This window comes from Ambystoma mexicanum, chromosome 2q, assembly GCF_040938575.1.
Source record: "Ambystoma mexicanum isolate Mex_15411 chromosome 2q, UKY_AmexF1_1, whole genome shotgun sequence".
Lineage (NCBI taxonomy): Eukaryota > Metazoa > Chordata > Amphibia > Caudata > Ambystomatidae > Ambystoma > Ambystoma mexicanum.
Window position 1 is genome coordinate 828,333,556 of NC_090924.1, and position 144,179 is coordinate 828,477,734.

Consider the following 144,179-nt stretch of genomic DNA (forward strand, 5'->3'; position numbering starts at 1 on the left):
GCATACGCTGCATTGTGGCTGGGCACATGCAGGCTTGTAATGTATTTCGTTCAGATGCTTGGGTTTGAGTCACACACACCCCTCCTGCTTCCCGTTTCCATGGGCTTGCAAAGGGTGTGCCCAAGTGACAGTGAATTACACAGTGACGTTGGACTCCCATTAACTGTGTGGCCAGTCTGTAGTCAATACTGTGTATACATTCCTAGTGCATATTGCTGTTGTGTTGTACACTGCATGTTGCATTGATGTGTAACTCTTCTTCTGTGTCTACCTCCCAATTTGCAGGTCCCTTCCTCAAGTCCACACAAGGACCTCTAGTCTGGCGATGGGGACCATGTTGGCAGCAGTGCACCTACAACTCTACATGGCGCCAACACTGCACAGTTGGTAGTGGTGGGAGTGCAGGCATTTCCAGGTGGTGAGACTACTAATATGTTACATTTTTGATGTCATGTTAATGGTACTACGTGCTCAAGTATTTTGTTGGTCCGGCATTGCTGTGAGCATTTCAGGTGTTGCAGGTTTCTAATAGTGCCACTGTACATAGTGAGAGTGATGTCATGTTGTGTGGATTACTTTGTTTACCTGCAATTAGCATGTCATGGCACGGTGTGTCGTGTGGCAGTGCTGGGGTTGGGTTGGCTGACATGGCACTGTCCTCTTGTTGCATTTTGCAAGTGGGTATTCATTTTAGCTGCTTCAATGTGTAACTTCACAAAACTGCATTGGTGGTGTCTGTGTGGGTAGGGATGCACACATTGTGACACTTCCAGGTGAACAATCTCAGGCTGACATGGAATTCCCGGTTCATTCTCCACACATTCAGGATCAGTGTCAGGTTGAGTCATCATTGATTGTCAGATGGAATGTGCCAGGGCAGTGTGCACTCCACAGGGGTGTGATTTCTATGTGAAGTAATTAGCCACTAGCTGTGTACGGGCTGCCTCCCCCCGTGCCCTTTCCCCTCCCATGCGCAGCGGCTGTGCATGTGGTTGGGGATGTGGGGCCACCACCATGTCCACGGCCAGGCCCCGGCGTGTTGCAACGTTGTGCAGGACACATGCTGCCACTATGATCCTGCACACTACTGGGGGAGCGTATAACAGCTGCCCGCCAGAACGGTCAAGGGAGCGAAAGCGTGACTTCAGCACTCCGAATGTGCGCTCCACTATGCCCCTGGTTGTGATGTGGGCTGTGTTAAATCTTACCTGGGGTGGCGTGGTGGGGTTCCGAATTGGCGTCATCATGTGGGGGCTGAGAGGGTAGGCACTGTCCCCTGTGGAGGTGGGGATTGGTATCATTGGTGAGGTTGTGACCTTGCTCAGTATCCAACATGCATGCATGTGCAGTGGCATACATACTCACCAAGCAGCCATGTACCGCCATGCCGCCCAGCTTCTAGGTCCCGGCTTAGGGTGGACATTCGGTAAATGAAGCTGTCGTGGGTGGAGCCGGGATAGTTGGCATATACTGAGGTGATGATTCCCTTGGCATTACATGCTACCTGCACGTTGATGGAATGCCAGTGCTTGCGGTTCCTATAGATGTGCTCAGATGCCCTGGGGGGACGTAGAGCCACATGGGTGCAGTCGATGGCACCTAGCACTTTGGGGAATCGTGCCACTGCGTAAAAATCCAGGGCGGCAGCATGCCTTTCTGCAGGTGTTCTGGGCAGGTATATGTGCCTGCGGACTGATGGGCGTGCAGTCATGATGTTCAAGACCTGGTGTAGGCAGCGTGACTGGGTGGCCTGTGACACCCCACCCACTATGGCACTTGTCCGCTGAAATGATCCAGTGGCTAAGAAGTGCAGTACATTGAGGACCTTCTCCAGGGGGCTGAGTGCTTGGGAGCACAGGGTGGGTGATGTGAGGTCATCCTCCCACTCAGTCACCAGGTCCAGTATGATGTGTGGTGGAAACCTGTACCTCCCATACACCTGGTCATCAGGCATCCCGAAAAGGCTGGTTCTGGGTGTGAATATTCTGGCCCTGACTATCCTCCTCCTCCTCCTTTGGTAGCCCACTGCCACTGCTGCTAGGAACGGTATGTTCATCCTGGCGTCTGAGCTTGTTATTGTTAAAGTCCGCGATTTATGCTTAGCGCGTGTTCTAGGCGAGCGTGTGACCCGCGCAGCCCTGGAATCCTGTTGCCAGTCCAATAGCGTGTGGAAATTCACACGCACCACGGGATACAGCGTGTGACCCGCGCAGCCCTGGAATCCTGTTGCCAGTCCAATAGCGTGTGGAAATTCACACGCACCACGGGATACAGCGTGTGACCCGCGCAGCCCTGGAATCCTGTTGCCAGTCCAATAGCGTGTGGAAATTCACACGCACCACGGGATACCGGTTCGCTGACGTACTTGCGTGTGTAAGTGGCCGCGCACCCATTAAATACACGTACATAGGCCAATCGCGTGTACGCGCACTTTTGTCCAATTACACGCGATGACACTCTGACGTGCAGTATCTCCACGTGTGCCCCGTCATCACGTCCTGAGTGGGGAACACCCGTGCGGGTCACGTCACAGACGCGCTTACGCGCTGAGGGACTCTGGTCCAATAGAATCGCGTATGCGTGCTGACGCGCTTACGCGCTAAGGGCCTTTCCTCGGATTTCACGCTGACGTGCAGGATTTTCACGTGCCAAATCACTCCGTATCAAGCTGGCCACGCGAAAACACACGGAAGCCCACGCTCCTGCCCAGAAGGCCGAGTTACTGCCCCCCAGTGCCCCGAGCAGCCTCCCACGTGCCATCTGCTGCTGCCTGCCTGCCTGCCTGCCTGCTGCCACCGTGCCCTGCCATTTGGCGCCTGCACATCAGCCATCTGCAGGGGTCCAGTTGCTGTGTCCACCCCTGCTGGAACTGAAGACTCCCGACTGGTATTACATCGCTCCACAGCCCAGCCCCAGGACCCAGTTGCCCACCCACACCTGCCTCTGGGGTTGCCATGTCGGGCACTTCCACATCTGGCACCAGTGGCAACCCCAGGCCAGAGGGGCAGAGGGGCACCAGCTTCACTGTCACCGAAGTTGGTGTCCTGGTGGAGCATGTCCTGGGGCAGTATGATGCCCTCTTTGGATCGTCCCGCGCCAGCAAGGAAGGACGGCAGAGGATCTGGGCCGACTGTGTGGTTGCCATCAACGCGGAGGGGGTGGCAACCCGCGACGTCCTGAAGATCAAGAAGCGCTGGGAGGACTTGAGGTCCAGGACCCTTGTGAAGGCCCGGCGCCTCGTGGAGGGGGGCCGGGGCCGCATGAGTACCATCCAGATGAGGGTCCTGGAACGCGTACGCCCAGCGCTCCACGCCCAGATCCTTGAGAGGGAGGCCCGTCTGGAGTTGAGCGGTAAGTGTCCATGCATTACTGTGTGTGACAGGGCATGTTGCGGTGTGCTGGTTCTATGATACTTGCCTGTATGTGTGCCATAGCCCATGTATGCATGTATGTGTGCAGGGACATCATGGTAATGCATGTGCGACCAGTGATGTGTGATGCACATGGTTGTTGCATGTGTTGAAATGCCGCATGGGGAGCCCTAATCAGATTATGAACATGAGAGCATGCCAGTCTCTGTACCTGAACATGGGTGGGGGTGAGGGATGGGTGCTGATGCCAGGTACATATATGGTAGCCATGTCTGTGTGCCTGACCTGCGTGTCTGTGACTTGTGCATGCCATGGATGCATGACACATGTGTGTGACAATGCAGAGATTCAGTAAAGCAGCAAAATTACCCTTGTATCCGCTGTGTTTGGTGTGTTTGGGGCCAGATGGATGTGACTGAGGTGATGTGTGTGCATGTGATGGGCATGAGCCATGATGCATGTGAGTTACATATCATTGAATGTTTCAAGAGTCCATTGGACATGCATGGAAATGTCCATGGCATGCACCATGCCTGTTACTGTGTGTGTTTTGCCTGGACTGGCCCATGTGTTGTGGAGGGACATGATGGACGTGTACTTTGACAGTGGTGCTCATCTGCTATTGCTTCCTGTCTAGGGGACCATTGTACAGTGCCCTGATGCTTGTGTTCTTTGTCTCCCTCTACGCAGCGGCTAGTGAAGAAGAGGGCGGAGACGGCGCTGTGGAGCAAGGCGGCGGGGATGCCCCCACGGCTGCAGCGGAAGGGGTGGGTGAGCCCCCACAGGGGCCTGCTACGGTGGGAGACGGTGAGGAGCCATCCAGGTTGGTGGTTTGCACAGAGGAGGAGGAGGCCGCCACTGGGGCACACATGGGGCCTGGTGGGGGCATCCCTGCTGGTGCAAGTGGTGCAGTCCAGGGCCAGGGGCAGGAGGCAGCACAGGTCACCGTGGAGGGGCCTGTGCATGTCGCTGTCCCTGACCCTGTGAGTGCACCACCATGCACCAGCAGGGATGCCCCGTCCCAGGCCTGTCCGCAGGTAGAGGGGATGTCCATGTCACCTGACTCCCCTCCACCTGCGGACGTGGGAACCCCTGGCCGTGCGGAGAAGGTCCTGATTGGGGTCGCGTTGCGCACGGCTGCGATTCGTGATGCCGTGCGTGCTTCCCGGGAGGAGCACGCACGTCATCACGAAGTGCACCGTGCCGACGTGGCCCAATTGGGATCGGCCATGTTCGGGGGTTTCCTGCATGTGTTGGCCAATGTGGCGGCCCTCTCCTCCTCTGTGCAGGCTATCCACCAGTCGTTCTCCTTGCCGTCTTCCAGCCCAGATGCCACCAGGGCCCCCTGTGGACCTGCCCCGACCAATGCAGCCAGCTCGGTGGGGATCCCATCCCTGCCACAGTCGGGAGTCAGAGATCCAGCAGGGGTGGACACCAGAGCAACTGGACCCCAGCAGATGGAGGATGTGACGGCATCATCGGGCAGGGCACGTGCACGACGGCGTCGGTGGTTTCCATCAGCCTGGATGCCGTCGTGCTGGCACAGGCAGTTGCGTCGGAGGCAGCAGCAGGCTCAACGTGGGAGGCATCATGGCTCGGGGCCATCAACATCAGGGGTGCAGGCATCGGCCGGAGGGCAGGAGAACCCTGGAATGGGAGTGGCTTCCGTGTGGGAGAGGTTGTGCCAGCGGATAGGTGCGGAGCGGCAGCGGGCAGAGGAGGAACGGCTCACGATGGTCAGGGCGGAGGACTCCATGCGGAGGGCGCTGAGGCGGGCTGAGTGCCTCGAGGGTCTTCGCAGGGAGTTTGAGCTTGACACTGCGTTATCCCTGCGGGACCTCGGGGCCAGGGAACATGCCCGCCTCCAAGCCATTGAGCAGGAGTTCGAGGATGCCCTGGCCCATGACAACAACCAGTGAGCCGTCCGAATAGCCCGCTGCCTTTGTATATAGTTGTATAGTTAGGGTTAGGTTTCCTTTGTTTTTTTGAATTTTTTTTGGGTTGCGATTGGACAATGCACCACTTTTTTGTATATAGTTCCCTTTTTAGTTAGTAGTCAGTTAGGTTTAATTTGGTAGGGCTCATGGACCCAGGATTATCTTCTTGATTGGCTTATTTTATTTTTTCATAATTTTTTCATGGACATTCATCTTGTTTTGTTTGATTTGCTTTGTGTTTTTTCTTATTTGCTGTTCAATACATATTATTTTTTTAATCTTCAATGTGTCGTATCATCTCATTGCTTTCAGGCATGTCATGTTGGGTGTTTTGACATTCACTTGCAGCCATTGTGTGTGACAGACATGTGTTAAATTGCATTATTTACATTGGGGGTGTAACATGTAATTGCCTTTGATATGTGGGTGGGTGTGATAGTTGGTTGGGCCTTTTGGCAGGGGAGGATGGGCATTACGGACATGATTGGGGAATGTTGGGACCCAGGTGCAGGGGGGCATGGATTGGACATGGGTGGGGGCCTGCTGGCAGGTGCCCCACAGTGCTGGGGTGTGTGGGTGGTGGGAGACATGAGTTGGACATGGGTGGGGGCCTGCTGGCAGGTGCCCCACAGTGCTGGGGGGTGGGGGTGGTGGGAGACATGAGTGGGGCCCTGGTGGAGGGTGACCCTGGTGGCTGGGGTTTGGGGGTGGTGGGTGACATGAGTTGGACATGGGTGGGGGCCTGCTGGCAGGTGCCCCACAGTGCTGGGGGGTGGGGGTGGTGGGAGACATGAGTGGGGCCCTGGTGGAGGGTGACCCTGGTGGCTGGGGTTTGGGGGTGGTGGGAGACATGAGTTGGACATGGGTGGGGGCCTGCTGGCAGGTGCCCCACAGTGCTGGGGGGTGGGGGTGGTGGGAGACATGAGTTGGACATGGGTGGGGGACTGCTGGCATGTGCCCCACAGTGCTGGGGGGTGGGGGTGCAAGGGGACATGTGTTGGTGTTCATTAGTTCAAGGAGACATGTGCCTTTGCTGGGGGGCATGCCCATGTTGGGTGGGCTGCCTGCGGGACATGACCAGGGATGCAGGGTAGTCCCCTGTGGTGTGGGCTGCCTGCAGGGGCCGTGGAGGGTGTACAGGGTACACCTGGGAGGACCCACACTGTCAAATCACATGTGGGACTCCCCGGCACCCCTGAAATACACGTACCGTGCAGAAATCGCGTGTAAAACTTCCCGCGCACCCCTGAAATACACGCGCCCAGGCTATTCGCGTGTAAAACTTCCCGCGCACCCCTGAAATACACGCGCCCAGGCTATTCGCGTGTAAAACTTCCCGCGCACCCCTGAAATACACGCGCCCAGGCTATTCGCGTGTGGGACTTCCCGCGCACCCCTGAAATACACGGGCCCAGGCTATTCGCGTGTGGAACTCCCCGCGCACCCCTGAAATACACGCGCCCAGGCTATTCGCGTGTGGAACTCCCCGCGCACCCCTGAAATACACGCGCCCAGGCTATTCGCGTGTAAAACTTCCCGCGCACCCCTGAAATACACGCGCCCAGGCTATTCGCGTGTGGGACTTCCCGCGCACCCCTGAAATACACGGGCCCAGGCTATTCGCGTGTGGAACTCCCCGCGCACCCCTGAAATACACGCGCCCAGGCTATTCGCGTGTGGAACTCCCCGCGCACCCCTCAAATTCACGCGCCCAGGCTATTCGCGTGTGGTACTTCCCGCGCACCCCTCAAATTCACGCGCCCAGGCTATTCGCGTGTGGAACTTCCCGCGAACCCCTGAAATACACGCGCCCAGCCTATTCGCGTGTGGAACTTCCCGCGCACCCCTGAAATACACGCGCCCAGCCTATTCGCGTGTGGAACTTCCCGCGAACCCCTGAAATACACGCGCCCAGGCTACCCGCGAACCCCTGTAATACACGTAGCCCGCTCCCCCAGGCCCGATCGCGTGAGGAACTTCCCGCGCACCCCTCAAATTCACGCGCCCAGGCTATTCGCGTGTGAAACTTCACGCGAACCCCTGAAATACACGTAGCACGCTCCCCCAGGCCCGATCGCGTGAGGAACTTCACGCGAACCCCTGTAATACACGTAGCCCGCTCCCCCAGGCCCGATCGCGTGTGGAACTTCACGCGAACCCCTGTAATACACGTAGCCCGCTCCCCCAGGCCCGATCGCGTGTGGAACTTCACGCGAACCCCTGTAATACACGTAGCCCGCTCCCCCAGGCCCGATCGCGTGTGGAACTTCACGCGAACCCCTGAAATACACGTAGCCCGCTCCCCCAGGCCCGATCGCGTGAGGAACTTCACGCGAACCCCTGTAATACACGTAGCCAGCTCCCCCAGGCCCGATCGCGTGAGGAACTTCACGCGAACCCCTGTAATACACGTAGCCCGCTCCCCCAGGCCCGATCGCGTGTGGAAATTCCCGCGCACCCCTCAAATTCACGCGCCCAGGCTATTCGCGTGTGAAACTTCACGCGAACCCCTGAAATACACGTAGCACGCTCCCCCAGGCCCGATCGCGTGAGGAACTTCACGCGAACCCCTGTAATACACGTAGCCCGCTCCCCCAGGCCCGATCGCGTGTGGAACTTCACGCGAACCCCTGTAATACACGTAGCCCACTCCCCCAGGCCCGATCGCGTGTGGAACTTCACGCGAACCCCTGAAATACACGTAGCCCGCTCCCCCAGGCCCGATCGCGTGAGTAACTTCACGCGAACCCCTGTAATACACGTAGCCCGCTCCCCCAGGCCCGATCGCGTGAGGAACTTCACGCGAACCCCTGTAATACACGTAGCCCGCTCCCCCAGGCCCGATCGCGTGAGGAACTTCACGCGAACCCCTGTAATACACGTAGCCCGCTCCCCCAGGCCCGATCGCGTGAGGAACTTCACGCGAACCCCTGTAATACACGTAGCCCGCTCCCCCAGGCCCGATCGTGTGAATAACTTCACGCGAACCCCTGTGATGCACGTACCCTGCAAATCGCGTGTGACACTTCCCGCGCATCCCGGTATACATGCACACGTATTTTTTGTCAGCGGGTGTCCGTGTTTGTGGGTACCCCTTTGCACGTCATTTTTCCTGGAGGGCCACAGTATGGGACATTCATCATGGCAGTATATAGGTGCTATTTGTTGGCGCACCTTTTGGCGCACATTTCTTACAGCCGCAGAGACGCTACCGCCTCCTTTCTTGTGGCGGTCGTGTTTGTGCCTGTGCGCTGGTTTGAGCGTGCGCTTTTTTCCCCTATTCTATTCCATGAATACGTGTTGTAGGCGAGCGTGTGGGCGTTCCGCGCACTTGTGCCCTGTACTTCCCCCGTGACGCCCACGTTTTGGCAAGTTGTTCCCCATTCCGAGTGTTACGCCCGTGTTCCGCCTACTTTTATTGCGTGCGCCGCGCTATGTGCGAATTTCGCTGTGGCCTGTGCGATTTTCGCTGTGACCTGGCGCACGCTGTTAGATGGCCTGTGCGCCAACGTGCGCCAACGTGCGCCGCGCACTTTTTTTTCGCACATCCGCTGGTTTTCTCGCGCACGGCCTTCCATGAATCGACGTGCGCTGCTTTTCGTGCGATTTTCGCACGTTCACTGCGATTTTCGCTATTCCACTGCGAATCGCACGTTTTTGCCCACTTGCGCCGCGCTAATTATTCCATGAATCGGCCTCTAAGTATACATAGTAGTTAGGAAGTACAAGATTAGGGTTAGGTAGGATGGATAAGGTTCACAAACAGGTAAAACACTGGTTGGACACAAACAATGAGAGTACATTGCATAGAGAGTTCTACAATCATAAGAACACAACTACATAAAGTGTTAGGTTTCATAATTTCCAAAATCAAAATCACAAAGAGAAGACTATATTTACTAACCAAAATACAAAAAAGGGAGACAAATTGTGAGTGTAACCTATCAGAGACAAACACCAGAATTACAACAGTAAAATCAACCAATTAAAAACACCAAAACACACACATCATACATACCGTATTTATAGGAATTACTAGAAATTCAAACTAGGAATCATTTTCCTGGAAAGAGAGAAAGACTGCAGCTATCATGGTCAGTTTGAAAACTGTGTGGCTGATTGGAGACAGTTGGCTGTCTTGGTTACTGGCTTTTTGTCAGAAACTAAATATTAACATGGACCATGGTTTGAGAGATTTTACAATTATATGGTTTGGATTGCAGGGAATGCATTGGCTCAGTTTTGGATGTTTAATACAACAGAAGTTAAAAGACCAATACAGTAAAAGACTGCCTAAGTAGATGAAGATAAAGAAAGCAGAGTATAATACATGACAGTACACTAGTTGGGTATACATTTAATACGTACAATTACACAAGATATAATACCATGGGTGAGAATACACAGGCTAAAATACAGTGTACGGGGCATCTAAAACTAGAGTAGGGTGGCTGCTTTTTATATGTTTTTTTAAACAATGTTCTTTTTTTCTCCACAGTCTCATGTGTAAGAAAGTCTGAAAACACACAGCCAAAATAGATAAAAATCCAAAATACCTACCCTGTCACTGCCAGAGGCCATTGATGTTTCACCCCAACATCATTATACCTATAGAAATATCTTTTAAAAATAAATAAAACACAGACACCCAAAAATGTAAAGCCACGGACACAGAACTACTCTTACCTGTGGGTGGGTATCTGTAGTCCTTCATAGCCTCGGATACAGCCATGAATATCGGAAACATTGCCAGAAAAATGCTTTCCTGCCCCCTCCCAGGCCTTCACCAAGTTCCCCCTCACCTGAGTCAGCTCACCCACTCCCAAGATGTCCTCCTCACCTCCCCTGCCCTTTCCCTCACAACACACGCTGTTCATGTGATGCAGTTTACTTTGAGATGTCGGCTATTTGAGGTTTTAGCCACTTTTACAGAAAGCTTTGTATTGCAAACATCCTATTCCAAATTTCCTTCAGTGCCCGCAGGCAACCTCCCCACCTCTAGACTAAAGTAATTTACAAGTTTATTAACCTGCAAATAGCTTTTAAACTAGATTTCATTTCCATTATACCGGGCTACAGCAGTGGTTATCTCTCGCATCGAGAGAATAAACAAGATGGGGTTTGTTTCATCCCTAAAAAAAACAGTTTTGGGTAAATCCCCAAGATATAGCTATCTATTTTTGAGAAGGGGGGCACCCCTTTCTCCATCAAATATTTAAATTACTACTGCACGGAATAACCCCAAACTAGGCATGGATCACAAGTCAATGCTTCATGCCCAAGTTGTTTCGGGCTTGGTCCAAATCCATCCAGTAGTTTGGGCTGTGTGCTTTGGAAACAAATTTATCTTGTTTGCCCATGGAAAATAAATGGGAAGTCGGCCTCACTTTTGATTAAAAAAATTATAGAATTTTGAGGGGTTCCAATGGGAGTCGACTCACCTGAACTGTAGGGCGGCTATCGCAGCCCGACAATATGTATACAAATATGTAATCCACTAGTGAGTGTGGTTGAGGATTGTTTGGAGTACAATAACACTGTATATATCTGAGGGTCCCTCCTGGGACAGAAAGTGGTTCTTAATGCCAATGTTGAAACCTGTCACTGTTGGGATATCCTTTATATCTGGAGCTTTCAAATTTCAGTAATGAAGAGTGGAGGCATTAAAGAAGGAACAGCGAGAGGCACAAAGTTGAGGGTGGGATGGTAAGTGAACATGGTCTCAGGATTGTAAAGTGCAATGTGGTGAGTAGCTAAAGATAGTTTCAGTCAGGTAGGAGTGGGTATCTGGCCCATCAATAGATATAAAGCAAGAACTAGAATAGTGAGTGGTTTTGCAAGGGGAGTCAAGCCATGTGAAGGCATTGCATCGAGGTGGAAGATGATATATGGAGGTTGCATAGGGAGTCGGTATCAATGTTCAATGCCCTGTAGAGAGTAGAAAGGTAGTAGATCAGGGAGTTCCCATGAGGAAGCTAGAGTAGTAATCTGGACTGCTGATGACCAAGGAGGCAATGAATCCTTCGAAATAATGAAATGCAAGATGCAGTCAGGTTTCATGGTTGTTCCTGGGATTGAGCCTCGTAGCCATAACATTATAGGTGATTAACTGCTGACATTTCTGCTATTGTCATACTGTGCCCTCAGAGTTGAAGCTTCTGGGATATGTAAAGTAGTTAGGGGAAAGTACAAAAAAGGAAAGAAGAGGCGTTGCATTAGAATCTGGTAGAGGTTCATCTTGGTGGTTGAGGAGTTGACCATCAAACAGTGTACAGACATCAAGTGATGGATAGCATAGAAACAATTGGTGATGCAAGAGGGAGTTTTTGGGGTGAAAGATTGGAAGGAAAAGCAGATTTGAGTATTTTTTGCAAAAAAAGATCCTAAGAGAAGCTGAAGGAGAATATGAATTTGTCAGCAGAGAAGGAGGCATTATGGTGTGTAGAGGAGAGGGCCAATGAAATACCTTCAGGAACTCCTCCCAGAAGGGGGGGGCGTACCAGTGTTCCAGAGCATGAAGAAGTAGTGATCCTTCATGTGGGATCAGTCTAAATGAGGGCCTTGCCTTAAACACTGAGATGTGAATGAGTCTGAGACCTCTCTGTCACTTCCTGTTATGGTCGCCACCCAGGATTTCTGTGAAGAAGGATCACAAATTGGAAATAACTATTCCATTTGCTGTAAAAGAAATTCACTACTCAAGCTATAAAAATCAAACAATTGAAGTTTAAGATAATTTAATAAAGCATCCTATTTTGAAATAGCTTGTCATTTAATTGGAGCTGATTTTAGTTCCAGCATGTTTCAGAGGAAACCTTAATTATAAGGAAAAATAATACCTCTACCAAAAATGCAATCGGTAATGAAAGTGCACTACTTGGGGGAGTAAATAATAATTTTCTAACAAACAAGGCCAGCAACAACTAAGCAACATGAAACTTGGAAGATTTGAAACTCCTGAGTCTACCCTCCTAGTCATACTATATGTTCTTTATTTGCCTTTGAAAACATGCAAGGAAATTATTCTTCCATTGCAATTCTTTAGAAAAACTAGACCATTGATAAAAATGTATATGCACAATAAAGATGTTCCAATGCTTATATTAACATTCTCAAAATGTATGATGAGGTAGCGTCAAGTAGGACAAGAGATGAGTATCTACCTGCATAACCCTAGTCTATGAGAAGCAGCTAAGTGACCCTGAAATCAGGGGAATACATGTGTGCAAGGGCAACTCAAAGACTTTTAAGAACAAAAAAGTCTAATTTTTTTCCTGATGTGTAAGTCGTTGCTCAGAGATTTCAATGTGGTTTGCAAATAGTTTTAAAAGGTGACTCAAGCTGTGTTCAACAGTCTGCCCCCAAACGTCTTCTTCCTAGAGTGAGGCAAGACAAGTGATAAGACACCAGCGGATCTCAGAGACCTGTTTGGCCAGTATTTGCAATAATTGTGTTTGCTGCAGTTTAGGCCAGTGCCCCGGAGGTCTCCAGGAAATACAAGGAACTGAGCACCTTAAACATTCGCTTAATTCTGTGACTCAGGTCGAGTCATCTGTTTTATTATATAAATACATTCAATGATAGTTCATCATTCATTTCTCTTGGGAATAAAATGTTTCATTAATTTATCCAGAAAGGTTCCTGCTGTGAAAGACTGTTGCATATTTTCTCTCTGTGATTTTTCAACAACGTCTAAAATGTGGAAATACATTTGACGTACTTGATGTTTCCTCTTTGTAAACTGGTTGGCTATTGTTGATTTCAAATTACGAGTTCTAACATTAGATCTGCGTTTGTTTCACTGAATGTTAGGCATGTGGCAGGACTGCTCAACATGATAAGTGCCACATGGGTACCTACTGCAGTAAATAATGTTGCCCGTAACACAGGTAGAGCAATCTTCAATGCAAAATAGTCCTTCTGTTGTCAGTTGGCACACCAGATCTGTGTCATAATGGATGAAATGTAATCATGGACAGGTCCCACTTGTTTTTTGGTAGGAATAGTGTAATGGCCTTTTTTTTAAGGATTTCCTACTGCTTTCACCAGGTAATCTCTTAAATTCATGCTGCACTGCTAAGCAAATCGTGAACACATCTTTCAGTGTGGAATCGCTTTGTAAAAATACTCCTTTTTGATTGATGATTTATTTGATATGCAGACTCTAAAGTGAGTTATTTCGAAATGTGTACAAGTTTGAATGATTATTCATGGGTAGGTAATGTACATGGGTGGTTTGTGTTCAATTGACCAACATAACCTTGAGCTTCAATATTTTTTTCATTGTTATTACATTATCACTTATAATCAGCCATACTGTTAATATGTGTTTCCGACTCCAGGACGTTGGCTATATGGCAAGCATTTCAGTGTTTGTGCTTGATGGAAACAATCTATTTAACAGATTATTTAAATCTGTATTTTATATTTCCCAGTATGTACTACGATGCAATAATCCTGATGAGGTGCAGTTTACTCAGATGCATTGACTCACACATGCAACACGGACCTGGATGTTTGGTATGTCACATAATTCCATCACTTCGATTAACATCCTCTTCACCATTATCGCACCACTTTCCACCCATTTCCTACTTTCACTCCTTCCAGCTCTCGTCCTTTTAACTCCCTACCCCCCTTCCACTCGTCCACATTTCCGCCTTGAAAGAAATCCTTTCACTCCTTCCAGTCACACATGGTATTTCCTTCTATAGTGTCCACCAGAGACAGAAGTGGAACACACGATCACATAACGTGGGAAACAATGGGTAAATCACAGTTACTGTCTATCTAATTAACAATGTCATTTGCCCATCTCAGATTGTGTGGTGGGTCCTCTAGTCTGTTGCGAATGATAGAAACTGCTGGTATCCTACTTGACATCTGGAATGCAGTAGCTCTGGACCGAATTGTGGGCAATCACAGGATGTGTGTATTGCAAAAGTTATATATCTGGCTACCTCCCTTCCTTTAAAGCTTGTGGATTGCAGATGCCACATTTTTCACGACTTAGGTGACCATTTTCTTCCAATTATTATTATTATTATTATTATTATTATTATTATTATTATTATTATTATTATTATTATTATTATTCTTATTATTATTGTTGTTATTACAAGAAGCATAATATTAGCAATTGTTCAGGTGGTATCTTGGTGCTGAACTTGATGTAAGGGGAAATAAAGGGCAGTTGGTGATGGACGAGCTAGGGCTGCAATGCTCTGCATTCCTGGTTGTGATCGAGTTGGGAATGGAAGTAATTTAAGATTTGAGAAGTGGTGACAGAGAATGCACAATGTCCAAGCAGGAGTTGTAGAAGTGAGGAATGGAGAGAGGAGGTTGGATTATGACCAGTGACTCCTGTATAGGTTGTAGTGTTGGAGTTAGACATTATGAAGGGGCATAGGATCCAAGTGGTAAAAGCCAGAGCATGCCTTGCATATATACCTCGACTTTATGAAATTGACAACTGGATTTTTTTCATGTCCATGTGGCCAGTAAGAAGGAAGGACAACTGAATTGGGTACGTGCATTGTGTATGACATGAACAACATGCTGCTTGCCTGCCACATGCTGTGTAGAATGGCACTCTTGCACATTTTTGCTTGCATCTCTCACCTGCACGTGGCACACGGCAGCTTAATAGGCCACAGCAGAGGTGGTAGATAAAACACCAGCACATTCCTCTTGGATTGTCTCCTAAAATTCTATTAGCCTCTTAGGTCTCTGAGGTAAAATCATCATCATCAAGATGATGGCATTTATCCTGTCCCTTGTGTCATCATGCCATCTGGGGCACACAGTGGGATCTTGGAATAGCACTGCCAAAGTTATTGCTTATCGAAGGTAGAGGAGGGACAATACCACCTTGGATATATACAGTAGGACCTGCTGGCCCTGGAGCCTAATTGAATGTTGTTCATTTGCATGCAGATACTCATAGATACCTAGGTGGTGGCTCACACCAGCTGTCAGTGTAATATGGCCTTTAGGGTGGCCACTGAGATTGGTGCTGCAGAGGCAGTCATGGTGGTAGTTGCAATGTTTTTGATTGTGGTTCCTGTAAAAGAGATGCATGCCACTGGCCATAGAAACACATTCTTCCTCCTTGCTAGACTTCTCGACAACTTCCATGCATTTTTCAGAGCCACCATTTTGTCTTGCTTATTAAAACATATTCATGCAATGTAAGCAACATACAAACTACTGTCCATTTGAGGTCCTTTAGGCTATAGTGATTTGGCTATCCATTATACTATGATCATAAGGCACATATATTTGGTAAAAGAGGCTATTTTACTTGAAAGGGTAAGTAATGACCTGAAATATATATTCATCTCTGCATGGCGTATTATGGTCAAACATGTATGATGTTCATGCACTGTGTCAATTCTTTCACAGTGTAATCATATTATGCTTTGGTATGTCCTGTAGACATCCTATCTCAGGACTGACAATATTGAGCATAGAGAATACCTTCCCTCACATCAGCAGGGGAGGCACACTCCCCCTCAAGTGTCTGTGGTCTGGCCTTGATGTTCAGACTGGCATTTCCAGGATTTGCCACTTTTAGTCATACCACCTCTTCTTTACCTTCTCAAATCTCCTTGAGGAGGGGCAGGTCTTAGTCACACAGTTACTGATTTTAAACCATTTCTACCTAGGTGGGGAGCAGAGCATGTTTTGTCACAAAGTTGGCACTCCCACAGCCAGTACCTGGGGCTCTTGTTCAGAGGATAATGGACCTTGCACTGTCTGCCACCATTGGAGCTGCCATACACAGCTACTATAAGATACAGGTGCCTGTTGGGAGTTATGTAGTCAGAATTATTAAAATGGATGCAGCTGCATTTCCTGCATTTCCCACATTTGGTAACGATACTTGCTGCATGCAGTACTTTTCACACCATCAGTCTTTCAGAGCACTGGTGGTGCCGGAGTCTTTTATTGCTTTTGCGGTGCTGAACTCACAATGGGTCACATCTCTTCAGAATACCCCATCAAGAGGTTTACTCAAAAATAACACCAAGCTTGTAATTACAATAATGTGTGAAATCAGTGCCGTCTTCAACAGGGTTAATTAATTTCAATTTTTCTTAATTTGTCTGGTGGGAAATGGTTTATCTGACAATTGGGCTCATTATAAGTTCCCTGGCCTGGAGTAAATGTAAGAAAAAAGGCCAGTAATTCCAGCACTAGCATTTTTTCTGGACCAGGGAAACACAAGTTAGTGGGAGCAGTGATCTACCGACAGGCCTACTACCGGTGTCAGTAATTCCGGTAATCCCAGCCATGGAGTCCTCGCGGACTCTATGGAATGGGAACTTACTGGGATATTGGGCGGCAGAAATGGTTAGGCAGTGTTGCCAGTATCCTGCCAGAATTAGTGGCGTGATACCGGCAAAACTGTAACGAGGGCCAATGTCTGTGATCTCTTTACTCCCCCAATCATATGTGCATTCTCAAGTGAAGAAGGTGAGGTCTGCGGTTCCAACATGCCAAAAAAGGGCACCAGCATGTTTAGATGTCGATATGTTACAATTAATAAAATAAAGATTTACCAGAAGCCTGGATACCAATGTGCACTTTATACAGGGTTACTGTTACAATATATTTTCAGTTTTGTGTTAATGAAATGCACTGGGCCTAATATTACTCAATACACAAATCCGTGTACAGAGCGCCCAACTGCAGGATGACAAATCCACCACCTGCAATCATTTCGATGTCACCGCAGGTGGAAAATAATGCATACAGACTTCCAAACAAATCTGAATGCCCTGTCTCCCGTCTAACAATAAGTTAGAAAACGTCTTCAACGCCAGCAAACATACTTCACATTTATTATTCCAACTAAGGGTATTGGTAATGGCCTACATCTGAGGAAAACATTGTACCAATGCCACTATAAATTCATACATAGATGCGACCTGAAATTGCATTTTTCAAAACTGAAGCACCCGTCAACACAAGGCAATTATAATGACCACTCACAATTCGAGGATACCGTTCTTCCTCCACATATGCACATGGAAACTGATGGCATGCTCCTGAAAGATAGCGATGTCAGATGTATAAAGCATGCATTCTTTTGAACAAATGGATGAAAGCCCAGTACCTGAGAATCACGCCCTTGTGTACTGGGCTGGTCTCATCAGCAGGCATGGCCATGAGCTGAAGCTGATTTTTGAAGGAGCCATGGAAAAGCAGACGAGACAGCTGTTCCAGAGAAGCAGGAGGAAGTGGAGGAGGTGCATTCCTGTTCCAAGGGCAAGACCATTTGCCTACCAGGTCAGTAAGGAGCAAATACTGACTTTATACATGCCAATCAGGGAGATCATCACCTGCAGACCTCAGGAAGACACAAAAAGTAGCCTCTGCATACAGACTCCCATTACTCCTCCACAAAAAATGCAGTGAAGTACAGCATACACGTGCCATGGGGACATTTCAACATGCTACAGGACTAATGCATGGTCTGTCAGCACCCGCCTTCTCTATGTTACTCGTGCGTATCCTGCATGCCTTCTAACCCCATGCCCATAACCAAATATTCCTTCCTATAACACACCAGGACATCAATCAAAACACATTTCAGAGACCAAATTACTCTCTACCACCTAAGATAGTTCAATGAATCCATACCACTGAAGCCACCATTTACTTTCTGGATTGACTGTTACTTCACAACTACTACCTACCTTAGTTCATCATATTCAACGGTGTGACCAAAGACAACAATGCCCACAATTCAACCCTAATACTTCATCGCTCACCTATGGTGTGAACTGATGATTTCAGGTGCTACATTCACATTATCCCATCCCTGTGCATGACATTATTATAAGCATATTCCATTGTACTACCCAGGAGATGCTGGATATACATACCCTCCTGCCATGACTCATTACCCACATCCACATGCCCTGTCTCCAACACGAAGAAGGCTAGAACTAGCCTATATTACCATCTCATCTCTGCAATCCACAACACACACCTCCACATCTGCAATCCTCAAACCCATTTTCACAATCAAAAACACACACACCTCCAACCTCCCCAATCACAAACTCTATCGACCTTAGAATGAGAACCCCCACCCCGTCACATAAATGCACCAGCCCTACTTACCACAACTAGTCCTAACATGACAGACTTCAGCACTGTTGGTCAAACTCTTGGCTTGAGAGTCAGAGGGCAGAGGTGCATGAGACCCTTTCATGGGGCAGGCAGGGTAGGTACCCTTCTTGTAGCTTCACTGTGCGGAATGCAACAACGTCACATAATACAGTTCCCTTTTTAGCGTTGGCCTTTGAGGAGTTGGCATGATCACCTGTAGTGTAATGTTTACCTTGGGAAAAATGGAATATTCCCCAAGCCTCGTTCTCTTGTCCAAGTCTCTCGTGTTTTCTGTAAGCAAAAAGGGATATTGTTCAACGATTGTGATGATTCATTCAAGTTTCCCAGTTGTACATTCTCTGCTATGGCTTCCTGTTCAGAAGAGTAAGCATACAACACATGTTGCCTGCTGCATAAAACAATATATTCACATTGCCATTCATTCCTGAAAAAATGTCATCTTTATGTTCTGTCAGAAATTACAATTTTCTCTGCTAATCGCTGTATTTTTCTATGTTATGGTTGGTAGTCGAACTTTGTCCATTCAAGTTTCAAGATTGTGATCTTGTTTTCTTTTTGTTTTTTTAGGGTATGTGGTGTAGCTATTTGGTATATACATTGCGAGGGCTGCCTGACAAAAAGCAAGATTTAAATGAACACACATTTCCTAAGACTGGTTGGAGTATGTGTAGAGGAGTACTAGAGCTGCAAAAAGTACACTAAGCACCCATGTTAAATAATATTTGAAGACTGTTCTGTTAAGGTCATATTGATGTAAACATTTTTAAGGTAAGTAGCGTGGAATATGGAATGCATCCTACTTCTGGGCTGTATATGCAATGTATCCTGCTGCTGTCCTGCTTGTAATATGGAATGCATACTGCTGCTGTCCTGCTTGTAATATGCAATGTATCCTGCTGCTGTCCTGCTTGTAATATGGAATGCATACTGCTGCTGTCCTGCTTGTAATATGCAATGTATCCTGCTGCTGTCCTGCTTGTAATATGGAATGCATACTGCTGCTGTCCTGCTTGTAATATGCAATGTGTCCTGCTGCTGTCCTGCTTGTAATATGGAATGCATACTGCTGCTGTCCTGCTTGTAATATGCAATGTGTCCTGCTGCTGTCCTGCTTGTAATATGGAATGCATACTGCTGCTGTCCTGCTTGTAATATGGAATGCATACTGCTGCTGGCCTTTCCAGGCGTAAGCCTGCAGGAATGCAGTTTCATTTGCTCGGATGAATACTGAGATGTATAAACATATGGTTTTCTAGCTGAGAGTCTGCTCAAGGTCTAATGTAACAGGTGATTTCCAGTTAACCACTTCATCATCCATAAAGACATTATCGATTCAATGTAAATGCCAGGTATGTGTGTGGGTACTCAAATCAGTATCAGAATAACTCTACAAACTCTCAGCTGAATGCCTGATCACACAGTCACACAGTCTGCAAATCAAAGGCGTGGGCAGAGCTGCATGTTTTGCTACAGAAAAGTACAATTTGTTACCTCTATGAGCCGACGTTTTAGCAGAATCGTATTATCCAGGCCCTAACTTGTTCTTCAAAGGCATATCCTTGAACAGTGTCATCACTGTCAATCTCCTGCCTGAACACCCAGCCCATCTACCGAGATTGCCCTTTTGCACACGTTTGCATTATTTGCACTTATTCTACAAGTAGGGCTTATTCTAGTGGTTTGTTGTTAATTCTTTGCAGTTCATTGCTTGACTAAATGTCTATAGATTCATAGAACCTTGACTGGACATTCTCTTATTTTGGAATCATGGTAATACATCTGTATGGGTTGCTACTGTTATCAGCTCACACCTTTTCTGAAGAGTATTGCCTCCTCTCACCCAGTGCTTCCCAAATAGGCAATTAATGGAGGTATAACTATTGGTTCAGTCTGTTTCACCTTTGATTGGGATCACTGCTGGTTTAAGGGCAGAGTGGGCCCTAGTAGGCGGTTCCCTGTACTCCTGCAGAACAGTAGCAAATTCATCACTCTCCATCCCTTGCACGGGCTCTCAGAACTCCATTATGAACTTTTTGTAGGTACTAAGAATTTGATAAATATTTTGATGAGCTTCTACATTTTTGAATATCTTAGCAAAAGATTCTAAAGATGCTAACAGTTGCAGAAATTGTTTAACAAAGGTTCCATGTTTGGATCTGTTGGAATAATAGTGACACGCATGCCACAATGGAAGGTCTCTTAGGGGGAACATATCTTAAACATCTTTATTAGAGATGCCGTATTTCTTCCTCAGTGATACAAGCATTGGCTACATCCACTGTGATGAATCAATGGTATCATCACTTCTTTCCCTGTGGTGACCTGCTGCCAAGTGGCCAGGGGACGGCATCGGCTAAATGATCCTGACCCTGGGGACAGTTATATGAGGGATGATCACATGGGGCAGATAACCTATGGGAGAGGGTGGTTGTATCATCGGATGAGACATGGTATCCCCCTTTCCTTTCGGAAGATAGATCGCTGACTCCCCATGCCCTAATAGCATATTGTAATACCTCCCCTCTTCCGCCTATAATGATAATGATAATGATAATGATAATGATGTGTTATTTATATAGTGCCTTGATCCAAAACATTATGCAGATTAGTAAGAATTGTTTGCATTCTAAAAGCCAACTCGCAGAATCGAACTGGCCTTGTAAAATTATGAAAGTCACTTTTTGCAATCCCACATACTCTTCTTGCAAACCTATTTATATATGTATTTATTTTAGAGGAGAAGAGAGTCAACAAGTTATTCCAGATTAAACAAAGTGAGTTTTTATGGCGCGTTTAACACAGCATAGCTCTGGATCTGCCGTATCCGGGCTGGTAGTGTATTCCAAAGAAGAGGACCCTGAGCATCGAGAGTGGTACCTCCAAATTTGTCTGTCCTGAATTTGGGGTGTTTAAGGACAATCACAGTGGATGAACGAAGATTCCTCTCATTAGGCTTGGTGTTAATACGAGCTGACAGGCATATAAGGCTGCTTAGACTAAGGCATTTGTGGGTGGTAGTAAGCACCTTGTGTGTTATACGATGTTTGACCAGAAGCCAATAAAGTTTTTTCCTAAAAGTGGAGATGTGTGTTCTACGAGATTGGTTGAAGATATTATGCACAGCATTATTCTGAGCCACTTGTAGGGATTGGATGTTGGAGGCTGTGGTACCAGCTAGGAGACTATTACAGTAGTCTAATCTAGAATTAATCAGTGCCGTGGACAGGAGAGCACAGTTCTCTTTCGAGATGAATGGGCGAATGTATCCTATTTGCTTGTTTATGAGACCGCAGCTAGACTTAATGCTGGAAACATGGGACTTCATGGAGTGTTCTTCATCCAGAACAACTCCTAAGGTCTTGACTTTCTTTTGGACGGTGATAATATTATCTGCAATAGGGAAACTGGCATAGTTGGAATCAAGTTTAGTCCGAAAGGTTTTAGATGACACAATGAGGAGTTCAGTCTCTGCTATAAGAGCCACTCAGCTGTATGACTACCTAAGTATCGTCAACTTAGTTTGTGTATTGCACTCCTAATTTGCTTAGGAGGTCGAGAAGGGGACGGATGTATAGATTAAAAAGCAAAGGCGACAGACAGGAGTCCTGAGCAACTCTGCATGTCTGAGAGATGGGGGAAGATTGATTATTGCCAACACAAACCCTACCCATTCTGGGACCCAGAAAGGAGGCAATCCATCTGGATGCTATTACAGAGCAGTTAGCGACCTCTCCAAGCCTTGACACCAGTAAGCTGTGATCGACTAGGTGAAAGGCTGCAGAGAGGTCCAATAGCATGAGCAATGCAGCTTGGTTTTTGTCAGCTATGCCAGCTAGGGTGGATTTGAGATCTAGCATAGCTGTCTCAGTCCCGTGACGAGCTCTATAACGCGACTAACGGGTTCCCAGGATGTTATGTTTTTCAACATGGGCCTGTAACAGCAGGTAGGCAAGTTTATCAAGTATCTTAAGGATAAAAGGCACGTTTGTTATGGGCCTGTAGTTGTCATTGTTGGTTGGATCAAGGTTTTCCTTTTTCAATAAAGGTGTAATCCATGCCTATTTTAACAGGTCCGGCACCAAACCCTCGTCGAATGAAAGATTTACCAGTGTGGTGGTCTATGGAACCAAGGTTGCCGAGGACTCCTTAAGAATGATTGTGGGACAGTCATCAGCAGGACAGGAAGTGGCTTTGAGGTCTTGTATGACTTTGGAAACTTCGTCTTCGGTGTAGTGCATAAATGAGAATTGAGGAATAGTGTTTTCAATAGTGTTGGAAGGAGTGGAATCTGTAGAAGTTTGCGTCAGTACTATATTGCCAAGGGCTTTCTTGATTTTTTCTTTGTGAGAGTCGATCTTGGATAAAAAGGCGTCATGAATGCCCTGACATCACTTATCATCCTTGATGATGTTATTAGTGGGTGGAGGCTGATTTTGAAACTCTGCTAGGATTTTGAATAGCTCACCAGTGTTAGATTGTGCATTCACAATTCCTTCGTTATAGTGTGTGGCTTTGGCCTTAATGATGAGTTTTTTGTAGCTAAGGATGGATTTTTTGTAGTTTGTTAAGGTGTTATCATTAGGATCCTTCCTCCAGGCTCTTTCCGGAGCTCTTTTTTCTTGTCTGGCATCAAGAATGTTGTTAGAGAACCAAGTGTTCTTTGTGGTTTCAGTCTTTATTGCCTTCATTTTCAATGGGGCAAGATCGTTAACTGCTTCTTTAATATTAAGTGACGGATGGTTGATAAGTTCCAAGGACTCAGCAAAGTTATCTAGGGATTGAAGCTTGGTTGACAGCAGCGTGGCTAATTTAGGGGCTGTTAGGTTTTTAAGGTTGCAGAACATTTTTTGAATGCGTGGGTGGGTTTTAAGTTTAGGAGGAGAGGTGGGTAATGAAATATTGGCCTGGATAAGAAAGTGGTCAGACCAAATGGATGGCGTGGCCGAGATGTCAGAGATGTTGGTATTTTGGGACAAGAGCCAGTCCAGGGTGTGACCCTTATTTTGCGTGGGAGACTTCATCCACTGAGTAAGGCCTAAGGAGGTGATGGTGTCCATAAGATTGGTACCCACTTTGTCCTGTTGGTCATTGGCCCAATAGTTGAAATCACCCATGACAATAACGGGGCCTTTAGTAGTGCAAATCTGAGCCAGCAGATCACTAAGCTGCTCTTCAAAGAGGGTATGACTCTAGGTGGACGATAGATCATGAGTGTATTTAAAGTAGTATGTGGGGAGGTTTTTATTTTCGCCCATAAAGTCTTAAGCCTTCCGGAGAAGTATGGGGAATTTCATAACATTCAAGGCTGAATGTAAAGGCTAGTTTGCCTTTACATTCCTATGGTGTTTTAAGAAAGGTACTATGATTTCCACAATCCCCACAACACTGGGATGAAGAAGAGGAACAGAGTAATGCAGAGCACGACACAGGCAGCACTCTAGTGGCAGGAAGCGCACACTTGTGCCTAGGAAATTTAAATCACTGAAGTAAGAAACACAGGGAAACTGCTGGACGGAGAGGGTTTCTCCTCGTCATGAGAAAGGATGTCTGTGGAGCCAACCGGCTTGGGATCTTGAAAGGAGAAGACTGCTACTGGCGGCTTACACGCAGCGAGAATGCCAGAAGCCAGAGGAAGGTTCCTGGGCATTCGCTGGTGTCAGAGAACAGCGCTTTGCTTTGCTCACCGGAATCCCATGCGAAGCAGACAAGTGTAGCAGAAGACACGGGAAGCAGGTACATGGTGGAGAAATGGTCATGAAGCAGGAAGCAGCAGGAGCCCGTCACCGACAGACCGGCAGACCGCGGAGGCAACAAGAAATTCCATCAAGAACCAGTGAGTCCACGAAACTCTCCTGTTATAAAAACGACTTACTTTGAAGATCCTGTCATGCCTTCCTATCAGGAAGCAGGGAGCTCAGCCCAGGATATGGATACTCTACCTGTGAAGTACAGTCCAGTAGCACAAGTACCTCCAACAAGCACAATGGAATGCATGGTGCTAGCATGGACTGCAGATGCCCCACTTGCGGTAAGGCATGAGATGTCAATCTCTCCGAAAAACCCTGCCCACTCAGGAAGGGTTTTGACTAGTTTAGTGCAGGCTGATGCTGCTGGTTCACCCCAGTGGCATGATCTTATGGCCAATATTGCCAAGGAACTTCTTTTATGTAAGGATCCATTCGGTCTTGGTATTTTGGCCAATGCCTTGAGCGATTTGACTCTGAGTCCACAGCCATCTAAAGTGAATACTGCTTCCCAGACACATGAGTTCATTAGGTCATGTACACCTTTACAGACATCTAGAACTAATATGGCCTGTCAAGCCTTCATTCAAAAGGACTTGATAGACCAAGCCATTCAAACTCATCTGTACAATGAGGAATCCTTGATACCCTCTGGGTCAAGCTTGACTCACAAGAAAAAAGCGCCTACTTCAAAAGTAGTGGGAATACAGGAAATTCCCCCATTGCTATTGCCTTCTGAAACTAATTGGTCTCCTAAAGAGCCCAAACAGACTACAACAATGAACTCCAAACTAAAGAGGACTCTCTCACGGAATGTTCAACTAAAAAATTCACAAATGCCACCCCTAAAGGATATGCATACACATGACTTTATTATGGATCAGAGAAACCTCATCATAACCAACATTCCGAGAATTGAAGTTAAAGAATCGAAAGAATCCTTGCGCAAGAAGGTTCTTGCCTGGTTGCAGCAAAGAACAGGGCAAGGAGTGGTTAGACGGACTGACCTGATAATCATTCGCAGGATAGATCTGAGCGATTCGTGTTCGCTTCCTAAAACCGACTGTATCATAGTGGGGTGTGGGGCTAGTACATTACCTGCTTTTCTCAGAAATTGTAATTATATGCCTAAAGGTCCATCTCACTGCTACTTAATCTTTTAAAAAATGCTTAGTATCCCTTAGGAACCCCTTTTCTGTACTTCTCTACCCTAATTATAATTTTGCTTAATTGGCTGATGAATGTCATCTAGTGAGACCTGCTGCCATGTTAACATTTGATTGTGTCCCCTTGTGGAATTTTTCCCCTACTCCTGCAGTGTTTATGTTTCTTGTTGTTTTGTTTTGTTTTGCGCCATCATGCCTATTGGGCTATTGTGAGCATTATAAATATAATAAAGTAAAGTAAAGTAAAGTAACAGAGAGAACACTGAGGCGTATCAGCGGCTAAGACAAACTGAAATAATTGCAAACAAAAAAACCAAGAGAGAAAAGGAATGGTTTATGAAACTAGAGTGAGAGAGACTGAAAGAGCAGTTTTCTAAGGGAAGAGACTTTCTGAGTTTGTCAATGTTTGTTGCAGGTATATGAGAAAGACACTAAAAAAACCATATATAGAAAAGCAAGTATTTTAGCCAAGAAGGCCAAAAGGCAGAATCATCAAAGATGGGAACAGACCTGGCAAGACAGTATACCAGGCAGCTATAAGTTTGTACATTTAAGAGAAGCCCAGGCTGGAGAGTATACCAGACAGTTACAGGTGTGTGTTTTCAAGAAGCCCTGGTGAGGCGTTATACCAGGCAATTGTACAGGTGTGAACCCAGAAAGCCTGGTCGGAGAGTATACTGGGCAGTTGCAGATCGGTAAGGGAAGTCCTGGTAGAGAAATATACCAGGCACATTGGAAGTGAATTAGATACAAGAAATAGCCAACAGACGTTGTTGCATTAAGAGACTTGGGAACAGAAATCCTGGGAGGAGAGTACACCAGGTATACTAACCAAACATACAAGTTAAAAGGCCAAACAGTTCTGTAGATCACATGTGGTGGTTGGAGAATAAATGTAAAAGGAAGTTCTGAGAAGGATACATGAGGACTATTCAGAGGCCATGGTATACATGAAAAGAAGAATGAAAGTCTGGGAAGGGAGTACAACCACCCCCTCTGATCAAATCCACTAATGCTAGGAAACCTTCTGTTTTGTTGAAAATAGAAACTCTTTTTTGCATACAGTAAAGTTATCATCCCCAAGGATGGGGAAAACCTAGGGGAAAGAAAGTCAGCCAGTAAACCAAGATATTTGAGAAGTTGTGTACAGATAACGTTTGACCCAAGGGTATGTCAAGAATTACTATTTAGAACTCAAGAAAACAACGAGGAAACCAGGGGAAGGGAACAACCCTCTGGAGCAAGGATACCTGTTCTTGAGAGACTTCTTTTTGTAGAAGTTATACACATGTCCTTTCTTTTGAACATTTACAAAGCACTTTAGGCCAAAGACGTTATCCTTTTCACCATGGAGTTCATTTGTTTAGAATGTGAGTGTCAGAATAGTACTTTGGACACAGGACCATTTTGTTTTGGACATTCTGGCACCCACGGATACTTAGTTCTAAGTTTAAGTAGGGAATCTCCACTAGTACAGGGGCAGCAAGGCTTTTTCCCAACCCCTTTTATAGTCTAATTAAAGTCTTTAGCCAAAACCATGTCTGATATGTGTCCAAGCTTCATTCCTGAGTCCTCATAACACCTCTTGCTTTACTAAGTCAAGGAAACACCTCTGAGGGAGAGATGTCATATTTTCTCCAGGGAATTTGAAATATATTTAATGACTGTGTTAATTTTTTGGTTTCCAATTTGATTATTTCCCAAGGTGAGCAATCTGTGTTATAGGTTTCACTTATCACCCCTTTTCCCTTTCACCTCAATATGTTGGCTTTCATGTGGGTATATTGCTTGCAGAGTAAACAGTCCCTTGGGAACAATACAGAATTTTACATTAGAAATGTTCCCCCTCAGAACAGATCTCATGGAAGGGACCGATCATTCGTCATATTATGTGTACATTATTCATAAGGAGTGTACATTGTTCTTATGATTCTTGTTTTTAATGTTTGTGTTTCCTTTAAATCTTAGGGATGGATGTTAGTTAGCCTTCAAGATGCTCAGCACTGGCACTTTATCTGTTAAATATGTGGGTATTCCCCTTGTCTCTGGAACGGAGAGATCAGACTGCAGATGTGGCAGATTTGAGCCTTGCTAGAGTCAAATGTACTCTCAGCACATGTTCTCTTTTTTATGTAAAATAGTATGTTATTAGGTTACAGGCATGGCTGGACTGCGTCCTGACAGAATGAACTGTACTTGTAGCACTTTCTATATTTCACTTTATATCACCATGCGCACTTTAAGGAGCTGATGAGGTATCTGTCATTGCATAAAATGTAGATTATTATGAATATGATCATATGTGATGTGTATATATATATATATATATATGTATATATATATATATAATGTATTTATCCCATCTATGAGCTATCTACAACAATTGTAGATGGATTGCTGTTGATTTTGTTCATTCTTCAAAAACTTCCATTGAGATGCACTTGCACTTTATTGTATACAATAACATGATAATTTGACAATCTATCTTTGCCATTGTTGGATTTAATTTGGTTAGCAGGGTTATGCATTACATATTGTTAAAACATTTTACACATTTTGATATGGCGCTTACATGGCTTTGTTATTTTAGCAATATCATCCATAGGAAAAGCATTCTATGGACAATACGTTTTGAGATATAGCATGGATATGATGGTTCAAAAGATATAAATGGTACAAAAAAAAAGTGTGATTTTAACTTCTCCATTTATTTTCCCATGGGGTAAATGTCAAATGTCTGGTAATACGCACAGCCCAAACCGCTGGACAGATAAGGACCAAATAAGAAACAAGTCAGGCACGAAGTGTTGGAAAAAATCCTTTCTTGTTTTGGGTCTAAGGGGGTAATTCATGGAATTTCGCACAAAAGTGGCGCACGCGGCTGGCGCACAGTGTTCCCGTGCGATAGACTGCACCAGCGTTCATTGCACAGCGTATTCATGGATTTTAGCCTCCAAAACCAGCCGTGGCGCAGAGTGGTGCAGCGACCCTGCAGCAGTGCCAGTTACGCCCCCAAGAATGCCCTCGCGCAAGGAAAATCCATCAAAAGTCCCAATTCAGCGCAAAGGGCTGCACTAACCCTGGACGAGTTTACAGGGCTGCCAACCAGCAAACACCAAGCGTGGAACGTGTAGCGGGAAGTTCCACACACGATTGTTCTGGGTACGTGTATTTCAGGAGTGCGCAAGAAGTTTCACATGCGACTGTGCCAGGTACGTGTATTTCATGGGTGCGCGTGAAGTTTCACACGCGAATGTGCTGGGTACGTGTATTTCAGGGGTGCGCGGGACGTGCCACACGCGATTTCAGCAGGGTACGTGAATTTCGTGGTGCGCGGGAAGTTCCACACGCGATTGGGCTGGATACGTGTATTTCAGGGGTGCGCGGGAAGTTTCACATGTGATTGTGCTGGGTACGTGTATTTCAGGGTTGCGCGGGAAGTGCCAAACGCGATTTCAGCAGGGTACGTGCATTCCGGGGTGGACGGGAAGTTCCACATGCGATTGGGCTGGGTACGTGTATTTCAGGGGTGCGCGGGAAGTTTCACACGCGATTGTGCTGGGTATGTGTATTTCACTGGTGCGCGGGAAGTTTCACACGTGATTGTGCCGGGTACGTGTATTTCAGGGGTGCGCGGGAAGTTTCACACGCGATTGTGCTGGGTACGTGTATTTCAGGGGTGCACGGGAAGTGCCACACGTGATTTCAGCAGGGTACGTGCATTTCGGGGTGCGCAGGAAGTTCCACACGCGATTGGGCTGGGTACGTGTATTTCAGGGGTGCACGGGAAGTTTCACACGTGATTGTGCTGGTTACGTGTATTTCAGGGGTACGCGGGAATTTTCACACGTGATTGTGCTAGGTACGTGTATTTCAGGGGTGCGCGGAAAGTGTCACATGCGATTTCAGCAGGGTACGTGCATTTCGGGGTGCGTGGGAAGATCCACACGTGATTGGGCTGGGTACGTGTATTTCAGGGGTGCGCGGGAAGTTTCACACGTGAGTGTGCTGGGTACGTGTATTTCAGGGGTGCGCGGGAAGTGCCACATGCGATTTCAGCAGGGTACGTGCATTTCGGGGTGCGTGGGAAGTTCCACACGCGATTGGGCTGGGTACGTGTATTTCAGGGGTGCGCGGGAAGTTTCACACGCGATTGTGCCCGGTACGTATATTTCAGGGGTGCGCGGGAAGTTTCACACGCAATTGTTCTGGGTACGTGTATTTCAGGGATGCACGGGAAGTGCCACACGCGATTTCAGCAGGGTACGTGCATTTTGAGTGCGCGAGAAGTTCCACACGCGATTGGGCTGGGTACGTGTATTTCAGGGGTGCGCGGGAAGTTTCACACACGATTGTGAATGGTACGTGTATTTCAGGGGTGTGCAGGAAGTGCCACACGCGATTCCAGCAGGGTAAGTGTATTTCAGGGTGCGCAGGAAGTTTCACACGCGATTGGGCTGGGTACGTGTATTTCAGGCGTGCGCGGGAAGTGCCACAGGCAATTTCAGCAGGGTACGTGCATTTCGGGGGTGCGCGGGAAGTGCCACACGTGATTCCAGCATGGTAAGTGTATTTCGGGGTGCGCGGGAAGTTTCACACGCGAATGGGCTGGGTATGTGTATTTCAGGCGTGCGCGGGAAGCTTCACACGCCACTGGGCCTGGGAGAGAGGGCTACGTGTATTCCTGTGGTGGGCGGGAAGATTTACACGGTCGCCTACAACGCGCCAAAAAAGACAGTCCAATCCGGAAACACGTACGCCAGCATGAAGCCGGCGTACGTCGACTAGCAGGAAGCAGGCGTACGTCAACAGGCGCAGCATAAAAGTGTGCGCAAACAACAAACAAGCTCATACGCCAGGATGAATATACCGTTCCTAGCAGCAGTGGCCGTGGGATACCGCAGGAGGAGGAGGAGGATAGTCAGGGCCAGAATCTTCACACCCAGAACCAGTCTTTTTGGGATGCCTGATGACCAGGTGTATGGGATGTACAGGTTTCCACCTCACATAATACTCGACCTGGTCAGTGAGTGGGAGGAGGACCTCACATCACCCACCCTCTGCTCCCAAGCACTCACCCCCCTGAAGAAGGTCCTCAATGTACTGCACTTCTTAGCTACCGGATCATTTCAGCAGACAAGTGCCATAGTGTGGGGGTGTCACAGGCTACGCAGTCACGGTGCCTACACCAGGTGTTGGCCATCATCATTGCACGCCCATCAGTCCGCAGGCACATATACCTGCCCAGAACACCTGCAGAAAGGCAGGCTGCCGCCCAGGATTTCTATGGGGTGGCACAATTCCCCAAAGTGCTAGGTGCCATTGATTGCACCCATGTGGCTCTACGTCCCCCCAGGGCATCTGAGCACATCTATAGAAACCGCAAGCACTGGCATTCCATCAACGTCCAGGTAGTATGTGATGCCAAGGGAATCATCACCTCAGTATTTGCCAACTATCCAGGGTCCACCCACGACAGCTTCATTTACAGAATGTCAACCCTAAACTGGGACATGGAAGCTGGGCGGCATGGTGATGCATGGCTGCTTAGTGAGTATAAATGCCACTGCACATGCATGCATGTCAGATACAGAGTAATGTCACTACCCCACTAATGATACCCATCACCACCTCCCCAGGGGACAGTGCCTACCCTCTGAGCACCCACATGATGACGCCAATTCGGAACCCCATCACGCCTCCCGAGGTAAGATACAATACAGCCCATATTGCAACCCGGGGCATAGTGGAGCGCACATTCGGAGTGCTCAAGTCATGCTTTCGCTCCCTTGACCGTTCTGGCGGGCAGCTGTTATACGCTCCCCCAGTAGTGTGCACGATCATAGTGGCAGCATGTGTCCTGCACAATGTTGCAACACGCGCTGGCTGTGGACATGGTGGTGCCCCCACATCCCCAACCACATGCACGCCCGCTGCGCATGGGAGGGGAAAGGGCACGGGGTGAGGCAGCCCGTACACAGCTGGTGGCTAATTACCTCACATAGAAATCACACCCCTGTGGATTGCACACAGCCCTGCCACAAACCATCTGACAATCAATGATGCCTCAATCAGACAATGATGATGAATGAAGGGACAGTCAACTGTCACAACCATAGCAGCCTGCAATTGTTCACCTGGAAGTGTTACAATGTGTGCATCCCTACCTACACAAACACCACCAATGCACTGTCATCAAAAGACACACTTCTATGCAGCAAAAATGAATACCCACTTTCAAAATACAACATGAGAACAGTGCCATGTTACCCAACCCCTCCCATTCACCGCCACACAACACACCATGGCATGTCATGCAATGTGAGATCAAACAAAGTAATCCCCACAACATGACAAAAGTGTTACAAAGTTTAGTGTCCCTAATGGAAACTGGCCACACATGAAATGCTCACACTAATGCAGGACCAACAACACACATGAGCAAATATTTAGCAATAATACAAATAAGCTACACAACCTCAAGCCTACCATAAACATGACAGTACGAATTTCAAAAAATTTGTAGTCTCACTACCTGATAATGCCAGCACTTCGACCACTTCCAACTGTACAGTGTTGGGGCCACGCAAAAGTGTAGGTGCACTGCTTACAACATGGACTTTATCTCCAAAGTAGACAGCCTTGTGAAGAAATGAGGAATGGACCTGCAAATCAGGAGGATGAGATGGATGCAGAGGCACATATCAATACACCATGCAGTGTGCAATACAACAAAAATATGCACTAGGAATGTATACACAGTATTGACTACAGACTGAACACACAGCACATGGGAGTCCAACATCACTGTGTAAGTCAATGTCACTTGGGCACACCCTTTGCAACCCATGGAAATGGGAAGCAGGAGGGGTGTGTGTCTCACAAACCCAAGCATCTAACCCAAATTCAGGACAAGCCTGGATGTGCCCAGCCACAATACAGCAGATGTCCACGGGAGCCACACAAGGCAACTCACTGAAAAAAAAATCAAAATTCAAAATTCAAAATTCAAAATTCAAAATTTAAAATTCAAAAATCAAAAATCAAAAAATCAAAAAATCAAAAATCAAAAATGGCCATGTATGGGCCAGGGGGGGGAGGCCACCCAGGAGGTTCGAGGACAGGGTGCACACCAAAACCCACCTGTGTGGATTCTGCGAAAAAAAAAACACCTCCATGGGCTCATGGCCTGCACGGCTACCCTATTGTGGTAGAATCGCTGCTGTCACTCTCCCCACCCACTGCAGCTGCATCAGGAGGTGGTGGCACTATGGGAGGCAGCCCACTCAAAGCCCTAGTCTTGTCCTCCATGGAAGCAAGCATGTGGGTGTGGAAGGTCTGGTTCTGGAGGATAATCGTGCAGAGGTCCCCATGCAACAACTCACGGGATGCCCGGACCTCCTCCCGAGTTGCCTGCATCTCATCTGAGAGTGTACGTGTGAGACGCCCCAGCTGCTGTTCTGTCCTCGTGTCAGTTGAAGCCTCAAGCTCAACAAGGGTCACCCTGAGGTGACGGAGTTCCACTCTCAGGGCTTCCCTGTGGCCCTGGGACTCTATAGAAATGGCTTCCCGCAGAGTCTCCAGTGCTGCCCGTCTGTCCCTGTTGGATGCCAACATGTCCTCCCTGTGTGACTGGCAAATGGAGTCTGTTGTCTGCTGTAGTTGCTCCATCAGCCTTTCTTGGGGGACAATGGAAGTGGCCACCCTATCCATGGCCTGAGCCATCATCTCAGCTGATGCTGCCTGTTGGTTTACCATACCGTATATGGATTGCTCCCATGCGGTATTGCCAGGTGGCGTACGGCCACTGCGTCGGCGGGCACCACACCTGTCTGGGGCAAGGCAAACTGCGCCTTGCTGTGCCGGCACTGCGTGAGGCTGCAGGACTGCATTCCCCCTCTGATCTGCTGACCCAGGAACAGGATCAGATGTTGCAGAGTGTGACCCTGCATCCATAACCACCAAAGGCGTACCTACCAACACTGACATCCCCATTGAGGGTTCTACCCCTGGTGCTGGTGCAGGTGGGTCGGACAGAACAGAATCCCTCACAGAAACACTTACCTGCGACCGCACATAGGTCTCATCATCTGAATCGACACCTGAATAGAGCTCGGGGGAGGTGCATCCAGAGTCACCCCTTGAGAGAATGGTCTGCAGCAAGTGTGGGTTCTCACCCACCACCACACCACGTCCCTCACTGGTGCCCGGTCAGCCCTGAGACCCCTCCTGGGTCTGCACCATCTCCACAACCCCAGCAGTATCAAGTGCGTCATCCCCTGCAAAGACATGAAAGAAAAGAAATGGGAACAGGCATGAGCACCATGGCACACAATTAGGGCTGAGAAGCAACAGAACCAGTACTTCATTGACACATGTCCCACATGACTATAACCCTCCCATGCATGCACCGTCACTGCGTATGAAGGGGAGGCAAATGGCACACATTGATGACACCAAGATTGAAGATCAACACATTTGCTGCATGCTGGCTAGCAGTGCCATCACACATTGACCTGTGATTGGCATGTCCAATACACATACATGACACATGCCATCACACAGATGGCATGTACCATAGCCATGACAATAGGCCTGAGAAATGCCTAGTGAAAGTGGTGGAATGCAAACAATCAGCCTGAATGAACACAGAAAAATATGCAACAATGTTGTGGCAAGATGACACTTCAAGGGCAACTGGCGTGATGTTGGGCTAAATGTCTACTGTTGCCAGAAGGGATACTGCAATACCCAAATCCTGGTGTGCAGAATGTATTGGATGAAGCACATGGGTGACCCAAACCACTCAGGCACACACACCCTCACCTGGCACTCAATCAGAAGCCCTCACACACACACCATGCACATGGATGACACACACATGCATGTGAACTCACCGGACAATGCCTCGTAATCTGGCAGGTCTCCCACGCCTTGGATCTGTTCCTCCGTGACGTAGGTCCCAGCAACATACTCATGTGGAGTGAGTTCAATGTCCTCTGCTGGAGACCCACCTCCAGTCACTAGGGTAGTGGCATTACTTGAGGCCAGCTTTTTCTTTGCCCTGCGCTTCAGGTCATTCCAGCGCTTGTAGCAATCATTAGCTGTGCGCCTCACGATTCCAAGGGCACTTATGATGTCCGCGATCATCTGCCAGTTTGCCTGACGTTGAGCAGGTGTCGTCTTGCACCCTGCAGTAATCAACATTTCCCGGTCATGTGCGGACACATACTCCACAAGTGCATCACGTTCGGCCTTACAGAAGCTAGGCTTCATCGAGGTGCCGGAACTGTGTAGCCGTGTCTGGGGCATCAGCCTGTACTGGACGAGCACTCTTCCTCTACCGCTTGGAAGGTGGTGGGGATCCTGAGTGTCCTACGCCGCTCTGGACACTAGGGGCAGGAGCCCCAGTGGACTGTGTACTAGGAGTGTGGGAATGAACACTGAGCATGGGACTTGGTGCAGGCATTAGCTGAAGTGTGATGTAGTCAGGGGGAACGTCAGCAGGATGGACTGGGACCGACACTGTCCTTGCTGGGTGAGTGAGAGCTGGGGTGGATGGAGCCGCAGCTGCCCCTGCAGCCTCCACACCTTGCCTACTTGGGGCAGCAGATGACATAGCTGCCCTTGATCCACGTGGCCTGGTGACACCAACGTGCACCGCCACACATGGCCTAGACCTGCTGACCTGGAAGTCAGCCTGGGAGTCACCCTGTGCCAGGTCTGGTGCCACAATGGGCTGGTCCAACAAGGGCTGAGCAGGGATGGTGTCAGCCACGTTACCCTCAACCGGGGGGGGCATGGGTGTCCCTGACTGGTCCTCCACTTATGGGGGGCTAGGGGCACCCTGCAAGTCCCGGCCACGTCCCCTACCGTATCCACCACGCCCACCTCTTGAGGCTCGGCCACCTTTGCCACCCTTACTGCGTGCTCGCCTCCCAACCATGGCACTGATGTTGTTGTGCGTATGGGAGTTGCAGTAAACTATTGTCGTGGGCAATTGGGGGTCAAAGGAGTAGGGTACTAGATGGAATTCATACCCCAGTGCTCTAGTAAGGCTGTATGTGACCCCTGGGGAAAGATGACGAGTCACGCAATGCACAGGCACCCCAAAAAAGGGAGATAACGTGCACGCAACCCCTCCGAGACCACGTGCGTGGAAAAATAAACCTGCACTGCGCTGTGGCACCCAGAAACACAAAAATGAACATATGCGTGTCACACGCAGCCTAGAATGACCTCTGAAGGGGTATGCAACACACGGGGCAAGCACAGATTTTAAATACGTGCGTGACTCACCGTCTCCCTGGAAAAATAGCGTGAAAAAGACGCGCATGTGTGCGCTGGCAACACCCACACCAAAAGAAGAATTGTATGCTGTCTGAGGAGACAGGACAACAGAAGAAGTGTACACTGTTTGAGGAAACAGGCCCAGAAAAAAGACAAAAATAGAAAAAGCTGTCAGAGGTAACAGGGAGTATGAACTTGTAACGCTGTGAAGTAAATCGGTGTGAACCGACAAGAAGTACAGATTTCACCCACTCGCTCTCCACGAAAAGCACGTACAAGGAAATGGCGTCCTACACGTGCCTTTTAAACATGCCCACACGTCCAGCGTCACTTCCGCGTGTATGCGCTAAGGCCCTATCCTCCAATTACACGAGCTGACACTCTGACGTGCAGTCATTGGACGTGTAACATGCAACCGTGTACAGGGTAACGCCCGCGCACGTCACAGACGCGCATACGCGCTGAGGCCCTTTCCACCAATTACACGCTTTGACACTCGGACATGCTTATTTTTCCACACGCCATGGAAAACGCCCGTGCGCATAACGTCATAGACGCGCCTACACGCTGGGGGCCTTTGGACCAATCAATTCACGTACGTGTGCTGGCGCGCTTACGCGCTAAGGGCCTTTCCTCGAATTACACGCAGACAATGCTGGATTTTCACATGCCAAATCACTCCGTATCAAGCTGGCCACGCGTAAGCACACGGAAGACCACGCTCCTGCCCAGAAGGCCGAATCACTGCCCCCCAGACCCCGAGCACGCTCCCACCTGCCATCTGCTGCTGCCTGACTGCCTGCTGCCCACGTGCCCTGCCATTTGCTGTCTGCACATCAGCCAGGGGTGCTGTTGCTGTGACCACCCCTGCTGGAACCGAAGACTCCTGACTGGGATTCCATCGCTCCACAGCCCAGCCCCAGGACCTAGTTTCCCACCCACTCCTGCCTCTGGGGTTGCCATGTCGGGCACTACACCATCTGGCACCACTGGTAACCCCCAGCCAGAGAGGCAGAGGGGCACCAGCTTCACTGCCACCAAAGTTGGTGTCCTGGTGGAGCTAGTCCTGGGGCAGTATGATGCCCTCTTGGGAAGTTTGCGCGCCGACAAGGAAGGACGGACTCGGATCTGGACGGACATCGTGACTGCCATCAACACGGAGGGGGTGGCAGTCCGACAATTCCATCATGTCAAGAAGCGCTGGGAGGACTTGAGGTCCAGGACCCTGAACAAGGCCCGGCGCCTCTTGAAGGCAGCGGATGCTAAGGGGCGCCAGGGCCACTTGTCGGATGATCAGATGAGGGTCCTGGAACGCATATCCCCAGCGCTCCATGTCCAGGTCCTTGAGAGGCAGACCCGTCTGGAGTCGAGCGGTAAGTGTACATGCATACTGATTGTAAGCTGTGCGTGTGGTGGTGTGCCAGTAGTGTGCAGGTTGCATATGTGGTTTTATGGGGCCAAATATGGGGGTGTGTGTACAGGGCCGTGAGGCTAACACATGCGAGGGCTCCCATGTGTGAGACATGGATGGTGCTTGTGTGTTTAGGCTCGCATGCCAAATGCAGATGTGTGTGCACACATGTTTGAATGAATGTGTATGTAAGTAGGCATGGTTGTGATGTCACACATGGATGTTGGTTTCAGCTGCATGTATCTGCACCGTGTACATGTGCATGTGTGTGTATTTGACAAGGGTGCAACAGTGATGCAACATGGATGCATGTGACACCGGGATGTGGAAGACTGATTGGCAGATGTGACATGGATGCCGATCGCAACACTGCGACAGTTGGCGGAGATGTACACATGCATGCAAGTGTGGTGGTGTGTGTGCATGTGTAGTCCACTGCCTGTGTTGCATGTGATGTCTGGCTCACCTTTGCCTGCTCATGCTGTTGTATGTGTACGGATGGTGCTGGCTGTTGCGATATGGCTGTGATATAGAGTTGAAATTACATGTGTGTTGGTGATTGTGATGCCATGTCTGAGGTTTGCCAATGCCACTCATGTACCACTGTCATGTGTGTATGAGTCCATTGTACAGTGCCCTGATGCCTGTGTTTTATTTCTCCCTGTCTGCAGCATCAACTGATGAAGAGGGCGGAGAAGGTACTGTGGAGCACAGCGGCAGGGATTGCACCGCCAGCCGGAGACGCAAGGCCCGGCTCCCCTCCCAGATTGTCATCTCGTCGGGGAGTGAGGAGTCCAGTGCCGCGTCCCAGGCCGCAGCTGCCAAGGGGAGGTCCAAGAGGCAGAGGTCGGAGTTGGACTCCTTGGCAGCAAAAGGGGCAGCTGGGACCGACGGGGGAAGATGGCACGGAGTCATCCAGGTTGGTGGGGGGTTTGGTGGAAGAGGAGGCCGTGCAAGCGACAGAGACGGGGTCTGGAGGTGGGGATTCCACTGGTGCTAGTGGTGCAGTGCAGGACCAGGGACATGAGGCAGCACAGGCTGCTGCAGAGGTGCCTGTGTGCAATCCTGTCCCTGATCCTGTCACTGCATCAATTGCACCAGCAGGGATGCCTACGTCCAGACCCGTTTTCAGGCAGGGGATGAGCTTACAACAACTGGCCTTCCTCTGCCTGCGGACGTGGCTATCCAGGTACGGGTTGAGCCTGTCCTGACTGGTGTGGCGTTGCGTCAACGGGCCATGCGAGGTGACCTGCAGTCTTTTCGTGAGGAGACTGCACGTCATCTCAAATGGCTCGTTGACGGCGTTGGCCTACTTGGACGGGTCACCCAGGCCGGATTCCTCAGTTTGCTGGAGCTTGTTCCGACCCCCTCCTCAACTGAACACCCTATGCGCCAGTCGTCCTTCGTGCCATCTTTCCACCCATTTGTCACCTGGGTGCCCTGTGGAGCTGCCTCTGACCGTGCAGCCAGGCTGGTGGAGGACACATCCCTGCCACAGTCGGGAGTCGGACGTCCAGCAGGGGTGGCCACATCAATGACTGCACCCCAGCCGGAGGAGGATGTGAAGGCAGCAGGAGCATGGGCACGGGCACAGCAGCAGCAGCAACGAGGTGGGAGCCATGATGGCTCGGGGCCTTCGACATCGGAGGGGCAGGCATTGGCCGGAGGGCAGGAGGACCCAGGATGGGAAGTGTCTTCCGTGTGGCAGCAGTTGGGCCACGCCATAGATGCGGAGCGGCAGCGGGCGGAAGAGGCACAGCTCACGATGGTCAGGGCGGAGAACTCCATGCGGAGGGCCCTGAGGCGGGCCGAGTGCATCGAGGCAATCCGCAGGGAGTTGGAGGAGAACATGTCGTCGTCCCTGCGGACCCTCTGTGCCATGGAAGAGGACCGCCTCCGGGACATTGAGCAGGAGTTCGATGATGCCCTGACCCATAACATCCAGAAGTGAGCCATCGGACTAGCCCGCTGCCCTTGTAAATAGTTCTTTAGGGTTAAGTTTCCTTTTGTTTTTTGTTTTTTTGGGGCGGTTGGACAATGCCCAAACTTCTTGTATATAGTTCTTCATTAGGTAGGGTTTTATTTTATAGGTTTCATTTTAAGGATTGGGCACATGGACCCTGGATGTTCACTTTGTAAATAGTTTGACAATGGATTTGGATTATTATTATTTTTTTCTCCATGGATCAATGTTTTTTTAATTATTTTTGCACCTGTGATTTATTTTCTAAGACTACCACTTTGGAGACTTTCTTTTGGAATGCTTTTCATTTGGATTTCATGCATCTTTTTCATTTATTGGACATGCAGGATTTCAATTCTTATTTCCATTTTCTTCTGTTCCATTTCATTCCCTTGTTTTTCTGTTTAATACATTATCATTTGGTACTTCAATGTGTGGTATTCTCTCTTTTGTTTCATGCATGTCACAATGTGTGTTTTATCATTCACATGCTCTCATTGTGTGGGTTTGACGGATATATGTGGATGTGCAGACGAGAGGTTTGACGTATATATGTGGATGTGCAGACTAGCCATTTGGGATGCATCATGTGGTGGGGTGGACGTCATACCTGGTGGTGTGTTCGGACTGGGGTGGCGTGGGGGGTGTATTGAGGGGGCATGGGGACCATGATTGTGGATCGTCATGAGGTGTTGGGGGGGACATGTGTGGGGGCCTGCTGGCAGGTGCCCTGCAATGCTGGGGGATGGGGGTGCAGGGGGACATGTGTGGGACATGAGTGGGGGCCTGCTGGCAGGTGCCCTGCACTGCTGGGGTGTGGGGTTGCAGTGGGACATGTGTGGGACATGAATGGGGGCCTGCTGGCAGGTGCCCTGCACTGCTGGGGGGTGGGGGTGCAGGGGGACATGTGTGGGACATGAGTGGGGGCCTGCTGGCAGGTGCCCTGCACTGCTGGGGGGTGGGGGTGCTTCGGGACATGTGTGGGACATGAGTGGGGGCCTGGTGGAGGGTGCCCCTGACTGCTGGGGGGTGGGGTGCAGGAGGACATGAGTGGGGGCCTGCTGGCAGGTGTCTCTGACTGCTGGGGGGTTGGGGTGCTGGGAGACATGAGTGGGGGCCTTGTGGAGGGTACCCCTGGATGCTGGGGGGGTGGGGGTGCAGGGGGACATGTGTGGGACATGAGTGGGGCCTGCTGGCAGGTGCCCTGCACTGCTGAGGGGTGGGGGTGCAGGGGAACATGTGTGGGACATGAGTGGGAGCCTGGTGGAGGGTGCCCCTGCACTGCTGGGGGGTGGTGGTGCAGGGGTACATGTGTGGGACATGAGTGGGGGCCTGCTGGCAGGTGCCCTGCACTGCTGGGGGGTGGGGGTTCAGTACACGTACCCTGCTGTAATCGCTTGTGAAAATTCCTGCGCACCCCGAAGTACACGTACCCTGCTGTAATCGCGTGTGGAACTTCCCGCGCACCCCGGAATACACGTAGCCTGCTGTGATCACGTGTGGAACTTCCCGCGCACCCCGAAGTACATGTACCCTGCTGTGATCGCGTGTGGAACTTCCCACGCACCTTGAAATACACGTACCCTGCTGCATTCGCGTGTGACACTTCACGCGCACCCCGAAATACACGTACCCAGGCCAATCGCGTGTGGTACTTCCCGCGCACCCCGAAATGGACGCACACGCTATTTTTCACACAGCGGGTGTCCGTGTTTGTCGCGTACCCCTTTGCACGTCATTTGTCCTAGAGGGCCACAGTATGGGACATTCATCATAGCTGTATATAGGTGCTTTTTGTTAGCGCACATTTTGGCGCACATTTTTTTTCAGGCGCAGGGACGCTACCGCCTGCATTCTTGTGGTGGACGTGTTTGGGCCTGTGCGCGTCTTTGCCCGTGCGCTGGTTTGCCCTATTCGATTCCATGAATACGTGTTGTATGCGAGCGTGTGGGCGTTCAGCGCACTTGCCTCCACATTCCGTGTGTTACACCCCGTGCTCCGCCTACTTTTGTCATGTGCGCTGAGCTATGTGCAATTTCGCTGTGGCCGTGACGCACGCCGTTAGATGACCTGTGCGCCGGCGTGCGCCGCATACTTTTTCAGCGCACATCCAATATTTTTCTCGCGCACGGACTTCCATGAATCGATGTGCGCTGGTTTCCCTGCGACTTTCGCACTTGCACTGCGATTTTCGCTCTTTCACTTTGAATTGCACGTTTTCGCACGCTTGCGCAGAAATTTTCGGCGCACATTAATTCCATGAATCGGCCTGTAAATCTGTCCAGTATTTTTTTTTCTTTTTTGGTGCAGAGCTGGGTGCTCCTGTAGCCAAAAAGTTAGTCATATCTCCCATGACGCATTGCTGTTGCCAATCTCTTTCAGTTCTGAAAGGCTGGCATTATGCGATTGGAGAATTAAGTTCTGAATCGACATTGGACAGTGCCCTAACATGATATAAAGGGTATTAATTACAGAGTTTTGAAGGCAGGGAGCATGTGGGCAGGGTGAAGAAGGATGATTGCTGAAAGTTTCGGGTTTCGGGATAGCGTATTTATTTTTGTCACACATTTAGCCGAAATCGCGAAGCAGAGTGCACAGGGAAAAGAAAATACTCAAAAATTATACATTGAGATGTGTTAATAAGTATGGTTGCTTGTTAGGGGAGATGAGTATTTCAGTTACATTTAGAAATTGTTTGTAAAATATATACTTTTCAAATTAAATTGGGGTTCATATTAAGGTGATTTAACATCTCCCGTTTATGTATTGAGATTGAGAACTGTGTCATATGAATATAAAGTATGCCACTGAGACACGTACATCATGGCCAAGTAGTGTGTTTTGTTTTAATAGGTTGATCATTTCATGTGATGTGAAGGAGCGTCTCTTGATTCATTAGTCTCTTCAGAGGGGTTCTCATAGTTGGGATTTGTATAGAAGTGGTAAAAGTTGATTTTAGGTTTGTTTAACATTTTTTTTGTTTGAAGAGGGGAAGTGAGGGGTAAAAAGGAGGTATATTAGTGTTGCCAGTTTTGGGAAAGAGGCCATGGGCACAGAGATAAATCTGCACTATTTTGCATGATTTCTTGATTTGTTAAATATAACAAAAGAACAGTATACATTGTAGAAAAGGTGCTTAGCGATCCAGTGTTCTCTTTGAATCAGGGCTTGTATAGAAGTTTGAACATTTCTTTTTCGGATTGTTTAATGTTTGATTTGTTTGAATGATGGATGATAGGGGTATACAGAAGGTAGAGTAGCGCTGTTAGTTTTGGGAAAGCGGCACATTTGTGATCTTTTATGTCCTGGGTGTTAGTCTTAGAAGTGCTCAGAGGTGGTGTGAGTTATGGTTGCTTAGAGTACCGTAACTGGTGAATTTCAAGGCTTTTTCGGTTTTACTTGTAACCATAACGTCCCTTTAACAATGTTTTTCACTGAATTTCATGGGTTTTTGTTAGTACAACTTAACCATAATGTCTTTATGTCCTGGGTGTTAGTCTTAGAAGTGCATGGAGGTGGCGTGAGTTATGTTTGCCTAGAGTGCCATAACTGGATTTCACAGCTTTTTTGGTTTTACTTGTAATCATAACGTCCCTTTAACAATGTTTTTTCAGTGAATTTCGTAGGTTTTTACTTGTGTACTTTTAATGTGCTACAAACTCCTTATAGTATACTCCCACTGTGCTAGATATGGAGTCTGCGGACATTGCGGTAGTCCGTGGACATCAGACAGCATTCATAAGGCTCAGAATCATAGCAGAGACCAAAAAAAAGTTGTACCCATCAACCAACAAACAGATGTACATAAAATGATAACTTATGTTCATGACACACAAATATACCTTTTTGTACAAACACTTACTTTAACAACTGTATTTAGCACACATTACAATGGAATTCACCAATCACAAACCCCAACTGTACACTTCATATAATCTCCTCACTAAGACTCTGCATACAGACTGAGAAACACCAGGTGCTTATTGGACAACACATTCTGACTAAATAGTAAGGACCTTGTATTTATTTCTCTTTTATTATCTTTAATAATATAAACATGTGTACTTTTTTTCTCACAGAAATGCCAAGCACACTTGTGTGGTTAGAGGAGAACTTCCCAAAAGAAGACATGAGAGATGATAAACTCTCCAATGGTATACAATACATATTTTAATGTAAACAAATAATGTATTTTGTACATACCTTACTAAAATAATAATTTCTGTTTTTATTACAGCTCATAGTTTTCATGAAGAAACCATGCCCGTTTAATTATCTGCATGATACCCAGAATCCCCAGCTGTAAATCATCAAATAATGAACTTGTCTAAAAAATTAAATGAAGTAAAGATTTTAAAGAACTTTTAGAGTATGTGTAAAATCATGTCATTAAAAATGTTCCCTATCTCTGTCACTGCACTGTCCTTCTTGCGCCTGTCCCCCTTGTCCCTAGCAATCAACCCCATCAAATTCTGAACATTTTAATCAAAGACGCTTTGACGAAACCTCACTCCCTTCCTCGACTCATGATTATTGTACAAACATTCCTAATTTTCCCATTTATGTTTCCCATTTCAATACCCCATCCCTTTCTTGAATAAATACATTTTTTATACTATAAATGTTTTGTATACTGCTGTGGGATATTTACATTTTTTTTAAACTCCAATTATGAGTCCATGGACACCGCGACTGTCAGGGGAGGTTCCCCCGGACAGGCAAGATGTGGATGTCTGCGAATGGTGTTTTTGACCACTGTCAGTTTAAAAGTGCATTTACAGACAATCTAGGGTGTTTCAAGCTGAGACATTACCATTCCACACCTCCCAGACCCATTCTTGATTGATCTGGCAACTTTTTACAACTTTTCAATGCCTTTTTGCAACTCGGTAGTCCACGGACAGCACAAATGACCTTGGACAGTTCCTCTAAAGGAACCCACCCATTACTTTTCCTCATTCTCAATCTGGCTATCCAGGAGAGAGCACCTGTTTTGCTGCATTGCTGCTTTGCACATCTGTGGAGACATCATGGCATCTGCTATGGCCACTCAGCCTGGATGGCCTGTACAGCGGAACAGGCACAGAGATACAGATGAGAATCAAGAGGGAGAAGACAATGAGGTGCTGGAAATCCCTATCACCAGTTCTTGGAGTGAGTCAACAGTGTGGCAATTTTTTACTACCATTGGTAATGTCCCAAAGGCTTGTGCAAGCATGGTTCGATGCACTGAGTGTAAAGTTGTACTCAGTCGCAAGAAACCAGGCTTGTATTCCTATGGGAAAACTTCCATGAGGCGCCACACTAAACCTAACCACCCGACTGCTCTGATAAGAGTAGGTAGATTCCTCCACCCCATCATATTCATCTCCTCCTGTTACACCCAGCAGCGGCTTCACAGCGCATACAGAACACTGTTCACCCTTACCATTTGAGGGTCATAGTGCTATGTGTGTACTCTGAAGCAACAATCTGTAGGGGGGGCGCAGTTTCAGAGTGTTTTTGAGGCTGCAGTCACAGAACACAAGAAACACTGCCCCCACCTTAAAGGTAAGGCCTGCCCAACATCTTCATCTGTCCACCTGCCCCTTCATCCCTGTGGTTTGGTGCCCCTTCCCTTCCCTACCTTGCCTCTCCTAAAAAAAGCCCCAAAAAATGTCTAAATTGAAAAAATACAAAACAAGCTTTCTTTAGGAGCCACCTTTCACAGTTAAACTGTAGAAGTGGGATAATAAGTCAGAGGCCACTGTGCAGCGTGCATAGTCCATGGGCAGTGTGTTAGTCACAAGGACAATTGAAATCATTTTAATAGATTTATGTTAAAAAATTGTGTCTCTTAAAAGAACCTTTTTTGTGTTTTGGGGTCTTACATTTTTTTTTGCATTTTTCATTTTATAAACTGTACTTATTGAATTTAATTATTTCTTCTCACTTTCACAAAAATCTGATTAGCCACATCAGTTAGATGGACTTCATCTCTCCGAAATATGTTGGCAATATCAAATGAAATGTTCTCATTAAGAAACAATGTCATGAGAACAACTCGCAGAAAAGCACACACAACTTTATTGATGTTGCGCCTCACCTTTTCCATTTGCGGACCAAATAAACTTGCGCGCATCCATGTCTGTCTGTGGGCAATGCATGAAAAAATGATGTTCTAATTAGGGAACGTTTTCTTCAACTTTCCAATGTCTCCTTCATTACAAACTGCAAGGACATTTCAGTCATATCCCCCGAATTGTTCCCTCCACAATGAACAATAATAATGTTCAGGTTTCAATTCAACCATATTTGCACAAAATGGGAGCAGGTCCAACCACTTCATGCTTCACACTCCATACCAGAACACTTCCAATTCAGGGAATCCAAGATTTTCAGCTATTCCACAGTGCTCAGCATGCACCTCCAACCAATGGACCCAAGAGTCCCCCAAAATCCACACACTCTTCCTCCTGAAAGACATTGCCATGGCCATTTTCTGTTCTTAAAAGACCCAGATGTGGCACGTGCCATCCACGGACTCCCCGGGTGTCTGTGAACATCACAGTCAATCAAAGGGGTGGGGGGAAATAAATACAATTTAAGTCATTTAATCTTTAGTGGCGGCTCTGTAAAGAACCTTCTTTGGGGGGGTGTTAACAAACATTTGTTTTCCTTTTTTTTCTTTTATGTACAGTAGTACTGCACATCTTGCCTTAAAATTATCTTACAAGAACTTTTTCAATGCATTCCTAATATTGTAAATGAAAATTGCCTTTTCGTCATCTGTGAAATGAGCTCCATCTTGACAAAAGAAATTCACACCATCAGACCTTATATTGTAATTCTCAAAAGATAACATTTCTGCAGCATATAGAAAAGCAGATACAGCTTTATTGGCAAGCTGCCTTGATTCTTCCATTTGTGGACTGAAAAAGTGTGTTGGACATGTCCGTGTTTGCCTCTGATATATTTCAGAAAATATTATCTTGGCAGCAGGAAACAGTTTTTTTTAGGCTTTTAAAGAAATCCTTCAGGGCAACCTGCAAATACACTGGAGTCATAAACACCAAACTGTCCCCTCCACAATGCACAATTGCAATGTCTGGACATATAAAGTGAGCTATACTCTCACAGAATGAAAACAAGCTTGCCCAGTTTAAGCCACAAACTATATGCCGCACACATTTCATTTCTTCCAATCCAATACTTCTAAAGATGCCATGAATTTCAGCATATACCTTCAATGACTGAATTGAAGTGTCCCCCAAAATCCACACCGTCTGCCTTCTCAAACACAAAGCAATAGCCATTTTCAGTGCTTTCACAACTCCTGCAAACAGAACTTCTGCTACCTTCTCTTACTGTACACCACACCCTTTAAACCTGATTGGCTAATCCCCACAGTCCCCTTTCCATGCCAGGCATCCCCAAAAGACCCGGACAGGCTACCACTGTGTCTGCTAACCATGTAACACAGGGGCAGCCCTTCCACCCTTTCCACTTTCATGTTCTCAACACTGCCTCATTTGATGCTTTCAAAGAGTCACACATCCATCCACCAATCACATCTAAAACCTCTACACCTAACCCTGTCATCTCAGTTCAACATTTCAGATGCACACTTGAACTCTCTGAGTAGATATCTCATGTTAATGAAAGGCATCTGTATCAAAAACTACTGTGCAACTATTCAAGATTTCTATTTACAGATTCAACAATATCTGCATCTAACATAACATAGTACAGGTATGCTTATATTTAAAAAAAAACATCTTCAACGCTTACACACACACATATATATACATAGAGAGAGAGAGAGAGAGGGAGGGGGTTCCTGCTACTTACCCTGTAATGAGCTTTTCAATAAGCATATTCTTTAACCACTCGAGCAAATGCCTTGCATTGCAACATTCATCAGCTACTCACGTGAAGCAGCAAACAATTAGAATGCTCTGCATTTCAAAATGTTTCTTTTTACAAGCATTTTGATGAACGTAAAAAAAATACATATGTGCATGTACAGCAGCACTGTGTCACGTTTTCATAAAAGAAAGGAAAAGCAGATAAAGTTGATCTGTAGACTATTTTTAAGTGATAATAAGTGTCTGCCAGTTTGTTTAATATGTTGACAGCACATTCATGCATTCCAACATTACCCATTCCAATCTATAAGTGCTTATTAAGTCTTTATTTTTTCCTTTGCATTCTGTCACTTTGTATTCCACTTCTCCCATTATAAATCTCAAAATACAAGTCCCAGAATGCAAACTATAAAACATGACTGAACTTCAAGATGCCAAACTATGACAATAAACATATGAAATGCTATGCTTTTCAAAATATTTTTTGGAAGCGTTTTGAAGAAAGTAAAAAAAATGCATCTCTGCATTTATAGCAGCACTGTGTCACTTTTTCGTAAAATCAGTTAAAATAGCTTTGTGCACCATTTTTAAATGGCACCCAGTGTGGGCCAGTTTAATATATTGGCAGAACATGTATACTTCCTAACATAACCCATTCCAATCTTTAGCTGCTTATGCAGTCCTCATATTTCTCTTCAATCTGGGACTTGTACTACTAACTTTTTTAATGGGAGAAGTGGAACTACAAGTCCCAGAACACAAAAAAATCTAGAACTACATAAACACTTACAGAATAGAATGCATCATATTGGCAAGTATATACTCCTAACTTCTTAAACTTCCACACAGCAACTGCCATTTAAAAGTGTACTACAAATCTTTTCCATAAACTGTGATTCCCTTTTACAAAACATAACAGAGCTTCTATAAATGCACATACACATTTCTTAACTGTCATGAAAATGCTCCTAAAAGGAACATTTTTTAACACTACTACTTCAAAAAATGAAAGACAAAGATTAAGTTTTGCAGTCAAGTATTACAAATCTTTTGGCAAACATGCATGTTACAAAAGAATACTGGCTCTGACTTCACGCTGATGTGCATTTTATGCTAAGGAACCTAGGCCCACCCACATTGTTTGTTACTTTAAGTACGTATGGGATGACTTGCACAACTTGTTAAGCTCGGCAAAAAAAATAAAGACATAATAGATATAGAAAGAACAGGAGAATTCTGTTCTCTTGACCCTGTCAAGGTATCAAGTTACTTTCACCATCACTTCATTGCCATGGTGTGCTTTGCAGCAATTAAACTACCCCTCTGCTTGGAGAAGTGCAACACTTATTTTTGAGAAAAGAATATCAATCCAGAGGAGCACCACACATCCACATGCTTTTGTGGATAAAAGATGCTCGTAAATTTGGCCATAATATTGGCACCACTGTTTTACAGTTAATTGAAAAATACATGACCCGCGACATCACTTTAGAAACCACAGATAGTGACCTACATACACAAATCTTATGCTTCCAAAAACATAAGTGTGGAAAATACTGCCGAAGTAGATATAAAAACAAAGGCAAAAAACTACACCAAATGTCTACTATGTCGCTTTGGCTTCCCTAGACCAATTTGCACAAAAGGACAAGCAAATGGCTTGATGTCTTCTGTTAAACACAACGTAAAAGGCACATCTCCTAAAAATACATGAAACATTAAAAGGGACATAGCATACAAGTACATCAATAATTACAATGCAATCATTGTCCTCTTGTGGAATGCAAACATAGACATACAATACATTGCAGACAGAAAATTCTGCTGCTATTGCAAGATATGATATGATAATGATACGATATGGCATTTATAAAGTACCTATACACAAGTGTTTCAAGGCGTAACCCTATCTCATAGCCTATCTCATAAAAGCTTAGAAAACTGAGCTAAAAGATCTCTGGGATGACATATAATCTAACAAAATTGTACAGCTTCCGTATAAAAATGCTCTCCCATAGAGAATTCAGGTGCTACGAAGCTGCAGACCTTTTAACAGATGCAGACTTATATGACAATTCTGAACACATTATCTGGCTGAACCTTGGACTAGCTACATCTCGAAAAGAAGAGTTTTTAAATCCTACCAAGAGATAGAAAATATAGCCACAAATGATGCCAACAGCCAGGATATTTAAAAAAAAAACTATTTAATTGACACTTACTACCCAAACAGAAGTACTGCTTTGGAAAACATGTGTCTGTACAACATTGCACCAAAAGTACCCCTACAAAAACAATGTCACACCAAATGAGACAACTGGCAAATATTCAGTCTCATTTTGTGAAGGAAGCCTAGTGAAACTCACCAAACCCAGTGTAATTAATCATATAAAATTATAATTTAAATGTCCACAACATAGAGAACTGTATTACAGGGCCCTACTCAAAATCTTTAAACCTTGGAGAAAAGAAAAATAATTATAAGGTGACTATGACTCATTTGAAGCTGCATTCAAAGCAAATGAAAACAGTATAACAAAGGACAATTTCAAACAATACAAACAAATGTTGGACAATGAACATCAACAAGAGGAAGCAATTGAAGCTCAAATAGACGAAGACACTCCTGGGGTCAGTCAACCTTCCCTTACAGGAAGCCTTGAGCAACTTGGAGAATCACTCATTCTAAATGGAGCAGAAATAGCCATGACTGAGGAAGAACATACCATGTGTCTGTGTCCAGTTAAAGTACCTAATACAAAAGGATCGAATGCCAAAGGGTCGACTCAATTTGACCTAAAACCAAAGGGTCGATTTTTTTTAAAATATATATTTTTTGGGGTTTCCGTTTTTGAAAAAAAGTGGTTTTACCTCAAAAAAGGCGATTTGGGGGGGGCAAACCATTTGGTTTTAGGTCCTTTTGATTCGACCCTTTTGGCATTCGGTCCTATGATCTAGAAGTCAAAACTTTCACCTATAACCCCATGTGTCAATATAAACAATTTGAGGAAGACTTATCAGTGCTCATATCACAGCTAAATGATGAACAACTCACCAATGATCTAGAAGTCACTCAAGAAATTGAACACGGTTTTAAACATGGAGCTAAAACCTGTAGCTGTAAAAAATATAGACCACTGCTCTGTATCTAAGTGGTGAAATTGGTTCAGTAAAACATTCTTAATTAAAATAATCAGCACATTTCTACAACACATACTGAACACCAACCTGTAGTAACTGTCCCCACAGGTTTAGATGCCTACAACATAGGAGTTGTAACTTTACACCGACTACTCCTCCACGTAGAACACCAAAACAAATTAGAATCCACACTGAAGTGCGCACAATTCTGAAACAAATGAAAGTGCTCTTGATAGATGATGTAAGCATGGTTTCCAACATCATGTTGGCTTTAATTAATTCAGAATGCAAGAAGTCCTAAAAACCAACTACAAAGAACTGTTTGGAGGAAAACATGTTATTGTTTTCACTGACCGCCTACAGTTAATGCCAGTGAAATGTCAACCTATTTTCAAAACATTAGGACACAAACAATGCCACAATACCCTTGGCACCATTGGAAATGTAAATCTCCGGCAATATTTTCACTACAGAGAGCACACTCAAAACATGTGTCAGTCTGAAGACCTCACCTATGCTAACATTTTTAAAAGCATTATAACTGGTCAGCTTACTAAAGATGCAAAATCCATTTTAAATAGTAGACTAATCCATATGCAATATCTGCATGAAACATATCTGCTCCTGATGTCATCGAACAATTAACTCCACAAAATCTGAAAATGCATGTCCTTAATGCCAACCCTTGCAAGCTGTAGTCAATTCAATGAGACAATGTTGAAAGAAGAAATGCAACTCATACTGTGTATCAGCTCCACAGACAAACTAAAAGCATGACACTTCCTATGTGTCAACAAGCAACAGAATTACTAAATAGCTTAGGAAAATGCATCCGTCACACAGCTGGATTGGAGAAAATATTGACTTTGTGTCTAAACTGCAGAGTAATTCTAAAATGAAACCTTGACGTAGAACAAGGTTTAGTCAATGGAGCAATTGGTACAGTTGTTGGCTTCCAAACATATCCACATGACAGCAACATTCAGTTTGTCAACCTCAACTTTGACAAACTTGCAGAAGATAAAAGAATTGGCCAGACAATTACATGTTTTCTTCTTTTTAAACAAATGTCCGTAAACAGAGAGCAATTTTCTCTAGCTCTTGCATATGCTGTCACTATTCACAAATCACAAGGTCTAAGCCAAGATCAAGCATTGATTGACATTGGCAGCACAGTCTTTAAAGAAGGTATGCATTACGCAGCACTTCAGTGTACTCCCAATGGTCTATTCCTAGTTAACTTTGATTTAAACAAATCAACGCTGACATTCCTTGCATTCTGGAATACAACAGGCTAGGTGCACTATGCACCCCCATCTAGATATTTATCTTGTACCTCAAAAAAAGAAACTTTTAAGAAGACAACTAATACAAAAATAATCTATAACTGATCTCCCAAAAATACCACCAAAGAAACAAAAAACAACTCTTTCTGCATCAAAAAATACAACCATAAAACTGCTTAGTAGAAAGTCAACTGCACATCCATCAGAAAACAAAGACACAAATGTCTCTTCTCCAGAAAAATCTGTAGGCCCATCAAACGATCCACAAACAGAACTCTATGCTCCATTTAAATTCAGCAACACAACTGGAGTAAATTATTATGCTAACGTAACAATGAATCTTCTCTTTCAATTGCCACAAATTGTTCACAACATTTACTTAAACGGCTCAGACCAGTTGTATGTGCAACTGCTTGTCCTTCATAGAAATGCCACAGCTAGGCCTGACAACACTTACTGTTTCTGAGATATAAGGCAAGAATTGGACTACTATGCAGGAATCGTAAAATTGACCATAAACACACAGGAAGATCCACACAAATGCCTAATGTACTTACTACAAGTACTGGAATCCAAACAAATCCGTGTGCAAGAAATCTTCCAAATTGCATACACATGGAAACATGCATGCGCTCTCTGCAACCATGTTTCACAAGAGCACATCCCTAATGAACGATTTGTATATGTATCCATACCAAATTCTGAATCCATTGCATTTCACCAGCTTCTGCAGAATGCAAATCATGGCATATTATGCCCTTTTTGCAATTCAGACAATCGTTCCACCATATAAATAAACTCACATAACCAATATGTCATACTAATGCTTCTAAGGTACAATGCAGATGGTACCCAAAGTAACTGTCCAAGCATCTCTTGGAAAGAAAACCTTCACAGCAATAGGTATAATATTTCACACTGGCGCCACAACCACTTCAGGGCACTACACTGCATATGTCAAAAAAAGAAGTGGTTGGTTTGAATGTAGTTATACCTCTGTTACTCCAAAACATAGGTTACCAGTAAATGTAATAAATGTGCCTACTTAATATTCCTTCAACCCAAATGTAGTTGCTAAACTGTAGCACAATTAAAAGTTAAAATATGTCAACAGGTATCTAACTACATCCATAATACTACAAGAGTACTTTTCAAGATTAATCTAGTTAGAATACGCCAACAGGTATCTAACTACTTACAAAAAATACCCTCTATTGCAAAAATACTTGCAATATGCCATCACATTTCTTATATGACAAAACATCTTCTGAACTCGAATGTAGTTATAATACACCAGCAGGTATCTAACTATTTTAAGCATTCCCTTAATCACAACATACATCAAACAAACATATTATAACACTTACACTTACATAAGTGTAATCAGGTTTTTTTAATACTATATGGATTTGTTTTCCCAATGACCCAATGATTATTTAATGTCAATACAACAGCAGTGTGTCATACACTAATGTTGTACCCAACATAGTACTTAGAATGTACTCTTTATGAGGGTCTAAAGAATGTATATGTAAAACAGTATACAATTAAAGCTTTTAAAGTATCCTGCTTAACAAATTGTACCATTTTTTTCCACACAAAATGAACCAGAGAATCCAGCTTCTTAACGCTATAGAACTAAGCAACCATGCCAAGTGTAATCAAATACATATTCTATAAGCACTATCCTCAATTGTACTTCAATCATAAGTACCATATACAGTTCAATTATATAATTTCACCATATTATAAACACTTTATACTCCCATACATTACCTTGCCTGCCACATACATATACACATAATACTACTGTAGTGATTATTTCCATACTCCTACTACATTACCTATAATTACTATACACATATTACTACTGTGGTGGCCATGGCCAGAATACAATTAACTATGTAACAATTATGCACCATACACCGTCAACTAATAAAACTCACCCTGTCCCCCCTGCAATTGAAATGATATCTGCAGACACTGGGCAGCATATGCAAGACCCTTTTTTCCACCTATAAAAACTGTTACATATCATCTTGATTCCACTCACCTACCATTTCCAAACCCTCTTTCACCCATCAAATAACTCTAAAAGGGGTTTCCAAAGCCGTCCGTTAATGGCGCTGATTGCGAACTACCACAGTGTCCGCGGACTGCTATGACACCTGCCCAACCTTTTTCCACTCACAAAAATATCCCTATATCATCTTTTTCCACTCCCACACCCTTCTCAGCCCCTCTTTCCATCAACAAATAACCCAAAATGTGTTTTCCAGACTTTTCCACCCACTGCCTTGTCCGCGGACAGCAGCGACTGTCCGCCGATACAACATGGCAGACATTTTCAAAAATATGACACACCTCGTACTTTTCACCATCCAATCAATGGGCGCATCCTATGTCTGCGGACATCATGCCACACTCTGGACCAATCGGGGGCCTGTCTGCTTGACCGAACAGGGAATTGAGTATTCGGACCGAACCCAGATATCATTAATTTATTTAGACCAGCTTTTTTGTCATTTTTAAAAGAACTACTGGACTGATTTACACCAAATTTAAAAAAGCACGCTTTCGGGACTAGGCTGCTGCTCCTAACACAAATTTGGTGAAAATCCATCCAGCGGTTTGGGCTGTAGGCGTGACCAAAATATTAGCGTCTATGGGAAAAACCACACATTTTTGGACCCCCCCTATAACTTTGCGCCCCCTGCATTAAAACCTCTCCAAACTTGACAGAATCAATCTGACGGGGCCATATACTTTTTTTGCAAAGTTTCGTGAGGATTCATCCAGGGAGGGCAATGTTATGAGCCACCCCAAAAAGTGCTCTTCTTATGGGTTAAGCAACTTAACCATAATCACAGGCCCACTGCCGCAGGCTGTGATATATATATATATATATATATATATATATATATATATATATATATATATATATATATATATATATATATATATATATATTGATCCAAAACAAAACAAGCCAATACCATAATTAGTCTAACAATGTCATTTATGTGCTTATTTCTTTGCTTATTTCTGAGATTTCATGATATTTCACCACTTCCACAGGCAGGGATGGAATGATGCCTTTGAAAAACGTTACAACATTACACCTTAAATAGCCCCTTCTGTAAATCTTTTTTTTTCTTATCTGTGCCTGATTTGTAGTTTACTAGAGAGGCATATATTAGATGTTGACCGCCCCCCCCCCCCAAACATTTTAGTCTTCAAGGTCTAAATCATACACAATTGATGCATTGCACTGGTAGTAGGATGCTGGAGGAAAATGTTTCTTCCAAAATTGGTATATACATTTGTCTTTGAGTTTCCTGCAATTCGTTTTTGCCTTCCTGTTTTTCTTTCATCATTCGAGAGCATTCATGAATGAGGACTGTTTCTGAGAGTCACCTCTCGCTACCCCAGCAGTGTATTTGTTGTGTGTTGTCTCATAATCTGCTGTAGAGTCTCAGGCCTTTCTTTGTCTCACTGTTCTCTCCAGGGCTGAAGCCTTATCCTTTGTTGCAGGCAGAGCCCTTCAGAGGATACCTAACTTCATTTTGGGACTCTTGCCTAGGGAAAGATGGCACTGCCCTTGGAGGAGAATAAGAGGAATTCTGAAAGCCCTGATGTGGCAAGTATACATTTATACTGAGGCTCTTGCGTTTGAGACCATGAGTTAGGATTCCTGTTTATTGCAGGTTGAGTCTGGAAGCCCACAGGGAAGAGGGAGTTGTTTAAACCCTTGGCTTGGACTGTCATAAATAAGAATGTTCGTGTTTCTTCTAAAGGCACATGCAAGGCACATGAAAATACCCTTGCACTGGCATATTCCCCATCAACCCAGGTCTTACAAAGGAATCAGGATTGGGGTTGTCATTGTGATGTGCTTTTTGGTATGGTTGTAGCTCATTACTAGGTGGGGTTGCTTCCTCTCTCTTGGCTTTCATCAAATTTAGCAAATGTTTTTAGGTTTCCTGCATGTGCCCCAGGCAGTGTGTGCAGTGTCTTGGGGGAATTGTATGTGTTTTGGAGGTGATTTTGGCCCAGTTTCCATGTGTGTGTAATTCACTGTAGTTACATTGGTTATGTAGCACTCAAGTGTGTTTTTCTCATTAAAATCCCATGTGAGGTGTGTCATAATATACTGCTTAAGGCAGAAGCGAAAAGCAATGTTAAAATCTGCACTGTAAGTCCAAATAATGTTTGAGGTCAGAGTAATTTGTGTATTTAAAAATTGAGCATAGTATCAGGAATTCTCTTCTCCCCTCTTCCTATAGCCAAGAATGTAGGCTGCTATTAAGACTTTATGAGAATATCACTAGTTCTGTTTAAAAGCCTAATCCTTATTTGTTAATTTGGTGTGCAGATTTCCATCTGCTCAGGGGGTTCTCCTACAAATTGTGCACTTTTGGAGCTCTAATAAATGGATTGTGCCAGGAAAGTCAGATCTGTCAAACAGACTCAATTTAGACAGCACTCTGTGTTTTACAAACTAGTATGTGTGAGTTTGCAACTACCAATACAAGTTGGGTGTATTATTGAACTTATCAATATCCATATATACAAACGCTGCTGCATACTTGCTTCTGGACATCAGTAGCTGGAATGCCATACGCATGCTAGCATCACTAGAGTGACACTTAAAAACTGCTCTAGCAAACAGTTCACTAAAAAATGTAAACCTGTTTGTGACTATCAAATCTACTACAAAAGAGGCAGCAGTCATCCTAGCGGTGTCCCTCAAGGATCAGTACTTGGAGGGAGCATGCATGATTACTTCAAAAAGGAATTATCACAAAATTGAACACAGGTTATTTAATGTTTTGGATTGGCAATATTTGGAACACAAATTGTAATCCCTTTTAAAGTAATCACACAGTTTTCAATAACTGCACCTCCTTTAGGCCTGGTGGCCTTTTATAAAAGAAAATGTAAAGCCATGTCTAGTTTTTGATGTGGTGGCCTAGGGAAAGGTACAGTTATGCTGGCCAAAATCATTTGATGTCACCTTTTTGGCAGCCTGTTTTCTGGACTCATTTCCCTGACAGGACCTTATATCTGGGAACCTGGTTTCACTCAAATTAGCCATTAGTCCCAGCCCAGGAAATGGCCTTTTGCTCTCTCTGGAAAGGTTTGTCACTTTCTCCAGAAGACTGGAACAAATACGAGCCCTGACAGATCAATGGAGAGCTCACACTCGGGTGGTAATTGCCAGAGCTCTTTGAAGTAGGGCATACAGGAGAAGGGGCAGAGTTAGAGTAGCCAAAAGAAGAAGGTTCCCACCATCATGGATTCTACCAGGTCTCACACACATCCTGCTCTCTCTTAATGCAAACACAACACTCTAGAACGGACATCATCAGGCAGAAGGATCTGAACACAGCAGCCAGGATTGTGTCATTACAAGAAGGTTATAAGGGGTCCATTCAGTTGTGGCAGATTGGCCACTTAAATCTGTGCGATCACCCCAGGTGTTAAATGATCTTTGTATGTCAGAAGAAGAATTTCATTGGAACTTTATTGGAGTATCAGTCTTCCCAAAGTACCCTGCCATGGTATAAAGATACGGATTCCAAGGAAGGTGCAAGTCCTTCCCTCTACCCATGCTAGGGAAACATTTGGAGTGACCTGCTGGGTGGACCCAGGCCTGCCTGCTGAGACACTGGTATACAGGTCTCCGCCTATTTGAAGAGGCAGCTCTGCAAGTGCTCTATGGCACCTTTTCTGGCTGAGAAGGGCAGAATAAGGGCTCACCTTGTCGTTTGAGACCCTGGACTTGGTCTCATGAAACCTCTCGTGACAGATGCTGACCCGGATATCGGCAGCCTGTCTCAAGCTCTTTCGTGCCACGTGCCATTGCTGCTTTTTTAATCACACTGCATGTTGGACCCAATTGACCCACTCACCAACCCAACAGCGAATTGCCACTTCAGAAATCTCCAAGACTCACGGATCTGGAATGTTTATTGTATCCACAAAAAGGGGTGTCCATGCACACTACTGGCAGTGTCTCCTTTAGCATTCCCTTCTTTGGCACCTGGGCAGAGGAACCCCTTAATATGCATTAGAATTACACATTTTAGACTGGGTGGGCATATACAGCACTGATGGTTTCATGATAATTGCAACATCCACATCACCCTAAAACCCACCCTCATATTAATATGCCTGTCCCCTCACTACACCCAATTTAGGCTCCCACCCTAACACGTGTGTTCATAAATCAGTGATTGTTTGCACTATAACTCTGGAGGATAGCTCAGGGGCAACGTGCTCGCCTTGAAAGCAAGACGACATTGGAGAAACTCAGGTTCCATCCTCGGGTCCGCGCTTAGAAACCTCTGGGTATTAAGCGTGTTATAAACATCCAATTAAATAAATATCTGAATTTTTGTATATGCTTTCACCAGAGTGGCCACATTTTTTAATGTCTGTTCTGTGAGCTGGCAAAGTACATTATTTCCACCAGAAATGCTTTTCTGGGTGTTTTTAGAAAAGTTCCTTTTTTCGTTGCCAGTGAATTTGCGAGGCATTGGCACATAAGGCTAAAGTGCCTGATGAAAGTTGATGCCCTCAAGAAGGCATAAGCCAGGCTTGTAATGCATAGAACAGCACACACGGCACTTCAAAGTAAATGTGTTTAAGCACAACACATTAAAGTGTATATTTGTGTCTCTGTTTTTCACGCACTGGCCGTTGTGCAAGTGCCTCCCCGTGCACCTAAAATGGAAGCACGCCTGAGTTCCTGGCCTGCTTTGTGAGTGGGCTGGAGCTTGATTTTCAGATAGAGCGAAACTATTTTGGTCCCCAAGCTTCTCGGTATTAACGTTTGAGCCTCAGTGCAGAGTACATCACAGCACACAGAGACGGACTCATTAATTCAATGGGAAATTCAATGGGAAAGTATTGCACGTGTACCATGTGGCATTTGTGACCACACGTTGCCTCGGGGAGGTTTACATGAATGACCAATTATTGAGGCACAAAACCAAGCTGGATGCAGCAATTATGTGGGATGTCAATTACCCAGACATGAGCTGGGCAGGCCATGCGGCAAGACACAGCGCTTGATAGAAACGATTACAGTGGTAGTTTGGCCGTTTCCCAGGTGGGGGCATTTTGACTTGTATAAGGTTTCTGAAAAAGGCAACAAAATATTAACTTGAACAAGAGCGTGGAAATCTTTGTATTATATATAATATTATAGAACACAAAAAACAGTGGCACAAAAGAGAAGCATCGTTGGCATAAAACAATACATTCCTCAAAAACATCAACAGCTCAATACACGATACAATGGCGGCAGGACACAAGACTGAACAAAAGAAACACACTCTGCACATGTTGAGGCAGGAGGGACTGCAGAGGCAAACTTCCTGGGGTTAAGTTATCTACCGCTAAGGGGTGACGTGAAAAAACCAAGAGCTTGCGCAAGGCGCACTGGGAACAAAAAGGCTGCAGCCAGGACGGAAGGGACCCATGAGCAGACACGAGGTGCTCAGTTAAGCATTAAGCTGCCCGAGCTTTGACAGGCGTATCCCTGGGCACTGCGCAGACGGTCCATGTGTATCAGGAAAGGGATCATTGCTGGATTTCCGTCGGCAAGTGGTTAGTAATAATAGGTGTGGTGTTGCATGGCGAAGCACCCTGGCCCATGGGCACACATGGAAGTGAGGCATTCTGCATAGGTGGCTGAATCATATTCTATTCGGGAAATTGCACGTGAATCGATTAAATGCTTTCAACATATCGGCCTAATACCCCATTTGTATAAAATCATTAAACTAAATATAGTTCTCTTAATAGCAAGGTCAAGATCGGTTGCGGCACAGCATGCTGTTTGTGGGTCCCCATTGCCTAAAAGCTGAGAAAAACAGCCTGATGGCACTATGGGGTGCTTGCATTCTAATGAAGTCAAATGAATGCAGCCAGGTCGTGAATAGCTGACAGCAGGGAGCTGAAACATTAGGCTGAAAGTTATGTATTACTGTTTGACAGCAAGGTGCAAATGTCAGGGAAACTGGCTTAAAAAGGCAACCAGGTGATCATTGCTGGATACTCTGAGAGGGAGGTAACGGCCTGAGGGTGCCACCAAAACATTTATTATGCTATGCACCTGGCTGTCAAAACATTGCAACGAATGCTGGTAATACTGTTACCGGAACTCGGTCCAGCGGTATTACAGCTTGATTACGAGTGCCGGTAACGATTGTCAATTGGACTCCATGGTGGGATCTGCCAGTATTACTGGCACTGGTAATACCGGTGCTGGTAATACCAGCGATTTTTGCCGGGAAGAGTAAGAGCTGGAGGTAAATCAGGCACCTCACCGCCAAACTTGTAGTTGGGCAGCAGTTCCGCAGTTCGCATCATAGACTGTGAAGGCCTCATCCACGGCGCTACCCTGGTAAGCCCTCATCCAGTTCTGACAATGCTGATCATTATGCAGCCCTGAACGTCGTTTTCAACGTGTACCCTCATCTTTACCGACCACTGCCACCCCTCCTGAAATCACTCAGGCAGCTAACATTTACCAATGTCACGTATAATTACTAGTTGCAGTAACCGTACCTTCTCCATGTTACAACATAACAGCCTCTGGTCGCATGTCGATCACCTGCCCACTTTACTGCATATGCACATGATCGTACTGCATCTGACTATACCCTGTTGAACAATCACATGGGAAGTCCGGTACATTAACAACCGTTTCTCTCCACGTGTTCTGTACGCTTCACTGCCTTATTGTTCTCATTGCTAAGCCCAGCACTCATTATTAACTATATCGCACATGTAGTCAGCTACACTGAGCTTGGCCATTGATTACATTTGATTGTGATTTTGCACATGTACCGTCCTGTTGGACATATTGAGTATGCTAGTGATTACTCTGATTGTGATTTTGCACATGTACCGTCCGGTTGGACATATTGAGCATGCCAGTGACTACTTTGCCTATGAACGTACATATGCACATGTCCTGTCGGATATATCTGTGTAGCACCCAGGAGTAATTGGATTCCTATTTAGCCACCACTGCTACACACACCCCCAGATCACCACTCCCTGAGCGGCCTGTATACCAACTGTGGACTACTTTTAGGGAGTGCACCTCCACTGTGAACTATCTCACTGATAAGTACCTCCTCAGCCAGTAAGCGCTTGGCGCCTTACCTTACTTATCGCTCAATCCACCAGGCCACGACATGCGGCTGTGGCCCCCTGCCAGCCTCCACCTCACCTACCTGGTCATCTCAGGGCTCTTAACCTCTACCTAAGGCACTCTTTCCTCTAGCATTACTAAGACACACCACGTCCACGACCTCCCTTCCACTCATTCCCTTACCATGCGCCATTGCACAGACCCTCCCAACTAATCCTTACCTCAACGACCCGGCTCTGTGGCTCAAGCACTTTGCTACAAAACCTACACCCAATCAACCATGCACACTACAATCTAGGAACGCCAGATTAGATCTAGACTGCCCCGTGCACCTTGCACTCAGCGCAGCCACAATGCCCATATACAACCTACCACTCTAACGATACCCAACCTCCCTTCTTCCACCACCCCATCTCATCGCTCAAGGGAGCCCTCATCAATGCCAGATCCCTTACGGCCGACGCCCGCGACATTGCTGACCTCATCACCGTCCAAAACCTTGACTTCTTAGCAATCACTGAAACATGGTTACATGCTGCCTCTGGCCCACTTCTCGCCCTAGCCATACTGAACAGCTATGCCATCATTAGAAATGACCGCCAATCCAACTTGTCCAAAGGAGGAGGAGTCGCATTTATACACAGAGACAATATCACCATGAGAACTACTCCCAATTCCCAACTCAGCTCTGCAGAATCCCTATCAGTGAAACTATCCCTTTCACTGACTAACACAGCTACACTACACCTCATATACAGACCCCCAGGACCACTTGGCTCATTCACTGATGATATTACATCTATTCTGGCTGCTAACACTAAGCCTAATTCCCAGGTGTTGCTACTAGGTGACCTCAACCTTGGCCTTTCCGATCCTAAGGACCACATGGCTATCGAAGTAGCCACCACCCATGCCAATTTAGGATTCCAGCAACGCATTCTCGAACCCACCTACAATAAGGGTAGAATGCTCGATTGGACATCAGACCTCAATTGTAATACAGTCAGCTCTAACTCTGCTTGTGCTTAGTCTGACCATCATATCATTACCTTCCACGTGCCAGCCACCAACCCTCAGACCAAACCCACCATAGCCCCTGCTATACCCACCAGGAACTAAAAACACATTACTAGGGACAAATTGCTCCCTCTCATTCTTCCAATCTTGAACAAATGAGCCACGCAACACAAGGACCCTACTATCTTAGTAGACACTTTCAATCTTACTGTGCTCAAAGCCATTGAGACCTTAGCCCCGCTTAAAATACAGCCAAAAAAAACACCCTTCTCACTCCCCCTAACTGAAACCTTGCCACCTAAAACGACCACCCCAGTCTCTCGCATGCCATTCAGTTATACGCCTCTCACCATCCCTGAGGTTAAAAAATCATCTGTAACCTAAAACCTTCTAATTGTCAAGGTGACTCCTGTCCGGCACCGATCATTAAGGAATCGGCCCACGACCTCGCTCCTTTCATAACTACTTTCATCAATTCCTCATTTCAATCGGGAGTGGTCCCTAACAATTTGAAGGATGCTTGGGTTATCCCTCTCCTTAAAAAAACGACCATAGATCCAGAGATTCCAACTAACTACAGGCCCATCACTACGGTCCTGTTTCTTCTAAAAATATTAGACAGAGCAGCCTACTTACAGATACATTAGTATCTGGAAACAAACAATCTTCTAGGCACTAGACAATCCAGCTTCAGATCTAAGCACGGGACTGAAACAGCCCTCTTAGACTTCAAAACCCAAATTGAGGATCTAAAAGATAACGGCAAATTGGCACTACTACTGCTACTGGACTTATCTGATGCATTTGATTTGGTCAATCACCAAATCCTTTGTCAACATCTGAAATCTGCAGCCCACTTTTCCGACAATGCCACCAATTGGATTAGATCACTCCTAGACAATAGACACATGAGAGTATTTTCGCCAACCTCCTCTGCAGACCCAGCGCCAGTCCCCTGTGGGGTCCCTCAAGAGTCTTGTGTATCCTCTACTCTCTACAATGTGTTCACTAAACCCTTGTTTGATGTGCTTCATTATCTGGGTGTCACCTACACTAATTATGCCGATGACACCCAGATACTCATCCCCATCACTGGTGATTACACTGTAGACTCAAAATCCTTAAACAACATTTACCAAGTTATCCAAGCCTGGATGGGACAACCTGAGCTCTGTCTCAATGACAACAAGGCAGAGCTCCTCATCCTAGGTACACAACGAAGACTCAACAAGTTGAACCCTTTGTTCAGTTCCTTCAATATCGATGGCAATTCCATAAAAGTATCCAAAGACACAAAAACCCTTGGAATCTACTTAGATTCCACTCTCTCCCTCCACAGACAAACCAATGCAGTTGCTACTGCATCGGCCTACACATGCAAGTTGATCACAGCATGTCGCCCATTCCTCTCTACTCAGAATTGCATCACCCTTGCCAGGACACTGGTTATGTCCAAACTTGACTACTGTAACGCACTGTACCAAGGCACTAACCAATGCAACCTTAATAAACTCCAGATCACTCAAAATAACGCCATTACAGCAGCCCTCAACATCCCTAGATCAGCACACATCTCTGAAACCAGGAAGAACCTTCACTGGCTTTCAGTAGCCCAAAGGATTTCACTAAAATCTCTCGCCCTTACTTATAAATGCATGAACAATCAGGCCCCTATTTACCTAGCCTCGCGGTTCACTCAATATATCCCACCTCGGTCACTCAGGTCTGCCCATAGCCAGAGCCTTATGATCCCTAGATACAAGCTCCAAACAGCCGGAGGGGTCAGCTTCCCAGTCCTGGCAGCCAAACTTTGGAACACTGTGCCTCTCACTATTAGAAATCTATCATCTCTGAACCTATTCAAACACAAATGACCAACTGTCATCCTGAAAACCCGATTATCTTGACTTTTATGTATGCCAGACTACCCTATATGCACTGCACCTTTATTCCTATGCTTTTTACGTATTGTTTCTGTAATGACCTCCCTTGATGTAACTACTGTTTGAAGATATGCGCCCGGATGCCTCCGGGCCTCGTTTGCGCTATAAAAATAAAATAAATACAAATAAACATGCCAGTATATATTAATACCCGCACATTATTACTGCACCTGTCAACTTGTTTCTGTGTGATTAGACTGCCAATATGGGGTGGGGCTTATTTCAAATGAAGAGGTTGAAAGACCCTAACGCTGTCCAGCTGTACTTCCAATGGCCCCATTCCTTACAATAGGCACACTGGTCCTGATGCACGTGTGGCCCAACTGGGATTGGTACCAGCCTGGGGGTGGATACTGTCCTGGGACAGGCTGAGGCATGTACTGGGGCTTCTGTTATACTCACTACTGGGGTTTCAGAGGGGGCATCTGGGAGTGGTAAACGGTTCCTCCTCTTCCTCTTCCTCCCCTGCTAAATCATGCTGTCCTCTAGAGGCCCCATGCTGGCCCCCATTTGGTGCATGCACTATCTGGAGGGTAGTCTCATCCAGGTCTGGAGTTGCGGACGCAGCAGCGGCTGCATCAGCCTGCATTTGCAGAGTGGCAAATTTCATCTGCATTTATTTCTCTTTAGTGTCCTCCTGCTCCTTCCTATGCTGGCTGTAGTAGTGCCTGACCTGTGGCAAAATGCTGGAATAGGACATGCTGTCCTACCCCACACACATCCGCTTGATGTCTGCCCTTGCCTTTGGCAGCAGACCCTCCACAAACTGGGTGACGAGCAGGGGCCCAGATGTCTTATCAGGGTCATCCATCCCAGCGTATTGCTGGAAGACCTTTTTTACCCTTTGAGATACTCAGCCACATCATCGTTTTTATGCTGCTTGCATGATTTGATCCTTTCAATATAGGTGACTGCAGGGTAGAGTTCTGCTATTGCGTTTACAATTTCTTCCAGCTTCCGGGACAGGGCAGGATTAGCTGGAGTCACTCTGTCACCTTCTGTCTTCTCAGGCAGATTTTAAAGGTCCATTTCTATGATCCAGTTAGCCTTGGTCATAACGGTGGCCAACTGGTCAGAGGAAAGAAGTGTCCTCAGTAACTGGATCATGTCAGCCAGAGAAGGGGCATAGGTGGCTATCACATCCCTCAGGAACACTGAAAATTCCTTACGCCTCTTCCAAACATTGGGAAACTGGCCCTTTAGGCTGAGTATCTCTGCTGGGGATAAGGGCTTGTGGACTGTGGCTAATGTGAATGCCTGGGGGGCAGCCACAGTACTCATGGGTGCTACCACACCCTCCTCTTCCTCTTCTGAGGATGAGGAAGAGTTGGTGTAAGAATCTGTGGCCTTGTTAAACAGGTAATTAATGACATTGGCCTCCTTTACTTTGAGGCAAAGATAGGGCTTGTGCCAGGAATTCCTAGCTAACCTTAGATCCCCTGCCCTCTTGGGGTACTGCTCAATGTCAGTGTGTTCCACCCCATACCTCTGGATGGTTGCTCTGGTCCTCCTAGTCTCTACCATGTGGAGGAGGGATCTGACATATGTGACTGTAACCGCTGAAGGGCTTGCACCTGTTTACAGGTTGACACTAGGGGTAACAAAGGGACCGGGGAAGCAGGGACCTGGTCAGTAGACCTGGTAGCTATACCTGGCTGATCAGCACCGGGTGCTCAGGGGCAGATGATACTACAGGAGGCGCTGGTTCAACATGTTTAGGCAGTACGGGGCTGAGGCAGCAGGGGCATACACACATGGACCAGGGACTGGGAAGGGAGCAGATTAGCTGGGTGGGGAAGCAAGTGCAGAAACATCTAAAACATCCTCTGGGGCATAAGGAGTTATTGGGGTTAACATTGGGAACAGGCGGGGGTCACACCTAGATCTGGGATAATTTGTCATCTTCTTCTCTATATTATGCTGTTCTAGCTTTTTATCTAGGTTAACCTGTAATTTCAGCCACTTCTTCTTTGCCACAGACACACTTTGCTGGGACCACATCTTGTAGGCCTCCCACTGTCTATCTGCTGATTTTCCTTTCTCCCTTTTAAGAACCTCACCACCACAGCTAGGTGAGTCTCATTAAAGGAGACATCTTGGGGCCATACCAGTACGGTTTGACACTTGGTCTCTTCATGCCATACTGGCATCCATCTGGCAATGTCTGGACCATGTACTGTAGCCATGAGTGCCACAAGGGAGTCAGGGGAAACCCTCACTCCCTGGCTTGCAGAATTTCCCATTCTGACAGGCAAAAATATGTTGTACACAAACTAAGATGTCTTGACAAATACTAAATCACTACAGTGCGTGGTCAGCACCACTGAGTCCCTACTATCCATGTATGTCAACCAGGGTTACTCTAGCGCACTCACAATCACTAACAGGTGCTCACAGATAAACACTTACAGGTGATCAACTAGGGAAGGGATTGGATTATAAACTGTTGCAGGACGGGGCATGGTAATGCCAAGCTACTGGTCCACTTCCAAAAGGAGTTTTAAGTACAATTCCCAGGCGTCCCTGGAAAATTACTTGGATTCACGGCAGACAGGCAGGTCTGGCACTCTGCAGAAAGGAGTTCCAGGCAAAGACGATCTCTAGATGCTCACTCTCATGGTCCTAAAGAAATTCATGGCTCTCACAACCAGGAAATGGACACAATAAAAATGGGCAAGTGGGTTACATTGGGTCCTCTACTAGCCTTGTTCACTCCTAGTGAGTGTCTAGGAGATGGGTTTGGTACAGACTAGGTGGCTCTGCTACTAGTAAACTGAATTAGGCACTTTTGTGTGGTGAGGGATCCAGCCGCCCAGACAAGCAAAATGGAGGTTGCCAAGTGCACACTCCAGAGAGGTATCTATGAGTGGATTTACCATAAAGATACTACGTCACCCCTGGGGGAGGGCTCCAGCCAACCAGACCAGCAAACCGAAGGGCACACTCCACAAAGGTATCTACAGAAGTACTTACTATTAAGATGCCACCTCACCACTCTTTGTACACAGATTCAGGCACGCTAGTGAACTGAATTTAGCGACAAGTAGTGCACTCTAAAAAGAGACTCTTGGTGGACCGGTCCCTAAGGGGAAGAATGAGCCACAGCTGCACTTGTTCACCCTCCAGTATGGGCCTAGAAGGTGAGATTGTAGTGGGGTAGGTGAATCCCCTCACCCGAGGAACTCTCAGGGTGAAAACCAAACAATGGATACAACTAGGGGTTGAGAACTGAATGCTATGACTAGTTGGGTAGATCATCTGGAAAGGTACACTCTACAATTTGCCAGTACAATTGTGCGATGTTGTGTGGGTGTGCAGGTCCTCTGACAGTGTCAACGCGCCAGCGCCTTACCATTGTGGGAATGGTACCTGGGTTGACTGGATGGGTACACTGACCTACCTTCAATTGTACCACCCCTCTCAGAGCCCTGTCCTCAAGCTACAAGTCAGTGTGTGTGACTGATGTGGCACCTCTTACCTTACTAATCTGACAGACAGGCAGCTAGACAGTGGTACAGCAGGCAACATGGAGGGCAGGTTCACCTTTTCTCTGGGACTGGTAGGCCTTGTCGATAGATTGCTTGAAAAGGGAGAAGTTAGAATCCATGTGGCTATACAGGGCTGTTGCTAATGGCAGGAAATGGACAGAGGAGAGGAGTGCGGGCTGCTGGACAGGGGTGAGTTTACTCAGAGAAGGTGCAGACATTAAGCTGTTATTCGGGTGATCAGGGACCTAGACCTGGTTCTGGATCCAAGGCACAGGCACCAGAAAACGGTAGAAGTGGGAGGCAGGCCAAAATGGGGGAGGCCGTGAGGAAGACCCCAGACAGGGCCCCAGTTTTGGACAAGGGAGTCAACAAACCCAGTGAGGGAGCGCTGTATACACAGATGGACTGAGTCCCCCCGCTGGCAATAACAGGCAGGCTACACTGAACAGTGGGTACACAATGAAGGCACCAATGTTTTTATAGAATCGAATTGCCAGCAGGATAAATTAGACACACTGGACTAGTTAGGCACACCCACTGGCATGGAACCCAGGACCTGGCGTGTATCCTTGGATGCAAGGGGGGGGGCACCAAGGGAGAAAGGGAAGGGTTAGAGAGGGAGTTGGAGTCAGAGGCTGGTAGAGATGGTAAAAGGGAAAAGGAGAGAGAGGGGCAGGCGCAGAAGGGCACAGGGAGACATATACACAGGGAGACAGAGACACAGGGAGACAGAGAGACAGGGAGACAGTGACACAGGGATATAGATACGCAGGGAGACAGAGACACAGGGAGACAGAGACACAGACTGGGGGAATCAGGGCAGAGAGGAGAAATATAACAGTTTGGGGAAGAGCACACACAGCCTGCAGCCAAAAAAGAAGAGCCACCTGTTCTCTCTCCCCAGCTCTTATATAAGGCTGTCGCTCCCACCCAGGAACACAATATGTGGTTGCTAGGGATATGTTTTTGTGTGGTCTCCAGGGAGGGGGAGAACAGGCAACTGGTCTGTTTGTTGCCAGGACATGTTTTTTTTCGATTCTAGGGGAGATGGGATGCAGGGCTGGACACACATGTTCAGGTAATCACAAGGCGGAGGACTTCTAGAGTCCATCCCGACCCATTGTCACAATAAGGGACAAGTGGCTATCCAGAGCTCGCCCCCACCTATGATGGACACAAGTAGACTGACAGGGTGCAAAAGGGCAGGCCAACTATCACTGGGTAGTGAAGGAGGGTTTCAGGGAAGGGGAGTAAAGATTCAGCACTAGGCAGCAGATTACACTGTGGCTGGTTTCTGGCTCAAGGAGGCTGCTGAACAGGTTTTCTGACAGGGGAGTTGGCCAGACCTTTGGGATGAATGTGATCCGTTTGTTACTGGCTATGAATGGACTCCCCAGGTGAGCAATGTCCAGCATGCCAGAAACAAGCAACTTTAGGGATTATGAAGATACAAAATATAGTGATCATGCAATTTTGGAACGAAACACAATGAATATAGGACAAATTTACACACAGGCATGGTTCCTTGCGTTTATAATGACACCATAAATAACGACATATATTTTTAGTGACACCTAAATAACGAAATCATTTCAACTTATTATTATTTTTTAATTGGAGGGGTTTTCCCCCAAACCCACTGTTTCTCCCACTTTACTTACCCCTCAAACCCCCCTCCATTTTGTATCCCTTACCCCACCCCCCATATACTTTTTATTAAATGCACATGGGTTTCCATGATTTGGTCTTCTCGCATACCTACACAAAACATATGGTTTGCACTACTCCTCTACCCACAATGAACAATTCCTCCCACCTAGAAACCATGTGCCTTCAAAACCAATCCCATCAAACAATTTCAACCTATATCCCTAACTATACCTACCCTCTTTTATCAATTGAAGTCTACTGTAACCTACACTATCCTAACTACAACCCCCTTCTCTTATTACTGCCACTCCTACTTAAAATGGCAACTACTCACTGTCTTTATTTAGATGCATGATCAAACTGACTGTAACCTCCTATCTTGAGGCAGGGGAAAACATGTACATTTTGACCTCTCCGGACACATGGGTTTGGGTTTTGCACTTACCATCCCATACATACTTATTTAAAATTCACTTAACAACTATTACCTTAGACACCACCTATATATTGTGTGGCACAAAGTCATGATGAGTGATTTGTTAATGTGGTCCACTTTTCTTTTGTGCCAGAACTATTTTTAACCACAGTTCTATCCTGATTGATCTTCATCTCAACGAGCCTGTTTTGGACTTGTGTGTGCTTGGTGCCATTGCAAAGAGGATGAACTCCATCTTGGTCAGCTTTAGTTTTCAGGTAGATAATTCACAATTAAGTCTTGGATGATGATGAGGCAGGATGTTATCCAGTGGATTTCATTGACTTATTTAACTTTCCGGTACAGTTGAGTATCTTAAGTGTATCAATACATCTTGATGCCGAGGTCAATGTTGTGCTTACTCAGTGTCATTTTGCACAGATTGAAGATGATTACTTTTTGGATTAATCTTTCCTTGATGCACTCCGTGGCATACAGCTCTGTGCTGGGGTCCTTTGGTACACACTTGAATGGCCTGTCATCTGTCCATGGTGTAGGAGGTGAAGCATAACATAGTTCTGTTCCCTATGTGCAGAGAGGATGTTGAAGAGAGCTTTGCAGTGGATGGTGTTCAGAGTAGCAAAGCTCTCCAGTAGGCAGGGCCCACCATGGTCAGTGACATATACAGTATCGTCAATGACATGGGCCGTGGCAGTCCAGTGTTACTTAGCCGGCAAACTGGTAGTCTTGAAGGAGGTTATGCTGGGTGAAATGTTTGTGTAGTTGGAGGATCCTGCTTGTCAATTATTTACTCGATGGATGATGGTATGAGGGTGAAGTGACAATAGTTGACTACGTATTTTAGGAGAAGTATCAGTTTCATTAGTAAGTGGAGAATTTATCTAGTTTATAGCGTATTTGTGAAGAGGTTTTCTGTGACATAGGAGCAGTGTGTGTTCCTCACCAAATTATCTTTTTTTACTATGGCAGCACGCATTATGTCATCCTTTCAGCTGGTGGCTTATAGGTCTGTGAGAATTCTGTGAAGTTTCACAAACAATTATGTTCTGAAGGTGGTTTCAACTGGGATGGTGTGGATAGGAATAGCGGGGATGCCAAGGGGTTGACTTCGATTTGCCAATATAGATTGCAATCTAAACGATTTTGTCTGAAGAATGTGTTGCATTTGTTAATGGATTGTTTGGTCGATCTAATAGTTTATTAATGCAATGCTTACCAGCTTGGAAAAGGGCTTTGCTATTGTCATAAGCTTCCACAGTTGTAGACTTTGTAGTGGTTGGCATTTGCTCTTTTGACTAATAGGACACTTTATAAGAACTAAAGCTGCTTAAATCGGAGAAAAGAAAATATGAATGGTCTTCCACATGCAATGGCAATAGGCAGGGTTGGTCCTCCACTATTTGTGAGCCATGTATCTCCTTACATTATGTCACTGGGTACTCCAGGTCATAAAAGTATGAACACATTTTTCATGTGTTTCTTGATTCTCTTTGTTTAACATCATATATATGTGTGTTTATGTATCTGTGTGTGATTTGGGTGTGTGTGTATTCATTGAAAAACTTTAGTCAAGATAAACCAATTTATCGCAACAAAAAGCATGAAGTTCCTGGGTTTGGGAAGTGATAACAAAATTCACCTTTTTGCTTAGTTGTAACTTTTAAATGCATATTTTATAAGGTTTGCTTATGTTTCTTATTATAGTTATTTTATGTTAAGTTGATTTATACCACTCACCGCTACCACTCACGGGCAGTCTTCAGCCGCTCATGTGGCTCTGTAAGAGAGGGGGCTGAGGGTGTTAGTGAGGATAGGAGGACAGGATAGGTTCAGAACCAGGAGGAACTGGCGTCTGTGAGCGTTGTTTTTCATGTGGGAGTTGGTTTCCGGCGGCTCGTGTGTTGCTAACACATGGGTAAGACTCAGTGCCTCGGATGTGTGCTAGTGTTTGTATTGGTGTGCATGTTGTGTGATATTGAGGTGGATTGTGGCTGTGTGCACTGGTTATTTTTATCCATAAGGGGTCCAGAGTGCAGATGGTTCTTGGTGTATGACCATCTATTGTGTTGGTGTGTAATTGTGTAGTTGATGGTTTTTTGGACTGTGTGTCAGGGTTCCTTCTATGTGTGCTTCCAGAATCTCAGAGAGATGGCAGGGTGTGAACATTAAGTTGATTCTTAGTGTGTTTATGTGTAGCGTGGCTAGCCCTTAGTCTAGTTTAGTGGCATTGGTTATTTTGTAGGAGCAGGAAGGGGAGATGGGTTAGTAAGTCATTCGGTTTGGTGGAGCCTCTGGTGTGACTCTTTTGTTGCTGCTTAATGTTATCTACCAACTGTTCGTAGCTGTGGTTCGTTGGCCCATCTCGCCTTCTCTCTAGGTCTGGTCTGACTTTCCTTGCAGTTATGGCCGCAGGCGGCTGGATGAACCTACTATGTACCTTGTTGTTTGTCCATGTTAGTTGGGGCCCTTGGGTGCGTACCTGATGTCAGGTCACTTCCCGAAAGTTCTAAATATACTGGGAAAGGTATGCTGTCAGGTGGACCTGGTTATAGGTGGACAGGTTATGGTGGTCCTAGTTGTGGGTGGGCTGGTTGTGGGGATGCTATGGGTTTAGTGGTTTACCTGTCTGAGTTTCTATGGTGTATAATTGGGTGTGGTGCTATCCCTAACATCTGTCTGTTGCTTGGGTGGCCTTCTTTCGTAGCTCAGTCTAGTTGTTGGGCATCCTTGGTGTGCGGGCAGGAGGAAAGGATGGTGCAGTTCTCTTGTCCTCTAAGCTATTGCCGCTGTTATCTGCGACTGAGTCCCTTTGTGCATTTCATTTGTGATTTTATTGTTGCCAATGTACCTTTGTGATTGTCGTTGTCTGTTGAATAGCTAAGTTTTAGTGGTGATTCTTTGTCAAAATGTGTATGTGCGTGTACTTGTAGTGTAATTGATAAGGGTGAGGTCATTTTACCATGATGTTTGAATAATGTTTAAATTTGGCATAAATAGTAAATTGCATTGTAACCATAACTTCATTATTTCTAATGTGTGTGGACTTTAAGTTGTGATTGGTTTACCCCGAATTAAAAAACGAAACAATTTTCTCCACTGATTTCAATTGTTTTTTAAAATACAATCTTTAAATTAACTACAAAAGTATTATATTTTTTGTATCACATGTTTTCCTTGTTCTATGCGCATGATTGTTTTATGGCCAGCATTGCGTTCTACCTGGGGGAAATGCAACAAATGGGTTGTGCATGAAAAGTATGCAATGCATACAAACTTGAACACATGCACACTGGTAAATTGAAATTGTCATCCAACATTGTGCACCCTACATGGCACATCACATATGGCAGCGGAGACCACATGTCCACCGGCCAAGGGCATTCCTACAAGTGATGTCAGCAGAGAACACACTCAGCATTTACAAACTCGACCAAAAGAACATCATGGACCTGAAATATAGTATTGCTGCTGACCTAGATGCGCAGATCAACATTGTCACATCCATCCCTCAAATTCTGACAGTGATGAGTGCCTTGCTTATGTGCCAGTGGATCTTTCCAGCTGTCTGTGGGACATGAAGCTGGCATCCCACAGCAGGCATTTAGTGGCCTCATCAGTCATCCTTTCTTCTCAATAGTGTCTCTTGTAATATCGCTTGTGATTTTGATAAAAAGCTATTTAAGAGACACAAAGGATGCCATCAATAAGATCGAAGGTAGCCTTTTTGATCCGAAAACCCATTTGTTAATATATCTCCACATACAATCTCTCTACATGGTTATACCGCAAAGGGTAACTTTGGAAGTAGTAGAACAGACACTATTGAGAAGAACGGATGATCATCGAGTTAGTAACGCATTCATCTTGTGGTGCACTGAATATGCATTGACTAAACATTTCTTTCAATTTCAGGGCCCCTTCTTTCAACAAGTAGAGGGTACCGCTGTGGGGGAAGCCATGGTGCCAAATCTAGCTAACCTCTATGTGGAATTCTTTGAGAAGCAGGTAATGTATGAGAACAATAATCCCTTCAAGAGTCATCTTAAACAATGGTTAAGATATATTGACAACATATTCATAATATGAGAGGGCTCCTACACAGATGCCGTAATTAGGTACATATGAAATCTCATATCAAACTTTTGGAATGTGAGTGTATGGCATATGGCATATGATGAATGCTTGTGTGTGGCATACGAGTGTGCGACATAAGAGTGTGTGAGGTAAGAGCATGTGGTGCAAGAGTGTTTGGCATGTAGGCTTCTAGCATGTGAGTATATATGAAATGTATATGTATATTTCAAATACAGCAGTATATTTGTTGTGTGATTGTAATTGTAATTGTTTATTTATGACACGCTTAATACCCAGAGGTTTCTAAGCATGGACCCGGGGATTGAATCTGTGTTACTCCACGTCGTCTTGTTTCCAAGGCAAGCGCGTTGCCCCTGAGTTATCCGCCTGGGATATCTGCACATGCATGAGATACATGTGAATGGTAGAACTTGAATAAGTACAAATCACTCTGCTTGATTTCTGAAATGTGCATGTGCACAAAAGTTGGCTCATTGTTCATTAGGATTCTGAGATTTATCACCACTTTGGAACTTCTGGTCTAGTTCCCATTTCTGTAGGCCATGGAATGGTAGTTTGGAGAGAAGGGTTTTTGAGCGTGATCATGATTTCATTTTCATTCTGGTTGAGTTTCAGATTGTTTTTGCTCATCCATTCATTGATTTGTGAGAGGCAGCTGACAAGTGCTTGGTCTATATCCTTGCTGGTGGAAATTCCGTGAATGACTTGAGTGTTTTCTTTGTAGTTGTAGCATGTAATCCTTTGTCATTTGATGAGGTTAATGAGTGAAGCAATGTACATTTTGGTGAGAGGGCTATGCCTGGTGAAAGACTACATATGAGTGTGCGTGAGGTTGAGATTAAAGGCATAGCCAGGTGGTTTCCAGTACTGTGCAGGTGTTCCTTTTCTTTTTTGTTTATTTTATTATTAAGAATACATTGGCATATAAAGCAATACGATACATACAAGAACATGTTGTATATAAATTACAAGGTACGAAACAAACTGATTAATCTACAGAAAAAGTACTGATGTGAAAAGGCCTCATATGCTATGACTTATAACTAAATAATAATGCATAGAATGCACATTCTAAATAAGCGTATAGGTGTAAACAGAATATGTTATGAAGAATCCAAACAAAGAGGACATACTAGACAAACAGAGACAAAAGGAAGGGAAAGGGAGGGGAAAAGCAACATATAAGTGTTATACTTTAAGAACTAGGTGGTACATTTTCTAAATATTCAATGAATGACTTCCATTTCAATTCATGTTTACTTTGTAGAAAAGGGGATACAGCATTACATTTCTCCATTCTGTGGATGTTACGTATAGCGATCCACCAATTTTAAAGTGCACATGTTTAAGATCCTTCCAATTAGATGTAGTAGTTTGGATATCTACTGTAAAGAGATCAAGCAAGTTGCAATTATGCTTGTCTAATGCAAGTTGAACAGCTGAGCTGCCCAAATAATGGAAAGAGAAACACATTTCTTGTTGCATATGAAAAATTGATTTAAGGGTACGCCATACCACTTTCCAGAAAAAAGGGAAGACATATGTCCATTTAAAAAAACTGCTGTTTTGGGATTAGAATAAAGTACTTTCACCTTTGAAATAAAAGAGTCAGGGATGTCATGGCATTTAAGAGCTTTAAACATGTAATTCCACTTTACCCTATCAAAAGCCATTTCTGCATCAAGCACTATAGTGGCAAAAGGACTAGTAGATCTCTTAATGATATTGAGGATATTTGTGAAGAGTCTAATATTTGCTGCCGACGACCGCTCCTTGACATAACCTACCTGATCATTTTGAATTAAATTCAGGCGAAAGGGATTTAATCTATTGGCTTAACATTTTGCAAAAATTTTGCAATCAGTATTAATTAGGGATATGGGTCTATAATTCTGGATTGATTATGGATCTTTATTGGGTTTAGGAAACATAATAAGCATTGCTTCTGAAAAGGACCCCCTTGTTTTCCCATTGGAAATAAGGGAAGTATAAAGTTCATAAAGTTTAAAATGGGCAAAAAAGGTCAATCGGGAAGCCATCTGGGCCTGAGGCTTTTCCTTTTTGAAGGTCTTTAATAGCTTCATATATTTCATTTACATGTATAGGGGTATTTAATGTTTGAAAGTTGGTGTTAGTATATGAATTGTGATGTATATGGCTAAGGAAATCGGGTGCATAATTACTATTTGGTGTTACCTCAGAGGTATATAATTATTGGTAGAAATTAGTGAAGGCTTGTAGGATATCTTTATCTTTGATGAGTCTGTTACCATTTTGATCTTTAATAACCATAACCTTAGCTTTATCTTTTTCAATTTGAGATATGAGGCAAGTAATTTACTAGTTTTATTGTAGAATTGATACATTTTTGTGATTTGTACTTTAGAAGATTGGTACACGAATATATTGTGTAGTCAATTTGTTGTACTGAATCCTACATTAGTGATTTCTGGAAGGAGCACCTCAGAGTTGGTTCGTATATATTCAGATTCTAGTTGTTAAAGTGTTTTAAGAATGTCTTCTGATTCTTGTTTAAGTTTTTTCCTCTTAACGGCTGTGAAATAAATGAAATGGCCTCTTAACGTAGCTTTATTGCAATCCCAATTATTATCAAGAGATGTGTCTTCATTAAGGTTTTCAGAAAAGAAAAGGGCATGTTGTTGCTGTAGAAATGTAGTAAATTGTTCATCTTTTAGTAGGGCTGAGTTGAATCTCCATCTGTTTTGTTGATGCAAGTCATGTGGATAAGAGAGCTGAATGTGGACTGGAGCATGATCTGACAGGGTAATGGGTTCAATCTAAGCATCTAACAGATGATTGGTCATTGATTTGGATATAAAAACATAATCAATTCTTGAAAAGGTGTTGTGTGGAGGAGAATAAAATGTGTACTCCCTGTCTGCAGGATGGACTAAACGCCAAGTATCAATAAGGCCTAATTTGGAGACAAGATTAGTGATTGCATATGGGAGGTAGATTTTCTAAAGCATAGACTAGATTTCTTATCCAGAAGAGGATCCATAATCTTGTTACAGTCTCCACATAAAATAAGATTTTTAGTACAAGATTTAAACATATGCTTTCTTAATTGAATCCTGAAAGTAGGGTCAGCATTATTGAGGCCATATACATTTAAAACAGAATATTCAGTTCAATGAATAAGGAGCTTTACTAAAACCCATCTTCCCACCTCATCATATTCTGTTGAGATTACTTTGCACTGAAAATGTTTATTAATAAGGGTTATAACTCCATTTTTCTTTCAGCTTGCTGCACTCAAAAAGACTTGCCCTACCGATAAACGTTTCAATTTGGTAGATTCTAGTTGTGAGAGATGAGACTCTTGTAAGCATGCATTGGATGGTTTGGCCCTATTGAGATGAGATAGGATTGTCTGCCTCTTAACAGGGTTATGAAGACCTTTGACGTTCCATGAAGTTATGTTAAGAGTCATAGGGGGCATTCACAGGGATAAATGTACCTGCATAGTCAAAATTGGCAAAATGTTGCATAGATAGACCAATGGCAAGAAGACAGGATGAAAAAGCGGAGACAAACAAGGCATGCACGGAATTGTGTAACATATATAAGAATTCAAAAATAATGGTGAAAGTAGTGGATAACTGGAAACAGCCACTCCAAACCATGTCTGAGTTAGAACAATAAGTAGATGGGGTGGAGAGCCAGATCCATAAGGGCTCACCTAGAAGCCTGCTTCGGTGGGAGTATCAAAAGTTAGACATAATTCCTGTATAAGATGTTTTTTAAGTAGGTTGTCTTGATGTGTCCATTTCCTCTCTTCAATCGTTTTATATAAAGCTCGGTAGATAAGCTGGATCTTGGCCAATGAGAGTGACTTTCAAAGAGCCTGGATGGATAATTCTATATCTGGCATTTAGTTTCCTACAGGCCAATCTAAACATCAGCAGTTCTTTCCTCCTTGCTGCTGTGGCATTAGAAACTCCTTGTGATATTAAAATCTTATTGCCTTCCCACACAAGTTGTTTTTTTGACTTAGTCTTTTCGAAGATGAGAAGGACATGGGTATAGTCCAGCATGGCAAAAATCATAGTTCTAGAAGCACTGCGAGAAGGGGTTTTAGGACCCACAAGATGGGCCCTTTAGATATTTATTTACATGGAAGAAGGGAGATCCAGAAGTATCAGAAGCATATGATATAGGAATTTGCTAGGATTCTCCTTTTCAATGGTTTCCGGAAGGCCAAAATTGTGTAAATTGTTCTTCCTATTCCTATTTTCTAGGTTTTCAATTTGCTTTTGGAGAGATGAAAATGTTCTAGTGCTGCCACTCTTCCTATGACATCCTCCACATCACTGACCCTTCTTTCGACTTAATTTATTCTAGTTTCAAATGTAGACCATTTGTCGTCCAGCATTTGCAGCTTGGTTGTCATAGCTTCCATGAAGGGTTTGAGGGATTTGATTTCATCTAGAATAGCAAGCATGACAGGGTTTTGGAAGTAATCTTTGGGCGATGGAGAGTCACTTTTCTGCCTCCTGGGAGCACTGTTAGATGAAGTTGTTGCTCCATCCTTGAGCAGGCCTTTTTTTGAGGCCATGCTAATATTGTGTAAATGGTGCGCTGTAGGAGCAGTCTTCGTCTTCACACTAAATTGATTAGTCCACTGTTTACATAACTTATGCACTTCTATAGGTAATACAGCCTATATAATAAGCTTATTAGCATCCATGTGTAGTGCCCACTGGTTTGTAAAGCAGCTTTTTTTACCACTGGGGTATTTACTTTAGATGACAGAAACATAGACACTTTAATAAGCTTTTTAACATGACATTTGAGAGTGCCATTATTCAAATCGTAGGCTGTTTTGTGACTCTTTTAGCAGTATACATTCATGTATCCATATGGGTTTCTAGGTAACATGTGTAACATCTAAGCAATGTTGCGCATAGTTTATAACCAAGTATTCATATTTTAGGCTCTGTTTTTCATCATTAGATTAGTTGTAGCACAGTAACATAAAAGCAGTGTTAAATTAATGAGCTTTAAAATGCTTTATAATAATGGAAATGCAAACCGTTTATGTTTAAGTGTTCAAACAGTGCTTTTATCTTTAAAGATAGACTTACTTGCACTTTTGCATAAAGTCGTTCCCTTTTGAATGCGTGGCACCTTCATGTTGCATCTGCCGACCAGCCGACAGAATGCAACAGTTTATTTATTTACTCTGCATCGGTGCTTGAGGCCGCATCCACTGGCTATGATGAGGAAGCTCCACACAGAACACAGGAGCGCTCGAACATGTCGGGAAACACTGCTTTCCACTTCTTGGAGCCAGGAACTAACATAGGACGATAAGTTCTTACTTTATTTTCGTTTTATAAAGCACAAGGGGATTATAAAAATAACGCTGAATCTAAGCCAAGCCCCCCCCCCCGGTGTTCCTTTTCTTGATGATGTTCATGTAGATGTCTGCTAGGCTGTCATCTGCAAGGGAGATGGCTTTGTTGCTTTCCTTCACAAGTTTATTGAAGTCTTCTGTGGAGATCACTCCATTGCAGGTCAGCATTGTTTCTGCCAAGGAGTATGTTGCCTGATGTCAAATCTCTTATCTTGTTATTGATGTTGAACATATATTTTCTGTGCATTGCTTGGTTTTGAGATTTATTCGCCATAGTGACATTTCTTTGCTTTCAGAATTTCTGCTTTTTGGAGCTGTGCCTGTTTTTGGTCTGCAATGTTGTCCTGTTGTTTGTAATGTTTACTCCATGCTTTTCTAGATTCCAGTTCGTTTTCTTCAAAGCACTGAGGTAAGGGGTGTGGGATGTATTGACCCACTCCGCTGTGCTATGCAGGATCACTTTGATAGTTATGGCACAAGAAACTGCAACAACGGCAGCAAAAACCTTGTGTGTGCCAAAAACCTACAAAAACCACGTTCTGCAACACACAAAAAGATGGATGCACAACCTGCCACCCATGGTGCATGTGTGGTGGAATAGAGCACACAGTACAGAAAATGTGCCAGCGGGCTTCATTACCAGCAAAAAGTACAGAGAGAGAAGCAGCACTTTACAAATGAAACTCCAAAATGAGCCTATGAATGACATTTGCTTTGTTGCTAAAAACTCCAAAATGCCTACAGCACAAAACCTCTCAACATTTAGAATCATGCTTGGCACTAAAATTCATGTAATCTAATGAAGAATGGTGAATATATAAAGTTCTAAAGGGTAAAGAGCAAAACATTCCCGCAGACAAACTGGATTGTCTGTAAACTGACAGCCCTCTTCACAATCTGTGTGCAGTACCCTGGGCTACCTGTGAATGACAGCTGTCAGATGAGCTCCTCAGGAAACTTCAAAGTATTTAAACTAAACGTCTGCCGGATTAGAAAACATAAAAGTATTGTTGCTAAAAGGAATATAGGTCTTAGTTGTGTTTTTGATCCCAAAGATTTAAAGCTAAGAAAGTAATGTATTATAGGATATGATGCAACAAGTTTGGTTTCTGCTGGATTTTTAATTAAGAATAAATTAGCCTGGCTGAGGTGCAACCGTTTGGAAGTAAAAAAACAGGTTTCTTTCAAGCGGAGGGGACCAGACTCTTGTCTACAGAAAGGGGCCGGTCCATTTGCTGTTAAGCATGAACAATGATCAATTTTTAAAGACTTATAACTTGTGATTCAAAGTGGTTGAAAATATACAAAGGACAGATTTGTCAATCTAATTGTTGGCTGCACGTTTTAAGAGGCGGTAAACTGTGTAATATATTCTAGACAGGAATGGCAATATATGTAGTTTTATGTGCACTGTGTTAATGCTAAAATTATGAAAGTTTACACACACATCCCTATGGTAAAGACACACATTTGTGGAAAGGTGCAGAAAGTTTGGAAATTGTGTTCATGGCAAAAAGGACACGATTCTGTAGAAAGATGAAACAAGATCCCACAGCTGCGAGATTTTGAGGAACGGCTACTACATAAAATAAGGAATTTTTGTGTGTGATTTGTTTATAGGTGACCAAGGCAGAAATATGTATTTAGGATTAAATCCGATTTTGAGGCCAGTGGCTAAAGGGAGGTTTCTAAGGACTGAAGGGCAAACCATAAAATGTGACATCATCCGACCTTGATCCAATCACTCAGATGCAAGGCGTAGATGAGGTCTTGATCCAATCCCAGCTCAAAGGGGCAGGCTTAGTTAAGCCAGCCCATACACCCCTTTTGTGATGTCATTTGAAAGGATAAATAGAGACAGCTGACAACACATAGGGACTCACTGATTCACTCACTTTCCTGATTCCGGCAAAGATCTCTGATCCAGCATTCTACATCCAGCTTTAACATCCTTCCAGATCCAGATGCCAAGACTCTTGCAAGCAGTAGAGCACTATTGACTTTCTGCAAGGCCTCAAATCCGCAAACCTATTCTCGCAACCCAGTGAAGTGCTGTGTTGTGAGAAGGCCTTTTGAACTAGTATCCAGAAATTTTCTGCCTTGCTACCACAAGGCCTGCCTGAGGAACTCGCTATCCAGCTGATTGAAATACCCACAAATAAGAAGGACAGATCCTGTGCAAATCCGACAACCGGCCTAGCTGATCCAGTCCCGAGCCTGATGTGCTGTCCTTCCTTGACAGATCCAATTCATGACCAGAACTGATGGTCCAATTTAATAACTTATTATGTGTGTATTAATAGGAAGTACAGTGACCCATAAAATATCTGCATTTTATGATCCCAATCTCAAACTCATCCCATCTTTAATTCAGAACCATAGTATTGCTAGAACTATCTTTGCGCTGACTCTTATCTCATCTGTGTTATTAAACAGTAAATTCTTATTGATTTGATTAAGAAAAGTAATCCCTGGAAGAAGTAGAGTATCCACAACAGGCCGGTTACGCTGATCACGTGACTGTAAGATCCATCTGTGGCATTCACTTTTTCATAGTCATAATATAGTATAATCAAACCGATCTGTCATTTCCAAAAGTGCATTTCTGTTTTCCATTCTCGCGCCCAAAACGACTCTCACGAAAAAACCTCTATAACTCCCTCTGTTTTTATGATAGAAGCGAAATTGCAACTCCTACTTGTACCTAACATCCTCAGTTATCCATAGAACCCAAAACCGCTTTGCAAAACCGATTCACCCGTTATAGCGAAAATCACACATGGAAAAGTTTGCCGCAAATTGAAATTCTGAAAGGTTTTACACATGTGAAATAGCTGTAAACTGCTTCCCACTTGGACTTTGAGATTTCAAATGTTTTCTTTTGACTAAATCATTGTTTGTGATTGTGTGCAACTGTTCAAAGCGGCTCCCATAAGAATTTATTATAATTTAAGTATTTTTGACCACATTTGGTGTTTGCTCAGCCATTTCCAAAGACAATTTCAAAGCCATCTGACAGTTGAAAAGTCAATTCCATTTTTCTCTTGTGTTTGAAGGGGGAAGGTGGGAGTGACATTCTGTTTGATTTGTGTTATTCTTGAATACCTGCTCGCTCCTCACATCTATTTAATTTGCCTATTGGGGGGTTGAGGGGTGTTGCGGGGGAACCTCTAACCATAGTGCTATCTGTTCCAAACCAACACAACAATATTCTTTTCTCTGCTGCATTTGTTTTTTTGATCATTGTTTGACTGCTAGCGCATTAAAGACATTATTCAGTGTTCTGTCACCCCATTGGTGATTGTTGTTTACATATTAAAATATATTGTGATCTAAATTTGAAATACATAAATAAATATTTACCTTTGCAAACCATCCTGATTCCTGGTTCAGTGTGACCGGGGGGGTCTCAGGAGAAGGGTGTGATATGAGTGGTATATCGTTCAGAATATTGAACTTATGGATAAAATAAATAAGGGTTTCATTTGCGCACTACATGCTGGGCACGACTTGGGTGTGTGCCAGATTTAAATCACTTACAGCTTGGGGGCTCAGTGCCAGGAGCCTGAATTTGAAATACCACTTGTGACAGTCTAACACAGCATGCTAGCCGACGGGGTACATACATCTTGTGGGTTACCATACTGTACTACTCTGTACAAGCACCACTCAAAAGAAATACTCAAAGGAATTGGGCCTGTTTGCAAAAGTAAAAGAACCCTGAGATAAGCCAGAAGGAAATTCATATTTCCGGAATGGCGACCCCAGTGGAAATTAATAATGCAAGGGAACACTTACTGCGCAAACTGTTTTTCATGGGTGAATGGCCAGAACAGGACAAACAGGGATCGCTGCAGGAAATAAAACAGCAAATAACTGCAATGAACCTTGATATCTGGCAGGACAAGGGCCCATTACATCAAGCACTTAGCAAATTGTATATGGCCCCTAAAATAAAAGAGGAGCAGTGCAAAATTGCCAAAATAGAGACCTCCCTGTACCTCCACATAGGAGTCATACAGGAAAAGTACGCAGACAATGTAGATCTGACCAAGAAGCAAGGGGAAGCCCTGCAGAAAATCCAGAGCAATCTGGACTCTGCAGGGCAAAGGCTCCAGGATAGTCAAGAATCTGAAACAGAGGCTAAGCAGTAAGCCACCAAACTCCAAGAAGATCTGGCTGTCTTACTGCAAACGAATGCAGAGCAAGATGCCCAGGTACAGACACTGCATAAAGAGTGTCAAGAAAGGTTGGATTCTCTACATCAGAGCTGGCACAACAGTTACATTTTAACAGAGCATGCGCAAAACAGATAGTCACTTTAGAGAACCACCTAGAATCCTTGAAAGAGGAAAATAATAAATTAATTATGAAAGACCTAGAATCCCAAGCAGAGTTTGATGAGGAGCGCCAGAAAGCTGGTGCATTTAAAAGACAGAGGGACAACCTGGCTGAGCAGAGGGCCACTCTAAGTCAGGAGAGGGACGCCTTAGGCCAGGAAGTCATCCATTTAAAAGCAAAGTTGGAGGAAAGTAAGCTGGCCCTTCAGGAATTTGGTGAAATCGAAACTGATTGTGAAAAGCTGTTAGAGCACACCAGACGGGTAGAGGATGCTTTGGCAAAGAACAATCAGACCAGTAACCAAACTCAGGAGGTGAGTCTCCTGCAGCAAAAATTGGCCCAATACTCCCAATTCAGGTAGAAAACACAGAGAGACAATGAGGCTCTCTGTGAAAAGAATGACAAGCTCCACAAACAGATAGCCATGCAAGAGCAAATCATAGAGACCAGTAAGGCCTTAATAGAGGAGCAAAAGGGTCAGATTGTGGCATGTTATCAGGGAGTAGGGGCTGAAAGAGATGAGGTAAGATGGGAAAGAGAAACCCCAGAGCATAACATCCGGACCCCTGGCATCAGGGACCTTCAGTTCCATGGACTCTGTCATCCTCATGTGCACTGGCTCATATGAACCAAGGGCCATGGGGATGGTAGACTTTAACACAATGGGAGATATGGGACTGACAGATCAGTGCCTCACAGAAATGGATGGGTGGGCATCTATGTACAGGTTCCCAAATATTAGGGCCAGTCTCTCTGATCAGGGAGACTCCAGTAAGGGAAGAATCAGAGAACTGGATCCTCAGAAATATCACCTAAGAGCATCTTAAAAACCTCTTCCCAGCTAGGACAGTGGGGGGGGGGGTACTCAGCCAATCCTGGGAGCAAGGGAGAGTCAGAAGTCTCTTCTGAGTGCCACAGGTCTCAAGAGACTAGGCCCCCACATTCTGCCAGCCATTCCCAAGCTCGCAGAATCAGGGAAAGCCTAGAGGATCAGACAGCCACCTCATGTAGCAGTGCCTCTTAGTCAGAGGATGCATGGACAAGGGTGACCAAAATTAAAAGGCCAACAAAATTAATAGGGCCCTACTGAAAGATCCCCTGAGACAAATGAAGGCTATTAGGAGCGTCATAACGCCCTACCATAAAAATGCCAAATATTCAGTTTGGGAGCACCTCAAATTGTATGAGCAAATGATGGAGACTTTCCACCTGAATGACAGCCAAAGTTGTATTCAGTATGTCAAGTGGACATTTTTACCTGAATACTTCAGCTTCTTTGTGGGGCAGGAGGATTTGAACCATTCAAGATGGTCCACCTATAGGGCGGCCATCTTAAAGCATTTCTCAATACACAGAAACCCTCAAGAGGCCCGCAAAGCGGCCTACAATCTGCAATGTGGGGAAGACCAGGCGCCACAAGAATTTGTCCAAGAGCTGAAACGTGACTTTGCGCAGAACACCAGGAGGGTGTGCACAGACAGCAGGGAGTTCATCAATATCTTCTTTCATTCACTGCCTAAATACATTATGACCCAGCTGGTGTGGGACTTTCATGAGAAAAGATCACAAGACTGGGTCATTGAACAAGCAACCCTTATTTACGAAGTGCAGAAACCAGTAGAAAATGAAAGTACCAGTAAAAGCCCAAAACCAACCAACACCCCTGCTGCTGCTAAGGTGGCAGAGGTGAAGGTTGCCCTCATTTTAGATCTGGAGATGGGGGCCTAAAAACATTCCTGCGCAAAATCCTACTGACCAAAGTCCAGAAGGCCCTCGGGCCAATCCCAAACAGGTTGTTAGGGAGGTAACCCCACAAATGGGACCCCTAACTCCCCTGACTATATCAGCCCCCGTTACAAGGGCAGCACCTCAAATTGTATGAGCAAATGATGGAGACTTTCCACCTGAATGACAGCCAAAGTTGTATTCAGTATGTCAAGTGGACATTTTTACCTGAATACTTCAGCTTCTTTGTGGTGCAGGAGGATTTGAACCATTCAAGATGGTCCACCTATAGGGCGGCCATCTTAAAGCATTTCTCAATACACAGAAACCCTCAAGTGGCCCGCAAAGCGGCCTACAATCTGCAATGTGGGGAAGACCAGGCGCCACAAGAATTTGTCCAAGAGCTGAAACGTGACTTTGCGCAGAACACCAGGAGGGTGTGCACAGACAGCAGGGAGTTCATCAATATCTTCTTTCATTCACTGCCTAAATATATTATGACCCAGCTGGTGTGGGACTTTCATGAGAAAAGATCACAAGACTGGGTCATTGAACTCCCCTGACTATATCAGCCCCCGTTACAAGGGCAGCAGATCCATTCTGGACTATGTGTGGACTCCCCCAACCCAAGGGGGGGATCCAACCAGGAGGCAGCCAACCCAGGAAACTTCCCTCCTCACTTTCCCCAGGAGGGCAGTAATCCACCAAATGCTGGGTTGAGTTTCTTTCCCCAGTACCCACCAAAAATCAACCCCCAAAACAACCCTCTTTCTTTCCCCACTTTCCTGAGCCCAGACAGCTCAATCCGGGAGAGGGGAGGCCAAGGGTGGAAGGGTACCAAAACTATCCCAACCTAGGGTATTATGGGAGAAAGGATATGTACCCTTCCTGTGATCAACCGAGGGTAGCCTATAGAACCCTGTACCAGCCAGAGCAGGTGTCCCAACTGGAGCGCCAGGTCCAGAACTTGGCACAGGACCTGGGTTGCATGTTGAGGGCACAGCAAAACCCTCAAATGAACATGGCGACCCAGAACTCGTCAAATCAAGGGTCTGGTGCTCCAGAGCAATGACGGGGAGAGAACCCCGACAGCCCACTGGTGCCCAGGGAAGAGGCACAGGGGAAGGGGGGTGTAAAGCCTTAGAGGAAGCTTCCTTCCCCACTTGTGAAAAGTCCATGGAAACCTAGGAACCGGAACCAGAATCTCCTGCCCCTGAAAATCTGCAACCAAAGGAGAGGGTGGGTAGGAGAAATAAAGAGCATAAAAAGACCCATTTTGTGGAGGAGGTTCGAATCTTGCAAATTGAAGGAGAGGGGTACTCAGAGGATTTTGGGAAAATAATCTTCTCCTTCAGGGATGGGGGAACTCCTCCTAAAGAAAAATGGGTCCCAAGAGATCCTGGTCAAGACTGGGTAGATGTGGGGACCGAGTTAAAACCACCCATCATTGAACCCCAGTATGACCAGCAAGGAAATCACCTTGACCAAACCAATTCTGGTGACTGCCTCCAAAGGGGGGGGCAGCCCAGAATCAGAACCAGGGGAGCCCAAAACTCCCCGCATATCCAACTGTCCTGTTTTTTTACAGATCCCCAAACTCCCACACAGGATCATGCCCAAACCTATTCTGGGGACTGCCTCCAAAAAGGGGGAGGCGGCCCAGAACCAGAGAAAGAAGAGTCCCTAGCTCCCCAAAGCCCTTCTGAAGACTGCCTCCAAAAACACGGGGACAGCCCTGAATCAGAAAAGGAGGAGCCCGTGACTCCTCAAATCACTGAGTATGAAACTGTGTGCTCAGATTCCCAAACCATCCAACTCCATTCTGGGGATCGCCTCCTAGAAGGGGGGAGCAACCCAGAACCAGCACAAGAGGAATCTCAAACCTCACCAACCACTCCTGTTGACTTCCTCCAGAAAGGGGGGGACAGTCCAGAAACAGAACAAGGGGAGCCCGAAACTCCCCAAATAGCGGTGTGTCAAAATTCTGCGTTAGATTCTTCAACTCCAACACCGTCTCTTGACCCAACTATCCCGGTGTCAGAGTTAGAAATGAGCAAATTGACCATCAAGCTTACCAAGAGCACCCATTCCCTTTGCCCCTTTTAGGAGATGGACGATAGATTCTACGCCTCCATCCAGGTGCAAGGGCAATGTGCAATTCCAGCACTGGTGGACTCTGGATCCCAAGCAACTTTGCTGTCAAAGAGGATCTTTGAGCAGCTAAATTCGGGAAGGAGGGTGAGATACGAAATCCCTCTCACCCCTCTTCCTGGACAGCTCGTCAACTTTGACGGGAAGGAAATTCCAGTTGAAGGGTCTGCAGAGCTGGAAATTAAAATTGGGTGACACAAAATGAAGCACCCGGTCCTAGTTGTGGTGCCAGAGGGAACCCCCTGTCTATTAGGTAGTGACATCCTCCGCAGGCTGTCTCCCCTTATAGATTGTATAAACAAGACCCTCTGGACCCAGACTCACAGGCCAATGAAATTAAAACAAAGCGCCAACGATGTTAGTTTAAATGGCACATGCCACATGGTTGAACAAAAACCAGACCAAATCAGGTTCTACTTTCAAAACAATGACACAACCAACATCACCATCATAGCTGTGGGACCACCGAACGTTGATGAGAACTCCTCTCCATTTCTGCAAATCAGCCTCCCTTTTAGTCTCAAGTGGCATTACACCCTCGAGGGAGATACATTGAAATGTTATACTAATGTACAATCCGAAAGTCCCAAGTCCATAGTCAAAATTGATATCAAAACAGCACAAAACTTAGCTGGCATTCTGAAGAAGGGCAAACAGATCTTCCTCCCGATTTAGTTAAATGACGCAAAGGAGTCTGTCCTGGCCCGAGTTGACTTGAATAGTGAAGAAAACTTCATCAGCGAGGCATTATTAAAAAACCTCCCAAAAGACCAGACCCTACCCGCCGTAGAGTCAGTGCAGTAATGGGTACATGTCCTTGAAGCACCCCGCTCCAAACATCCTCTGCTTAGCAGTTGTATGAGCAAAATTTCTAGAGATGACAAAAAGCATAATACATACTTGTTGGGTTGTGAGAGATGTTCCTTCCGCCTTTTATATGAGCCGTGACCTCCTCAACCAACTTGAGATTAATTTGGACCCTAGTTATTGCCAAGCCCGGTCCCCACTGGAGAGTAAATCTCAGGGTCCTGGCAAACCTAAAGGAATCCTTCCCGTCAGCTCTTGTGCTACGGTAGGAAATGGAATTTCAGAAATGAAGGAGAGGTGACCATCGCAGGACTCACCTACAGAATCAACCTGTTAAGACCATTAATAAACATAGATGGGGAATATTGCCAGTTGTTAAAGAATGCAAGTGTCTTTCGCACTGCTGACATCCCCGCAGATGTGTGGACACAGTAGTGGGAAACTGTCCATAACCATCCTATGTTCTATTTTCTAGCATTGGAGCTCAGAATCATCCCAAGAATAACCAAGGAAGACCACTCGGGGACCAGGAGGAAAGACCCAAGGAGCCCCTAGTGCCGCTCCATACTCCCAACCAGAACCGGCAAGGAGAGCGGGTTGCCTCGATCACCGATGGGAGAAGCTACCGAAGTTCTCCACATGGACAGAAAAAAAAGAACATCCCAATCTCCCGACTTCCCCTTGACGGGAGGTCAAAACCAAGTTGGGAGGGGGGGGTGTGGGATGTATTGACCCACTCCGCTGTGCTATGTGGCATCACTTTGATAGTTATGGCGCAAGAAACTGCAACAACGGTGGCAGAACCCTTGTGCGCACCAAAAACCTACAAAAAACGCATTCTGCTACACACAAAAAGATGGATGCACAACTTGCCACCCATGGTGCATGTGTGGTGGAATAGAGCACACTCTACAGAAAATGTGCCAGTGGGCTCCATGACCAGCAAACAGAGTGCAGAGAGAGAAGCAGCACTTTACAAATGAAACTATGTTGATAGAAACTCCATAATGCCTATAATACAACACTTCTCTACATTTAAAATCTTGCTTGGCACTAAAATTCATGTAATCTAATGAAGCATGGCGAATATATAAAGTTCTAAAGGGTAAACAGCAAAACATTCCCTCAGACAAACTGGATTGTCTGTAAACTGACAGCCCCTGTCAACATCTGTGTGCAGTACCCTGGGATACGTGTGAATGACAGCTGTCAGATGAGCTCCTGAGGACATTTCAAAATATTTAAACAAAAAGTATGCCGGATTAGCAAACATAAAATGATTGTTGCTAAAAGGAATATAGGTCTTAGTTGTTTTTTTGATCCCACAGATTTAAAGCTAAGAAAGTAATGTATTTATGTGATTTGATGCACCAAGTTTGGTTTCTGCTGGATTTTTAATTAAGAATAAATTATCCTGGCTGAGCTGCAACCCTTTGGAAGCGGAAAAAAAGGTTTCTTCCAAGGGGAGGGGAAATCCTATCAGCAGAAACTCACTGGTAGATGATAATTGTGGGTTAGACCAGAATCTTGTCTACAGAAAGAGAATGAACAATAGAAGACCCTTCAGCCCAGGAAACAGAGGTATGAAAGGAGTTGTAAACTGCTCCTGGAAGGAACTCCCAAGGGAGGGGGCTGCTCCTGGACTGCAAGGAGAGACAAAGGGGCAGGACCATTTGCTGTTAAGCATGAACAATGAACACATTTTAAAGACTCATAACTTGTGATTCAAAGTGGTTAAAAATATACAAAGGACAGATTTGTTTATCTAATTTTTGGCTGCACGTTTTAAGAGGCAGTAGAATTGTGGAACATATTCTGGACAGGAATCGCAATATATGTGGTTTTATGTGAACTGTGTTAATGCTAACATTGTGAAACTTTACACACATATCCCTGTGGTAAACACACACATTTGTGGAAAGTTGCAGTAAGTTTGGAAATTGTGTTCATGCCAAAAAGGACACAATTCTGTAGAAAGATGAAACAAGATCCCACAGCTGCAGGATTTTGAGGAACAGCTACTACATGAAATAAGAAATCTCTGTGTGTGATTTGTGTAGAGGTGACCAAGGTATAAATATGTATTTATGATAAAATCCGATTTTGAGACCAGTGGCTAAAGGGAGGTTTCTAAGGACTGTAAAGCAAACCATAAAATGTGACATCATCTGGCCTTGATCCAATCACTCAGATGCAAGGCTGGGATGAGGTCTTGATCCAATCCCAGCTCAAAGGGGCAATCTTAGTGAAGCCGGCCCCTTTTGTGATGTCATTTGAAAGGATAAATAGAGACAGCTGACAACACATAGGGACTCACTGATTCACTCACTTTCCTGATACCGGTGAAGCACTCTGATCCAGCATTCTACATCCAGCTTTAACATCCTTCCAGATCCAGATGCCAAGACCCTTGCAAGCAGTAAAGAACTATTGACTTTCTGCAAGGCCTAAAATCCTCAAACTTATTCTCGCAACTCAGTGAAGCACTGTGGTGTGAAAAGGCCTTTTGAACTAGTATCCTGAAATTCCCTGCCTTGCTACCACAAGGCTTGCCTGAGGAACTCGCTATCCAGCTGATTGAAATACCCACAAACAAGAAGGGCAGATCCTGTGCAAATCCGGCGACCGGCCTAGCTGATCCAGTCCTGTGCCTGATGTGCTTTACTTCCTTGACAGACCCAATCCATGACCAGAACTGACGGTCCAATTTAATAACTTATTCTGTGAGTATTAATAGGAAGAACAGTGACCGATAATATTTCTGCATTGTATGATCCCAATCTCAAACTCATCCCATCTTTATTTCAGAACCATAGTATTGCTAGAACTATCTTTGAGCTGACTCTTTTCTCATCTGTGTTATTAAACCCTAAATTCTTATTGATTTGATTAAGAAAAGTAATCTGTGGAAGAAGTAGAGTATCAAAAGCAGGCGGGTTATGCTGATCACATGACTGTAAGATCCATCTGTGGCATTCGCTTTTTCATAGTCATAAAATAGTATAATCTAATCCATCTGTCATTTCCAAAAGTGCATTTCTGTTTTCCATTCTCGCGCCCATTTCGCAAAAACGACTCTCACGAAATCCTCTTTTATGATAGAAGCCAAATATCAACTCCTACATGTACCTAACATCCTTAGCTATCCATAGAATCCAAAACCGTAGTGCAAAACTGGTTCACCTGATATAGCGGAAATCGTGCAAGGAAAGGTTTGCCGCAAATTGAAATTTTGAAAGGTTTTACACGTGTGAAATAGCTGTAAACTGCTTCCCACTTGGACTTTCAAATGTTTTCTTTTGACTAAATTATTGTTTGTGATTGTGTGCAACTGTTCAAAGCAGCTCCCATAGGAATTTATAATAATTTAATTATTTTTGACCACATTTGGTGTTTGCTCAGCCAATTCCAAAGACACTTTCAAAGCCATCTGACAGTTGAAAAGTCAATTCCGTTTTTCTCTTGTGTTTGAAGAGGGAAGGTGGGAGTGACGTTCTGTTTGATTTGTGTTATTCCTACATACCTGCTCTCTCCTCACATCTATTTAATTTGCCTATTGGCGGGTTGAGGGGTATTGCAGGGGGAACCTCTAACCATAGTGCTATCTGTTCCAAACCAGCACAACATTATTCTTTTCTGCGCTGCATTTGATTTTTGTGTTCATCATTTGACTCCTCGTGCATTTAAGACATTATTCAGTGTTCTGTCACCCCATTGGTGATTGTTGTTTACCTATTAAAATATATTGTGATCTATATTCGAAATACATAAATAAATATTTACCTTTGCAAACCAGCCTGATTCCTGGTTCAGTGTAACCACGGGGGCCTCAGGAGACGGCTATGATATGAGTGGTAAATTGAACTTATATATAAAATAAATAAGGGTTTCATTTGCGCACTACATGTTGGGCGTAACTTGGGTGTGTGCCAGATTGAAATCACTTACAGCTGTGGGTTAGTAAACCATGCCGTGACAATTTTCTTTTGGTACGGGGTGCTGAGTTTCTTTGGTGCTACAACTTTAGGGAATCTGTGACTCATTTTCTTGTATTGTCTCCATTATTTCCTCTGGTGGGATTGTGCCAAAGAGAGAGTTGTATGGTTTTGCCAATTCTAATATGGTGTTCAGCCCAGCTGTGTTGAGGGATGTCCAGTTTCTTTTCCAGATTTGAGCTAGATTTGTGTGGGTGGTGTATGTATACTCACACTGGAGCCTGAATCACAAAAGGAATCATAGGGTGGTCACGCCAGAGAATGTGAACTTTGTAAGCAGTCGCAGTTAGATTTTCTTTTTATAAAATTGCATCCAAAGCATGTCCGGCAGCATGGGTTTCACCCTTCAGCATTTAATCTTAGGTGCATGCTGGCAAGGTGGGAGGTTCGGTATTTGGTAGAGTTGCCATTCTCCTTTTGGAACTAGATTTCAAGTCTCCTAGAATGATCAGGTGCTTGTGTTCTACTGTAATGCTGCTTATGGGCGATGCTGCAGGGCCTCCCAAAGTGAGGCAGGGTAACTGCTGTTACCATCCAGCAGGCCCAGGAGAGGGGCAGCTCCTTCCCCCATGCCTGACCCCTCTCCTCATCACACACAGAGACACACAGTCTCTTCCACTACAATACAATTGAAGGGTTGAAGGGTTAGGTGTGAACAATCACCTCACCCTTCCACAAAGCAACAGAGTGCTAAGCACACAGAGGAAACCAGCAGTCAGGCAGGGAGAACACAATGCATGCCTTCCTCCCCCGGGGGACCAGACAGTTGATTACTGCCGGCATGGGGGTTGGGTTCAGCCCCCACAGCCACACTTCAAAGACCCAGGGCTACCCCTGGGTTTTATAAAAAAGAGCTGCACTGCACTCACAAAACACAAACTGTTTGTCGACCCTGAACGGGGACCCAAACAGTCAGGAAGTTCACTGTTAACTCAGTGTCTTCCACCTCTTTCTTCTTTTCCCAAAACCCTCCCACCCAAGAAAAGAAGGTGAGAAGAACAAAGGAAGAGAAAAACAGGACACTGTACTGTGACCACAACAAGTCATGGGACAAGAAGACGGCCGGGGCCAGAGGGGGTTACCTCAGGACCCGGTGCCCAAAAGTATGATATCATAAGGATATGCGATTATTGTTATTGTTTCCATAACCATATCTGTAACAATAAAATCCTACAGACTTTTATTGCCAACACTTGCAACGTTTGTGGTCCACCTTATTATCCAGGTAGGGTAGGGGCGGTTTTATGGTTCTTGCATGCATATGGGTCCAGCAGTTATGCTGTCTGCAAATTTCTCTGTGAAGGCCGGGTTAAATGTGGGGGGTAAATGAGTAGGAAGGAAATAGGTTTGATAGTCCAGTTATAGATAGAGGAATAAGGACTTATAATCCTAAATGTTTTTTCAATGGTGCCACTGTGATTTTTAGGCATTCTTCCTAAGCTACAGCAAGTCTTCCTCCCCTTTTTCCTTCTCACTTGGCTTGCCTGAGTTTGTAGTTGTGAGGGGAGGATTTGTGGGAAACTACATTAAAGTCATCCATTAAACAGGTTTCTGTGAGGGAAAGCATGATGATTCCCCCTTCGCTAAGCAGCTTGTGTATCTTGGTGCTATGTTTGAACACTGATCATGCATTGATCAGATTGCAGTGAGCCTCTTTTCTTCTGGGTTCTCTTCTTCCATTAGGGGTTGTGTCGATTGGATGATGCCCATTGGTGCCTCGTCTGTTTATCCATTGATTGACTTTATTTTGAGGGTTGAGAGGGGAACCCTTGTTGTTTCTGATTCTTCACTGAGGAGGTTAAATAGGTTGTGCGTAGGGTCAATGTTGTTTTGAATGGTGAATATTTGTGAGTTAGTAGTCTGTTGTGTTGTCAGTCATTGGTGATGTGTGTTCAGATTGGTCTACTTCTCATCTTGTCCTTTGGGAATTTCTTAGTTTGTTGGCTGAGGCTGCTTCTTCTACCTGTGTATTTTAAGGTGTACAGTGACTGTCATTTTTCTTTTTAGAGCCTTGTGTTTACGTTGGGTAGAGGGAACTGATTGTACTACATCGATGGGTGGAGTAAAAATTAGTTTAACAGTTGTAGCAGTTCATGTGGTGCATTGCCTTGTGAACAGTGGGTTAATATTGCAGTGGACATATCAGTGAACATTTATCAAAGACCTTTTTGAGCACGAGGGGAGTCCAGAGAGTGAATATTGGAGTCAGGTGGTATCTCAGCATAACAGCCATCTAAATAATCAAAATGGCAAATGCTCCTTCTACTCACTTGCTCGAGCACTACACTCTCAGTCTACTTATCGATTGGTTGTACCTATAAACCCCCTTGCACTTCTTTAAGTTTGCCCTCTTTTTCTCTTCTTGCTCCATTACATTGGAATTCCGTTCCTCTTACTATCCGTTGCTCCCCAACTTATCATCTTTTCCGTACCTGCTCGAAGGCCCATTTTCTGTTCTGACTTTCTGCTTCATTATCAGTTGAGGTTTTCTGCCATAACTTTCAATGTTAATTGTACAATTTGTCTTTGTTTGTAAAAAAGTGCTTTGGTGAAAGTGCAGTATATATTCAATACAATACAAAATACAAATACAATCAAAGTGGCAAATTATCGGAGTGGCAAACTATCAAAGCGGTGAAGTATCCAAGTGGCCAGATAGCCCAGTGGTGAAAAAAGTTGGAAGTATCCCAGAGCTAAATTAACAAATGGTAGACTATCTTAATTGTACAATATAACAATGACAAATTATCATAATGGTGATGTGTCCAATGTGAAAATATCCCAGTAGCAAATTATCAAAGCTGGAACTATTCAAGTGGTAATTTACAAATGGTAAATTATCTTAATTGCCCTCAGCTGCAGGAGTGAAGAACCTTTTCTGTAGTCTGGAGTAGCTTCTCTGCAGTTTGGAGACAGTAACAACAACGGCGTTGGATTTCCATGTGACAGTGTTGATGGGTCCTCCTGCGATTTGCTTTTGAAACAGACATCCTTGGCAGAGTTGCTGGTTGTGACTATTGGATTCTCAGCTCCAACTGCTGTCCGCGGGCTGGATTTCTTCCCGGCTGACTACCTTGTTGGGTCTCCTAAGTGTTGGTGCAGTTGTGGACCTTCCTCTGCAGTGATGCGTTGTGCACTCTATGTGCATGCTTTGTACACTTAACATTGACCAGGACAGGTTTTTTCGGCTGTGTCTTGCTCTTTTAATGTTTTAAAGTGTGCTACCTCCCACTGTTATATGTTGGGTGTTGCTTGTTTTGTCCAACAACCTTTTTTCACTTTGTTGTTGGACCACTCACATTGATTATATTATGGATTATCATTGCTATTTCTTTATTACTTGTTTTCTTTATGTCTTATTGCTCTGTTTTCTTTCTTCTCCAGTATTAAAGAACACCATTCATTCTATGTACCAATTCATTAATTTTGTAAAGCGCTATAGCAAGGTGCTCTAGAAATCAAATGAACAATAAAGAACATTAAACTATATACCAGTGTAATGTTGTCAAAGTAGCAAACCGTTATATGGCAAATTGTTTAGTGGCAAAAATCATGGTGACAAATGATCAAAGTGGCAAAATATCCCACTGGGCAATTGTCAAAATGGTAATGTAATGGTGGCAAACAATCAAAGTGGGAACTATTACAGTGGCAAATTTCAATGTTGCAAAATATCACAATGGTGAAATATCCCAGTATCATATAATGAAAGTGGTCAAATTATCTCAGTGGCAACCTATCTGAGCGGCAGAATATTTGCTAGGCAAGATGTCACAGTGCAAGTTATCAAAATGGCAATGATCAAAGTTGCAAAATCTCACTCTTTTAAACTATCAAGTGGCATCAGAGTTGCGGGACATATTGCAGTGGTAAATTATTAAAGTGGCGAAATATCACAGTGGCAAACTAAAAAAAGTGGCACAATTTCAATATGGCAAACTCTAAATGTGGCAAGATATCATAGCGGTAAATGGTCAAATTGATATGCTATGGCATTTGCAACAAACCTACACACAAGTGTTTCATGGGGCGAGTGACGCAATATCACAATGGCAAAATACCAAAGTGAAAAATCATCAAAATGGCAAACTATCAAAGTGGCCAAATATCACAGTGACAAATTATCAAAATATCAAAACAGTAAACAAACAGTGTGGAAAAAGATCAAAGTGGCCAAATACCACAGTGGTAAATAATTCACTACATCAACCCTTATCATAATGCCTTGTGGCCCAATAGGTCAGTATGGAGGGTGTTGATGAACAAGGCTAGGGTGCCAGGTGGACAGGCAAACAGGAGGCACCCTTACTGACTGCCCGGCAATGCTGCCCTAGGCTAACTATAGAAATGGGACTGGGGGTTGGGGCAGGTGATATCCTTGTTCTCTGGGATGCCTGGAATGTACAGCACGACGGTGGGAGAGGGGTGTGCAAGGTGGCTGTTTGGAAAGCTAATTCTAATTTTGGCAAAAACTTTAAAAAAGAAAGAAACAAATCCAATCCACTTACAACTCAGTCCTCTCTAATCTCCTCTCACCACGTGCAGGGCATATCACGAGAAAATACTCTTTAGTGCAAATGCAAACAGGCCAACAGTCATTGAGGCTTTAGGATTCCCAGACACATTTTTATGAACATTATTTTTATGCATATAGGCCATTTGAGTGGAAGGTGCTCTGTACAATACGGAGCCGACCGGATTTCACAGGCCTCTTGCCAGCTTATTTTAGGTCGACGTGCTTCACACAGAAAAAGGCTCGCTTTTTGGTACACTTTCTGCACGTAATGAATAACAAAGTCTTCACGTTGGTTGTATTTAAACCCCATTCGAGATTTTCTTAGGCTCACATCAATTCATGTTCTGGGATATGCACTCCTCTCCTTATGGTGGAGAAAAATAAGCTATTATCATTCGAAAAATGCTCTCATTGGTCATTGTACGATTTGTGTACTTTTCAAGTCAGGTTAATAAAACATTGTATCATTTTAGTTCATTCATTAATAAAGTCCACCTTGCTATAAGACAAGAACTGGTAAACAGTGTGGTCAAGTGCATAAATCCCCTCTTAACCTCTTAAATAATGTGTGCTATCCTAGGTAATTTATTTAGGGCCCGATTCATGGAAATATTTACACGGAAAATCATGGATTTGCGTGCCAACCTGCATGCAAAACCCTGCTCGGCGATTCAATGAACCGAATGCACAGGAATTTTCCGAGACTTGTGAGGATTCCACACAATCCCGGCACGTCTCTGCGAGTGGACAGGCACCTTGTGCGAGACACCACACAGCACATGGGTGTGTCTTGCACAGAGGGCGGTAAAGGGGTGGAAAACTGAAAAATAGGGAAGAACGTGAAGTAAAGTGGTTGTTATGAGGGACGGCCTGCGCCACTATTGCGCAGAAATATATATATTCAGGGATCAGACCGTGCAACCTTCCGGCAGGGAAATGGCCATGCAAAGCCCTCATACTATCCACCACCTGAAGGCAGGCGTACAGACACTTGCGCATAAGAATGCCAGCGCAGAGGTAAGATTGGGTGTGAGATTTAGGAGTGCCTGCACACAACCGCGGTTCTGATTTAACTTAGGGGTCCTCGAGATGCAGGCCTGCTTGCGGGAACCCCACACACAGTTTTGAGGGTGCATGTATTCATGCCCTGGGAGCACGCAAGGATGGCTGATTCTCGCTGTTTTTGATTTGTGTGGCGCGTGCCGGAGCGTTTCCGGCTGTGACTTGCATATGCGGTTACTTTGCGCGAACAATTCCATGAATACGCTGAGCACGCAGAAAAACTTCTACACGCAGGCTGGCACAGTGACGTTCTCCACTTATGGTTTAACAGGCCTTAGTGTTACTTAATGTAATTAACAGTGACTATTGAAACATTACACAACACAATGGGATTTGTGTTTTTGCTCAGTAAAGGCAAACCCCTTTGAAAACAATGGCCCTCCTCTAATCTCAGTCTATGTCCATATATGGGCACCTTTCACAGTAGCTTTTAATCCATATCCACTAGATATGCTACTATATTTGTAAATTGTTCATTCCTTCAAATCCATCTCCGTTTTCATGCGTGATCACTTTTACATTCTGCGCTGTTATTCTGAGTTCTGTGTCTCTGCAGGAATATGCACTTTTGCATAAAGCTCCTGCATGATGTGTGCCCTGCATCTACACTACATTCCGTACACCTTCCATGTGCCTGCTATTCGTAAAAAACATCCTGATCATTTGCTAGAACACAAATATACAGATTGTGGACTGCTAATGTTGTCCTTGAAAACCACGTGTTCATTATTCAATTCCAGAAAGTATAAAGGAGTGATGAGGACTATTTTGACAGGGCAGTATGTCAAGCTGTGAGGTGGGATCGGGATGAGCGGTGGAGTGACCAGAGATTGTGAATCCCTTCATTTCTTTAGTTCAGGGGCAAAGGCCAGGGGGTGGAGGAAGCATAGCAGTGTGTATGCTGCATTTATAAGAGCTGAGGAAAAGTATGCATGTATATATTGGATAGAAATAAGTTTAACACAAGCCATTTGTAACGAATTTTGAAAATTAGAAATTATTTTGTGAAGCTTCAAGGTTTAAGTCTTGGATGCTTAAACAGATTGGAACTTGATGAAAAACAATCCTGTTTTATTCACACCAGCGAATTACTGTTTTGCTTAGGGTAGTGGCGTTCGTATTACCTCATCTACAGCGTCTACCCATATCTAGTTGAAATGGATCCATACATCAACCTGCTTCCACCTGCATCTGTTTGTGGTAAATCACCCTTTTTCATTGTCCTGAGTATGCCAGTGGACCACATTTACGGAAATGCAGAGTCAGCAGAGTGACACACGCCGCATCAAGGAAGGATTTACAGCCGTGCTTCATTACTTTATTTCCTGGCCCAGCAATGGCTGATAGAAGTCTGATCTGCAATTTAGGCCCGTGATTTCAGACTTTCAGACTCCCTTAATTATCGACTGGACTTCAATCGCAGCAAGTCAATACGTTGCATTGCTTCTATATTGCTACTATGCTTCCAGATGGGTGCGGATGGCGAATCGAAAATACATGGCGGACATGCATGAAATTTCTCAACCGAAGTTGAAGGGACGATGCCCATGCATGTCCTGTGACAAATGTGAAATCAAAGCCATCTGTAGACAAACTGACACACACGCACAAGCACACGCATGCGCGTGCATGCTAAAATCACAAGATATTCTAACGCCTCCGAGCACCCAATGGAATCAGTTCTGTTTACATACAACTGCAGCGTTTAACTCGTACGTATCCACTGTCAGCGCTGGGTTTGGCCTCCCGCGCTGCATGCACCGCACGTGCAATAAATCAAGGACACGTCTTCCTTTATTCATGACTCACATTACTCTGCCCAACCCTCCTCCTACCACCCGTCACCTCCGGTTCCCCCCTAACGTCACTTCCCTTATCAGGACCCGCCCCCCCATAATGCTGGAGACTTCAACGTGACATCTCCCCCCTTTTTAAACAGGTGCCAGGATGTCCACATCAGGCAAACATCCTAGGCAGGATTCCTAGCCCATTTCTTCGATCCAGCGATGCGGCTTGTTCCGAGCTCGCTGCGGGCGGGCGCTCGCCCGTTCAGGGGCTTTCCTGCTGGCTTCACACTCCCTGGGACCCTCAAGGTCAGAATCATTCGTGTCCCCATGATCCCCTTGATATGGGTCATCAGAGGCATAATCGATGGGGATAACTACACGCCCACTGTGCCGATGCATCCCCAGAGATGGAATGTTCTTGAAATGGGACGAGTTCCTTGTGAAAGAGCCTACAGAGCCCGCTGCTGTAATCATGACCCCTTCTTTTGAGTGACAAGCAGTGGCTCTGCCTGAAAGACGGGGGTGTGCTTGTGGGTTTGTGTCTGTTGTACAGCTACAACATCTCCTACCTCGATCTGTGGTGACCGGGCCCTTCGCCTTCGATCAGCATAGTCCTTCATCCGCTCCTTGGCGGCCTCATCTCCTGCTCGCAGTTCCAGATCCAGGCCTGCGTCATGTTCTTGTGTCAGAGCTTGAGGAATACGGGTCTGGACATTCTGCCCAAACATGACTTCCGATGGTATTCGTCCCGTAGTGCTGTGTGGCGTGTTGTGATAATCTCTCATGAGCTGGTTAAGCACTTGTTCATAGGGCTGTCCTGTCAGTTTGGCTATCTGGAGCGCCCGCTTAAGGTTAGCCATAAATCGCTCTATCATCCCTTTGGCTTGGGGCCACAGGGGAGTGATCTTGCAATGGTGGAACCCTAGATAGTCCGCAAACTGAGTGAACTGGTGTCCATTAAACGGGGGCCCGTTGTCAGTCTTGAGTACAATCGGAACAGCATAGGCAGAGAAGATGCAGTCCAGGGCTGGTATGACATGTTGGGCAGCGATCGAGGAGATGAGTTGAGTTTCGGGATATCGCGAGTTCTCATCCATGACCGCCAGCACATATTTCTCTCCTTCTATGGGCCCGAAGAAGTTGGCTGCCACGGCTTCCCATACCCCTTGGGGAAGTTCGGACATCCTCAGTGGTTCTTGGTGTCGATTTGGTGTGATGAGGCTACAGGTAGGGCAGGCCTTAAGGGCATCGTCTACCATGGATTCTAGATTGGGAAACCAGAACTTCTGGCGCAGCATGCGTTTGGTTGACGCCATCCCCCTGTGATTTTCATGAGCCATCTTGATGATCCTGGTTCGCAGGGCTAGCGGGATGACTAGTTTGCGGTCTTTGATCAGAAGGTGGTCATCGGACAGAGCTAGTTCATCTCGTACCTGCACCAAACGTTCCACGTCGGCGTGTACCATGTCCCTTGCTGCTCTTCCTTTCTCTTGGGCTCTTCTCCACATGCCTGACTGAAGACCCTTGCTGATTATCTGGCACGCCCGGTCACTCTCGGTTTCCCGAGCTACCATCCCAATGTCAATCCCTGCTGGGGTTGTATCAGATATCTAAGTGTATCAGATATCTAAGATACCTGTCCGCCACCGAAGGTTCTGGTGTGCAACCCTCCTGGGGTCTTCTAGATAAGAAGTCCACTGGGTTGTCTCCTTTTCCCGGTCGGTGCACGATTTCAAAGTCATAGGGCCTCATTACACGGTAGGCGGAGGACGCCTGATTAAGAGGTCCCGGGTTTTAACGACCATTTGACTGGTAACCGTGGTAGACCTCGCCTTTGTGCTCGACTACTTGTTCTCATGTTCTCACGTTCTCATGTCCTTGCTGGAAAATGGGTAAAACCAGACTGTGCACCAGTGTGGCAATAGCTGCACATTGCACATGAATGTTCACTGTGAGTGGCAGGATTGTGTCTGCTCTGCTGGGGGTAGTGATCAGCGCGGTTACCAGTCAAATGGTCGAAAACATTTGGTCGACAGACAATTTGGTCGACACCATTTGGTCGAATGCCAAATGGTCGAATTTTTTTTAATTTTTTTTTTTACCCATTTTTTGGTTTTTTTTGGGGGGGTCCCCCCAACCCCCTTTTTTTCTTTTTTATTTTTTTTCCCCACACGAAAACCCACAAAACACATATATATATATATAAAAATAAAAAAAAATTCGACCATTTGGCATTCGACCAAATGGTGTCGACCAAATTGCAGTCGACCAAATTGCAGTCGACCAGTTGACTGGACACCGTCTACCACAATTGTAAAGGTGTCCTTCCACATATAGGCAGCCAAAGGTGGAAGAAATGTGAATAGAGACATGGCATTGATGCAGAAAAAACACAGATAATTGCAGACTATGTATGTCCATTCCAAAATCGACATCCGTTGGATTTATAAGGCACTCTCTGATATGACTAAAAGTTCAAAACAGGGAATAGTTTAGATACACAATCAGTTGTAAATTAATGGTATGGAAACAGAATTTGGCTTTAATGTCAAGTAATGTCAATACCACTTTTGGACCTACTTTGGGGCTCGTAGAGTGATGTAGTTGGCATAGTTGAAGAGTTAAAACAATTCAAGAAATATCGTAATTTTCATTCATTTCAACGCAGGGCCACCAGTCTTACTCCCATTTAAGTCCCATGTCCTTAATCTACTCAAGTGCAGGCTGAGATCCAATGCAGTGTCTAAAGGGACTGTACATCGTACATGTTAAATCTTGAAAACGTGTTGATCCATTCTAAAGATCTTCAGAAAATGTGTTCATCATATTAAAAGAAATGCACAAACTCGACAATGCAGAACTTTGAATTTTACTTTTTATTTACCCTCGAAGAATATGTGGAGGCTTTGCACCACCACCAACACGCGTGTGCTTCGTTTTCAAAATAGAGTACATGAGTCTGACCTTGGGAAGTGTGCGAGATGCAAAGGCTTCATTAAACACTTGACCGTGGTGCTTTTTCATTGAATCAGCACTTAAGCTCCGGCTCTGTGGGTCAACACATGAAAGCATTTGCAGATGCACCAAAAGGGCTTCACATTTGATGCATTACAGATTTCTAATTTTATATCCCAAAAAATGTCTATGTTGTGTCATTCCAAACACATTGTGTACCCTTGCCTACACACTCTTTTATAATCCATTGGAATCAAGAAAACTGTAACATCCATTGGTTCGTGGTCCAAAGGTATCTGATAGTGGGTGCTAACCATGTCCAGAGTTCTAAAATGGTCTTCTTCTCTTATCATGTCTGACCATTTAGCACCAAATGAATTACATACAGTTATGCACCAGTAAAGAAGTCTTTCTGCCATCTTTGCTAAATTAGGTTTATCATACAGTTCCTCACTTTTCAAGACTCAACAGTTACCATCAAAGCATCGGTTGTAACAAGCATCGATTTTGCTGACACCATGTGCCTTGGCAAGGTGGACTATATGATGAAGAAAGTCCAACTCACACAGAACACTGCAGCAGGAATATTGCTCCAACTCAACAGGAGGACACGTAAAACACCTGCACTAAGAACTATCCTAGGGCTACCTGTATAAAAAGAATCAAATGCAAAGCATTCTGCATGGCACACAGAGCTCCTCATGGCCATGGAGCACGATTTTTCCATTTCAAGATCATACAATGCCAGTCACCTAAGACACTAAGACCCAATGACAAAGTACTACTAGAGACCAATTCTCTACACCAAAGAGAGCATGGAGCATCAACTTTCTCCAACATCGTGGCCAAACTCTGGCACACTTTACCAAATGAAATCTCATAATCTAGTACCATTTTAGATTCATGAATGTACAAGACAACTTGCTTTCCAATGCTTAATTGAAGTGGAACCCACCCAGCAGCAGGACGCCCAATGGCAGTTTACGAAAACCCCCAACCAGTCCAAGACACCAAGAGCAACCTCCCTTGGATCCTTGACACATTTGGTCAAAGGCAGGCCAGACTGCACCACCCTCAGCCCCACTACTTCAGGTAATGCCATACCGGCTACCCCACCACCACTATGCAACTTGCGTGACAATGGGACCTTTGGTTTATGCTGCTTAATGCATAACAGACTTCCGCTACACCACAACACTACCTCACACTGGGGATTTCTTCAAGTGCTACATCCTTTACTCTAAAAAGTCCAACATGGCACATGAGGACCCATGGAATACTGGCAAAGAAACCTCTTGTGCTCTCTAATGACAACCTTGAGCCTGTGCTAAGCCTGCACACTATCCACGCCCACTTTCGAGCACATATTGTACCCATTCAAACCAACTCATCCACTCCCACATGACTTCTTAATATCCTTTCTTTTGGATGGCAAACACCAAAACACATCTCTACAACCTACCTTCATAGCACATCCACCAGCCAATGCCTCCTATCACTATGGGCTCTGAGGTCTCTTTCCTGGATACTAAGAGCTGGATGCTCCGATCACAAATGACCCAGAAACTCAAACTCATGCAGAACTTAACCTACTTCTAGTCTGAACGCATTAATTCAAAAGCACATCAGTCTTGCACTTTCTGTCTCCTCCTGTAACGATTTTATGACACGGCACACTCAAGCCAGGGACTTCTTCCACTGACAAACGCTTTTTGTTTTATCTCAACCCTGGATTCTTTATTTGAGTAGGACCCCAATGTGTCTCACACACACCTTATCAAACACCCCGTGTCACAATAGGCTAGGAACCAGGCCGGTGTGTAACAATATGATATTTATTAATTTTTATGGTTCCATGTAAAATCAAGCAAAATCAAAAAATGGGGCAGCAGTCACCAATGGGGTGCAATACAAATACAAAGATTCTCACAATGCAGTTAATTCAACTCCTAACAAAATGTACGGAAATCTTTAATAGCAAACATAAGCAGAATCATTTTTTAAAATAAAAGATAGCACTCACGTTATGCACTCCCCCTGCAACACTCCACCCAAACCTCAGCTAACTAAACTCTGTGTGGATGAAAGGCAGTGGCAAGGAGTCAGGAAGAAGATTGTGTATTCAGCCCACCACCCCAAGATAGGAGGCCAAAGAAGAAAACGAAAACTTGTTTTAGGAGCAAAACAGCATACACAGATTTTACTGTTTACTTGCACAGCAATTTACAACTGCGATGGTATAGCTTGGCCACAGATTTGTGTTGCTACACTTGAGTAATAAGGAAGCTTACAGACTACTAGCGGGGCACCAAGGCAACATGAAGACAGGTAAGAAAATCGATTTTGGCAGAAAAAAACAGAAATACAAAAGAAAACACACCCGAGCAAATGGGAATTTAGTTTCACTCAGGATTGGTACTGACAGCAGCCAAGTAAAGGGGTTAGCTGTCAAAACTCATCGCCCCAGAGAACCCTTGAGCATTCATGGCAGTACCTGACACTCACGGGCACAGGAATGAGTGGCTCCAGTGTCTACTAAAAATAAGAATGTCGTGCCTCCTATGGTCACCTTCACCCTTGGTTCCTATTGGGGTTCTGGTGTCAACGATAGTACTGAACTCATCAAGTCACTCTGTGGGCTGTCCTATTGTGGATATAAATTCATCCCGTACCTGTGAACAAATTTCCTCCTATCACAATAAACTCTGCATTTTGGGTGCGGGTGCCTGTTGGACTCCTGGGGTCATGTTCCATTGTGGTACCATATACTGCTGTATGAGTGCTTGCTGCAGCTGGGCCTTTTGTGTTTTCATGGGTGGCGATTGCATTTTCAGCAGTGCTGGCTGCATTTGTTGGGATTGTGGCGCATATGTCTCAGCATACGTTTGATCTATGGCATAATATTCCTGTGGTTCTGCATTATATTGTGGAGTATAACCCATTCACCCTCTTGGAGCTTGTCAAATCTGTTGCATACCTCCTCTGCTTCTGCATGTTCCAGCTATATGTGCCATTCTCCCAAAATTCCAACATTGTTACGGGATCACAAAAATGGCTGTAAACATCCACCCTCAATGCAGATTTGAACTGGGGAAATGGGCTCCTCAAGGTAACGCCCAGGACCAGAGCCAGCCATGTATACCCAGCCATGACCTAACTATGTATGGCACTACCCTTGATACGATGGGATTTGGAGCAGCAGGCTCGATATATAGTGAAGTTTAGAGTACCAACCTCTGCCTTGGCAAGTTGCCAAAGAAAATTCAGGGAAGACAACAAGAGTCTTGCCATGCAAGCGTAAATCCCAACCTCCAAATAGATGCTCTGGACGGAAGTCTGAGTAGGAAGCCGGAGCAACCTCTTAAGTTAAAAGGATTCCAGTATGGATATTCCCATCGTGTTGCCGGGCTGCCAAAGAACATCACTGTACATTAGCATAGGGCTAATCTTTGCCAAAAATATTTTGAACAAGATCCCTAGGGAGTAACCTCCACCCAACTGATCCATTTTTCCCAGGGCCCCCAAAGCTTGAGCACACCTTAATCTGGTGTTATTTGTATTTGTATTTGTATTTTATTGAATTTATATAGCCCTTTAATCCAAAGTGCTTTACATGAGAACAAGTAACATAGAGCAAGCATAAGATGACAATTGAATCACAACTCGAAAACAGTATAACGAACAATTTACAATACTGCAGAGGTGAGGAGGGAGTAGGGAGGGGCAGAGGTGTGGAAGGGAATAGTAGATGTTGGTGGAGGTACGAGCGGAGTAAGAGGGAATGCAAGAATGTGTGAGGCAGAAGAGAGGAACAAGTAAGACTAGAAGAGAGCAGGGGTAGGAAGGAGGAAGCTAGTATGGAGAGGGTAAGGAAGAGCAGGAGTATGAGGTGAGAAGAGAGGGGTAGGGAGAAGGAGGAGAGGAAACGTAGGGTGTTAGGGAGGTGAGTAAAAGAGATAAGATTTTAGAGAAGAGCGAAAGGAAGGGTAGGAGGGAGAAGAGTGGATGTGAAAGGGGAGGCGGTTCCAGTGGAAGGGAGCAATGAGTTGGAAAGAGCGGAAGTGGGAGGGGGCGCAGGGTGGTACGGGAGGAGACGTAGGCCTCCATCAAAGAGGACACCCTGATATTTGTATCTTGGACAATCTCGAGTTATTCCTCCTCCAGGTGCCATGGTAGGGTGATCTTCTTTTGGCCAAGAGGATGGAATACAATAATCTTGGTTTCAGAGATGTTGATCACCATTTCCAAGGCATTAGAGTAACATTATTATTTTGCTGCCCTGACTGTGTCTCCTGTGTCACCCCATCTTCATTATTTATTTATTTATTCATTTATTCACCCTCACCCATTTTCCTAGACATAATTGCACCCATACCTGATGTATCAGGATATTTTACCCTGAGCGGTCGCCATGTTTATGCTCTGCAATTATTAAATGGCGCTCCATCGTGTGTCATGTTTTGCGCAGTCACACCCGTGTATCCTGCTCATTTCCAAATGTCATCAGGTCTCTCCCCTAAAATAGCTGCAATCAGTCCTATTATGTCACCTATAGCTAACGTCATTTCTGATGTCATCCTCTCTAACTCATAAATCAATTTTCCCGCCGCAGAAGTCAAAAACAGCAATTTACAGCTTAAATTATCTTTGTTGCTCTGCAGCGATCATATATATTGTGGATGTCCTGCCCCCTTCTCCAATAATGGGAATTGGGAAGAACCTGCTTCATAATCATATCTACCTACACTTCTTGTCTTCAAAGCAGAGCTAATCTCACCCATTTGTTTCCTTCCTGGTATTTCTCTTAAACTGCTTACATATTGCAGGATATATCCCCCATACCGCGCAATCATGTTGGTGGTCGGCCAACATAGGGTGTTGATTCTGGTGTCCATCTTTTAGGGTCCTCTAAATCTGACCATTTTACCCCTTTGTCTATGCTCAATCCTTTTGAAAACCTGCTCACGCCCTCTCTTTGCGCCCTCTCATTCTCCTGCCATTCTTCGTCTGACATCATTATGCCCCAGCTTGTCTGACTATTGTCTTCCTCTGTGTTATGGAGATCTAATATGTTAAAAGACAATGTTCCGTACTCATCTGTTATGATGTCACCAGATCTACCTTCAATTCCCTTTAATAGGAATTCTTCTAGATTCCCTTGGGTTTTGTACCTTCCTCTGTCCCTCATTTCCCTGTATAATTTCTCTAGCCATTGCTCTATGTCTTCAGTATCCCGTCCACTGGCCCTTGCTGATCTCTGTATTCCTTGCAGCTCCCTGCAGGGCTGTTGTGACCCCCTCTCTTCCACCAATTGTTCTTGTGCATCAATTGGCACCATGCTCATATGGCATATTCTATTTCATCGTCTTTTAATCCCCTTGTTCATTTCTTCTTCTCTTATACTCATCTCCCTTAATTCATCTTCCTCTTGTCTTTGTTGCAACCAACGTACTTTCAGTCATTAGGCTTCTATCTCTTCCTGTTTCTTCTCTTCTAGTCTCTCCTATTTTCTCATGCCTCATATCTTCTTTGTTCTTCCCTTCACTTGCATTATTTATCCCTCTCTTCCTTGCATGCTCATTCTTCTTCCTGCCCTCTCCTTTCCCGCTCTTCTCTCTCCTCTCCTTCTCGAACCCCATCAATGCCCTTATCATCTAATTTAAGCAATATTCATCCTCCCATCCATTTATTCTGTACTATTGTTATTCCCTTAACTGTATCATTTATCTCTTTCTGTTTCCATGCTTCTTCCTCTATCTCTATTTGTCTATCTTGTCTGTCCTTTCTCTCACCACGCTGTTTACTTTAAATGCGTGCTGCTATAGCTTTGAGTTCTCAGCTCTTGCTCTCTCCTTTATTATCCTTGCTGCTATAAGCAGGGGTTAAATGCATTGGCCTAACATACTTCGCCACTGCATTTAATTCCTTCAAAGGGTAAAATCCTTTCTCCTCTGAGTCTGCACTCTTCTCTTCAGGAGGATAAAGGGGGCTGAAGGCGTTTTATCCTCGCCTTTATGATGATTGCGCGTCCACTCCCTATGTGAGGTTGCATGTAAATATAACAAATGAAATAAAAACAAATTAAATAATAACGAATTAAAACAAATATCACATTTTTTTATTTTTTTATTGGGGGGACACCCCCCGGAACCTCCCCCTCAAATACTCTGTTTCCCAATGCTCCTAACCCCACTCCCAACAACCCCCACAGTTTTTAACCCCTTACCCCAAACCCCTATATTTATTCTTGGTTATATTTTTAGTTAATATTTAATATGTTTTTTTCCCAGTTAAAATCACTGCATACCCAAATATGCTGGATCTTCTTTCCCCCTTTAGTACATTTTTCAATGCTTTAAAAAGGCTAATCTTTTCTGCAGCTTTTTTCCCATATATGTGGTGTGCAAATATGTCATCATATGTCGTAATATATATTTTGACAACAAACCCTCCTGAGGCCATTGAATGTGTATTTTATTAATCGTGGATCAAATCTATTCCAAATGATATTTCCTTATTCTTGCTGTATATATTAGTAATGTCCTACATACATGTAAAAGAGGTATAATCCCCCATGATGACAGATCGATTTTGATTGTCAATACCTACCCGTTGTTTTATTCAATTTTTTATTTTAACAAACTTACCATGCCAACCAATTGGCGTACCATCAGAGGTATTGCTAGGTTGGGGCTAAGGGGGCTATAGCCCCGTGTCTTTTGGTTTTAGCCCCAGATAGAAGCTCAGGGGCTACAAGCAAAAGGCTAGCTAGCCCCAAGTCCCGACAGTCCTGACATTAACATAGCCCCGGATCTTTTCCAGACCTAGCAACACCCCTGGGTACCATCAATCATGGTTTATAGTCCTAATCAGGATGTATTTTAATGCTCACTTTATTTAAAAAATATATGCAATTATATGTATTTCCCTCTTCATTTACACTTTCTGTCCATTTTTTATTATATCATTCTTATATTCTTAGTATGTTAAGAATCTCTTCTTTATTTATATATTACTTTCCTTTGATTTTTCCCTTCCTGATTGACGCCAATCTCCTAATATAACTTTTTCACAAATCTCTTTAATTTTTTACTATCATTTTATATTCATTAGTCTAAACACAACAAAATATTTATATTAACAATTTTATAACCCCACACATGCTCTTTTTAAGTTTTTTTCACTATGTACAGCTTCCTTTACTATCTTGGTAAATGTATCTTCTTCTCTGTTTCACTCCATTCTGGAGTTTGATATGCAACTCTTCTGCAGGCCTTGCCTCAGGAATCCTTAATACCCTTTATCTTAGTGTGTACCCTTCTGTCCCCTTGGAATCTATTTCTCTTTTATAACCCCTGCCAAAAATCCTGTTACTTTTTACACTTATTATTTACAACACAATCCCTCCCCCTATATTTGTCACTTTCATTGTTCTACTTACATCTGTGACTCAGTTTGAGTCCTCTGGCATTGCCTCTCCCTCAATCTACCAGTTTACCTTTCATCCACAGGGCACCTGTGGGGACGGAACAGGAATTTCGTCAAAGGGGGTCCTGCCAACCAAATTTCATTCTCACATGACTCTGCTCAGCGATCTCCATAGGAAACTATGTGGGCGTTGGGCTAATGGCGGGACTAGATGACTGTTCGGGGGTCTGGATCTGGCCTAGGTCGACTACACCATAACCATCCTCTGCTACAAAAATGTGCTGTAGCATCTTGAAGCGTCTTTTGTGGTAGATGGAATTATAGTAATGATCTCGGACCAAAACAATCAGACAGACTCAAAGAATATGGCAAAGTACTACTTTATTATCAATTCAATAACGCTGGGTAAATGGCAGACATTGGACTGATACATGCAGTCTCACACAGTAGCTTGATTACATAGAAGTCTTATACCCCAATATGATCATCTATAACATCATTCTATGTGGCAAAACACAAAACCTATCAAGGGAAGGGATTGGTGAAGGGAACATGTCTACTTATAGAACATGCAAGCATTCATGCATCATTGGCCAACCCTTGTCTGTAGGACACACCTCTAAATACGTATAGCACTGATTATAGTGGACATAAAAACAGTGTATTGGTTCCTGCAACTTTGTATGTTAGGTTGCCCTACAACTGTGGTTGGCATACTATCCCAACCTTGGACTTTTGGCTCTTTAGCAGCACGTACGTGAAATGAAACCTGGGTGTTTGAATCCCATCAGACTTCTCACCATTTTCCCAATTATTCCACCATCTCAGATTGGTAGGATAAGTCTTCTGTTTGTAGCTGACCTTGTGTTTGATCACTGTCCTGGAACATTCAAGGGAGTGTGAGCACACCACTATCTTAACTTGAGGCTCTAATGAATAGCCTTTGATTTTGATTTCTGTGTCACATGTGAAAAGACCACACATTTGTCCATTTCAGCCATCCATTTACTGCTATTTTATTTAATTATGCATGATGCTGTTGCTCCTCTTGGGCTCTAGCGACTTGCTCATTCTATCTCATATGAACTGTGTACGCTTTTAATTGACCAACAGCTTGGCTCTCACAGATGTTTTCATCTTCTTCCATCTATGAAGAATGTCTCACATTCAAAGCTTATCCATGTACTCCCTTTGTGCTCTGCATTCATCATTTGAAAATAGCATTGTTAACTCAGGGCCAACCTTGACACATTGTTGGTTCTACACACAAAGCTGTTTTACTGGGTCTCCTCATTATTGAAGCCTTGGCCTGTCTCTGAGGTAGCTTGGCTAAATTCAACGTGAGCATGCAACCATTTTCCTAATTTGGCCGTCCATGCCACGATATATATTCCTCTATAGCAAGCTTCTATACGTTTTCTTTCTACCTTGCGTTACTGCGTATTTACAGTTATCGGTCATTAAGTTACTTTATCTCTTTTAGAGCCATGATTACTTTAACTTTAGGTACATGTTCTCCTTAGTGCTTCAGTTACATCATGAATTAATATCTTTGTATCGTTTCAGCATAGATTCATATATCTTATTCATTACATCACTTTATCTTCATCAAATTTCACTTTAACGTCCATCCATAATATTCATTGATGCATTTTGACATCTTGGCAGGTGACATCCTTTCTTGTACAATTCTTCCATGTGACATCCTTCCGCACCTTCAGTGCGAGTGTACATTCTGTATGACTTTCTGAGTGCATAAAGTCTTTCATACACTCGATGCGGTTCATGAATGATGCAGGGGATCCCATCTATGGCTGTTCTCCAATTGTTCCAATATGATGGTGGCGAGGGGGGGGGGGACTGGCAGGATAGCGTCTATCTGCTCCTCTACAGATTCAACATAAAATAAACCAGAGTAGGTTTCAGGTGGTCGTCTCAACAGGGAGTGGTTTCAGTTATCTTCAATGTCTGTGGGTTCCTTGGGGTTCCCTTCCCCAAAGTTCAACTTATTCCAAACACCACAAAACCAAGAAGTCTCCAACTTGGTTGGGCTTCTGAGGGTTCTTCCCCAAGCGCATGCCTCTTACAGATTTCAAAACAAAATAACATATATCACAATTTCTTTAGGCTTCTCAAGGTGGTCTTCCCCAAGCTTATGCCTCTCTGTTTTCAACACAAGTTCAGCTTGTTAGGTTATAACGTTTCTTTACAATCCTTTCATGGGGTAGAATCAGAGGCATTCGAAAACGCCAGGCTTTTTGCTCTTCTTAAGCATGACCAGTCTGATCCTTTTGCCCCTCTCTTTATTTCTTACACTTGCTTTTCTTGATTCTTTTTATCTTCAACTGCTTACCGCACCACTTTCATTTGCCTGTGTTCCTTTTACTTTGTCATGCACACTTGCACTGCATCTGTCTGAGTTCCTTTCACTTTGTCGTACACACTTGCACTCTATTTGTCTTTCACTCTCCTCCGTCTGCGGTGCATGCTTGCACTTGTCCTTCTTTTAGCGTGTCTTTTGCACACTTCTTTCACTCTTCCATGCACACCTGCACATGTTTCCTTCTTTCCGGGTCTCACCCAGCCTTTTCATTTACTCTGGATTTCGCTTTTAATTCTGCACCACCGATGTGCCTTTTCCTTCCTGCTGTGCTTTCTCTTTCTTCCTTCTGTCCGTATTCCTTATTTTTACTTTCTGTATATTTAGAACTGTCCTTCCCACCTTCCTGCTCCAGTCACCCGCACTCTCCCGTGTTTCTCTCTCTCTTACGCGAAACTCGCCGGTTAGTGTAGCACTGGTGAGGAATTTCTCTAATATGCTTTTGGGTCGAGGTCAGGGTCTCTCCAGCTGCCCCTCAGATAAGCTTGGGCCCAGCACAGGGCCAAATGGAATGAGCAATTGCATGAACACTGCCAGAAGAATACCAGCTGCCTCGCTCCGGCTCTCTGGAGACACTGCTCCCTTTTATAGTTCCTTGTGGAGCCAAGTGAAGTCAGGTGTGAATGATTAGTGTAGAGTGCCTGATCCTGTCTGAATCTATTAATGGGACAAATTGAGCTCTTTCTATGGTTGGTTTCCCTTATGTTCCCCATGTTATTCCTATGGATAATCTTTATTGCTCTTAGTAGCCTCCTGCTCTTCTCTGTCTTCGTTCGAAATGGGGAATGGGAGATGGGGTGAGTTTGAAAAAAGGTTGAGGGAGAGTAGGTTAGGGTATTATTGGGACAGGGGGAGTACCATATCTCTCCCTCGGGTAGCCAGTTGAGTTAGACATGGTTTTACTTCTCTAAACTTTCAATCAGCATTTACATGTGCCATTGTCCCAGCATCCGGTACAGTTACTGATGAACGTCAAACATACACACGGACATCAAGTGATGCCAGAACAAACACTAACATTAGCAAGTAACTAGACAACATTTTCCACTGGAAGAATGAGAACAGCCCTTCATGAAGACAGTTGAAATTGATGTTTAAATATTGGAAAACACACACCACACATGCATTAATCCTAACAATAATATTCAACACATTCTCTTTCATTTGGCCACAAAATCTGTGATATATGACTTTTACGTGTATCCATGATCTGTAGTATTCTCCCTTTACTTCACGCAGATCACCAAATTTATATGGAGAGCTGTATTAATGGAATTACATGACTATAGCAACTTAAAATACTTCGACATCCCAAACATCACTGACAACATTCCAGATTCCCAACAGGACATAAGAATGTCTATTCTATAGCAATGGGACAATGTGAACCCAGACCTGAAAGCACCCCACTGGCTGCAAAGTGGTTCAGTTGAAGCATTGCTTTGCTTCTCTTTCCTACTTGCCGCAAAAGAAGGGACATCTTTTCTTGAAGCCTATTTGCTGCCTCTGAAGAGAATTGAGGGATATGCGTGGCATCCCATGGGTAAGAACCCTTTGCCTAAAAATAAATACCAGTTGGAAATCAAAATGTACTCCTCATTAGACTACTTCTGAGTAAACAAACTTCAGCAAGGACTGTAACCGAAACAGCTGACAAGTCAAAAAGGGTATTTTAACGTGCTTAGGTAACACGATGCAGAAATGGGTCAGGCACAGTTACCTAAGATAATAGTTTCAATTGGTTGAAAGAATGCTTTATGTGTAAAAGTCATTTTTGGTGTGTTGCAACCCCAGACAAGAAGAGTATGAGAGGTTTGCGAAGAAATAGGAGAATGGCTGTCCTAAGGTCCTTGGACAGTGACAGATGGGGAGAAGCTGGTCTGTCATTTGGAAATAGGTATAAGTTAAAAACAGGTCAGGCAGCAATGAGAGAATATTTGAACTTGGCCTTCACCAAGATTGTTGGAGAAATGGGCTTCAACAATGCCCATTGTTTACATGCTGTGAGTTCCACCCTTTTAAAAGAGAGGATACGAGAACGCTAGGGGTGCTGGGGGCCTTAGATTACAACTCCCGCTCCCTCCAGTGATAAGAGATGATCCAGAGCAGTTCTGCTCTGCTGGCGGCGAGAGAAGCATACATAAGAGGCAACAGAAGGCTAAGAGTAGATCAGACACCCTGGAGCATGAAGTAGAGGGCTTATTTTAAATGCAAAAGGGTGATGGCCACTTAGAGACCAACTAAAGGAAAGGTCCTATACTGAGCGTGACCTTGAGTGAAAGTTGCTGCTGGACTAAGAGAACATCGCAAGGCTTAGTGGGTATTCGATTCCCACACCAGTCCCAACGGCGAAGTAGCGATAAGGTGGACTGGTGGTGAGACATACAGAGTGTGCTGAGTTCCTGGATGCAAAGACAGCGGGATGAGGCGAAGATGTGACAATCTGTACCCTGCTCCAGTGGAGCCCGTTTGATGTTGTTGAAGAGAGGCACGGATAGGAGTATCGATTAAAGAAGATGGTGAAGGGTGCTTAAGAGACAGCAAGGCCTGCTGGAGGCCATGACCCTAGGACTGTGCTGTGAGGCAGCATAGTTCATGAAAGGCACTCACTGCATAGAGAAAAGTGCACCGAAGTTCCGCGATTACAGTGCTGTGTGCATGAAGCAGAACTGGAGCGGAATAGAGTGTAAGTGGTTAGTGGGCAACTGGATGATTTCAAACAGGGTGTAGTGTGACTGTCCTAAAGAGTGGGAGTGTGGGCCTGAAGCTTACTGCGGGGTGGCAGTAAAAGGTGAGACAGAGGAATGGCCCGGGGATGAGGGATCAATTTAGGAGTGAGCAGACACTCGATTAGATGTTGGTTTGGAAACAGGGGCTTACCCGGATAACAGCTAATACAAAAAAGCAGAGTATGGTTTCTGTTCAAAGGAGTGGATTGGAGGGAAGTGCCCATGGAAGCTTAGCAGTAGAAGGGGACTTATGAAGGAAGGCGAGCGTGAGGACGTCATGCGCCTCATGGTTTGGAAAGCAATGGAAATGCCTGAGAGTGACACTGTCCGTTGAACACAAAGCTACCAAGAACAGGTGCGGTGTGAGCGCAGAATTGGGTCTGGGGAGTTGATCTGGACAGAAAGAGTTGGATAAGATACTATACAAAGCATGGACCTAGGTGAAGGGGTCAAGTAGAGCTGGAGGACTGTAAAGTGACAATGATGCATGGAATGTTATTCTAGCCCTCCAAAAATGTAGGAGAATTCAGGTGATGGCAGGGAACTGGTCCTTGTTGAGCATGGCTGCATCACCAAACATGGGCACAAAGGAGAGTTTTGGAGGTATCTTATCTGAGATAAAGGCCCTGCGTATTGATATTCAATCTTCTACAGCAGATCGGCAGGGTAGAGTGGAAACTATAGAAGACAAAATGGAAGGGCTTGAGAATAATTAACTGAATGCAGACCCAGTTGAAATGAGATTAGATGCCAGGCTGACGGAACTTGAACCCAGGGAAGAAGAGGTGCTCCTGATCTTGATGACCTGGAAAATCATGAATGCAGAAACAATATCAGGGTCCTTGGAGTGAAGGAATGTGATGGGGATTTGCCCCCTAGAGGTGGAGAGGAAGGGACAGAATGTTATTAACCTCCTGTTTCAGACCGACGGTGTGAAGGTTGTGCATACTGAATGGGCACATAGAGGAGGAAAGGCATGTGGCAGTGGTCCTCAATCTATTATAGTAGGATTACAATCTACAAGAAAAATATTGAGGTGCTGGCCAAAGCGAAGTTTTCAATAGACATTGCGTTTGAAGGAGGGAAGGTTCTGCTTAATCAAGATTTTTCCAGTCTTACCCTATCAAGGAAACGTGATTATCTCCCTCTAACACAATTGCTATCTGACAAGGGAATAAGGTATCATTGGGCATACCCGCTTTCATTGCAATTCAAGTGTAGCAAGGAAGAATATCGAATTACCATGGCTACCGGAGCAATACTAGTCCTTAGTCACTTATCTAATGTGCAGCTGTTGGGTCAAGATCCACCTCAAAAGGAGAATGTGGAACAGCAGCTGTCTCCAAGAAGTCTTCCACAATGAAAGAAAGGGACTGGAGGATGAAAGTTAATGAAGTTGGGCACGCCATCCTCAGGGAAAAGGGCTTGAAGCAGGACATTTTGCAATAGTTACTCAGTTTCACAGAGAACACTTGCCTGGAGGGTAGTGGGCAACATTGAACTCAATGTTGAAATGGAGGTTGGCGGGGGTTCCCTAGTTGCCCTCTGATTAAAAGAGCACATCTCGAGGGGAATGTTGAAATGTATGCAGTAGGTGAGTCTGCATAGGTAACAGGTGGCGAATGAGGAAGACCTTTTATGGGTTATTTGAAGGATGCAAGCTGATGCAATAAAGATTTAGAAAGGCTAATCGCTAATGTTGACATTTGGAGATGATGGCTAGTGATGAAGGGGTTCCAGAAAGAGAGAGAGAGAAAGAGATAGAGAGAAAGAGAGAGACAGAGAGAGAGAGAGAGAGAAAGAGAGATAGAGAGAGAGAGAGAGAGAGAGAGAGACAGAGAGAGAGAGAGAGAGAGAGAGAGAGAGAGAGAGAAAGAGAGCTAGAGAGAGAGAGAGAGAGAGAGAGAGAGAGACGATTATCTGTGTGGTATATTGAATGTTAAAGGGTTGAATACACCTATGAAGAGGCCCTTGATAGTATGAGAATTACATCGAGCCACTCTGGATGTACTGTTGATACAGGAAACAAGGCTTATAGATGGGGAAGTATGCATAATAAAGGGAGCTGGATTGGGAGATGTTTACTGGGCTTCTAGAGCGGTGAAGAAAGGAGGGGTTGAAATTCTCCACCATAAACGATTATGGTTGACACATATGAAAGTCTTGAAATTGTTGAATGGTCATCTCTTAATAGTGCAAGGTATACTGGGGGGGGTTCACCTGGTTCTTGCCTCCATGTATACTCTGAATCAGGGGCGAATAGTTTTTAATGAACAGGCATTGGGGGAAGTGTTGAAGGGGAAGGGAGTGAAGGTCCTTATAGGGGTGATTTTAATTAATGGGCAAATGAAGCCATAGATAGGTATTCACTGTGGAATATTGATTGGCTGCTTCCTACGGGAAGCAAAACACATAACGATGCACACCAAGCCCGAGACACTCCTTCAAACTACAGGCATGTGAGAGCAGGTCCTGCACCGTCTTCTGTGCTCAGTGAACTTACTTGTGCCGAGAGATCATCCCACACGATACCCACATTATTGATTTAATTTTCCCATTCCTTGTATTATTTATTTATTTCTCCTGCTCCTTGAAAAATGTATTTATTTCCCACACTTCATGCAGTTCGTTTTTGTATTCTCCCTGCTCCTATGCCTCCTTACCTCCCATCCCCCTCACCTGTCCTCTTCCCGCCTCACTCTCGCCGACCCAGTGATTGGCTGCTCACTCCAGGAACTAGCCCTCTTTACAGAGGGCTCTGGTGCTTCCTTGCCCTGGCAGCTGGGTAAGGGCCAGAGACAAATGGCAGCTCCCTGAGGCAGAAGAAGCCAAAGACCAAGTCCGATGCAAGGTCACACAGCCGCTCTCTTAGAAGACCCAATCAGGGTATGTAAGTTATGTAAACTCTATAAAGCTTGATAGACTCCAAAGTAAAATTGTTTACATATTCAAAAAATAATGATAATAATGAAAGTTCAGTGGTATTTCATAAAGATTTTGATCAATCACTGGTTTTGTGAAAAAATACGTCTCTTGGTATGAGGCGTCAATAATATCTTCTTAGTGAGAAAGAAAAAAGCCAATAGCATTTTATGTCAGACCAAAACAATCTTTTGCCAATGCATTTCGGATTTACAAATCCTTCGTCAGGGCAAGTCTGTAGTTAACATGTATATTTACATAACATCCAAAAGAAAGTGTATCACAATGCAAATTGACAAAAAAATATAAATAACATACCAATCATTGTAGTGGTAGAAAGATCGGTTGATACATAAAAGAAATAATAGAAAAAGAGAAAGAATGAGCAATAAGAAGTCTGTAAGTAATGAGGTTAGCGATGACAAGAAATGCAGAACGCGTTTACCTGAGAAAATGGCAGAATGCTTGCATGGACAGTGGCTTGGAGAACCATAACCATGTGGTGGGCAGAAAGCTGCCCGGACAAAATCGGCGCCAAGGCGCAGATAAGCTGAAATGTAAGAGAGACATTGTAAGGAACCCGGGTGGGATCCGTGTAAGCAGTACATGTCATAACTTCAGGGGAGCTTACCATGAGACCAGCGAGGAGTCGGACTGTTCCTCTCGCTTGCCGGCGTGTAACTGCGTTGTTCGCATCGGAGCGTTGCCCAGACAACGCTCCTTTAATAAACCACGTGATCACGGCCTAGCGAGGCGCGTGCTCTGGGACAAATAACAGCAAATAGGTTTCTAAGTGATTATTTAGAGCTATAAACTAGTTATACGCCTTAATTGGAATATGTCAAGAATTATAGAAACAAACAATTTTTTAAAAACAAGGAAACTGAAAGCATAGAGATAAAAGAAATACCCCAATAGAAGACAAAGTAACAGGGGTGGAACTAGTGAAAGAAGATAAGTGAGTCATAAAAGAGAAATAGCAAATACAAAAGAGCCCTAAAGAATGCTGGGCTAATAAAAGAAAGTTGCAAAGTAAAAACATCTATATCAACATTATTATATATATATATATATGACCACACTGGATCATGTCATCAAACGGCGGCATCTGAGGCTATTTTATGTAGTCATAGGAAAAATCATAGGAGAAATCAGATGCATGAGTCATGCTGCAAGTACCAACCCACTGTAATGGTGTCGTCGCCAGACGGCACCTTGGGTCCCAGACCGAAGTCCAGGAGACACAGTGGGGTGGTCTAAGTCCATAACACATAAGATATATCACAGTAAATAGTTGCTAGAAATTATACCTTGAAGGCAAAGAGATTACAAAATTAAAGAAAACAGTGATAATTAATCTCCTCGTTAATCCCATTGGGAACCAGACTCCCAAGTTTGTCAATCCAGAATGACTCCCTGCGATTCAACCATTGGTTAAGGTCTTCGTGTGGGTTGTTTCTTGTGAGTACCTCTAAAACCACAAATCTAATCTGAGTCAAATTATGTCCATTCTCCAACCAGTGCCGTGCTACGGCAGAGTTGGTGTTAGCATTACGAATACATGAACGATGCTCATTCCACCTTGTTTTGGCCATTCTTGTGGATTGGCCCACATAAAATTTTCCACACGGGCATTTAATGCAATAAATTATGTTGGTGCTGTCACAGGTTCCATAGTTTTTTAGCAAAATCTTTTTCCCTGTTCTGGGATGGTTAATGGAATCTCCCTTGATAACTAAGTTGCAGTTAGTACAGTTCAGACAGGGGTATGTACCCGCCCCTTGGGTTATCGGTTCCTTAAGGGGTGGTCTTCTGTGTACAAGTTCATCTCTCAGATTCCTGCTACTTTGGAAAGCAAACACCGGTAATTCTGTGAATAAATTTTGTACTCTGATGTCATTTTTAAAGATCCCCCAGTGCTTACTGATGGTCTTCTTAATTCTGTTGCTCTGGATAGAGAATTTTGATACAAAGACAGGTGTTTTAAGTTCTCTCTTTTTTATAGGATTTTGGGTAGATAACAAGGTCTCTCGTGTCAGGCTGTTGACCCCAGCTGATGCTGTGTCCAATTCTGCTTGTTTATAGCCCCGGGCTAAAAACTTCTCTTTCATAATCTGTTGTTGGGCTAAACAATCATTGGGGTCGCTGACAATCTTCTTAACCCTTAGGAGTTGACTATATGGGAGATTTTTGAGTAAACTGGGCTGGTGAAAACTCAGACGATCTAGAAGGTTGTTGCGGTCAGTAGGTTTACGGAAGATTGAAGTGCTGTAACACGTGATCTCTTTTTTGATGGAAACATCCAAGAAGGTGATAAGGTCATAAGAAATTTCTCTTGTGAATTGGATCCGTTTATCTATGTTGTTTAGATATTCAAAGAAAGTATCGAAGGATATCCTTGTGCCTCTCCACACTCCAAAAATATCGTCAATGTACCGGGTCCAAAGGTGAATGTCATTCTTCCAACGTTGGTTATTAAGCACATTAACGGTCTCAAACTTATACATAAAGCTGTTGGCATATGAGGGTGCCATTGTCGCTCCCATAGATGTCCCCGAGGTTTGAAGGTAAAACTGATTGCAATATTGGAAGTAAGAATTATCTGAAATGAATTGTAGGAGAGCCAGTATGAACTCTTCCTGTGCTCGAATTTCTGATGCTTGTAGCAATAGCCATTCTACTGATTCTATACCGAGGTCATGTGGTATAGACGTATATAGGCTTTTGACGTCTATGGTGAACATCAAATCATCCTGTGTAGGAGTTATACAATTAAGTTTCTGTAGAAAATGTGTGGTATCACGAGTATATGTCGAAGTTTTTTGAATCAGAGGCTGTAGAAAAAAGTCAATGTAAATACCCAGCGGTTGGTTGATGCTTTCCATACCTGCAACAATGGGTCTTCCTGGTGGATTAGTGGGATGTTACTGGGATGATACCACACATTTTCTACAGAAACTTAATTGTATAACTCCTACACAGGATGATTTGATGTTCACCATAGACATCAAAAGCCTATATACGTCTATACGACATGACCTCGGTATAGAATCAGTAGAATGGCTATTGCTACAAGCATCAGAAATTCAAGCACAGAAAGAGTTCATACTGGCTCTCCTACAATTCATTTCAGAAAATTCTTACTTCCAATATCGCAATCAGTTTTACCTTCAAACCTTGGGGACATCTATGGGAGCGACAATGGCACCCTCATATGCCAACAGCTTTATGTATAAGTTTGAGACCGTTAATGTGCTTAATAACCAACGTTGGAAGAATGACATTCACCTTTGGACCCGGTACATTGACGATATTTTTGGAGTGTGGAAAAGCAGAAGGATATCCTTCGATACTTTCTTTTAATATCTAAACAACATAGATAAACAGATCCAATTCACAAGAGAAATTTCTTATGACACTATCACCTTCTTGGATGTTTCAATCAAAAAAGAGACCACGTGTTACAGCACTTCAATCTTCCGTAAACCTTCTGACCGCAACAACCTTCTACATCGTCTGAGTTTTCACCAGCCCAGTTTACTCAAAAATCTCCCATATAGTCAACTCCTAAGGGTTAAGAAGATTGTCAGCGACCCCAATGATTGTTTAGCCCAACAACAGATTATGAAAGAGAAGTTTTTAGCCCGGGGCTATAAACAAGCAGAATTGGACACAGCATCAGCTAGGGTCAACAGCCTGACACGAGAGACCTTGTTATCTACCCAAAATCCTATAAAAAAGAGAGAACTTAAAACACCTGTCTTTGTATCAAAATTCTCTATCCAGAGCAACAGAATTAAGAAGACCATCAGTAAGCACTGGGGGATCTTTAAAAATGACATCAGGGTACAAAATTTATTCACAGAATTACCGGTGTTTGCTTACCACCGTAGCAGGAATCTGAGAGATGAACTTGTACACACAAGACCACCCCTTAAGGAACCGATAACCCAACGGACGGGTACATACCCCTGTCTGAACTGTACTAACTGCAACTTAGTTATCAAGGGAGTTTCTATTAACCATCCCAGAACAGGGAAAAAGATTTTGCTCAAAAACTATGGAACCTGTGACAGCACCAACATAATTTATGGCATTAAATGCCCGTGTGGAAAATTTTATTTGGGCCAATCCACAAGAATGGCCAAAACAAGGTGGAATGAGCATCGTTCATGTATTCGTAATGCTAACACCAACTCTGCCGTAGCACGGCACTGGTTGGAGAATGGACATAATTTGACTCATATTAGATTTGTGGTTTTAGAGGTACTCACAAGAAACAACCCACACGAAGACCTTAACCAACAGTTGAATCGCAGGGAGTCATTCTGGATTGACAAACTTGGGAGTCTGGTTCCCAATGGGATTAACGAGGAGATTAATTATCACTGTTTTCTTTAATTTTGTAATCTCTTTGCCTTCAAGGTATAATTTCTAGCAACTATTTACTGTGATATATCTTATGTGTTATGGACTTAGACCACCCCGCTGTGTCTCCTGGACTTCGGTCTGGGACCCAAGGTGCCGTCTGGCGACGACACCATTACAGTGGGTTGGTACTTGCAGCATGACTCATGCATCTGATTTCTCCTATGATTTTATCTATGACTACATAAAATAGCCTCAGATGCCGCCGTTTGATGACATGATCCAGTGTGGTCATATATATATATATATATAATAATGTTGATATAGATGTTTTTACTTTGCAACTTTCTTTTATTAGCCCAGCATTCTTTAGGGCTCTTTTGTATTTGCTATTTCTCTTTTATGACTCTCTTATCTTCTTTCACTAGTTCCAACCCTGTTACTTTGTCTTGTATTGGAGTATTTCTTTTATCTCTATGCTTTCAGTTTCCTTGTTTTTAAAAAATGTTTTGTTTCTACAATTCTTGACATATTCCAATTAAGGCATATAATTAGTTTATAGCTCTAAATAATCACTTAGAAACCTATTTGCTGTTATTTGTCCCAGAGCGCGCGCCTCGCTAGGCCGCGATCACGTGGTTTATTAAGGGAGCGTTGTCTGGGCAACGCTCCGATGCGAACAACGCAGTTACACGCCGGCAAGCGAGAGGAACAGTCCGACTCCTCGCTGGTCTCATGGTAAGCTCCCCTGAAGTTATGACACGTACTGCTTACACAGATCCCACCCGGGTTCCTTACAATGTCTCTCTTACATTTCAGCTTATCTGCGCCTTGGCGCCGATTTTGTCCGGGCAGCTTTCTGCCCACCACATGGTTCTGGTTCTCCAAGCCACTGTCCATGCAAGCATTCTGCCATTTTCTCAGGTAAACGCGTTCTGCATTTCTTGTCATCGCTAACCTCATTACTTACAGACTTCTTATTGCTCATTCTTTCTCTTTTTCTATTATTTCTTTTATGTATCAACCGATCTTTCTACCACTACAATGATTGGTATGTTATTTATATTTTTTTGTGAATTTGCATTGTGATACACTTTCTTTTGGATGTTATGTAAATATACATGTTAACTACAGACTTGCCCTGACGAAGGATTTGTAAATCCGAAATGCATTGGCAAAAGATTGTTTTGGTCTGACATAAAATGCTATTGGCTTTTTTCTTCCTCACTAAGAAGATATTAGTGACGCCTCATACCAAGAGACGTATTTTTTCACAAAACCAGTGATTGATAAAAATCTTTATGAAATACCACTGAACTTTCATTATTATCATTATTTTTTGAATATGTAAACAATTTTACTTTGGAGTCTATCAAGCTTTATAGAGTTTACATAACTTACATACCCTGTTTGGGTCTTCTAAGAGAGCGGCTGTGTGACCTTGCATCCGACTTGGTCTTTGGATTCTTGTGTATTTTTGAATTAGGGTGTCTCCTTATTCGTCACAGCCAGCTCCTTTTTATAAATTGACAACAAGGAATCTTCAGAGCAACGAAACTTCTACATAGAAACAATTATTTGAGAAATGTGAATATCGTATAGTGGTGCCCACTCTTTTTGCTTTCAGCTCCCTGAGGCAGCTCCCATCCCCTGTTTGTCCGGGGTGCCCCAGCAAACCCTCTCAACTGTCTGCAGCAACATTCAGGTAAGAGACAACATGTATCACTTTTATATTGTTAATTAGATAGCTGTAGTTTGATGGTTTGACGTTCGGTGCATGTATAAACTATACTCACTGGATTCAAGTTAAGTGCGTATTTAGAGGATATCCACCACTCTGAACCTAGGCAATCATCTAGTCCATAGCCAGTGATTGATTTGAGTACATAGCTAGACCTTAGGCAAAATCCTTGCTGCACTCTTAAACTAGCCAATGTATTGTTCTTTGATAACTTGTGAATATAGCCAAAGCATCGCACCAATTTGAATTATAAAGGCAGTCAATATATTGCATCTTGGCTATTTTCGAGGGTAGCCAATGCATTACAGCCATATGATTTATGTAGATAACCTATGAATTGCACTTAGGAGAATTTTCAAGGTTCGCCACTGTAGCACTTACAAGAAATTTGAGGGTAGCCAATGTATGGCACTCAGAAGAATTTTCAAGGGTAGCCAATGTATTGCACTTAGTGGAACTTTCAAGGTTCGCCACTGTAGCACTTAGAAGAAATTTGAGGGTAGCCAATGTATGGCACTCAGAAGAATTTTCAAGGGTAGCCAATGTATTGCACTTAGTGGAACTTTCGAGGTTAGCCTTTGTATTGCAATTAGAAGAATTTTCGAAGGGTATCCAATGTTTTGCACTTAGTGGAATGTTTGAGGTTAGCAATTGTATTGCACTTAGTAGAATAATTAGAAAAATAGTAGAAACATTGTGAAGATTAGACTGTATATTGCACTTAGAAGAATCCTCAAAGTCAGCCAATGTATTGCATCTATTACTGTGAAGGTTAACCAATGTGTTGTACTTAGGAACACTGAAACACTGTTAGCCCATTTATAGTAATTTAGAAGTGTTGTGAAGGCCTTGTCCACACAATGTAAGTGTTTGCAGAATCGAGTCAATGGGCCTCATTACAACCCTTGCGGAAGACCATGGTGCTATCAGCACCATGGTCCATGCCGGTAAGTTACCGACTCCGCCATGGAGAAAGGGGGAATTACCACCCCATTAAAAGATTGGAGGGGCGGTAATTCCCCTTTCCTCCATGGCCCTTCCCCATTCCCATTTTTGCCCCATAGGGCTCAATCGGAATGGGGAAGGCGCTAAGTACGGTGCCGCAAAGTGCGGCACCGTAATTAGCACCGAGGTCCCTTTGCGGGTCCCTACTTTAATGGCTGGTCTACACCAGCCGTTAAGGTCGGGTCCCGCAAAGGGACCTCGTAATTAGGCGCTAATAGGTTAACGGCGCCGCAGCCTTTTACGGCGCCGTTAACCCATTAGCGCCTGGGTCGTAATGAGGCCCAATGTATTGAATGTAGGTGAATGCAGAACTCAGCCACTGTACCACATCTAGGTGACGGTAGAACTTACCCGGTGTATTAAAAACGGGTGAATCTAGAATGTATACATTGTACTAAATCTAGGTGAATGTAGAATGTAGCTCTGTATTTATTCCAGATGAATGTAGAAAGTTGCCAATGTAGTCAGTGTTTTGAATGCGGGCAATGTGAAACGTGGCCATTATTACGAATGTAGGTGTCTGCAGAATGTAGCCATCTTTTCTTCAAGCCACTGCATTATAGCTAGCTGCATGTAGAATGTAGCCACTAAACTAAATTAACTGTAGAGGTTTTTAGAACATGTCACATTTTAGGAAATCTAGACATTTGTTAGAGTGTAGCAAATGTATTTAATCCTAGTGCACTCCATGCTTATAGAATTGAAGCCAAAGGCATGGCTGCCATCCCGCACTTATCTGCTTTCAAACACAACTCGAATGACAAATTGCGCAACACTTCTACCATAAGAAATTATTTATTTAATTTATTGTTCACTTGTTAGGCACTTATGCAGGAAGTAAATACTGTTTCAAAGTGCCCACAAGGCAACAGGGAGGGGACAAAGGATGAGAAACAATTAAAATACATACACAATATAAATACAGTGGGGGAGGGGAAGGACAAACCTACCATGCCTTGTGAGCATTCAGAATGTGTAAGTGCAGAAGGGAGAGGAAATGGGATATGTGCTGGGGTGCTCAAGGGTGAACAACAGGTGGAGTACAATGTAAGGTAAGTGCTATCCTCCTGGGGTGGAGTGTGAGCCGAGGCAAGTGCTGGGGATAGACAGAAGCTGGGGCGATTTAGAGTGGGAGGTCAGAGCCCTGAGAATGCATAAGGGCCTTGGACACCAAACAAACAACTGTGAGTTTAGCAGAGGATAGAGGAAGCAAAGGAGAATGTAAATAGGAAGGTCTTGTTAATCTTCTGGAATTTTGGAAAGTCCTGCTCAAGACAAAGAGGAAAGGGGAGGCTGTTCCAAAGAAGGGAGACAGCTGAGGAAAGAGCGATCAACCTCCTGCCCTCTGTTAAGCAAAATGTTTTACACACAAATAATTGGTGCCAGAGGGGTGCAGAGATCTAGAGGGGAAATATTTAGTAAGAAGGAGTTGCAGATAGTGTGGTCCCCGGCCCCAGACAGCTTTGTGGATGATACAGAGGGATTTTCATTTAATCCATGAAGCAACAGGGAGCCAGTGAAGACTTTTTAGGGGAGGAGAGATGCAGTCCCTGGCTTGAGGCCAAGAATACGTCTTGCTGACCTTTTCTGGATTAGCTGAAGAGGTTGCAGAGTGGACGCAGGTAGATTCAGGAGGAGGCTATTACAAAAGTCAAGCCTAGACAGAACCAGGGCTTGGGTAACATTCAGCTTCTGGGGGAAGGTGAGAAAAGGTAGAATTCCTTTGAGAAGGAAGAGCTGAATGTGGGACTTCTTGGCAATGTCCTGAGTGTGAGGGAGAAAGGAATGAGTGGAGTTGAAGATGACTCTTGGGTTTCTGGCTTTAGAAGAGGGAACAGGGGTGAGCCCATGGAAGAAGACCAGAGTGAAGGGAAGAAGACAGATGCATGGGTCCCAATGGGAACGATCTCCGTTTTGATGGCAATTAGGTAGAGAGCATTGGAAGTGCACCAGGCCCGGATGGCAGAAAGGCAATCAGGGATGATGGAGGGTGCAAGAGGGTCAACTGGGAGTTTGAAGATGAGTTGTGTGTCATCAGCATAACATTGGAAGTTGAGGGAGAAGGAGGAGATGAGGAGTGCCAGCTGAATAAGGTAGATGTTAAAGAGCCAATTTCGAGAGAATAGAGCCCTGGGGAAAACCTGTCAAACTTTGCCCATGGAAGTTATGGAATCACTGGAGACTCCATTGACTTGCCCGTTACATTTCTTTGCGTTCCTGGTTGAACGGTCTAGTGTTCATCCCAAGATGGCCACCGCCAGTATTTCCTTGCATTCTGAAGACTGCACGGTGCGTTGCAACCTTCGTTCCACGTGGGTAAGGCACTAGTGTTTTTCTACCTTTGGGGCCAACGCTCTGATTTGTTTTCCACCTTGTTGCTGTCTGTTCCTCACACCGTTTCTCACATTTTCCCACCTTGCTGGGATACCCCCTGCCTTCCCATTTCTTACAGGTGCTGTCTCTCTGTCTCTTTTCTTAGGTTTCTCGCTCAGGGTCTGGCCCCGGTTCCCTCAGCTCTCCCCTTGATTCTCCTAATTTGTTTGTATCCTATTTTTGCATATGATACTCTTACCTGTGCCGTTTAAGAAGCTTTCTCTCTTCCTTCTGAGACGGCTTTCCAGGGGATTGTTACATCTTGTTTCCTCTCTGAGACGTCCCAGTATAGCAGTGCATATCTTCCTTGTTATTCTGGATTTGAAAAGGAACCTTGTAAGGATATTTTGCATCAGAGCATCTGTTCAGTTGATTCTCCCGACACAAGATACTGAAGAAATGTCACCCTCTAAGATCCAGGCATACAACCTGTAAAGACTGGAGGGGGGTGTCTGTACTCCTGCTCTCTATATAGTAGAGGAGAGGCACAGAGGACCCCAGCCAAGGTTTCTCTATTACGGTAGCAATGGACAAGCAATCAAGGCCTAGCTTCTCAGGAGGTGATGCAGGCTGGTTCTTAAGTACAGTGTAGTCCCCAAGCACCCACAAAGGAATGTCCGCACACTGTATTAGTGAAAACACAGTCTTAATATAATTAAGGTTCAAGGTTATATACACAATCACAATAACTCACTTTGTGCTCAGTTAATCTACAATGGCAAATATATACAGTTCTAAGTGGTACCACATTTATTATCAGATTTCATTAAAGTGCATCAACTGTACTGTAGTCAAATGTCACACAAATCAATTAATAAAGGTAACCGACAATAGACATAGGAGGAAAGCAGTGTAACGCTCACCTGGTATTCACAGGGATGTCACTCAGCCTGTTCTGATCTCTTACGACCTCGAACACTTCCCTGGAGACTACTCGACTGGAGACTGGGCCTGAAACACAGGATTGGTAGAGTTTAACTCCCTATTGTCTCTGTGTACTTGAACCTCTTCTTCCCCGAGGTCCAACCCTCCCCTTTGATCCACAGCTCACCTTGTTTTCTTGGAAAGTGTGCTCTCCGTCCTGCTTACATTGCAGGGGCGTGATGATTGATGCATGCTCGTTGCTGCCTAGTTACTTCACTGGCAAGAGTCCGACAGGTAAGTATAATGAGTCTTTTGAACAGTTCTCTAACTTTGTTCCTTTCCTTCCTTAGATGATGGCCGGCGTACGGGAATGGCGACGTGCTGCTGAGATGAGTAGCGCTGAAGGTGAATGGATGCGTGATGCACGATGCAACCCTTTTGTATTTGTATTGAACTGAGTTATTTTTCTGTGTCTTTTAGGTGCTGCGACGTTTTCAGCGTGGATGCCGGTTATGAAGAAGAAATGCGGTGAGTAAGCGCGGTATGCAACACCTCTATATGTTTCCATGCTAACCTGGAGTGTCTTTCCCTCTTGCAGATGGATGAGAAGTTGCGGAGACAGAGTTCCCCCAGAGCGGCTGGGATTCAGGTAAGCGTTTGAAGCGTGTACAGTCTTTAAAAATAAGCGAAGATTAGCTGAATGCTTACTAATGCCTTTTTTCTGTTCTTTTCCCTTTTCCTTAGGAAGCAGCGTGCCGGGATGGGAATGACATCGTCGAAGATGCCTGCAGAACAGAAGAAACGATGAATGATGGGCATAAGCGCCGCAAGGTAAGGCTGTTCCTAACGGTGTTCTTGTTCTTGCAGGAGCTGAGCGCAGAAGAAAGATGCAGGCCTACTGGAGACCGATCCGAACACGGTGAGTGTCACGTTGCAGGTGCAGAAAACACAAAGCATGTTTCTCAGCCTGGGCCTGGCTTAAATGGTCTCTTGGTATCCCAGGTGTCTCTGGGCTGAACCACACCCAAAAGACTAGACTGCACATGCAGTTCTGGGAACCGAAATATGTGGGGGCATCCATCTTGTCCCCATCAATGCACTACAAGTCCAATCCCCAATGTTATCCTATGGGAGCGAGCGAGTCTGGTGGCACAAGCACCAAGTCTAACTCCAAGTGAGGGTTTGGAGGGATGGAGAGGCCCTTGAGGGCCATATAAGTGATCGTAGCCTGGCTCCAGCCTGACATCTTGGAGGGCTGGGGACATGAGGGGCAGGAATCATGACAGCAGTTGGTTAGACAATTTGCAGAATACTGGTCCCTACCACTAGACACAGTTCTGTGTGGAGATCTCCCCACCTGGGCAACCTGTAAAATAAAGATACAGTACAAGCCCACTCCATATATCGTTCAGCGAGTCTTATTTCTTTCTAAAGTGTTTCTACCACCCCAAAGTACCTTGATTAGCAGAGTTCCTCGATGAGGCGTCAATGGATCCTTCTGAAGTGACTCCCTTTAAAGCAGGAGCCACGGATCATCGATGGGCCTCGAAGAAGGTGAACTTAGCGTCGATGATCCTCGATGAAAAGTTCGATAGCGTCAAGGCAGCAGCTTCGGTCCTGGCGGTGCTCGTCGATGAAGAGTCGAAGACGTCCTGCAATGATGAGGCATGCGGGGCACCTCGACGTTGATAGTTCAGGACCGCAAAGAGTTTGTGAAGAACTTTGGCCCAGCATAGAGTCATCCGGTGTCTCTACGGTCTGTCGACGGCCTGGCCTTCTACGGCGGGATAAGGTGGTCGGCAGTGCGATTAAGCGCGTCTGGGAATCAAATGTCTTAATTAATGGAGCGTTGCGGCTCCGGTCGTCGACGGCACAGCATCAAGCAGTCCCCGCTTTTGGGCAACTAACTTCGACGGGTCTCCAGCGGTTATAGCAAACCTGTGAACCCTGGTCAACGAAGCTGGATGGAATGTACGGTGTTTCCCTTCGTTCTCCTAGGCGATCCCCGTCTCCCGTTGGCAGCCTGTCGAGTCTGATTTCCATGGAGCTTCAGCGAAAGGTTAGCAGTGCACGATGGTCCCACGTAGCTCGGGAAGCGGGCGCCTAACCAGGTCCTCTATGGATCAGTTCTTGAAGACACAGCAGCTTTAAGATCGATGAAGTAGAGCAACAGCAATACTTCTCTTCCAGCAGCGCTTCAAGGTTAATCTTCAGTTTCAATGTCAGTTTCAACTCCAGCTTCTGAATGACTTCTAGCAGTGAGAGGCCCCCAGATATACTGTTGATCTCCCATTCATTCTGCTGGGTCACACTCAGGCAACCAATCACTCAGAAGGGCATTCAGGCATTCAGTCAGCCATTAGGCGCACGGTGCATTCAGGCCATTATTCTCCATCCAGACACTCACAACACAGAATGTGGATTCAGACAAGTACCACACAATTCAACACTACACAATGCATTCATACCAGTTTCGTTCAGGGCTGTCATTGTGTCAAACAGCAGATTCTAGACATCCACAACACAGAATGTGTATTCGTCACACACTCCATTCACCCAGGTCCCACCCATAGGCGTACCCACAACATACGGTCATTGAGAAGGCTCCAGCCAGAGTGGTTGCCACTTTCCCACACTACCATATATGGGACTTCCAGCCAACAGCCAGTCAAGGGGAAGGGACAGAGTCAGGGCTACCCGGGACTTCGGGAAAACCAAAAACACTACCATATATGGGACTTCCAGCCAACAGCCAGTCAAGGGGAAGGGACAGAGTCAGGGCTACCCGGGACTTCGGGAAAACCAAGGTAACAGGTGATGGAAGGCAAGAGGCCACGGGGGCCATCTTGTTTCCATCAGGAATCTACCGATTTCAATGACAGGGCCTGGGTATCCCAAAATGGAGGATACCCAGAGACCCTGTCAAATTCAGCATGGAGCTGCCACCAGCCCATACCCTGTTCTATGAGCCACACAGAGTTGCCCAAAAACATACACTAGGGGCACAGGGTTGTACCCTCCACCCATGGGTGCCATAAGGGTATTCCATGGGTCTGTACACCAAACCAAAAGAGAAAGCTGCACCGCCAGGAGTCCCACATGAACTCCTGCGTGGAAAACATGACAGAACACATGATAAAAAGCAGTAAAGGACAAGGATCCAGAGGCCCTGTCCCTCTGATGCATTTCCAGCATCACAGTCGCCCCTCCAGACTGATGTTAAGATGCCTAATCTCCCACGAGATAGACACCCTCATCCAGACGGTCAACATACCTTCTGGAAAGGCCATCTACATTATCGTGACTCTTTCCTGGTCTATGCTCTATGGTGAAGTCTAGCCCTTGCAGGCTAATGGACCACCTGAGCAGTTTAGGGCTCTCACCCTTCATCGGCATAAGCCAATTCAGGGCTTGGCACTCTCTCTATCCCTTACAGAAGTCTACCGAGGAGGGTCCCCCTTCAGCCAACAGGCATTGAAGGTCGGAGTGGTCCTCGGGGTTGAGCACCTCTCCTGCAGGAGGGTCTTCTGCCCCTTCTCCCTCAGGAGTTGAGTTTGGGTTTTCCCCTGCACCCAGCCCAATTGGAGCATGGATCCCAATGGGTGCTGTAGGAACAGCAGGAAGAGAAGGAGCCCCCCTCGCAGAGATGGCCTTCTTGTTCTTCCGTCTTCTTGCCTTAGGCCTTGCCTTTGGCTTAGGCACCTGACTCACAGCCAGACCCTGTCACCTGTGACCTAGTGATAGCAGCAGCAGTCATGGGGAGACCATCAGATTTCAACCCCAACTCTACTAGATCATTTCCTAATAGAATGTTAGCAGGGACATTGTCCTGAACCACGACAGGAAGCTCTGCTGTCTTGTCTCCAATCATGAGTGTGACTAAGGCTACAGGTGAAAATTTGGGAGGCCCACCAGCTAACCTGGTGGTTCTCAGAGGGGCACCTCAGAGGTGCTGTCTCTCTGTCTCTTTTCTTAGGTTTCTCGCTCAGGGTCTGGCCCCGGTTCCCTCAGCTCTCCCCTTGTTTCTCCTAATTTGTTTGTATCCTATTTTTGGATATGATACTCTTACCTGTGCCGTTTAAGAAGCTTTCTCTCTTCCTTCTGAGACGGCTTTCCAGGGGATTGTTACATCTTGTTTCCTCTCTGAGACGTCCCAGTACAGCAGTGCATATCTTCCTTGTTATTCTGGATTTGAAAAGGAACCTTATAAGGATATTTTGCATCAGAGCATCTGTTCAGTTGATTCTCCCGACACAAGATACTGAAGAAATGTCACCCTCTAAGATCCAGGCATACAACCTGTAAAGACTGGAGGGGGGTGTCTGTACTCCTGCTCTCTATATAGTAGAGGAGAGGCACAGAGGACCCCAGCCAAGGTTTCTCTATTACGGTAGCAATGGACAAGCAATCAAGGCCTAGCTTCTCAGGAGGTGATGCAGGCTGGTTCTTAAGTGCAGTGTAGTCCCCAAGCACCCACAAAGGAATGTCCGCACACTGTATTAGTGAAAACACAGTCTTAATATAATTAAGGTTCAAGGTTATATACACAATCACAATAACTCACTTTGTGCTCAGTTAATCTACAATGGCAAATATATACAGTTCTAAGTGGTACCACAATTATTATCAGATTTCATTAAAGTGCATCAACTGTACTGTAGTCAAATGTCACATAAATCAATTAATAAAGGTAACCGACAATAGACATAGGAGGAAAGCAGTGTAACGCTCACCTGGTATTCACAGGGATGTCACTCAGCCTGTTCTGACCTCTTACGACCTCGAACACTTCCCTGGAGACTACTCGACTGGAGACTGGGCCTGAAACACAGGATTGGTAGAGTTTAACTCCCTATTGTCTCTGTGTACTTGAACCTCTTCTTCCCCGGGGTCCAACCCTCCCCTTTGATCCACAGCTCACCTTGTTTTCTTGGAAAGTGTGCTCTCCGTCCTGCTTTCATTGCAGGGGCGCGTTGATTGATGCAGGCTCGTTGCTGCCTAGTTACTTCACTGGCAAGAGTCCGACAGGTAAGTATAATGAGTCTTTTGAACAGTTCTCTAACTTCGTTCCTTTCCTTCCTTAGATGATGGCCGGCGTACAGGAATGGCGATGTGCTGCTGAGATGAGTAGCGCTGAAGGTGAATGAGAGCACGATGCGCGATGCAACCCTTTGTATTTGTGTTGAACTGAGTTATTTTTCTGTGTCTTTTAGGTGCTGCGACGTTTTCAGCGTGGATGCCGGTTATGAAGAAGAAATGCGGTGAGTAAGCGAGGTATGCAGCGCCTCTATATGTTTCCATGCTAACCTGGAGTGTCTTTCCCTCTTGCAGATGGATGAGAAGTTGCGGAGACAGAGTTCCCCCAGAGCGGCTGGGATTCAGGTAAGCGTTTGAAGCGTGTACAGTCTTTAAAAATAAGCGAAGATTAGCTGAATGCTTACTAATGTCTTTTTTCTGTTCTTTTCCCTTTTCCTTAGGAAGCAGCGTGCCGGGATGGGAATGACATCGTCGAAGATGCCTGCAGAACAGAAGAAACGATGAATGATGGGCATAAGCGCCGCAAGGTAAGGCTGTTCCTAACGGTGTTCTTGTTCTTGCAGGAGCTGAGCGCAGAAGAAAGATGCAGGCCTACTGGAGACCGATCCGAACACGGTGAGTGTCACGTTGCAGGTGCAGAAAACACAAAGCATGTTTCTCAGCCTGGGCCTGGCTTAAATAGTCTCTTGGTATCCCAGGTGTCTCTGGGCTGAACCACACCCAAAAGACTAGACTTCACATGCAGTTCTGGGAACCGAAATATGTGGGGGCATCCATCTTGTCCCCATCAATGCACTACAAGTCCAATCCCCAATGTTATCCTATGGGAGCGAGCGAGTCTGGTGACACAAGCACCAAGTCTAACTCCAAGTGAGGGTTCGGAGGGATGGAGAGGCCCTTGAGGGCCATATAAGTGATCGTAGCCTGGCTCCAGCCTGACATCTTGGAGGACTGGGGACATGAGGGGCAGGAATCATGACAGCAGTTGGTTAGACAATTTGCAGAATACTGGTCCCTACCACTAGACACAGATCTGTGTGGAGATCTCCCCACCTGGGCAACCTGTAAAATAAAGATACAGTACAAGCCCACTCCATATATCTTTCAGCGAGTCTTATTTCTTTCTAAAGTGTTTCTACCACCCCAAAGTACCTTGATTAGCAGAGTTCCTCGATGAGGCGTCAATGGATCCTTTTGAAGTGACTCCCTTTATAGCAGGAGCCACGGATCATCGATGGGCCTCGAAGAAGGTGAACTTAGCGTCGATGATCCTCGATGAAAAGTTCGATAGCGTCAAGGCAGCAGCTTCGGTCCTGGCGGTGCTCGTCGATGAAGAGTCGAAGACGTCCTGCAATGATGAGGCATGCGGGGCACCTCGACGTTGATAGTTCAGGACCGCAAAGAGTTTGTGAAGAACTTTGGCCCAGCATAGAGTCATCCGGTGTCTCTACGGTCTGTCGACGGCCTGGCCTTCTACGGCGGGATAAGGTGGTCGGCAGTGCGATTAAGCGCGTCTGGGAATCAAATGTCTTACTTAATGGAGCGTTGCGGCTCTGGTCGCCGACGGCACAGCATCAAGCAGTCCCTGCTTTTGGGCAACTAACTTCGACGGGTCTCCAGCGGTTATAGCAAACCTGTGAACCCTGGTCAACAAAGCTGGATGGAATGTCCCGTGTTTCCCTTTGTCCTCCTAGGCGATCCCCGTCTCCCGTTGGCAGCCTGTCGAGTCTGATTTCCATGGAGCTTCAGCGAAAGGTTAGCAGTGCACGATGGTCCCACATAGCTCAGGAAGCGGGCGCCTAACCAGGTCCTCTATGGATCAGTTCTTGAAGACACAGCAGCTTTAAGATCGATGAAGTAGAGCAACAGCAATACTTCTCTTCCAGCAGCGCTTCAAGGTTAATCTTCAGTTTCAATGTCAGTTTCAACTCCAGCTTCTGAATGACTTCTAGCAGTGAGAGGCCCCCAGATATACTGTTGATCTCCCATTCATTCTGCTGGGTCACACTCAGGCAACCAATCACTCAGAAGGGCATTCAGGCATTCAGTCAGCCATTAGGCGCACGGTGCATTCAGGCCATTATTCTCCATCCAGACACTCACAACACAGAATGTGGATTCAGACAAGTACCACACAATTCAACACTACACAATGCATTCATACCAGTTTCGTTCAGGGCTGTCATTGTGTCAAACAGCAGATTCTAGACATCCACAACACAGAATGTGTATTCGTCACACACTCCATTCACCCAGGTCCCACCCATAGGCGTACCCACAACATACGGTCATTGAGAAGGCTCCAGCCAGAGTGGTTGCCACTTTCCCACACTACCATATATGGGACTTCCAGCCAACAGCCAGTCAGGGGGAAGGGACAGAGTCAGGGCTACCCGGGACTTCGGGAAAACCAAGGTAACAGGTGATGGAAGGCAAGAGGCCACGGGGGCCATCTTGTTTCCATCAGGAATCTACCGATTTCAATGACAGGGCCTGGGTATCCCAAAATGGAGGATACCCAGAGACCCTGTCAAATTCAGCATGGAGCTGCCACCAGCCCATACCCTGTTCTATGAGCCACACAGAGTTGCCCAAAAACATACACTAGGGGCACAGGGTTGTACCCCCCACCCATGGGTGCCATAAGGGTATTCCATGGGTCTGTACACCAAACCAAAAAAAAAAAGCTGCACCGCCAGGAGTCCCACATGAACTCCTGCGTGGAAAACATGACAGAACACATGATAAAAAGCAGTAAAGGACAAGGATCCAGAGGCCCTGTCCCTCTGATGCATTTCCAGCATCACAGTCGCCCCTCCAGACTGAAGTTAAGGTGCCTAATCACCCACGAGATAGACACCCTCATCCAGACGGTCAACATACCTTCTGGAAAGGCCATCTGCATTATCGTGACTCTTTCCTGGTCTTTGCTCTATGGTGAAGTCTAGCCCTTGCAGGCTAATGGACCACCTGAGCAGTTTAGGGTTCTCACCCTTCATCGGCATAAGCCACTTCAGGGCTTGGCACTCTCTCTATCCCTTACAGAAGTCTACCGAGGAGGGTCCCCCTTCAGCCAACAGGCATTGAAGGTCGGAGTGGTCCTCCGGGTTGAGCACCTCTCCTGCAGGAGGGTCTTCTGCCCCTTCTCTCTCAGGAGTTGAGTTTGGGTTTTCCCCTGGACCCAGCCCAATTGGAGCATGGATCCCAATGGGTGCTGTAGGAACAGCAGGAAGAGAAGGAGCCCCTCTCGCAGAGATGGCCTTCTTGTTCTTCCGTCTTCTTGCCTTAGGCCTCGCCTTTGGCTTAGGCACATGACTCACAGCCAGACCCTGTCACCTGTGACCTAGTGATAGCAGCAGCAGTCATGGGGAGACCATCAGATTTCAACCCCAACTCTACTAGATCATTTCCTAATAGAATGTTAGCAGGGACATTGTCCTGAACCACGACAGGAAGCTCTGCTGTCTTGTCTCCAATCATGAGTGTGACTAAGGCTACAGGTGATAATGTGGGAGGCCCACCAGCTAACCTGGTGGTTCTCAGAGGGGCACCTATATAGTCCTCTTGCTTGAGCAGGGTCCTGTCCACCACTGTCGTGCTTGCCCCAGTGTCTATCAAACCAGTAGAAGGCTGGCCATTCAAGAGGACACTTCTAAAAAACCCACGGGTGTTCTGTGGGATTTTCACCAGCACTTCTGCGTACTGGTCCCAGGCCCCTAGGGACACTAGGGAAATCTCTATGGGAACACCGAATGTGATTCATGTAGAGGAGGGGAGGACAGTGGCCTCCACCTCAGGCATGGGGTAAGGGTAGCTCAGACTGACAGCTTGGACTCCAAGTGCCTTACCTTTACACTTGGGGTCACCCTTCTTGTAATCCAGAGCCCCACATTCCCAAAGAGTGCCAGGAGTGCGAGGTAGGGTACTGGAACCACTGGGAGCCTGCTTTCCAGCAGGTGGACCACTACTCTTATTCCCACCCACAAAGGACTTATACCCACTAGATTGTTGGGTCTTAGGAGAGAAAGGCTTTGGTTTACCTGACTGTGATTGCTTTTGGGATTCCTCAGCTTTCTGAGAGGTCCCCTTTTCTTTGTCCTTGTCCTTCCGACTGGAGTCCTTATGGGACACCCGATGGGAGACCCACTTGTCAGCCAGCCTGGCCAGCTCAAAGGGATCCAAATATTCTGTAAAGCAATGTGTAGGGTCACTCCAAAAAATTAACAATACTCCGTGCACACTTTTGGGCATCTAACAATGCAAAAATATAGTAGTTCTGATAATTTTTAACATAAGCATTTTATTCTATATTCAGAAAAGTAAAATAAGACATAATGTTTGTTCACATTTGATAGTTCCTGCACTCAACATCAATATAACATTACAGATTTCACACACTTTCTAATACTTCTTAGTAACTGTTTTGAATCTACAAGTTCTTATGCTGAGTGTCGCTTAGTAATCTTGGATAGATTTGTTTGCTGTTTTTCACTTTGTTGCTACACTAATCCATTTCTACAAGATTTGTTTCATAAACCATGATCGTTTTCTTCTTTTTGTAGTGAACCTTGTATTCACGACACGTTACCGGCCAATCACGCCCTTCTTCAGGTTTGGACAAGCGTCTTTTTCAATGTAATAGTTTCTGCAAATTAAACCAAATCTTTTATTTTCCTTACTTTGATTGCACGTCTGCTTTTCTTGTACAACAATATTTTAATGTAATCATAAATCATGGAAAGAATCTGATCCTCTGACCTGTGAACCTGTGTATCTCTGCTTCTTCTCTTTTAGCCTTGATACTACTTTGCTTGAGTGTTCTTATAGGCCCTAAGCCTGTTTCTTTTCTTCAAGTAAAGCAGTTGATTGATTAAATCTGAAAGTGAGTTAAAAATCAATTGAACCCTTGTCGTTTAAGACACAGTGAAAAACAACAAACAAATCTATCCAAGATTACTAAGTGACACTCAGCATATGAACTTGTAGATTCAAAACAGTTACTAAGAAGTATTAAGAAATTGTGTGAAATCCATAATGTTATATTGATGTACAGTTCAGGAACTATCAAATGTGAACAAACATTATATATTATGTTTACTTTTCTGAATATAGAATAGAATGCTTATGTTAAAAATGTTTATCAGAACTACTATGTTTTTGCATTGTTAGATGCCCAAAAGTGTGCACGGTCATTTTTTGGAGTGACTCTACACATTACTTAAGGTGATCCTGTAGCCCAGGATTGAACTCTGTGGCACCTTAATAACATGAGAATTCCTTCCTATTGAAATATTAACTGTGAAAGAACTTGCATACATCAAAAGGTGTTCTTCTCTACATCTTTCTTGCTGTAATGCCCCGGTAAGTCCCCATTGCCAGGCACCAGAAAAAAATGGACTCCAGTTGCTATGAAGGCCAATGACCAGTGTTTTTCAACTTTCTGGGGCAAAGTGAAACATTCATAATAAGTTTCTCTGGGAGACACAAAACCATCAAAAATATTCTGCAGCAATGATGTGGCATGACAATGTTCTTATCTGAGCAGTGTGAAACCCGGCATTGCTGCCATTTCTGATATACGATTTGAAGATTTGTAGCTGTGGATTAATGCCCCTGGCTTTGGTAGTTTTCCTTCTGGAAATCACTATAAACCTTCCCACCATGACTTGCATCTAATTTGCTCAAAAATACATCAAAGTGATGCACATCCAGCAGCAATACGACACAGCAAATCATACTATGCATCGTCTCTTCCACCGGGCACACATGACAGCCAGGAGGCCATGGAAGCTTCCATCACGACTGCCACTTCTGCTCTTGTGGGTGCTCCAAATTATCTGTTTACCCAATTAACTGATGTAAACTAGACTAGGTATGTGAAACTGGGCCTCACTATACTAATAGTCTTGAAAAAATAGACTAAGGGCCTCATTACACGGACGGCGGTGGACCAAGGTGCTATTAGCTATTAGCACCTTGGTCCATGCCGGTAAAGTACCAGCACCGCCTTGGTGGAAAGGGGAATTACCGCCCTATTCCAAGGTTGGTGGGGCGGTAATTCCCCCTTCCCCCATTGCCCTTCCCCATTCCCATTTTTGCCCCATAGGGCATAATGAGAATGGGGAAGGTGCTAATTACGGCACCGCAAATTGCGGTGCCGTAATTAGCTCCCTGGTCCTTTTGCGGGTTGGTTTTTAACGCCTGCAAAAAGCAGGCGTTAAATTATCCAACCCGCAAAGGGACCTGGTAGTAAGGCGGTAAGGGTTTACCGGTACCGGTAAAATGCCGGTACCGGTAAACCCTTACCGCCGTCCGTGTAATGAGGCCCTAAGTATAACTCCAATGTTTCCCAAAAGTTTTTTATAAAAAGATATTTAATAATGTTTAAGAGAACACAATACTCATTAAGAACTACTTTCAAAAAAATTGATGTTTGACCCAAACATTACATACATGATGAACGAAACGAGTATACACAAAGTAACTACACTCAAATTACAACATTGAAACAAATAAAACAGTACAAAAATACACTCATTGAGTATATCACTAAAATGACATAAAACAATCCCGACATGTTTCAGTTCTTCCAGGTTGTCATTGCATGAACTTTCTTCAGGGGAGAAGACAACTATTTTCTTGAAAAACACCATGCATTCCAGGGCCAGATGCAGGTAATTCCACGACACGAAGCACAAATTGCTCCTAAAAAACACAACAGGAGACCTTCAAATGTTACCTTTATCCATATTCTAGTATACTCAGACAATGCTCAAATTATACCATCACTGAAATGTACCCTTGACCTCCTAAAGAGATCAGCGTCACAGGACAAAGATCAAGGGTAGAATGAGTACCCTAACCGCCATATATATCAAACTGTATACCTTGTTAGTAGTTAAGTTGCTGATGCCTTCAATTCATGCACCACTAGCTTCAAAATTCCTCTGTCAATTTTGTACACAATTCGGAAAGGCTCAATTGTAGCCGGAAATCTCAATGAGACCTACAAGCAAACACAAGACAGCTAATCAGTTGTCCGTAAGGGAGTGTGGCAAACCAAAACGTGAAGAATTGGAAAGTGAGGAAAAAATAGCACAACCACCACTGGACAGAGCCCCATTCACTGGCAACCACCATTTCATCTTGAAACAAGGACCCCACACAAAATTCAACTGGTATGTAAACTACAGAAAGGGAGTCCAAGAAATGCTCATCATAAGTGCAGATCACGAAACACCGACACCACCTATTGTCGGAATCACCCTTATAAATTGTAAGCACCAAAGTGAACCACGAGTAAAGTAAAATACCTCCATAGCTGGCTTCCAGATGAAAACCTTCAATCAAAGTGGGCCAATCGTGTGAAGTATTCAAGTCTTCGTAACATTACGGCTGAAATAAAAGATGACATCGGCCACGAATTCAGTATCCTGCAGCATATTGTCAGACGTCCATTGATTGCGCAACATATCTGTACAACAACACACATTCAAACAAATGAACGTACCTACACCATCGTGCACCATTACACGAGACACGGACACGCGGGGCTCCAAAAATCCCCTCAGACGCACTGCCTACAATCTTGAACGCTACGCATTACCCAGCAATCATCAGGAACCAGGAAAAGCTGATGGTTCATTGGAAAAAGAAAGAGGACTGCACTATCCCCTAATGTAAATATTGTCCCATGAAACGCGGAAATACTGGCATTAAATAAAACCATATATAGTAATATTACCGTGCTAAACACATAGAAAAATTATTATCAGAATGGAAAAGCACCTAAAAAAATGAATGATTGAATACTGGACAAATCTTCCGGAGTAGACCTAATAAACAGACTAACCCTGCTAACTGACTGACTCGAAAAAGCAGTTAGGGAGGTGGATGAAACACCTACACAGAACACAAATAGGTCCTGGAATGCATGGTACAAGAAGGGCGAGGCGGAGAAAAACATGTAAATTGTACAGGCAGTAACACAGTATGACTCTAGCATACCCCACTGTTAACCATTTCATTACATGCATGAAAATTGCAGACAATCACATTATTAACAGTACTGAATGATTTGGCATTTTATAAACAACAAAGGTTCACATGGCCACATGTACATAATCTGTGACCGAAGTAAGTGACCTGACACAGAAGTTGTTCCAAAATTCATTGATCAAGTGAAAATATGATTCCGAAAAAACATCATGTTTCTGATCATGTAGTTATACTGAAGGTCGTATCATACCACCACAGAGACCAGGTTCATAAACATAGGGTATGCAGACTCATGTATGAGTATGATTCCATTCAATTTCTTCGTTCAAACCAAGAACATGACTCTGACATTTGAAAATCATTCTTTGTTCAAATAACACCAGTTTTCGGTCAGTGTCTAGTTTGCCATTACCTCGTACCGTTTTGAGAACCACCCATCGAAAATCTTCATGGGAATGTTTCATTTGGACAAAGTGTCTTACTAAGGGAGCTGTCATTATCTGGTTCTTGATACAGCTACGATGGTCTATCATCTGAATACGACATTTCCTGTTCGTTTTACCAATATACTGTAAGCCACATGGGCACGTGATAAGATAGACCACATTCTCCGTGTTACAATTGGTCATTTCATTTAATACCCACATGGTAGTCATATTCAGTGTGATTTGTTTGGTTTCTTTAGTCGAGGAACACATATTGTCCACAAGGAAAATGACCCTTAACTGTTGGCATGCCCCATAGGGTAGTTTATCTGGATCCTGCTGTTTGTTTGATGGATATGTCATTTCTAATCACCATTTCTTTGATATTTTGGCTCTTCTTGAAGGCTACCAAAGGAGGAGGGATAGATGTATCATTGTACACTTTTTCCATGTTTTGTTTATGATGCCCTTGATTTTGTATGACAGATTAGAGAAGGTGTTTACAAAAACAATTTGATTCTCATTCCTGTCTTTTTTCTTCGTTTCCAATAAGGCATCACGATTATTGTTATACGCTCTCTTACGGGAGTATTTGTATTTGTATTTGTATTTGGATTATTTATAAAGCGCAACCAGGCCCAGGGGCATACGGGCACATACGTTTTTTGATCATGTTACATAAGAGTACAGTTACATTAGCAAGCAGTAGGCAACAGTTACAATAGTTGTGGTTACAAATAAATACATACATTGGTATTACAGGTACAAGCATACATGTTGCAATTAAGGCGGTGGGCCGAAGGTGAGACAGATAGTAATGTTGTTTACAATATGTACCGTGGGTAGGCAGTAAATCTAAGCTCTAAGATGTTAAGCTGTCAATGTGTCCAGGTCATGAAGCCAACGTTTGGTGTCGCGTTTAAATAGGTTGAAGGAGGTTACAGACCTGATTGGAACAGGTAGAGTGTTCCATAGCTTTGAGGCTTGTACAGGGAAACTAACTCCTCCCGAGTTACGGAGTTTGAATCTTGGTATAGACATAGTGTTAACTTGAGCTGTTTTAAGTGGTCTTGTAGATGTGTGTGGGGTAAGTTGGTTAGAGATGTAGGATGGTGCGAGGTTCGCCCTGGCTTTGTGGGTAAGGGCAAGAGCTTTGAGGGATATGCTGTGCTCTATAGGGAGCCAATGCAGATTACGTCTAGTCTCAGAGATATGTGACTCCTTAGGGATGTTGAGGGCTGCCTTAATGGCGTTATTTCGAGTTACTTGTAGTTTTTGAATATTTTTGCGGCTAGTGCCTAAGTAGAGGGCATTACAATAATGTACTTTGGACAAGACTAACGTTCTAGCAAGAGTAATGCAGTTGGGAGTGGAGATAAACGGCCTACATGCGGTAATAAGTTTACATGTGTAGGCGGCTGAAGACGCTACTGCATTGGTTTGTTTGGTGAAAGATAATGTGGCATCGAGGTAGATACCAAGGGTTTTAGTATTATTAGAGACAGGGATGGGGTTACCATCAATAGAGAACAATTTGAAAGCAGTATTTAGTTTTTTTAGTTTAGCGTGAGTACCAAGGATAATCAATTCCGTTTTTTCGTCATTGAGACAAAGTCCATGGTGTGCCATCCACGCTTGTATTACTACGTATATTTCATTGAGGGTTTTGCTATCAGTTTCATAGTCGCCAGTGATAGAATGAGTATCTGGATGTCATCCGCATAATTAGTATACATGACACCCAGATAGTCAAGGATATCGAAAAGGGGCTTCGTCACTACATTATAGAGCGTTGGGGACACACAAGAGCCTTGCGGGACACCACACGGGACTGGTGAGGGTTCAGCCGAGTCAGTAGGAAAAAAGACCCTCATGGTTCTGTTAGCCAAGAAGGAGCTGATCCAGGCAGTGGCTGCGTCGGAAAAGTGAGCTGCAGATTTCAGGTGGTGGCAAAGTGTTTGGTGGTTGACCAAGTCAAAAGCTGCTGACAGATCAAGCAATAAGAGCAGTGCTAGTTTGCCATTGTCTTTTGAAATTTGAATCTGAGTAGTGAGATCTATTAGGGCAGTTTCCGTGCCATGTCTAGGTCGGAAGCCGGATTGCCTTAGTCCCAGAAGATTGTTTGTTTCTAGATAAGCCTGTATTTGCAGGTAGGCTGCTCTATCTAGTATCTTTAGTAAGAAGGGTACAGTTGTTATCAGCCTATAGTTACACGGGTCGGCTGGGTCAAGAGTGGGTTTTTTTGATTAGTGGGATGACCCAGGCGTCTTTTAGGTTATCAGGCACTGATAAGGTTAGTAATGAATGGTGCCAGTTCATGAGCTGCTGCTTTGATAATAGGAGCAGGACAAGCGTCGCCTTGGCAATTCGATGGTTTAAGTTTCCTAATGATGTTTTCTACTTCCCAAATTGAGAGGGGTGAGAAACTAAATGGTTTACAGGTTGGCTCAAAGGTAGATGACTTGTTAGGAAGTTGTTTGTGATCAGGGTCAGCGAGTAACAGGTCCTTTTGCGCATTGATTTTGGATTGTAAACTGGCTATTTTATCTAGAAGTGCCTTCTGGATGTTGCTGCACCATAGTGCATCTGTGACACATTTATCAATAGGGGCAATCGGGGATTCTAATTCTATTAGAATCTTAAAAAGTTCTTTTGTGTCAGATTCCGCTTGTTCGATCCTTTTGTTAAAGTTGTCTTTTTTGGCAAGTATAATAGCTTGTTTATAGCTAGAAGTTGCTAGAATTAGTTCATTTTTATTATTTACTGAAGGGCACTTTTTCCAATGTGCTTCTGCAGTTCTCTTAGTTTTAGGTAGTTCTCTAAGATGCGGCGTGAACCATGTATTCAGGTGACGTTGTGGTTTAGGTTTCCTCAATTTTAGGGGGCAATGGTATTCAAGGCTTTCAGTATTGCCTGATTGTAAATGTCTACTAAGACTGTGGGGTTGGAGGTGGCCACGTTGTCAAGAAGGGGAAGTAATAGCGGTAGGAGTTAATCTGGTGTAATGTCTTTCTTATTTCTAGTGCGGGGGTCTGGAGCGATGATGGGAGCAGGGTGTTGTGTGTTGGCTTTGATGGAAAAGGTTATTTT